The 144,179-nt window shown below is 40.5% G+C and overlaps 1 protein-coding gene across 5 annotated transcripts; it reads right to left on the bottom strand.

Moving 5' to 3' along the window:
• Window positions 1–33,884: 33,884 nt before the first annotated feature.
• On the bottom strand, window positions 33,885–138,943 carry SPAG9 (sperm associated antigen 9). 5 transcript variants are annotated; one of them, XM_074970569.1, is made up of 30 exons: window positions 138,509–138,943; window positions 129,523–129,643; window positions 105,849–105,919; window positions 93,077–93,171; window positions 87,256–87,409; window positions 76,153–76,363; window positions 75,264–75,363; window positions 74,078–74,199; window positions 69,829–69,886; window positions 68,135–68,287; window positions 68,001–68,052; window positions 67,411–67,541; window positions 64,605–64,661; window positions 63,323–63,496; window positions 60,238–60,367; window positions 59,642–59,734; window positions 59,021–59,188; window positions 57,956–58,127; window positions 56,317–56,544; window positions 55,565–55,760; window positions 54,561–54,680; window positions 53,946–54,026; window positions 53,344–53,411; window positions 50,327–50,475; window positions 48,550–48,721; window positions 47,449–47,562; window positions 45,382–45,420; window positions 44,314–44,490; window positions 37,855–37,992; window positions 33,885–36,458 (listed from the first exon to the last, which is right to left on the bottom strand). In XM_074970569.1, the coding sequence occupies exons 1-30, from the start codon at window positions 138,812–138,814 to the stop codon at window positions 36,343–36,345; spliced, it is 3,966 nt and encodes a 1,321-aa protein (XP_074826670.1). In that variant the 5' UTR covers window positions 138,815–138,943; the 3' UTR covers window positions 33,885–36,342. The 5 variants fall into 5 exon arrangements, with proteins under 5 accessions (XP_074826670.1, XP_074826669.1, XP_074826671.1 ...); XM_074970568.1 differs by having other exon boundaries at window positions 54,561–54,683; window positions 138,509–138,942; XM_074970570.1 differs by lacking the exon at window positions 45,382–45,420 and having other exon boundaries at window positions 54,561–54,683; window positions 138,509–138,942.
• Between the last annotated feature and the right edge of the window lie 5,236 nt (window positions 138,944–144,179).

The raw sequence follows: 144,179 nt of genomic DNA, 5'->3' as shown, positions 1-144,179 counted from the left end.
GCAATCTAGTTTAGCTTTGCAGAGACTAAAATACTTTACCAGCTGCTGACCACCTGGTGCGTGTGATGACTTTAGGAAAAGGGAATAAGAAACTGAAAATAAACTGCACAGGACCAAAAAGACAAAATACAGGCCACACACTAGAAGTGAGAGAACCAAAAATAACAGTGACATGATCCATTTAATACTATAGTTCAGAATTAACCACTTGAGTGTCTTAGGACATCTAGCAAGTGTCTATCTAGCAATAGGAAAGTCACATGGTTTTAATGACCTAGACAGTGTGTCCTGGGCTCCTGACATTCCATGGCTGAAAATAGACTATATATGGCTGGGCCCCAAGCCTGCTGATGTCAAGCATCAACACTGACTCCAGGCAGCATTACAGAACAAGCATTTCCTTCCCTCCCCCACCAGTCTCCTTAATTTCATTTGTGAATCACCACACTTGCTTAATTCTTCTAGTACTGGGAATCAGGACTTACCAGGGAGATGAGCTAATCTAATGCATTGATTCCAGCTTGCTGACACTCCTAGGAATTAATTGGAGGGGTGAGTAAGAGCCACGGTGAATTTGGCAGGTTCCACTGCCGAGGGGAATTCACTTTTTCAGCCCAAGCACAGGCCAGCTGCCTTTTGCTATTAAAAGTGCTCAAAAATGCAAGTCTTGTGTCCCATGTTAACTGGAGAAAAGCAAGTACAGATAAGCCTGAGCCAGCCCATTTGCTTTTGTGAATACTTCCCAAGCCTCAGGTACGCCGATGTTTGTTTTACTGTGATTTGGAATGCAGAAATCACAGTGCTGGCCAGCGTTCAAGTGTGGTTACGTGGAAGCAGTGTGGTTGGTGCTTCCTAGAACGCCAATATTCCAGATAGCAAATATTTCCAAGTTTTTAGGCCATACAAACCCACCCAACCCTCATGCAAAACCGAAGGGTTGCTGGGTTTTTTAAACTCAGCTTTTTGTTGAAACACAAGTTACTGCTCAAGTAGTTGAAGCAAACAAAAAATTAAACCAGTTAACATTTTAAAGAGACATGTAAACTGAAAAAAGCAAGATGAGTTCTGGGCTAAGGTGGTCACCCCCCATGTCCAGACAGTCTTCTTGCATATATGGTATATATCAGGCAAACTTTCAGTCCCTTGCACATCCAGCTGAGAGAACAAATGAAACAGCAGTATCTATAATCTCTCCAGCAAAAATTCTGCCATAACTGGCACTCCATGATACACAAAACGCTGCTGTAGTGAATTATAAACCCTTTTGGAAAGGTGGCAGTATTTAAACATAGGAGCAACTGCCATCCCCTCAACTCAAATGTTTAGCCTGCCACACTTTCTACAGAGAACTGCAGCGTGGATATGAGAACTAACCCTAAACTTCTAGGTATGGAGCAGGATTTTAGCTTCGTGGCTCCCATTAAAAAGTCATTTGGAGTTGTGATTAAAGACCCCTAAAGTTCTTTGAAAATTCCATAATCCTGGGTAGTAGGGGGTGGCTTTGGGGGGGGGGGGGAGGGGGGGAGGAAGGCTTTGTCCTTGGGGTGAGCAGCAGTGGTTGAAGTATTAAAAGATAGCTGCTCAGACTGTCCCACCAGTCACTCAAAAATCATGATTACGCAGTGTGGTTAGGCGTAGACAGGCCTAGACTGTTGTGAAGGAAGAAAAGCTGCTAGACCAGTGGTTCTCAACCTATTTACCATTGTGGGCTGCATATGCAGCTCTCTGTGTGTTATGTGAGCCACATCCACACAATATATATATTACCTGTATGTCTGAGGATGTCACATGGGCTGCAGCCGCGTGCTGATTGGGCCGCAAGTGGGCTGCGGGTTAAGAACCACTGTGCTAGACAGACACAGACTGAAGAGTTATAGTCAGTAACTTGGGTGTTCCAAAGTCATGAAATTTGCTAACAAACTCTCCCCCTAGTTGCAGAATCATGCTCCAGAACCAGACTTAAAAAAAATAAATAAAAATTCTAGCCCCTACTATTGCAGGGAGCCTCAAACATGAGCTGAGCACAAACTGTACAGTGTCATCTGCAGAGACCCTGAAACAAGCGTTCTGAGAGGTATGACCTGCCCCATTTATTTCAAATCACAGCCCTGCAGACTTGACAATTCCATGGAGCCAGCAGCAGGGAGTGGGAGCAAAAGCTACAGTCCAGTACGCAGCCAAGGCGTAGAGGAGACAAGTGCAAGCTGGTGAGCTAAGTAGCTTGGAGAACAGTGCAGCAGCTGAGATATGGGGAGATAAGCTGCTGAAGTCACCCACAAGCTACCCTGAAATAGATGGGGTACGTCTACACTGTAGCTGGGAAAGTGCTCCCCAGCTCTGCTCAAGCTGGCATGCTAAAAACAGAAGTGTAGCTGGGTGTAGCATGGGCTGACACCTCTACCTACACTGCTATATTTAGCACATTAGCTTGAGCAGAGCTAGCACATCTGTCTACTGTTTCCACCTACAGTGTAGATGTACCCAAGGTTGAAGAAGGTAGTTCTCAGGTGGCCTGACTGGTCAATATCACAGGAGCAGAGGCCTAGGGAGTGGAGCTCTGGCACATCCTCCTTTATCATGGCAGAAAATCAATCAGCAAGTTTTAGGTCAATGACTATTCAGCTAGGTGCATGTGTGATGGGGAGAGGGAACAGGAACAAGAGGCATTTTATGGCAATAGAATAAATTAAGGTTGCTGTGGAATTCAGGGGCTACTGCCACAGAATTTGGCCCCATTGGGATGTAGAGTATGCAGGGTCCATATTACAACTGGTTATGATGACTGTGCCTCCAGCTAGTAATGTATCTGTGGTAGTTACATGGGTGGTCTCTGACTGTCTGCAAAATATCAGTGTTGATAAGGAGACACAGTGAGGTCAATTTAGGCCCCATTTTAGGTTTTTTAAATACATGATTTAACATATCATTAAATGTTTAAATTAAATGTTTCCACTTCACTTCCAGTGGAAGCCAACTTATTAAACCAAACAGCATAGCTTAAACTCAGACATTGCAGCATTGTGCTAGACCTTGAGAAATGGAACATAAAAACAAGTGAAATTGACTAATACATTTCCTTTGTTAAAGCAGAGAGAAGTACAAGAACTCGAGGCATGGATGTGGGGGATATGTTTGAAATCCCTTCCGTTTTAATAGTAGGTGATGGTTTAAAAAAAAAAAAAAGAAAGAAAGAAGAGATGCTCTTTAACCTGCCGTGTCCCCAAGGAACATTTGCTTATGACATAGGAACTTGTATGGCAAGGTTCAGGATGAGTTTTATAGAAACACTGAGTTCCTTCAGTAGCATAAAGGCCAGTGACCATCCAGATCAATGGGAGCGGAGAGTGCTGAGCAACTTTGAAAAATCAGGCTGCAAGAGCAATTTTGAGATTTGTGTGCCCCACCCTATAAAATTAAATCTAGCTTAAATAAGGGGATAGTGTTGCTCTCAATGGCACTTTCATTCGCTTAGAAAAAGGATTCATTCTTCAGCTGCAGAAATGGTAGAACAAATTCAGAACTCTCCATTACTGACTATAGAGTGAGTGTGACCATATCCCACAAGGGAGAAGAAATAGAACAAGAATTCAGCAGCTCCTTTTGTTACGAGGTATATCTTTCTAGGCAAAGATGACACCAGTACTTTTTGGTCTGCACTGACTGCCTATCCAATACCAGACAGGAGTGCCAACCCAAAAAGTGAGAGTCAAACCCCAAAAGTCACGATTGAATCTTTAATATCCTATTTTGGTCTGATTTTTTTTTTTTTGATCTCTTCTTGCCAACTCCCAATATGTGTCACAGTGAGCAGCTTTGAGACTAAGCTTGGGTAACATTTTCAAAAGTGCCTAAGTCTTATTTTCAGAGGCGATTTAAGGACTTTAGAAAATGTTACCCGTAGGTTCTTAAGTGCCTGTGGGTAAGTCCACACTGCATTTTAAAACCAACAGCAGAGAGTCTCAGAGCCTGGATCTACTGACTCCATTTCATGCTAAGGCCCTAAAAACAGCTGTGTAAATGATGAAGCTCAGGCTCCGAAGCCAGGGGAGGCAGGCTGGATTTGGCACTGTTCAGCTGAGTAAAATGTTTACAACTCTCAAAGAGAGAGGACCTGATTCTCCTTCCACTTACACCAGTGGGAATCGGGAATTCCACTAAAAAAATCAATGTGTTACCTAGATGTAAAACTGAGATCAGTCTTTAAAAAAAGAAAGTTAACCCATACAGCCTCTTACCAGTCATGACTTGAAGACATCAAAAGATGGAAAATCCACCACTTCCTTTGGTAGTTTGTTCCAATAGTTAAAAAAACCCAACAACCACCACCACCACCCCACCTCCTTACTCCTGCTCACTATTCCCCTGTTTTTACATCCAAGGATCACATAGCCCATTTTGCCACAAAATCTTACTGTGAGCTCATCATGTTCAATTGCTTGTCCACTTTGACTCTTAAATCCTTTTCAGAGTCACTGCTTTCCAGGAAAGAGTTCCACATTCTGTAGGAATGCCCTGTGTTCCTTATTCCTAGAGGTGTGACTTCACACTTGACTGTATTAAAAACAAACAAAACAAAAAAAAACCCACCACATTTTGTTTGAATGGGCCCAGCTTACAAAATGATACAGATCACTCTATATGACTGCCCTGTCATTATTTACCACTCTGCCAGTCTGTGTGTCATCCACAGATTTTATCAGCAGTGTTTTTTCAGATCATTAAAGAAAACATTGAATAGCATTCAGCCTAGTACAAATACTGCGGAACACCTCTAGAAATACCCTCTTACAATGATAATTCCCCATTGACCCTACTTTGAGATGTGTTAGCCATTTCTTTATCAAAGCACGTGTTTTGTATAGTGGTAATTTTTAATAAAAAAAGGGGAAAGCTAAACAGAACATATCCAGTAAGAAAGCAAGCATTTGATTTCGGGGAAAGCATTTAGAACCAGAAGGTAAATGACAAGTACTCACTCCTGCTTATTTAAGTGGTGTCCAACAAAGGTTGACCTGGGACAGAGATGTCAGAGCTCCCTCTAAAGGGCATCTCTTGGAAATGTTAGTTAATCTGTGTCCACTGCTTAGTTTAAGCTATTATTGATCAACTTCAGGTTTCAGAGTAGCAGCCGTGTTAGTCTGTATTCGCAAAAAGACACTTCATTGAATGCATCCGATGAAGTGGGCTGTAGCTCACGAAAGCTTATGCTCAAATAAATTGGTTAGTCTCTAAGGTGCCACTAGTACTCCCTTTCTTTCTGCGAATAGTAACTGTGCTTTAAGAAAGCAGCACTCTGCATTGGTAGCGAAGATGGAAGAGCACTAGTAGATTTTCTAGTCCGTATCAAGTTTCTGTTGGGACCTATATAATGCAACTTATTTCTTCTACTTTCTTTGTGCAGTGGAATAGTCTAGGGGTTCTCAACCTTCTTCTTTCTGTGGCTTCCCCAACATGCTATAAAAACTCCACTGCCCACCTGTGTCACAACTGATTTTCTGCATATAAAATCCAGGGCCAGTGTTAGGGGGTAGCAAGCTGGGCAATTGCCCAGGGCCCCATGCCACAGGAGCCCCCTCAAAGCTATATTGATCAGGCTTCAGCCTCAGATGGCAGGGCTCAGGGCCCCAGGCTTCAACCTCATACAGTGGGGCTTTGGCTTTCTGCCCTGGGCCCTAGCGAGTCTAATACTGGCCTGGCTTGGCGGCCCCCTGAGACCTGCTCACAGCCCCCCAGGGGGACCTGAACCCCTGGTTAAGAACCACTGGAATAGTCTATCCAATAGGTCATGCATGCTATGCTGGGTTTTATATTTTATTCCTTGGCACATAAGAACAAAAGATGAAGTTGTCAAAAGGAGTTTTAAAAAGCTTAAATTTTGTTTTAGCAAATATGTTAGTAGTCCATTTTGACAGGGAGTTTTCCGATACATACTTTGTGAATTAAGGTAGATTGGGAGACCAAGGCAGGAACTATCTGTTTACTTTGTGTTGTACAAGACCTAGGACAATCCACTGAGCTAGAGTTCAGTACCTCTGGAAAAACATCTCACTCTTTAGGTCATAACTTTAGGTGCCTACCTTTGAACAGTTTTGGCCTAATCATATCTCTGAAAGCAGGTTTTGCTGACCAGGAACAAAACAGGTATTCTAATATTTACGTACTGACTTTTGCCAAGTTACTGTCCAGATGTACTTTCAATTCCAGAAAATAAAAGGTCACCTCTGTACTTCAGCTGCTAATTTGAGAACTTTAGGTTTTTGCTTTTTATTGAAAGACTGTTGGTCTCAGCACTGTTTGTCCATAATACAGTGCTACCAGATGATGGCAGCTCTCTAGAAGAGATAGTAAACTAGGCTAAAAATTAATTTAGGCCAAGATTTTCAAGAGTGACTAGTGATTTTGGGTGCCAGCTTGACACCTTAGAGGACCTGTTTTTTCCCAAATGGGCAAGATCTCAGCACCTTCTAAGAGTCAGATCCCCTTTAAGATGTTTTAATTTGGATACCCCAAAATCATTCATTACTTTTGAAAGGCATAGTTTTTAGCACATTCAGTCAGCTATGTTAATGCATATTTACCTCTTATAGAGTGATTAGGCTGGAATGACCTGCCCTATTTATGGCTATTCCCCTGATAAGTGAAGTAACACAACTCCTATCTCAGCAAATGCTCTTCATTAGCATTTTGGAGAAGAATAACTCCTCCATATGGCCTGTTAAGAAGCTTGACATGGCTCTAGTTGGACATGTGGTTGAGATTATGGAAGGTAGCATTGGCTATTCCATATGGCTTGCCTGTCACTGAACCACAGCACTTCACAATGAATAAACGTATAGGTCTCAGTATTTCTCCCTCTATAAGTCCCTTCGGGAAGGAACACTGCTTCACCACATTTCACAACAGGTATACATGATTATATCTGCTCTAGGAATCAATCTGGGGAAGTCCTATCACCTGTAGGTGGTCAGACTAGATGATCACAAGGTCCCTTCTGGCCTTGGAGTCTGGGATTCCAGTTTCTAGTTTGAATGGCTTTATAAAAGTTCTCTATTCAGGTTTGTTGACTCTGCAGCCAGAATCATCTCACTATAGAACACATTCCAGGAAATGATTTTCTTTTTAGACAAATGTATCCTAAGCATTGTCAACTAGACACTACAGATGTTCTGAACCAACCCAAACTGGACAGCCTTCTATTGTTATCAGGTTCAGCGGCAGAAGAGTTAGATCAGTAGATTGGTATTCAGGATTCCTGTCTTTGCAACTGATTCACTGTTGCCTTGGGCAAGTTACTTCACCTTTCTCTTCCTTATATTGCCCATCTGGAAAATAATGGTGACTCTAATCTGCCTCCTATGGATGCTGTGAGAAGGTGTTCAGAGCTCTTTTTGTGAAAGTCACTATAGAAACAAAGTGTTAAAATAGGATATACATCATAGGCTCTGACTCTGTGGGTGCTCCGGGGCTGGAGCATCCACAGGGGAAAAAATGGGTGCTGAGTACTCACCAACAGCCCCCCCCGCCCGATCAGCACCTCCCCCTCCCTCCCACCTGCTGCAATCTGCTGTTCCGCGGCGTGCAGGAGCGAGGGGAAGGAGGAGGTGCGCTTGGTGGAGGGGGTGGGGCAAGGGCAGGAAGAAGTGCCTGGTGCAGAGCCAGGGTCAAGCATCCCCCAGCACACTGGAAAGTTGGCGCCTCTGATATATGTTTAATAATACTTTCTCAGTACAGGAAACAGGCACTGCACAGTAGGTTGATAACATCCCTGTACTTGCTGTCACTCTCCTTACACAGTGTGCATCTACTCGTATGTGGTCTACTTCATTTGGGTATCACTACCTGCTTGATGCACGCTTACAAGTTACAACCTGCAATGCCTTATGTTCGTCAGCGCATGCAATGAGAGATTGGCGCAGGACATGCAGCGCCGTCCAGAACTCTAACTGTCAGTTGCTGTTCTACAGCAAATTGTCTCCTAGTATCAAGACTGGTATTCTAACTGAAGAATACAGGAAAAAATCGTAGAGTAGATGAAAGCAGACTCATCTGCTGTGAAATGAGAAAGCCATCAGTTGTAAATAAATGTCATCAAACTGAAAAAAGCAGATAGATAAGAGTGATTAGAAAAAACAAGACCCTCCCCACCCCCACCCCCCCAAAAAAAGTTTTTAGGTTTAAAATTACCATTGCTGTACTCATCCTCCTGTCTGGATGAAAGAGAAATCCCCACTTCCAAGATTGATGCCCATGCTACTCTGAATCAGCCAACAAATTGTATTCTTAGATCAAACCTTACCTCCCCTTTTCTCTCATGTGTCCCTGTGCTGAAGCTTGGTGAATTATGCCTGGTCCTGCAAACACTTAAAGCGCACACTTAACTTTAACCACAAAGAGTCCCACTGAAGTCAAGTGCTTAAACTTTAAGTGTGTCCTCAAGTGTTTTCAGGATTGAGGCTCAAAAGTCCAGAGAGGTCTACTGACCTTGGGTCACTTTCGTGGGAGCGCATCTGCTGCCCTTCAGCACAAGGTTGAAAAGCTTCTATCTAGAAGTTACGCGTGTGTTGGAACCCCCTGTGGGATACTTTGAGAACTGCAATGTTGGTGATCTCAACTGGAAGCAACTATCCTGGGTTTCTAGTCAGATCTCCCACTCACCCAAAACTTTGACTAATTTTCACTTGACTCCCTAGCATCTGTAACAGCAAAAGCCATTGTTTATAACATATACCTCTTCACTGTTTACCTTCTTTGCTTCCAATCCTTTGCTATTGGTATCTCTCAGTTTACAGGAAGTGCCTGCTTATAGGGAAAACCCATTATACATATTTATATGTTAGCAGACTGGGTGGACAACATTTTTATAGAATGGAATTTGTATCTATAAACAAGAGTGCAGACTTTGAGGCTTATTCCAGTCACGTAGTATCTTTTTTTAACAGAAGCTATAAAATCCAGGAAATAAATGTGGATTTATGGCCCATAAAAGGCTTAGTTAGAGCTATGACCTACTAGGTTATGTAACTTTATTTATTATTGGCCTTGGATGAAGTTCCTTTTCAAGTAACCCCACTAAGCCTATTTTATAGCATTCTTTTTATATAGGCTATGTTAAAAATGCAACAGTGTTAATCATTCAGTTATTTCAAAGACCTTGTTGTGGGAGGGAATATAGACTTGCTTTCCAAGAGGCAGTTACAGCCAGAGAGATTCAAAGCTTTGAGCTCCGGGGGGGGGCGGGGGGGTGGAATTGGATATGCTGGGGGAAAATAAATCCTTCTCCACTCAGTTTATTGTAAATATAGACTTGTTAAAGTTAGAGATGGGATGAACTATTTATCTCAATATTCCTGCAAGCCTTCTTGAGACTCTGCGTAAGAGCGCTCCAGGGAATTAGCTTCCTTGATCAGATCCTTCCTAAGAAATTAGGAGAACTGATGGACACTACACATGCACATCTTGGTTTATATAGGGCAGATCAATCCAGCATTGCTCAGTTGCCTACTCATCTATTCTCTGTTGGTAGCACATCACCTCATCCCCTGGGACAATCGGTTATGGTATGATTCTCTTTCACTCACAAGTGTTTCTAGTTGCATGTGAATACTCTGAAAGTGTAATTGTCCCATCCATTTCAGGGCAGTCCCACAGAATCTGGGACTGGAGGCAACCCTGTCCTAACCACATACAGGAGAGGGGTTGACTGGTCCTTAATTCATTGCTTTAATCCTGCTTTGGATAGGATTTTTCAAAGAAGCTTAGGGGAGCTAGGGAGACTTGAACACCAAACTTTAGATTAGATCAAGATAAATTTGATACACAAGGCAGAGTGCCATCATGATGGATATATGATCAGTAGGTGAGGGATCTGCACCTGTGTGTCCTGTGAGCCGATATAGCACAAAGGCCTGAAGTAGAGAACTTGAGAAAGTTAGTGGTGCAGAAAGCTTAAAGTGATCCTCCTGAAGGAAGGAGGACAACTAATTCCTTTAGCAGAAAGAAAGACAGCAATTTCTACAACCTCCCTCTGGGGTGGTGCATTTTGAATGAAAGTGCCCAACAACAGGCTGTCCTAGACTTTGCAGTTTTGTCTTTGACCATGAAACCTGGAGACCAATCTTAGCTGACTCCGCCTCCATATGCTGGAGTGCCTCACGAAACCTGTCGGGGCTCTGTACTAAAAGAACACCACCATCAGCATAGTCAAGGTCTGTGAGCGAGAGATCATCGGTCTCAGTGCCTACAGACCTGACGGAATGCTGCATCCTGGGTCAGACCAATGATCCATTTAGCCCAGTATCCTGTCTTCCAACAGAAGCTAGTGCTAGCTGCTTCAGAGGGAATGAACAGAACAGGGCAATGATCCATCCCCTGTTGTCCTCTCCCAGCTCTGGCAGTCAGAGGTTTAGTAACACCTGGAGCAGGGGGTTGCATCCCTGACCATCTTAGCTAACAGCCATTGATGAACCTATCCTTCATGAACTTCCGATTCTTTTTTTTGAACCCAGTTATACTTTTGCCTTCACAACATCCCCTGGCAATATGTTCCACAGGGTGACTTATGTTTGTTTTAAACCTGCTCCTATTAATTTCATCAGGTGACCTCTGGTTCTTGTGTTATGTGAAGGGGTAAACAACAACAACATTTCCTTATTCACTGTTTCCACACCATTCATGATTTTCTAGACTATCCTCTTCCCCCTTTGTCGTCTCTTTTCTAAGCAAAAGAATTCCAGTCTTTTTGATCTCTCCTTTGCAGCTCTTAAGTAACATTCTGAAATCCTGGGCTACATGGCGCTAAGGTGATAGCCATTCTTGCCAAAGAATGGAACACAAGGTGTAAAGTCAACACTATATATATATTTTAAAAAAACAAAACAAAAAAAACCTTTCAGCTTTGAGCCTCATTGTCACTCCCTTCCCCTATCTATGGGTAATACTTGCCTACCTTTGTAAAGTGCTTTGAAGTCCTCTAGAAGGCTCTATACAACTGCAAAGCATTAGTTAGAGGTATATGACTATTGCAAAGAACAAAACAACCCCCCCTCCCCCCCCCAAGAAAAACCCACTACCAAAAACCCCACCAACCCATGAATATGGAAATAGCAAATATTGTGGGTGAAATACATATCTGTGTAGGACTGGTGCCTGCTTAGTACCACTTGGTCCCATAGCAGGACTTGAGCTGGTTTTTGGCATGTAATGAAGATTGCAGAATTTTTGCAGAAAGTAGATATTGAATGAGTACCCGTAAGCATTTGCACTGAAGCCCTGATTCTAATACATACACTCATCCAGCTGGGGAACAGAAGAAATAAGACATGTGAGCTCTGTACCTCAGACAAAATAGCTCAGACTTTGAATAATCAGAAACTGCTTCTTGAATGAGCAGCTGACCAAGATCTATTTACACAAAATTACGTGGCAAATAACTTCAAGCCAATGAATTTGAGAAAGTTGCCATCTTCTCAGATGATTCATGGCTGGGGAAAAAAGTTTAAAATTCATTGGATAGATAATTTGTTAACCAACTTTATTTATTTGGATTTAAAAGTACAGCAAAGAGATGCCTCTCTCATGTGCATGTGGCACCCCTGAGAGTTATTTTAAAAATACAATCACTATAAAGAGAAAGGAACCTGCAGCAACCACAAAGTCTCACAATCAAAATAAATACCTCTCCTCCCTAAGCACTGGGGCATCTCCCGTAGAAAGGCAAACCCATAGAAAGGCAGGGCAGTGCCCTGAAGGTAAATAAACTTAGCATTCAGAGAGGCAGAAATTATGGAATAGCTGAAAAGCTTAGGCTGAAGAACAGCACCTTTAAAAAAACCCAAAATGGTTGATTTATGCACAGTGTGTGTAGTAATTATTTTGATTAGCTTTTTATCTCTGAATTTTCCTTTTTGAGCTCAGCCTGACTGTAGACCTATAATTTAGGACACCTACATACCAGCCTAAAGCAACGTTCTGTGCAAGCAGTAAAAAGTTCGTTCCTGCTTCTCATCTGAAAGCCCAGCCACTTTGGCACAGAGACCAAGCAAGTCTGTTTTAATCATGAGTAGCTGCTTGGAAGTGAAATACTGTTACATCAGCAATATAAACTAAGCAATACCATTGGACTTCTTCTCAGGGCAGGAGATATTTTTTTTATGAGCTATTCAGATTTAATTCCCTTTTTCCTTTATCGCATTTGAGATCACACCTTGCAGTGCTTAAAAAAAAGTCACAAAACTAGAACGCTTTCTACATGGAAGTGTCACTGTGAGGCTGAAATATTACTCCCAGCTCAGGCTGAGGCTTATTAAAATCTCTTCCTTCCCCATAAATTTCTTCCTTGCTGCCTGTTTCAACATTTTAAAATCCTTTGTGTCATTTTTGAGCTGGATAACTAGCAAGGACATGCCCTGATCTCCTCTTTAAAGGAAATACTGCAAAGGCAGCCATGACAAGTTGTTTCTGGATTCTTTTATTGGCTAGAGCTGCGTGAACTCAGTATTTGCTGCTTATGGGTTTAGGCCCTTCACGCTAAGACTTTAGGGTTGGAGACTTTGGAAGTTTGCAAAGGTGTAGCTACACCCATGTATTTGTACTGGTGCAAATGCCTGATGTAAACCTATTGCAGCAGAGTGTCTTAGCCCTGTAAATTACCAGGTAACTTAGTAGTGCAAGGTAATGCAAAGAGACTCAGTGTGGACAGGACCTTTCTGGGGGTGAGAGAGTCAGGTGAGAACATGTGCCAGCTAGGTAGGGTGAAGGCACACGGTCACCCTCCTGCAATGTTGTAGCAATTTGGGCACTTCCACAGCTGTGTTTGATCAGTCCCAATCTGGAATTGGGACCCCATTGTGCTAGGCACTATACACAGATAATGAAAGGACAGTCCTTGGCCCAGGAGATCACGATCTGGGTAACATTTACTTCTGCTTAAAACTGCGGAAAACTCTACTGGTGCAAATCATGGCTTTCCTTGCCTATAGTTGAGGGCTGTTCTGGTGTAGGTACATTGAAGTCTGGTCATTGGTTACTGAACAAATTCCTAAAAAAGATGAGGCCTTTGTCTGGGACCTGAGCAGTGTTGAAAAGCTGCTAGAAAGTGGTTTCTGTGGCCTGGTTACAACTCCCTACCACCACCAATGGATGTAGTCTTGTTAATGAAAGTGAAGCACTCTGCTAAGAATATTCTCGTGAGCACTTTGTGGACTCTTCACTACATAAAAGTCATTTGTCTCCGCAACAAAATGGGTGAGCGTATTACAAAGCAACAGGGCTGACTGGCTGTGCCTCCCTTCCATATCTGCATAACAGCAGGTGTCTAGCTTCCTCCTGAAAAAAGTTACAGTTTCTTTGAAGGAGTTCAATATGGGACTTCCGTTACCAGGCATTTGAACCAAAACTCATATGGATAGCAGATGAAATGGCAGACTCTTTATTCCCAGCCAGCACACTGCAGAGGTTAAACCATGACTTTAGCCAAAGTCAATGTATGTTTCTGGCTTTGTTACAGATCAAAGTTGCCATGGTGAACTGACCTTTTAAGCACCTTGAAAAGTTCAGAGATTTGGCTGAGAAGCAGCTAGCCTTCAATGCTGCTTGCAAAAGCCAGTCATCTGACTTGTTATTCTAGCAGAGAGCAGGGCACTTTGACAGAGTGTATTCACCCTGGAGGTAGCAAAACTATTTCCCTGCCCCCATTCCCAACTACAGAGTTTTTACCCTCTGCCCTAGTGTTTTATAGCGAAGTTATTGCTGGTGGTCAGTGCAGGAGGCAAAGCTCATTGTTCTGATATCAACCGCAGAGGCTACTAACGCCGTCTGATTCGAGCGTAATACAGCAATAGAAGAAGTGGAGTTGCAGCCATTTTATTTTTTTTTATGGGGTTATGATTAACTTCAATCTGAATGCAAATTGTCCCTAATCCCCTTCATCCCCTACTGAGCTGTGTTTGTGTTAGGAAACAAAGAACAAAACCCCTTATGTTGTCTTTGAGGCATAACACATGGAGGCAACATGTCTAAAATTAGCTGCTTACTGCTCACCACTTAGACACCCACTCGTGTAATATTGCTGACCGCACAGCGGACACTTGGCTTTTTTCCTTAAAATCAGGAGTGTGGGGCCCACACAACAACATTAACTTTTGGGGATCCAGACTTATCCAGAGTCCAGTGGTGGCCAGATATGGGGTTTGGGCGAGACCCATCTGTGTTATTTATATGAACAAAGGTTTATTTTTTCCCCTCTTGATCAAAATCCTTTAGCAGTGTTACACTATATACTCATGAGCGGTGGCTTGTAGACCAGGCATCAGATGTATTTAGAAGATATTGAGGGAATCCCGTATGGGGGAGCAATTGCCCCCCTCTTTTCCAGATGGCTCCTGCCATCTTCATCACGTTCCTCCTGAAGGTAAACTCTGTTGCTGCCACTCCCAGTCCTAGCACGTAACATGCGGAGGGGCATCCAGGGCAAAAAGACACCATGTGACTGCACTGTGAGCAGAGGCCTAGGACTAATTCTCCTTTCTGGCAGCAGCAAAACTGTGCAAAAGAGAAGTCCTAGGTAATTGTAATTCCCATACTTGGAGCAGTTGGGCTGCAGCCCCACTGGCTCACTCTGAGAGTCACACTATTTTGCCCAGAAATCTAATAACCAAGATGTAAAAGGGATGGATGAGATGGGTCAGGGGACTAGTACTGGGTTATAGTCTGTCTCCAGATGAAATCCTGCCCAAGTCAATACATGATCCATGGCTACTACTGTCTGATGACTGGTGGTCTATGTGATTTTGGGAGATCTCAACCTAGTTCCACCACTACATTTGACAGTAACTGCCAGCTCTGTTGACAAACTGAGAGGCCAAGAATGTGACATGGCGTGTAGGAGCTTGGTCTCCAGGGCCATCAGTTCAGAGTTCTGTGTCCCCCCGCCCTTACCTGAAGGGACAGACCTTTGGTTGCATTGGTGGGCTCTGCCCACCAATCCTAGTTATCAGCTAGGCTGACACCTCCCTAGGGTGACCAGATGTCCCGATTTTATAGGGACAGTCCTGATTTTTGGGTCTTTTTCTTATATAGGCTCCTATTACCCCCTACCCCCGGTCCCATTTTTCACATTTGCGGTCTGGTCACCCGACCTCTGCCCAGTATTAATGCACTTTGATACTCACCACTTACTGATGGAGCTGGTAGAATCTGATGCTTTAGAAGTTTGCATGGAAAATTACCCAATAAATGTGCATTTGGTTCTTTTGTAAAGTGGTGCTGGACTCTTCATTTTTGGCCAGTGCCGTTCTTGCCATCAGAAACAGAGCTGAAATCACCAGCAAATAGCCCCTGTTTGCCACTTTGGAAATCAGCAAATAGTTCGGAGAGATGACATGTGCAAAGTTCACAAAAATAGGGGCCGGTAGGACAGAATAAGTGGGAGGAGTTGGAATTCTATGGGCCTGATTCTCCTTGCATAAGTTTTACATTGGGGTAACCCCACTGACTGCTACTGGGCTACTCCCGATTTATATCTAAATGACAGGATGATCTAGCCCTGGACTTCTACCGCAAAACCATATTGTACTGTAGACTATTTTCAGTGTCTCCACCTAGATCAGAAGTTCAATTTTAAATTCTTAGCTTCACCATTCATTATTATGTTTCCACCAACATGCATAGTATAGTCATACTATGGTTGTGTTTCTTATTGCTCCAATTATTTGCATAGTGGCAGAACTGGGCAAGGTGTTCAAACTGCAGGTGACAGGTCACTGTCCCAAGGAACTTTAATTTAAACTAAGTGTTTACAACCTAAATCCTGAAAGTCTCCTGATTGAATGGAATCCTTAATGGGGAGTTAGTTGTGGTCCCTTTTCATGAGCCTAGAGCAGAAGTTCACCCAACCACTGTTCACAGTACCCGTCTGCACTTTCACAGCCAGGAGTTTATGCTGATTTTGTGTGCCGCACAATTGTGTAGTAGTTCACCAGCTTTACAGCACTGATGGCACCTACACCATCCTGACAGAAGAGTAGAGGTACAGCCACTGACACAAGAATTTAAAACAAAACAAAAACAACCACCCCATGAACTGTGGATTTGTGCTACAGTTGAAATGAAATCTCTTTAAAACCAAAATCTTTCTTCATGAAGCAGGGGTGCGGAGAGCCATTGAACCAAACTGTAAACCCCGTATATGATGGAAACCACTTCCAACCAGGGGGTGCAGCAGCACCCCCTGCACCCCTAGTCCCAGCACCTGTGTCATGAAGGATACCGTAGTGTGTGTGTGTGTGTGCTTGCTCTCTCTCTCTCACCCCCCCCCCATCATGCTGACCAATATTGTCTCATTGTTCACTTGTACTCCGCCATCCGTTTACATCCCTCTGTTGTCTCTTACTTAGATTGTAAGCCCCTTGGGGCAGGGACCATCTAGTTGGTCTGTTTGTACAGCACCTAGCACAATGGGGGCATGGGCCACGACTTTAGCACTCTGAGGCCGTATGAACTTACAGGTTTCCGGTCAAAGTTCTCTGGTGCCTAGAACTGTAGCATTCCCCTTTTAATTGGGAAATTCAAGATAGACATCTCTTCAAAATGCACAAGAGATTTTTGCTGGTTGGCACCCACACAGGCCAAGTGTTATTTGCAAGCTGAGTCATCCCTACTCTAACGGTTTTGTATGTGATGTTCAAGTCTCCTCTTCTATGTCTCAGGGGTTTTCATTATTTATTGGGCAATTTTGACAAGAATTCTATTTTCCCTGCCCACACAGGCATGCTGCCATTCTCTCCCTGAACAATTCAATTTGAAGCCAAGAAAGCCCCTGCATCCTCTCTCCTCTGTATATTCAGTCCTCTTCAGATCAGTCTCTAACAACATTTCCCCAGGCAGTTATCCGAGGGATCTACTAACATGCAGCTGCTAATGGATTTGATTCCTTCCTCTCCCACTCCAAACGTAGCATCACAATCTCCAGGGCCATGACCTGGTAAGTCTGTAATAACCTGCTGCCCCTGTAGATTGGCTCAGCTTTGCATCTTCAGTAGCAACTGTCTCTCTGCAGGTTTCAGATTATTTTTTTCCCTTCCCACCCCCGCAGGGAGTTTGTCTATCAGAACCACAGCTCTTGTTACCAGCCAAAAGTGCCACTGAAGATTGTTGGGAGAGAAAGTAAATGGTGGTTTAAATAAAGCTCAGGGCCAGGGAGGCTGCAGAGTAACCCCTTCAGCAGCTTGGGCGTTTCTGGCACCACATAGTCCCATTCCCAGGGCAAATCCTGCCCCCACTTTACTCCACAGGCATGGACGGACCTGCCTGCTGCAGAGGGTCTGCTGCACAGGGCAAAAAGAAAAGGAGTACTTGTGGCACCTTAGAGACTAACAAATTCGAAAGCTTATGCTCCAATAAATTTGTTAGTCTCTAAGGTGCCACGAGTACTCCTTTTCTGTTTACGGATACAGACTAACACGGCTGCTACTCTGAAACCCGTCATTATGCGCCGGGCAAGAGGCTAGTAACTTGCATTCCAATAGGCCAGGGTACAGCTCCCAGTACAGGGGGAGAGATCTAGGGATGGTAGTGGAGGAGGAGCAGGGATAAGAGTAGATCCTCCTCTATATATTTATTGGTCAACCCTCTCCCATTTTGGAGAATTGGGTGCAACAGACTGCTTAGGAATTCAGCAGGGTTAGAACTCGGGGCCTCTTACACCAGAAACCACTGGTCCCTGCCACTGTAGCAATGTGGGGGCCCTTTGATACACTTAAGCAGGTGTGACATTCCACTTGGAGGGTAGTGGTAACAGTATTGTAAATACAGCCCCTCTGTCTCTCTCAGGCACACATGCTCTAGTAGAGACTAGCATTCTCATGATTAACTCTGACCAGTTGAGTTTTCATCCCGATTTGTGCACTCTTTAGTGCCTAGTTTTTCCTCCCAACCCTCCCCCCTCAGTGTTTGTCATGCAGATGCCTCTTAGAGCTCTGTGCAAACCTTTACTTCTGTTACTGCACCTACCTGCGGGCTGCCAGGGTTTGCTGCAAAGCTACATCTTGCATTTTGCAGTCTGCGTGATGCAATATACGGAATAGGCTTGTTTGAAAGGTGATTAGTAAATAAAAGCAGAGAAGGCTGTGGTACAATTCAGGCCCTGGATGTGAGTGTACCCCAACATTCATTCTCCATCCCAAAATGCAAAGCATGCTGTAGAAATAGACTCAGTGCACACACCCCGACATTCTCCAGCCATTGGATTATCCTCAGCATGACAACGTCAGCACAGCTGTGAGATAGCTGGGAGAACTATTCCGGGCAACAACACAGAAATCAGCACACTAAGTACTCACCTGCCACATGTTATGGGACCTGCTTACAGCATGGGTCAGTTCTGGCTACGGTAAATCATGAACCATGACAGAATTAAAAGCCATGTTGTAACCGGCTCCCTCAAGAGTGGTTGGGTTTGTTTTTAAACCCAGCTCTGTTTGAGTTCCTGTAGTGAGTACTGCCACAAGAAGTAGCTTTCTGAAGCGTAGCAGGGTTTGAATGCCCACATGTGCAGTTATGGGTCTTATACAGAGATGTAGTTGCGAAAAAAGCTAATTTCATTCTGGGGTATATTAACAGGGGTGTCATATGTAAGACAAGGGAGGTACAGCATTAGGCAGAACTCTCACTGTAAGGTTGGTTAAGCGCTGGCTTCCGAAGGAGGTTGTGGAATCCCCATTTAAAAAAAAAAAAAATTTTTTTAAAAAGCAGGTCGGACAAACATCTGTCAGGGATAGTCTAGGTTCACTTGTACTGCCACAGCTCTGGGGGCTGGACTTGACCTCTCGAGAGCCCTTCCAGCCCTCCAGTTCTACGATTCTAAGGTTGTCAGGGAGGTGATCCACCCAGAAACCACAGTCATTTTTAAAAAGCCGTAGTAACAGTTCTAGTTCTGTTTAAAACCTAGAACAGCAACTGTGCATGATCATCTCTATCAGAATCTAATTGTGTTACCTCATGGTAGATCACCCCACCTTTTGTTAATACAATTATCACAGCCTTGGTGCCTAACAATGATTCAGAGGCATTAAATAGCATGCTGTGGAGATGGGCGGATACTGGGCTGCCAGCTGCAAACCCTGATTTTCCTATTAAAAACACCTTTACTGGGCTAGTGACAGACTTGCCACCCTGGTTGCACCCAATCTCATCTGATCTAAGAAGATAAGCAGGGATGGGCCTGGTTAATGCTTGGGTATGAGACCGTGTGGGAAGACTGTGTGCTGTAGGTTAGGCACTTAGATACCAGGATATTGGAAAAAAAATCTTCATAAAACCTAGATGGGATGATTTTTCTCTTTCAAAGCAAAAAAACTAATCACAGTGGCAAGATCTTTATTCTCTTAAGCCTCTTCCTACCTACTTAGATAAACTAGGGCCCAAACCCTGCACCTCAAACTCAAAGGAAGTTTTGCCATTGACTTAGCGGTTCAGAGCACAGTTCTGCATTGCTCGTCCACACCAGAATTCCCACTGAAGTAAATGGATGCGAAGGAGCACGGCTCTTGCTGAGCATGCATCACCAGAGAGATGCTGTGTGGAAAGGGATTCTATAATTGTAATAGCCACAAACCCAGACTGTAGCAGCAATTTACCTAGTCAGATTACAGGAGACTGGTGCCTCATCCACTCCTCAGGTACTTGACGAGTTAGTGCTTTGAGCCTGCTGCTGAGCCAAAAAGTGCCCCCTTTCTTGGGTAATTGACTCAGAGTCCAACCAAAGTGGAGGGGGGGGAGACACCAACTCTTCCTCCAGTCTCTACTGGGTCTGCCCTACAGCAAGAGCCTCCCCACTTTCTCCTTTTTGCAGGGTGCAGTAGCATTTGCCCTCCCTGGACCACAGCTTCCTTCCCCTAGTTTGTAGAAGTTCCCACACCACCTCCAGATATCACTGCAGGGGGGCCCCAAGTGCAGGCCCTGCAAATTGTATACCACGATGGGTTGCTGCCCCCAAACTCCCAACCCTATCACACTTCTCACAAGGCCACTTTCTACATTATCTGTCTGTAGGCTTTCTCCCTGGCCTCATTCCCTGGGTCTCTGATACTTGGCTACTCTTCTCCCAGGTATCTCTGGACCCAGGTGAGATACCTTAAACATTGCTCTTACCTCAATTTTCATCTCACCTGGAATGAGTAAAAGAGCTTACTTTATGTAGTCCTGCCCCCATTTTCCAGCAGGGATGCCAGCTTGGTCCCAAAATGCCTGTCCTTAAAGGGATATAGCCTTGGAACAGGGTTGGCTGGCCTCAGGTCTGCCCCGTCAAAAGGACCAATGGCATAGCTAAGACCCTTCTGCTCCTAATGAACTCTCCCTCTTCACGCAGCTGCACAGAAGATAGAAAAGGGAGGCTGACAGGAAGGATTTGTGAGCTCTGAAAATGGTTGTAGACTGAATATCCTGAGAGAGAGAGAGAGAGAGAGAGAGAGAGAGAGAGAGAGATAGCTCGCTCGCTCCAAAAGGGGGGCCTGACCAAGAAGACCCAGCTCTTTTGTAGCCAGTGGCCTTTGTCTTCACTGTGCTTTGATATGATAATCACTTTGTTTCCATATGGCATCACCAGATGCACATCTGTGACTCCGTCTCCCGAGTGTCTTGCCAAATCAACTACCCACCCCTTTCTGCAGACTAGCTCCTGTTACATTGCATCACCCAAGCTGTATTTAGGGTCAGCCAGATCCCTTGGTAAGTGCTTTTGGGATTCTCCCTTCCAGGCGTCTTCAGAGATCTGCTTCAGTACTGCCAAATTAGGCGAGGTTTTTTTTTCTAATAGCTCAACCATAATGTCAGTTACTCAGCCCAAGGTGTGTTTCTGTATTCCTCACCCCACCAGCAAGAAGCAGGCAGTTCAGTCAGCCTGCCCAGTGCTACCACAAGCAAGCTGTGTACTTGTTACCCATGAGAAATTGCCCCCCAAAGGGGGGGGGGGAAATCCAAATTCTGCACTGTTACACCAGTGAGTTGTGAACGATCCCATTGGAAATTGACAGCTGTAACTGAGAGCAGAACTTGGCTCTGAGTTGCTGGGATGTGCACTAAATTTTTTGTCCCTTCAGTGCTTAGTTCCCCTGCATAGAGATGGGGGGAAGAGACACAGACACCCAAAGGAGAGCACCTGTATACTGTGCTCTCTCTTCCTCTGCATCCTTCATCCCTTAGCTAACTCAGCCTAAGTGAAATGGAATATGGGCTATACTGCAGATGGCCCGACCGTATGTATCTATCTCGCATACAGGTGACTATGTCCTGGCCAAGTAGGTAGGGAGGGAGGCACAAATTGTTCCACAGAAATTGAGAGAGAGAAAGGGACCTCAGGACTGTTGTAAAAATTCCTTATTCTTCCCCCTGTACCTTCTTGTGCAGCCTTGTGCTGACAGGTGGAAGTGAAAAGCAGGTGTGGAATCTGGGAAGCTTTCTAAATTAATCTTTATTATAAAATAAATAAGTAATAATCCTCTGGGAGATAGTCTATCATCAGGAGAACAGGATGGGCAACTTGAGCAACGAAATGCAAGGCTTGCTAATGCCAGCCACCTGGCCTGGATCCCCGCCCGAGTCTTTCAACATGGAAAATACGAGTACGTTCATAAGTTCTTGTCATGTATTAGTTCTTGCACCAGGCCCTGGAGTTTATTTTGTGGTGGGGGAGGAATTGGAAAGGAGGATGGGGCCTGTGCTACTACTGCTTGATAGCTTGACAGCCCTTTCCGTAGTCCTGGCTTCCTCAGCATCTCAACCAGAGTGGTCATTGTGCAGCCCTTCCTCCAGAGACATCCTTTACATGGCTGCTCTGAGTACAGTACTGAAGCCAAGCTGCCGTGTGGCGCTCTTAGCGATCGTGGGAAAGCAATAGAGCGTGGCAATAGCATGTGCGGCTAGTTGACAGGGTAAGGATGTTAGGGCAGGTCAAAAAATGTTCTGTCAAAACTGTGCTTCAAATTGAAAAATGAGGTTTCTGACTAAACAGATTTTTTTGGTGAGAATTATCAGCTTTTTCTGTGGAATACTTCAGCTTCTTGTTAGAAAAGTGAATGCCTAAACAGCGAAAAACATTGGCCAAAAAATTTTCTATGGTGCTGCAGTGCCTTCTGGGAGTTGTAGTTTGCCTGTTTCATGTCCCCATTCTCCTGTACGGGCCAGGCTCACCAGACAGATTACATCTTCCTCATGCGCCAGGGCCAGGGCCTCCCGTCTTGGAGAGGGGAGACAGTGCATCATGGCAGATGTAGGGCAACCAGAGAGCCCAGCTTATAAAGGAGAACGTTAACAGGTGGTGCCCAAACTTAAACTCCCATGAGACACTGGGGCAGCATTTCTGAATTGAAAATTTTGGGTTTAGGACTAAATTTTTTGGCATTCAAACTTTTAACAAACAACAACAAAAAATTTCCACAGGAATCCACTCCCCCCATTTTGTAGCTAGCTCTAGGTGGGCCCCATTTTTCTCTTATATATGAATATGGGTTCAGTTCCTGCCAGGGGAAAAGATTTTATTTTTCTTAAATTATTGTTTCCCACTTTTTTAAAAAGACACTATATTTTAGAGTGAGAACATACTGGGTGAGCCAGTTTGTAGTAAGAGTGGGTGTCATGCCATCCAGAGAAGGGGAGACCCAGTAGGGGGATTTGCAGCATACAGCATGTTCAAGAGAGGCCTGGATGGAAGTTCCCCCTCTCCCCAACCCCAACGCCGGCACCGCTGTTATAGTCACTATTCTGCTTATATTCAGCTTCTTTGTGTGTTGGTCTGCAGAAGAAAGCTGTCATGGGGACCAGGGGAAGTTCACAGTGGAGAGGAAATTCCAAGCTAGCTTTGGCAGGTTTAACTAACATGTCCGTTTCTGAGAAAAGTGATAGTCTGGCCAATTATCCCACCCTCTCTAAGTAATCCAACCTCCACTCCTTTGAGGAGGCAGCGGCTCTAGACTTACACATGGTTTCCACAATACAAGAATCCAGGCATATGATGCTTTAGACCAGAGATAATTTAAGTGCTCGCCTTGTGCAAACTACTGTGTAAACCTCCCTAAAAGGCCCTTGGCGTGGCACATGCAACCATTGGATGAAATGCTGCACTCCTCCGCCTTGGCATAGTGTGTTGCTAACCTCCAGCCTTCCCAGCTGCAGTGCGGGTGTACCCACTAGGAAGGCAGCCAGGAGATGGGAGGAAGATACATTTTTCAAAGGGTGAAATTCATCTGTATGCATAAAGCCAGCCTGAGTGTTACACCTCAATTTAAATCCCACTTAGGCCCTATTTCGGGAACTGAAGTGTTGCCAAGCCCTTTGGGCGGCCCTCTGCACGGGGGTGAATTCCTTTAATGGGAAAATATTAATCCTCAGAAAAGAGAGAGAGAACATAATCAAACCCTATTCATAGTTAGCCTAGTAAGAGATGGCATGGCAGTGTGACCTTCCTGGATACCTTCAATGTCCCGTTTCTCAGCAGCCAGTGCTCTAGGCCCAGTGAGATCTTGGCACAGAACTGTAACGACTCTGCATCTCTGATACTGCACAGTAATTGCTAGACTGGATCAGATCACTGGTCCATGGAGTTTGGCGCCATGCCTGAAGTAGTGCTTTTGAAGCAGACAAACACCTATAATGTATCTAGCAAACTGCACACTGCTGTATAGAGGGAGAATTCCTTCCTGACCCCCTGTGGCAAACAACAAAGACCCTGACGATGAGAGAGGATTCCCCTTCTCTTACGTAAAAAGAAAAGGAGTGCTTGTGGCACCTTAGAGACTAACACAAGTACACCTTTTCTTTTTGCAGATACAGACTAACACAGCTGCTACTCTGAAACCTTCTCTTATGTGTGATTACTGAGCACAGGTTAGTTACAACTGTCTCACCTGGACTAGTACTTAGGAGAGGAAATCTGTAACCTGAGACGTTACAGAAGTAAATAGGAAGGTAGGGAGGGGAAACATGCAGCCCCATGATATATATTTTCCCCTTTATATCTTCATGTTGTCTCTGAAATTGTAATGGTGCCATCTTGTGTTCAAAATGCAAGTCAGCTCTTCAAACTGCACACTGGATTTTGTTTGATTTTTCCATTATGAATCTGGAACAGTCACCGAATATCATGATCAATAATTCACATGATCTGTTCCCTTTCTCATTGCTTCACTATAAATATTGCAAAAAACAGGAAGCCATGCCTTCCCAAATCTTAGTTTATTGGCTGAAAATAAAAGGTTTTTTTAATTAAAAATAATTATGTCCCCACATGGTTACAACAGGCCCAGACAGGCTGTCGAGTAAAGCTTCTGCGAGTGCCAGGAATATGCTAAAATGCCATGAATTTCATGGGAATGCTTAGAAGAATTACGGTCACACCTAGAGGCCACAACCGCAATCAGGGACCCACCCTAAGGTATGGTATATACTGTGGTAAGTATTGTATACATAAGTCTTAGGAGACAGCTGCTGCCCCAAATCACTTACAATCCAAATAGATGAGCCAGACAAAGGTTAGGAGACAAAACAGAGGCACAGAGAGGTGAAGTGAGTTGCCCAAGGTCACACGAGAGATCAGTGGCAGAGCCAAGAATAGACCCCCCCACACACTCTCTCCTGACTCTCTGGCCAGTATTCTGTCCGCACTGCCCCTCTCTCTCTACTAGCCCAACACTTAATTTCAATAATATCTATTTTAGCAATGCATTTTTTTTAAGTTATAAAGCTGCCACCATCAGCAAGGCAGCCAAGCTGCTCTATAATGTAATAAAATAAACAAATAGCCACCCCCCCCACTTTTAACACTCAATCAGATAAAACGGGGGATGATCTGGGCCCATGATGATGGCACCACTGTAAGTAGTACAGGGTGTGGAGGCCACTACAAAAAGGCATGGGAGAAAATGAAGGCTCAAGATAAGAAGTGACTTTTCCAACATCCATACAGTAAGTTGGGGGGTGGCACTAGTTGTTTCTGGCTCCCATCCCATACTGAGGCCTTTCAAGTGTAGTAGGAGGGATCTTTACCATCAGCTCAGATGCTACAGTTATAGTCACCGTAGAAATGCCTATGAAAGTATAATCTGTGGAGCCTCTCATGTTTTCCAAGTAAAGAACATAATGTGCTTAGCTCCATCTGCTGCTAAGGGGAGTCCATTCTAGCAGTTAGTCCTAACTCGCATTCATTTTAAAATCGACCTAACACGGCTAAATTCGACCTAACCCCATAGTATAGACCAGGGCTCAGTCGCTTGCTCTCATAGGTTCTATTCCCAATTCTTCTCCTCACTGGAAAGGGAACACAGTAAGAAAATTAGATCACATTTATAAACTATAAATAAAACGCAGTGAATTTATCCTAATGGCCACTTGCCTTGCAAGCAAAATTTATAATAAAATCATATGTACAGTGTATGGTAGCCACAATCCAGAGACGTGCACAGGAATAAAAATTTGGCCACCTGGGAAGAGGTACATTCTGTGTCCACCATGGCCAGAGGAGCTGCCTCTCTCTCTCCACCCCTCGCGGCTGGAGGAGCTGCCTTTCCCCCAACCCCCATGGCCAGAGGAGCTACCTCTCCTAGCCCCAGCCCTGGTGGAGTTGGCTTGCTCTCCCTCCTTCCCCGCGTGGCCCTGGGGCCAGTGGAGCTCACTCTCCCCCAGCATCCAGAGGAGCTGACTCTCCCTCTGCAGCTCCAGGGCTGGAGGAGTTGTCATCTCCCCCACTAGCCTGGGGCCGGAGGAGCTCGCTCTCCTCACCCCGGTCCCAGAGGTATTCTCTGGCCCATACCCCTGCTTGCCCCTTCCCCTTGCACACACCCCTGCCACAATCAGAACATGAAAGTGTTTATCAACCCATCCCAGTCATGCAAGGCCATAGAACTTTTACAGTTCAGGTGCCAGCCTGTCCCCACAGATGTCTAAAAACCACAGGAAAGAACTTTTTGCAAGCAAATTTCTGTAAGGCTTTCTCTGGGGGGAGATTCCCCCCAAAATTGTTCCATCCCAGGGGCAGAGTTTGTACCCCTAAAGGAAATATTATTTCTGGCTGCCAACTTTCATAGTGTTTGACTTAACCTTTTATCAAGCCCTCACTTCATTCTCAACTATTAGGTTTGAGAAACACCTCTAATCTGGTGGTCAGCATCTAAGTATACATTTTGCAGTCTGTGTTCATTGTATGAAGAGAGAGATTTGCTGGTGCTAAACTGAGTGACATCTCTGTCACCCAAGTCTGTTAGCAACCCCTACTAAAGTTCTCAGGACTCTGCCAGCCCTTACTTTGCCTTGTCGGTAACACTTGGTGCATCCCCATTCATCAGCCTCCTAGAACAGTGTTCCCCTGGAGTATCCAGCCTCTGGCACTGGACACTCACAGAAATGACCAATTTTCAGAGTAGCAGCCGTGTTAGTCTGTATTCGCAAAAAGAAAAGGAGTACTTGCAGCACCTTAGAGACTAACAAATTTATTTGAGCGTAAGCTTCTGTGAGCTACAGCTCAAATTTACTATCTCCAAAGAGACAGCATACACACCATCTTGTTTGATTTTCTAAGAATTCACACTTTACTTAATAGTACAGCTCTGAGGTTAAAACAAAGAGAAGTTCATTAACAAAGACAGAGCTTTAAGTGGTATAAAACAAGGATAAGGGAAACAGAATTGGTTACAAAGGAAGCAAAGATATAACACGCTTCCAAGAGACTACACATAACTTTAGCAGGCTACGCTCCTTTGGCTAAAGCAGTTTTCTTACCCTCTACTTTTTCTGTAGAGCTTGTTGATTTTCAGTCAAATCAGGATCCAGATTTTCATGATTCCCCATGCCCTGGCAGGGGGTCTCCTCAGTAAATAGATAACCAAGTGTCCTTTTCCTTCACTCTATGCTTCCAAGAGTTCATTGTCTTTGTTTCTAGACTCAGGATGGGACTCCAGTGTCTTCCCATGCTGACTTCACATCTCCCTGTCCATTTGGCTTTTCCTGTTGACTTCTACGCAAATGCAGCTCCCATTGTACTTGGGTCCACATTAGCTCAATTTGCATTGGAGACATGGAAATAATTCCCTTCCTTCCCCCTGTCTGAAAGAAAACCTGTTTGTTCCTTTGGTTATAAACTTTAAAGCATAATATCAATCAGTAGCCATATTCCTCATTCTGTGTTAATACGTAAGTTTCACAATTATCTATCACCACTGGTACCAGCTTTCATTCAATACCTTACAAGACAATATAGATAAAGATAACAGCAATGCATTGGGAGTAGTGAGTTTGTCAGGCCTGGTAAGCGGCGTTGTTACAGGATAGTGAATCCTTTGCCAGTTGGCATCGAGGGGGGGTCAGACTGTTAGATAGGTCGTATAAACAGGTTTCAGAGTAGCAGCTGTGTTAGTCTGTATTCGCAAAAAGAAAAGGAGTACTTGTGGCACCTTAGAGACTAACCAATTTATTTGAGCATAAGCTTTCGTGAGCTGAGCTGTAGCTCACGAAAGCTTATGCTCAAATAAATTGGTTAGTCTCTAAGGTGCCACAAGTACTCCTAGGTCATATAAAGTCTACCTAATATATGAATATAGCCCAACATACACACTGCAGTGGCTTCTGTGGGTCTAGGATTCTACTATGTGGTTTGATTTGAAATGAGGTACATTGTTTTATAAGACCATCGCAGCTAAAGAGCCTCTTTTGCGGGGTTTGACAGTCATTGCTGGCGATCTCTGCATCTCAGACTGTCATTATTGCCATCCTAGTCTTTCCCTTTTACAATATTCTTAATGGTTTAACAGCCCTGATAACAGTAGGTAATTATCCCCATTTTATCACTGTGGAAACTGTAAGATTAAGTGACTTGCCTAAAGTCATTCGTCACTGCCAGAGCTGGGAGAGCTCATGCTCCTAGTGTCAAAGTCCAAGGTGGAGCCTGGCATGCATTTGTGTACAGTGGACACCAGTGATTGTGCTTGCACAGTGGTAAGTGCTCCAGGAAAAGGGAACTTTGGCAGCAAATCACAGTTTCAGAGATGAAAAGCTGAAAAATCTTTGTAAAACAAGCTGCAGGGAATGTTTCAACCCTGTAGCTCCAAAACTGTGATCTGCCCCAGATGTTATGGGGGGAAATACATCAATCTACCCTGCATTGAACGTGGCATGTGGAAGTTGCAGGGAGGAAGTAAAAATTAGGCTTGTAATGGGGAGGCTTCATCTTAACTAGCATCTATTACAGCAGGGGTGGGCAAACTTTTTGGGCCAAGGGTCACATCTGGGTATGGAAATTGTATGGCGGGGCATGAATGCTCACAAAATTGGGAGTTGGGGTGAGGACTCTGGGGTGGGCCAGAAATTAGGAGTTCAAGGTGTGGGAGGATGCTCCAGGCTGGGCCAGGATGTTGGGGTGTGTGTGTGGGGGGGTGAGGACTCTGGGGTGGGGCTGGGGATGAGGGGTTGGGGGTGCAGGAGGGTGCTTTGGACTGGGACCGAGGGGTTCAGAGGGGGATCAGGGCTGGGGCAGGGGTGCAGGCGGGGGTCAGCGGTGCAGGCTCCAGGTGGCACTTACCTCAAGCAGCTCCCAGAAGCAGCAGCTTATCCCCTCTCCGGCTCCTATGTGGAGGCACAGCCAGGCCGCTCTGCCCTAGCCACAGATGCCACCCCTGTAGCTCCCATTGGCTGCTATTCCTGGCCAAGGGGAGTTGCAGGGGGCGGCGGCAGCATGTGGAGCCTCTTGGCTGCCTCTAGACGTAGGAGCCAGAGAGGGAACATGTCACTGCTTCTGGGAGCTGTGCGGAGTGGGGCAAACCCCAGACCGCGCTCTCCGGCGGGAGCTCGAGAACCAGATTAAAACATCTGGAGGACTGGATGTGGCCCCCAGGCCATAGTCTGCTCACCCCTGCTTTACATTGTGAAAGTGCTGTAATGAAAGATGACCAAGGGACCAGTTTTGAAAAGCCACTCACAGCTTTAGCACTTGTTGCCCTCCTGTTATTTCCACATAGAGGCACTGCAGGAGGGAGTCTGAGTCTTCGTAGCAAGTAACTCCACCTCGTAAGGGAGATTGCTATGACCCTCAATTGAATGTCTGGCAAAAAAACCAAACCAACTCTCCTCCCTCCCCCTGCCCAAAACAACAAAAACTAACCCTCCTCCCCCCAAAAAACAGGTAATACAAAAGTTTAGAAACAAGAAGAGACGTGGCAGACCTACACATTGGCTGTTTTTGTTTGATCCCAATCCTCCCTTCCTGCTTTTTAACCATCCCTCTTAATCCTCTCTCTTTTGTCACAAAAGAATGTGTAAAAATTTATTAATAGTCTGCACTTCAGTAATCTTCCCTTGTAACTTGATCTATAAGATTTTTCTTTTCCTTGAGAACCCATTCTTGCTACATCTATTTCTTTCTCGTTTCAAATACTCAGCACTGTCCTAAGGAGGCCAATTCTAAATGGATGTTCATTGGCAAGAGGCTGTTCCAAGAAACTTCCCAGTTTTTAAAAAGCTGGTGACTAAAGCCACACTGTGGAAATTTTCCGAGCCATGGACTTTTATGCCAGAACACACACTTCAGTTTAGGCATGGTGGTGTAGTCCTAGCAATCCTTAGCACCTCGCTGCACTTCTCAGCTGTAGCTCAGTGTTATCCCAGATGGGGAAATGAGGCACAGATTACTTGCTTGTGCTCTCGCTGCTTTAGCAAAGGCTCATTTAGCTACCAGAGACAGGTAACAGTTGATAGTTGGGGGGGGGGGGGCGGGGAGGCGGTGCACAATTTAAAGGTTCGGGGGGGGGCCACCGGGGCACCCCATATGTCACCTCTGCTGCCCACCCATCGGTCGTTTGCATGCTTCCCTGGCCAGCACCCCAGGAAAGCCCAAGACCCTCCCGCACAGGGCACTGCCCAGGAGGAGCCAAGCCCTATGCGTGCAAAAGCCGCCCAGAGCAGCGCCAGCTTGGGGGAAGCCTCTCCCTCCCTCAGACAAGTGCTAGAGTGGGGTGAAGGAAGTGATTTCCAGCCTGTTCCCACCCCAAACTTGCAGGCTCTACAGAAGCACCCTGGGCAAGAAGTTAGAGCCCTCTTCACCCCTCCATGCTCAGCACTGGGCTGCTCTGTTCCCTAGGCTTTGTGAGTGAGGCAGCAGCCACATGTGGTGCTGCTCCTCCTGCTGGGGGTGCCCTCCCTTGCTGAGCCACCTCTGGCTGGGCTCCACAGCTGCTGAAGCCGCTCCAGAGCCCAACACCTGCAGCTAGTTCAGGGAAAGTGGGGATGGGATCTGCTAGTTCCCTGCACCAGCTCAGCTCCCCACTGCTAGGCACCAGCAGTAGCCCTGCCCTGCCCGCTCCAATGGCCCTCCTGGCCCCAGCATGCTGCCCAGCTGGATGGTCCCTCAATGGAGCACCCTGGGACTCAGCTGCTCCTCCTGAGCCCCTAGGACTGCGATGGCTCTGACCCGCAAGCCCCCCCAAGTGCTGGTGGATGCTTGGCTAGAAATGGAAGGCAGAAAGCTTGGGGGGCACATGACCCCACATCCCCCCTCCTGTTATCTGCCATAAAATGTTTACAGGACCAGTGTATCTTTTAAATATGTATAGTCACTTTACGTCGGTTCTACAGTGGATTGTGCTGAACTGCACTGTCCTTAGCTGTAGCCTTCATTGGCAGGGAAATGGACTAGATGATGTAACTAGTGTTAGAACTATAGCCACGTTGCCTTGTGTCCCATAATGCTTTGGGGTGTGTGTGTGTATTTTCACCTTTCTAGCAGGCCATAAAAAATTAAATAGTTTTAAAAGACTTACAGAAAAGTAAACTGTGGTGACCATTTGCTAAAAAACAAACTAAGCCACACATCTAATAGAAGGCTAAACAGGAGCAGGTAAGCTAGCAAAAGTTGGAAGCTGACTCTAGCTGAACACTGTGTCCATGCATGAAGAATGAATCTCTTGGCATTGTCTCTCTTCTCTTTCCTCCTACCTTTATAATTCACTAAGTATTTCCTTTGTGTCTGGGCTCAAATAGCTCCACTTGTGTTTTGGCTTGAAAGAGTCAAGTCAGATACTTTGGCAAGGTGAAAAGGAAAATACAGTCCAGTGCCAGAAACTATTTCATCTGAGCTGCAATCATAAGTGGAAATCCTCTAGATTCTTAACATGAATTATAGGTTGATTTTTGCCTGTGACTAGAGCCAGCTTTTAAAAACAAAACAAAAACTATGATTAGGAAGTGAATAAGGCAGTAAAAAAGTCTCTTAAAAGGGAGGAAAAGTTAACCAGGGAAGTCATAAACAATAAAGAACAAGAACTGGTTATAGCTAACAAAGTGAGCTAGTTTTCATCTGTGTTCCCAAGACCAGAAGGAAAATGCCAGGGAAAAAAAACGCAAGACTAAAAAAGTCTTTAAGCCACCCATCTGAACAAGCTGTGGGTAAAAAAGTTCAATGAAAGAGACAGCCCTAGCATGGAGGAGCTACAACTTAAAATCCACCAAAACCAGCCAGACTACATTAACAGGCTCCCTGAAGAACTGAGTGGAAGGCGAGACCATACCTTTGTTATGTCAAGGTTAAGCATGTGCAACTTGCTCTACTTGAAAGTCACTTAGAACTTGTCTTCACTGCAGTTAACTTGTGTATTGTCCCTAACTGTCCACACACAAAAACCCTACATTTGAGTGTGGTAATGTTTTAAACTAGAATTGACTGGCCTATCAGGTACTGCACTACAATCGGAGTCTGGGAGGGGGAGGTACTGAGACTTGGTGTAGGGGTGGTGAGAGATGGCTTCAGGCTGAAAAGGAAAGTCCTGGGGGTTCCTATCTGCTGCTCCCAGGCCCAATCCTGGACCTCACTAGGGCTCACTCTTCCTCCCCTCCCCTCCCCTGGACATGAACAAGTTTAAATATTTCTATTGCAGGGGCACTAGCCCCTTTGGGTAGAGTTATAGTACAATTCTAAGTTAGCTGGTCATCCAGTCACCACCGCACCTGGAATTTTATATCCCACTGTGGCTGCTCTCTTGAGCTAAGCTAACACCAGAGGAGTTGACTTGAATTAACTCTCCTGTGAAGACAACCTTAGAAGCTTAAACTGTTGTAGAATAGGGATGGCTGTGTCAAATACAGCAGGGCAGTCATTACACTTGTGCTTGATACTCTGTACTAAATCTTTCTAGATGAAAATCAAGATCCTGGCTACTAACAAAACCCCAAAGGTCTAGTGCTCCGTAGGGACCAGTAGCCCCGTGAGAGTGGGGGGCAGGGCCACAAGGTTGCAATCTCCCAGCCAACCCAGAGAGATGCTTTTTGGAAAAGTGAATGATCAAGCCAAATTCTGAACCCCTTCCCAACACCCACCCTGAAGTGAAGAACTCCACATTTACGGAGCTGATGAATAGCTGTGGTCAGGAGAGGTACAGGGGCCACCAGGAAGCCAGAGCTGGTGTTGAAAGACCAGGGCATTTGCAGTGTCATGAGGTTTGTGAATGGATTCAATTATTTCCACTGAGAGGTAAATGCGGTCTGTCCACCCACCATGCAGCAATCAATGAGAAACTCCATGAAGAGTTTCATTAGCCCCCTCTTGCTGGTTTTACCATCGGAGAATGCAGCCTGGCTCTTGGTTACAGATATTACACATTTACATCAATTACTTAAGATGAAGTTATTTGGCTGTTAATTTAAAACTATTTGACAATTGTCTTCTGGTACCAATAGTTACACACGTTTAGCATGAGTCTACAAAGAAAACACCAAATCCATTGCATGTTTCATATACATATTTATATATATTTCATGTACAAAGTTACATTCTGAACCCCAAGGATTCAAAGAAATAAATACTGAAATAACTACACTGCTATATGAGCTTTCTTGCTCACAGAAAAGCCTTGAGTTTTAACAGACAGCAAGTTGAACGCTGTAGTATCCATCTCAGATTACAGAGGCAAGTAAAATTCAGCGTAAAGTGTCTAACAGACAAAACTGTCAAATTACAGACCATAAAAATGTTTAAAATAGGTTTAAAAGGTTGAGAAATGTGCAACAAAATTAATAAAGGAAACTTAATTTTTGTTAGAGGCTGGGAAAGACATTTAGTGTATAGAAAAATGCTCTGAGGTGCAACATATGTTGTTAGAATATGGCATAACCCTGTTAGAAAAATATTTAACTTCCACATAGAGCTGTATTTTATTATTATTTTTTTTTTTTTACTGTGTCTCATTTTACAGACAAGGGTCACTTACAAGACCCCAGCTCAACAGGGTCACTTACAAGAGTGCTAAATCAAGTTTAATCCTTTGGTAACTTTTATAATACTCACATGGAAATAAATATTCAGTTACACACCATTTTAAAGACATATGTTCTTTAGAACAGTTAGTATAATAAAACAGTTTTAACATTTGTTTGTTACGAAGGCAGCCTATGATAAAGTGTCTACACTCTGCCAGCTCTATCCGATCCAACGCAGGAAGACCTTTACAAGAAATGAACAATACAGCAGCTTATATAAGTCATTTTACCTTTACCATGCAAACACACTTATCCAGACAAGTAATGTGCTGCATATTTTGTGCTCGAAATGTTTTCAAACTATTAACAAGTTGTAGCTATCAAGAAATTGATTCCTTTTTATAGGACGTTTAAACCACAAGTCTGTGATGCATAAACACATTCTTGAGATTTAGGATTTTTAGGAGTTTGTCATCTTGATGCATGGGGTTTTTACGTGCTTTACCCACCCTTCAAAGTGATCTGGAATTTATAAATCCCAGTGCATTGTGAGGAGAAGTAGTATGCCCTTAACCTACTGTTCCTTAGAACAGGGGATAAATTTTAAAATGAATAATGCAGAGTAGTGTGCAACCCCCTCTTCTACACCCACAGTTGTACTGTGGTGACAGGCCGTGTTTCCTTTAAAACCCCTCCATTATTGGACACAAACACTTCTGTCTCTGCAGCCATTTTTGCAAGAGCTGGTCCACTGAAGTGACTAGAATGGCACAGTGTACCAGACACATTTGATTTGGCAAAAAAGACGAGGGATGCACTTGCCAGACACATCTGCTCTATTTGACAGCAGTGAAGCAGTTCAGAGAAACCGTTAATAATTACAAATAAAATGCTATACAAGACTTAAGGAACAGAATTGTGCGTTCTTTCTGAGAATACATGAAAGTGAAAACCCACTGGCGCATAAAGCTTATAGAATGTTTTCCTAATAGCCAATAAGTTAAATTTAAAAGGAAAGATGGCAGGAGGAGCAATAAAACTGCACCAGTTGTAGTGATGTTTGCATTACTGTTAAAGTTTAGTCAGCATTTTTCTCAGACACCAATTTCATGAGATATAACTCAAATGTGCTTGAAGTTCAGCATACAAATCTAAATATATATATATTTTTTAAATAGGTCTTTCTTATAACAATGTTTAAGACAGTCTGATTTTATGTACTTGTATTTTTTTTTAAAGTTCCCAGATTTCATATTTAAGCCAAAGCAATTCAAGATTGATTGTAAAAATGAAAATTTGGAAAATGATTTGTGAATAACACTCATCATGTTTGGCATTCTGGAGAGAAAATACACTACCAAGATATTAGGCATTTTTAATAAGGATTTTTACTACATAGCTTATGTCCTAAATATACATTTACGAGAGTGGAACAGTTGTGTACAAAATATGCTGTTTAAAAAGTATTTATACATATAAATCTAACCAATAGACCTGAATGGAGTTTTTCTGGTTTATCAGATATGATATGCCTTTGAAAAAAGCTGCCTAAATATATATTTACACAATAGACCTCAGCTAAATGTGTTTTTAAAAAATTAAGAAAAATATATAAACACGTTTACCTGATAGACCAGAACTGCTCCTATTGCATAAAAATGTTTAGGCAGTTTTAAAAAACGTTTGTCTATATTTATTCCTTTGAAACTGTTCCATTCTGTCACTTAAACAGATTGCTCAGACAGTCCCAGTCTTTTCGGGATACGTGCTGAATGTTCAGATTTTTAAAAATGTCTACTGTTCAGAGACTAAATTAACGAACAAACTGGCTAAGTGTTATACATTTTACAGAAACTATATAGAAAGTGTTCAACTCAGTTTTGATACCAACTCAGGAAATTCAAAGCAAAAGGAAGACACTCAATCCTGAACTCACTCTATTGTGGTTAAAAAAATATATGGTGAGTAGACAGAATGTCCGCCTTGATATTGGACTCTCCTGGCTTCTGTCAGTTAACTCGATCTTAAATGTTACTAATCTGTTAATGTGTTTTTCTTTAAACAACATAGTATTTCACTACCTAAACAGGGGTATGAAACAATTATGTGTTTTTTGCCTAATTATAGAGCTGAAAGTTCCTTTGCAATTTCATTTGGGCAGAATGTATTTTCTTTTTTGTCAGTCAGTTCTTTTGCTCTGTTTGAGGTCTTTAACCTCCATAACAGTTACTCATGAGTTTGACTAGCTAGGCAGAGAAGATTGCTCTAGGGTCTAAGAAAAGATATATGGATTTAAGTCATGAAGAAAATAAATGTATCCCCTGCTCAAGGATTTTACAACTTTTCAGTTTTATAATCATCCCAATGTCTAAGTGTCCTTTGGAAATTACAGAGACGTTGCCAATTAACAAGGAAAAAGCGAGAAGACTGTTCTCCAAACCGTTCGTTATTGAGGGTAGCAGTTCTCAAACTTTAAAGTTCTTCAGCAGTCAAACATGAAATTTTATTTAAATATTGTTGTTTTAAGTTCTTCTATACAATCCCCTCTTCCCCCAGAAGTTTTGATGAAAACCACAAACAAAACTGTATACACTATATAAACACAATTTGTCAGGTTTGAAAATAAAAGTTAAAATTTACAATTCACTTTAGCCCTCACTGAATGTATACATGAATCTTGATAATTCATCTGACATTAGTTTGTCAATGTTATAATACACTGGGAATAACTCTGCTGTTTCACTCAATATGTTGTACAGATCAATTAATCTCAGCTGTAATGAAGTTTAACTCAATTAGTGATAGAGAGTGACACTAGCAAAAGAAGTGAACTACATTACATTGTTGTGGTACAGTAAGCTCTCTGGATTGCTTACCAGTGGTCACCAGTCTTGAGAAAGGAAACACTGATTTCTTCATTATACTGATCTTACCTATGTAACACTGGTGCAGTAAAACAGCACAAGCTAATTCCTGTATTGTTAAGGTCTGACAGATTTGCGATATAAAGTTAAACAGCAAACAAATGCTTCAACACCATGTAGTGAAACAGATTCTGCAAAAATAAAAAACCAAAAAACATGCAGAAGCCTTTTTTCAGCCTCCAGCTGCTTCTTAGTGGGTTCACTCATTGCCATACATTACTTGCCACACTATTAGGTGACTCCTCTCAGCTTTGGCTACAGAAGGTTCAAGTTGCAGAGCTTCTCCAGGAAGTTCAGATTCCTCACCTTCATCACCTGAGAAACGACAACTTAAATTCAGCTGAACATACCAATGAAAATACATTGGTATTAGCACTATACACCAGGAAGGGTCAGTGTAGTAATGGGCAAGAATACGCAATAAAAGACAGTTGCCATCTGCCCCTAGAGCAGCAGCAGATTCAAAACAAAAAACTAAGTTAGCAAGCTGGAAACTTGCACTACAAATATTCCACAACATTGCATTCTGAAGACCATATTTATTAATACTAGCCCTAGCTTAAATTAACTAACTTATAAATGTCTCATTTATTTTCTGAGAATCTAAGGTTTGATGCTAGGATACATAAAGCAAAATAAAAAAGGGACACAATGTTTACCCTGCATATCATCCAAGCGGAAGTGTTGACATGAGTGGGATTGCAACAGGGAGGAAGAGCTTGCAGACATACTTTTATAATTTTGACTGGAGGGGGCAAGGGATTGTACATTGTTAAGTAAACCCGTGTTTATTTGGTAAACATATACCAAGTCCATACAGGTGGGATCAATGCAAGAGTGTTACCAGACCAGGAACCGTTACAAGCTTCTATATGAAAAAAGGGCAAGCATAGATCTGAACTGATTTCTTCTTTTTTCTTATAAAAGGAAAATTTTAAGATTTCTGGACAAAGACTCATGTAATCTTTAAAAATCAGGTTTATTAAAAAGGTAAATTAAGCCAAGGGCACATGTCCAGCAATGTAAGATATTAACACAATAGCACTTAATGCCTTCTTGTCAAAGTAGTCCAAGAAATACAGGAACATGGACTAGGGCTTGAAAAATGGGGTTTGAATGAATATTTGTATGCAGATTGCATTAGTCTTGACAAAGATTTGACTAAAATCTTTTCACTTTATCTATCTCTTCTCCACAGCCCGATTTCAAATGTGTCACTGACTTACTTGTCCATTAATGAAAATGAGAAGACTTCTGCCACTCCCCAAATAAAGTCCTGTTTGTCCTATCTTAGGTAGTGTAGATGTTAAACAGCTGTTGGGTTTTATCCCAAAGGTGGCTGCATTTCAGAAGTGGGTGAGTGAAGAGATTCCTGGATAGTTAATATATGAGCTACAGTGTATCTAAATGTATGAAAGCATTCTGAAATCCTTCTGGATGAAAGGCACTAAGACTAATATAAGTCATTTTCAGAAAGAATATGGTTACAGTTACAGTTCAGTCTTCTATTAAATCCATACAGGGCTAATATTTATCCAAACATATTCAGATACCAGAAACTTTCCTAAATTACTGTCCCCTTCCTTAGAAGCCTCATAACAGATTTAGCTTTTAAACAGAAAAACAGATCAAGTCATTAACTATCATAAAGCACTTTTACTGCATTATACAAGGGTAATGAAAACACATTTTGCAAGATCCAACTTCTTACCCATCCTGAAGTCAATATATCCCTCTCCTCCACTTATCACCAACATAGATTTTAAGGGAGTTTGGCTGAAGAATTCTTGGGCAGATTTATCACCTGATAGTTCTGCTCCACCACTGTTGGCTGGGCAAACAACTTGACCTGTATTTCAGAAAAAGACATGGTTTTTATTCAGCACCTTGAATATGAAATATCTTCAAAGTAACTGATTAGGGACGAATAGCGCTGTGGCTTTGCTAGACATATATTTTATGGCCAACCATGCATTCAGCTACTCTCAGCCTTGATGCTAGACCCCATCAGCAAGAGACAGAATGCTGGCCATGCTAAGATTATCCCCTAACTCTTTAAAGAGATGTGAGATATAAAGGTTACTTACCTGTAACTGGAGGCTCTTTGAGAGGAGCGGGCCCTATCTGTATTTCACATGTGGGAATGTGTGTGTACCATGTGCCTGAGATTGGAAAATCTTGCAAGTAGTGTCTTTTGATCCACGCCTGTGCCCTGGAGCTCCTCATACTCAGCACTCAGGATATAAAGGGAGGAGCGGATGGACCGCTTCTCCGGTTATTTCTCTACCATGAATCCTGTCATGATCTAAAGCAGAGAAGGAAGAGGGCAAGTAGTAGAATACAGATAGGAACCATACATCTCAAAGAACCTCCAGTTACAAATAAGTAACCCTCCATTTCTTCGAGTGCTGGTCTCTGTGTATTTCACATGTGCGACAGGTAAGAGGTAGTCAAATAGGAGGGGGATGCAAGGATGCACACAGTACAGATGTCTGTAATACTGCCATTCCAAAGGCTGCATCTTCAGAAGAGGCTTGGACTAAAGTGTAATGAAAGTGTCGCTGGAACTCCCGGTTGTTGCCTTACAAGTGTCCAGCATCGGCATTGCTTGAAGAGAAACCACTGAGGTTGCCTGTGCTCTAATGGAACGGGCCCTCACCTCATCCCGGGAAGGGAGATGCGCTGATATCAACGGAGTATAAACCAAAAACCCACGTAGTCTGAGCAGATACCACTTGTTTGCATTCTTGCTCTGTTATAGCAAGTGTCTTGCCATTTTTTTAATTGGTTTCATACTTTGCAGGTAGAATGCTTTGCAAAGAATACTGGTAAGTGAACTGACTGATTTATATGTAACTCTGAAATTACCTTACCGATTAATTTTGGGTGGAGGCAAAGGGATTCCTTTTCTTTATGAAAAGTAGCGTATAGGGGGTCAGCCAGAAGTGCCCACAGCTTGCTCAGCCTTTTGGCTGACATGATGGTGAGAAGGAAGACAACCTTCATGGATAGGTGGGACATCGAGCACGTGTCCAGTGATTTGGCGAATTGGTCCCGGGATGGCATTCCCCACTGAGTGATGATTTCATTTAGCATTGAATTGTGTATCTCCCACTCATGGTCGGTGGAGAAGTGCTTGCTGAAATTATCCACCTCTGAGTTTTGTGCACCCGGGAGGTATGTCACAGAGTGTGATGTGATTCCAGATACACCCGTTCCCTAAGAGGATTACTCTACGCACAGAAGAGATTTCATCCCTCCTTATTTGTTTATACAGAAGACAGTCATCAAGTTGTCCAACATTATCCGGTCAGGTTGGGATTGTTTAAGTGGGAGGAATGCATTGCACGCCTGTCTGGCTGCTCTTAATTCCAGGAGACTGATGAGCATTCTGGCCTCTGAAGGTGTCAACGTACCTTGTGTTGTGTGGTCACCCGTGTTGGCTCCCTAGCCTATGAGGGATGCCTCTGTGATTATGATTGTGTCAGATGTGGGAGGAAGGAAAGGGACTTTAGCACACACTTGCTCTGGGCTCATCCACCAGGCGAGGGAAGGCCTGACATTGGTGGGGACTGTCACTTCGGTATTCATACTGTCTGTCTAGTAAAAATACCAAAGCCAGGCCATTAGGCAATGGAGATGAAGCCTGCCAAATGGCATTATGCAAGTATAAGAGACCATGTTGCCTAGTAGGGAAAGACAGACCTTGACAGTAGCTGGAGGTCTGTGAGTGATGGCTTATCAGGCTGCTCATGGCCTCGAATCTGTCCATAAGGAGACATGCCCTTGCTGAGGTCAAGGCTAGGATCACTCCTATTAAGTCTATGGTCTGAGAGTCAGTAAACTTCTCCATGTTCATGCAGATTCCCAAAGATGCCAGGAGGCAAAGCAAAGATGAACTTTGCAGCTGGATCTTCCTGTTTGGAGCAAGTCCACGTCTCGGAAGATGGTGTAGCAGTTTTGTCTCATCTGTGCCACCTCCACTGAGAAGACCTTGGTGAAGTCCCCGAGTGCTGTTGCCAAACAGGAGTACCTGGAACTGGTCGTGTTCCTGTCCTACTAGAAATCTAAGAAACCTTCTGTGCCATGGGTGAACATTCACATGAAATTAATCATCTTTCATGCTGAAAGCAACAAACCATCTGTCTTCTTCCAGAGATGAAATTATCAGTGCCAACATAACTACGCCGAATTTGCAAATAAAAATATTTAGTTGATGCAAGTCGAGAATGGGCCTCCATCCTTTCTTGGGAACTACAAAATATGAAGAGTAGAACTCTTTCCCTTGATATTGAGGTGGCACTTGCTCTATAGCCCCTCACTTGAGAAAAAAAAGTGTCCACCTCTTGTCAGAGAATCTCCTCATGAGACTGATCTCTAAAGAAGGGCTGGGAAGGTGGTTTCTGGGGAGGTGGAGAAAGAATCTCAACAGTGTAACCAAAGTGGATCATATCTAGTACCCATTTGTCCATGATTATAGCCCTCCAGTTGTGGGTGAATAATGCTGTGCAGGGGATGGCATCTGTGATGGTTCACAACTCCTGAGTGTTCCATCAAAAGTAACCTTTACTGGGTGGCTGACACTGAGGTGGATGGGGTTGCATATCTTGGTCTTTGCAACTTCTGCCACTTCATATGGGTCAATGACAGAAAGGCTGTGGAAGAAACCTTGCTTTATATACCTGTTTAGGGTATGTCTTCTTCCAAGCCAGGGTATAAATGCACAGGAGAAACAGGCTTGTCCTGGAGTCTTTTAAGACGTGTAGAAAGACTAGTCTGTCAGAGATTAGTTCGGTCAAACGACACCTTGATGGTGTTCTGGGCAACCCCAAAGAGGCAAGCCACAAATTTATGCCTCATTACCATTGCAGTGGCTATAGCTATAGATGCGACATCAGCCACATCAACTGTGGCTTGAAGTGAAGTTTTTGCCATGAGTCTACCCGCATCGACAAAGGTTTGTAATTGGGCCCTTTCCTCCTGAGAAATTTATCTCTAAGCTCCAAGAACTTTAAATAGTTCATAAAAAAAAAAAATCACACTTGAGAATCACTGTTTACCAGGCGCAGTTAGTAAACTGGAGGCTGGTGGATCTGAACACCTTCCTCCTAAGGAGGTCAAGATGTTTAGTGCCCTTGTCCACAGGAGGCATCCTGTTGTCTGGATCTTTCCATAGCTGTTTGTACTACTGGGGAGTTGGGGGGGGGGGGGGGAACACGACACAAATTCTGCCCCTTTTGGAGGGACATCTCTCTCAGCTACTTTGGGAGTAGGGGTGTATGATGCAGGTGTGCACCATATCACTATGGCTCGTTCCACAACAGCCTCATTTACTAGGAGAGCTATGTGGTTTATAGTATGTCCAAAAACTTATGCTCTGTGTCATGAGCTTCCTCAAGTGGGATCTAAAGTTCAGTTGCCACCCACTGTGAGAGGTTTTGGTATTGCCTGTGGGCATTAGGTGGGGATGGGGTGATTGCTTCATCAGGGGAGGAGGAGGAGATGCTTGTCAGTACCCTGGTACCAGCAGATCCAGCTCAACGTCCTCCTCCTCCTCCATATATGCTGGTGGAGTCAGTTGCTGTTGCCTAGGAGAAGAGGGCTGGTGAAACTCTTGCATGGATCCAGGGTGCTGTGTGTAGTGATCCATGGACCCCAACAGGGCCAGTATGATGGTTTGAAGGCTAGTTGAGGGAAGGTGGGGGGTGGCAAGACATCAGGTACCAGCAGTTCCTGGGAGGGTAATCTGGTCAAAGAATGGATTCAGGACAGTCTAGAAGCCCTGTCTGGTCCTTTGTGGAGGCAATGGTTTGTCCTGAATATCGGATTCAGCTGATGAAATGGTGAGATCCAGTTCCATCTGTGGTACTGTTGATGCTGGTGGATGGAGACACCAGCTTGTGGACAGAGGAGTGCAGCTCTTGTTCCTCAAGGTGGATTCCTTTTCTGGTGTTGAAATGTCTCTCAGAAGGACTGGACCTGAAAGCAGAGCAAAATTTGGCTATGGGAGGGCAAAGATATCCTCCAGGGAGATTAACTCTCAGTCCATTCCTGAGCATGAGGGGTCCCAGTAGTCAGTACTGTCGGAACAGGCACATCCACAGGCTTAGTAGTTGGTGGGTCCTTATGAGATTGGGCTGGCACTGTTGGAGGAAAAGAGTCCCATCTGGAGCTCTTGGCTAGTGCTGGTGGTGGTGATCTTTTGCCTTACTAGCTGGTACTGAATTGGTAACATTGGATCCTTGCGGTCAGGAGGATTAAGTGGATCTAAAGTCTTTAGGACCTGAGTACAAGGACTCACCCAATTTGGAAGGAGTCAGGCGGGATCCTTTCTCTTGGGAGCAGATCTGAAAGGGATCCGTTTCTGTGTCAGTATCCATTACTCTCATAAGACGACTGGTCTTTGGTTTTATCAGATCTGGCCTCTGCTTCGGAATTCACGCTTAGAGCGAAGATGCTTGAGGGCTGAGGCCAATGTATTGCGGGGGGGGAGGGGCTCTCCCCTGCCTGGATCTGACTGGGGTTTCATGGCTTTCTACATAAGGTACTTGCTCTCATCTTACTTAGGCCTGGGGAGAGAAGGAGCAGCAGATACTGCACTTGGAGGAGACATGGGCCTCCCCCAAGGCAGCAAAGACAGCACTGGTGGTCATCACTGGCAGAGAAGGAGCAAGGCACAGAAAACAATTCTTGAACCCCAGAACTCTGGGCATAGTCCTTCCCATAAGGAGGGAAATGGAAAGGGTCCCTGAAGTGAGGAAAACTAATTTACACTAATTATAAAGAGATGACCAAAACCACTAAACTCTATAAGCCATTATGTTTACAAATAAAGACCCTGCAAAGTTAGCTTCACACAGAGAATTCCAACTCAGGCTATGTGGCAATAAGAAGGAACTGGAGAGGCGGTCAGTCTGCACCTCCCTTCATACCCTCAGTACTGAGCCTGGGGAGCTCCAGGGTGCAGGTGTGGACCAAGAGACACTACTTGCAAGATTTTCTGGTCTTGGGTGCACGTGTACCCATCTGTGGAAAACACACAGGAACCAGTGCTCGTAGAATTTTAGCTTCCACCTGAACAGTTTGATTGGACAGACAGAAAAAGATCTCTTTTTAACCGCTCACTTGTCAAACCACGTCTGCTGCTTCCTGACTGGTAGAGCTATAATGCTGATAGTAAACTTGTTGCTGAACAGGAGGAAAGAAATGGTCTAAGGCAAACTGGAATACCAGTGAATAAATAGTCTCTTTCTAAGGAAGATCTAATCCAAACAGGTTCAGTTTCTCATGAAAAGCTTGAAGCAAAACATGGGTAGAGTATATTTGCATATATCTTGTGTTTTACTCCCCTCATGTTTTAGGGAGAGGAAAAATTGATGCAGGTTACTTGAATTTAGGTATGAATAATTTGTTTAATGTAAATTAAAGAATGCAACAAGTCTAGTTTGGTTACTTGATACTGAAATGTAAAGCTAATTCCGTTTCAGTACAACAGTTAAATCCACTTTCAACAGTGACTTTAGAAAAAGAGCAGAGCAATTGGAATTCTTTACGTATCATTAAAGCACTGTCACCTTTTTAAGCAAATAAACTCACTCCTGCCTTCCTGGGGCCAACTCGTCTGTGTATGCACATTCAATATGGGCATGCATCTGGCATTCTAGTTTCTAAAAAAAGCATGCTTGGCTTTTTGAACCAATATTTTTACAATAGGGGCATTCTCTATCAATTGTGCTTCATTCATACAGAATGTTCCTTGAGCACAGGAACTGGGCTGGCTTGTGCCAAATTCTTACATCACAGCTGTAACCATCTACCAATTCATTTCACTACCTTTTTAATAGCCAAGTGCTCAACTCCTCCCTTCTTCACCCCTGAATGCATCTCCTCCCAGATGAAAGCAAAGCATTTTCTCCACTACCACGCAGACCATTCTCGTACCATTAAACAGGATGGGGCTTTCTGAACTGAAATGCTGACCCACTGTCTCAGAAGCAAGGAGGTCTCTCTCCAAATGCACTATGGTTTGAAGCCTAGAATCCTAACTCCATTTCTGAATATGGGGTTTTCCCGCTCACATTGGCTCTGCCTATCTCAACACTGCATCCACGGAGCAGAGATCTAAAAAAGGCAAAACCCCGCATTTTAAGAACAGGAATACAGAGCTTACCAGGTACTGCAACAAAAAACTTAACAGCATCACGGTGCCCATGAAAGCAAAGCTGTGCGTGTGCCATTGAACAATATGGTATGAATGTTCCAGGAGTCACTTTATCACTGTTTTCATCCCCATATACACGTATAACGCTCCCAGGACGGTTTCCAGAGCCTGCTGTTGTTTTATTAGCTGTAAAAGAAAAGAACAAAAATGTTTTCCACTTGAAAATTCAGTCTGTAGAAGTGGTTATTTGTTAAGTAACCTTATGGTACTATCTAAAAGCTAAAGCCAATTCAGATAAAATGGAACAGAAGGGCAGAAATGCCAATTCAGGACAGAGCTGGAAAGAAAAAATAAGACTGCATGCTTGGTTATTTGAAGTACATCACAAAATGGAGTAGGATTCTTATTCGTCTAGCATAATTGTCTTAAGATTTACTTTTTAAAAAACCCTAAATTCGTGAGGGAAAAATATCTTTAATATACAATACATCTAATTGATGTCTCAATGAACACAAATCCTAAATCATTCAAATATATAACTAAATTAAAATGTGAAAGGAAGATTTCCTTAGCATCTGTGATGATAGGGTATCCTATTGCCAGCACAAACCCCACTAAAAATAGTCAGCTGTGGGCATAAAGCAGCTACACCATTATAAACACTGTTTAGTTTTTGCTGGGATGATTTAAAATCCACTGACAGAAAAGTGCTTCTTATTCATGCTAGACAGACAAGCCATCTCCATTCCAAAGACTATCAAAGGGGTGAAAGAAATGTGATTTGTAATGAGACAGTCAACGATGTGGATTAATGACGAAGTTATGAGATATGGTATCAAATTATTTGCTGGAAGAAAAACAAAGTCTGTATGAAAGTTCAGCTGCAACACAGGATGATACACTAAACTGCTGAGCAGATTGGTGGCCATTTAAGCAAACATAAAACTGCTGCAATGCAGTAACCGAGTGGGAAAACATTGAGGAACATACAAAGGGTCAATCTATAGAAGTGGGAAACAGCCTCAAAGTGGCTATTAGAAGCCTGAAAATAGATTTTTGTTCAGGATCTGCACTTACCCCTCAGCCCCAGTAAACGTCCCTGGTGGAGGATTACAGCTAAAGTGAGAAAGGAGGAAAGGGGAAATGGATAGGTATGACAGTAGAGGAGAAGGATTAATGAGAACCTGCCACTTTCATATTTGAGTATTTGATAAGACAGCGTTTTAGATTTTAGCTCCTAACATAGTTAAAAACCTAGTTAAAGAAGATTCAATAAAAGTAATCAAGAACAATATCTTGTTATATGGTTTCAGGATAAATGGTCAATGAAGTCCATGTCACTTTAATGTGATATTTTTATTATTGTTAAGTTACATCATTAAATAGTAAAGTTTCCCCTTTCTCTCTTTTCTTAAATGGACACGATCAAAACTGATGGGCAAAACAATGTATAGTTAAACATTGTTTTAATATTTCTTCCTCACCCTGAAAAATCCATCGGCTCTAGAAAGTGACTACTATACGTGCGAGATAAGATGTCCAGCTCATCAACTCACCAACAGACCAAGGGGACTGAGTTTGTTTGTAGTTGTGTATGCATGCAAGCTATGTGGTCTGTTCTTGTAATCACGAACATTTACAATGGCAGGGTACTGAAATTTACAAAATCCTGCCTACTCATAAGTACAAAGCAGGGAGAGAAGCATCATTGTGTTCATGAACCAGAACATTAATAGACCTAAAATTAAGCCTACCAGCGTTGACGGGATCCTTTTTTAGGTTCACAGTATTCAAAAAGGAAAATCTCCACCAAACTTTTAAAAAACTGACTTTGCTACAAGCTAAGTGCAACTATTTAGTTTTTGGAAGCCTGATTTAACTATTTCAAAACTCGTTACGATTTTAAGTGTTTATGTCTTTGCTCAATACACCCATGCAATGCAAAAAACCCCAAACAATTACTTAATGGATGATCAATGTAATGGAACAGTATGAGAAACATAATGCATGTGCTCTCAAAGGAATTAAAACATGAAGATTTACCACCAGCAAATTTAAAAGAAAGGTCTTCCTCAGGATTGATTTACAGTCAAACCTTAAAAACCTTACACAGTAGGATGTTTATCACCACAATTGATACTATATTTAAAGTTGCCAGCTTTTCCTTTCAGAAACTTTTCTTCAAGCATTTTCTGTTATTAAAAGCTTTGATCCAAATTGAATCAATGAAGTCTCTAGCAGGGAGCTTTTTTTTTGTCAAAATTTTAGGGAATGAATTTAAATAGGTGTTTGGGTTTCAAGACGATATTGTCATTCATAGCACTTGAATTAACAGTGGTTTATCTCTTGAGGGAGGGAGGGGAAGGGGGAAGGAGAGGAGGTTGGTAGTTCTATTAGCCTTTATAAAGGCTAACTGCTTTTCCTAGAATGCAGGTATTTCATTTTTGAATGTGCCACCAGCATATGGCAAAAGCTCACCTTTTTTTTTTTAAACATACAGACTTTCTGAATAACCAATGGCTGAATTTTACCCACCAACTATTTGAAGAATGTGGTTACAACCTTGTGCAACGCCTTTAAAAGCAGCTCAGTTTCACCCTGTCTAGTCACAGACACCAAGGAGACATTATCGATTGTGTGATGGATTCTGAGAAAACAAGGCTATTTGACTTGTGCTAACTATACCCTTACTGCCAAAATAAGCTTTAAAATGTGAATTTAGAGCTCAAGGGACATGCCAAATTGTCATGACTGAGAAGTTGAAATCCTCTTGTCGCAAGCAGTGCATCATAGGCAGCGCTGTCAAACTTACACAGATCACTGCCAACATTCCGACATTCTTTAAGGCTACAAGTCCCAGTGTCCATCCAATCCCTGGCATTCCAAGAGGGCCTTTGGGATGAAGTGTTTTATATGGAGAGATGTCTGCTAGGAGATGGACCAGATGGTACCAATCCATTTTATGCAAGCTAAAAAGCCCTCGGATATTTACTAACATGGAGCAGATTCAAACCTGGAGATAAGTGTAGCTATATCCTTTACCAAACCCATGGATAACACTTCATATTTTAGTCTTATTTCTACAGTACTTTCACCGACTGTTTTTGGTATTCAGATACAGACATCCATTCACATTTTACTTACTTTCTGTTAATGGAATGGAGATGATGACACCATTTCCTGTCCCCACCCACAAACGATTACAAGACACCATAAGAGCTGTGATTCTCACAAATGAGAACCCTAGTTTTCCAGTACCTAAAAAAAACAAACAAATGCTTTAGTAAAAATTCTGGGCACCAATAATCATCATCTGGATTTCTAGGGAGCTCAGAGCATTTCATAACTTCAACATCCACGTGACATGAGGGGAATGTCCCCATTTTACACAGAACCAAGCATAATGATTGTGTCCAAAGTCACACTGAATCTAGAGAGGGAACTCATGTGGGCCAATTTCCAGGCTTGTGCTCTAGTCTAATCTTGATTCTGTAAGGAATAAAATACTATACTGATAAACAGTTAATTTTAAAGAATGTCATGATTTTTTAATGCTGCATGTTACAGTAAAATGCTTCTGGGCTTACGAGGCAAAGGCAATGACCTACCCAAAACAAGGGATTTAACTTAAAGACAAGTTCAAAGACCTCTGACACCGTATTTTTCCTGGCTAGCTTAAAAACAATACTGGTTTTGTTTTTTTTATTTTTTGGGGGGGTGGGGGTGGGGGGGGTGAAGGGATGATAAAACAGAAGTAAATCTCAAAGACTAATATTAACTAGAGCTATCTGGGGGAAAAAATGGTAGCAAAATCAGAAAACAGGTATTCAGTTTTATGAGACACAAATATATATCTGAAGTTTTGCCTCAGTATTCTCCCCCATAAGTGCATGGCAACTTTTCTCCCACATTTACAGGCTGCAAAATCTCAGGGGCTTCATACACTTCTTCCCACTACCATCTTGTCTTCCTAAATAGTTCTAAATTCCTAATGGTTGTCTGCAGTGTCCTTAAGATCAGGAGATTGAACCAAAAGGACCACGATTCTCTATGGTCAGTATTAAACTGTTTGACTAGTGACAGTAGAATCAGATGTGTTGGGGAAGTTAAATTCCATAGGCTTTTGATGTCCTGTTTTAAGTTTCTTCTTTGGTTGAGACAAGCTCCATGGTAGATAAAAAGAGATTCAAGTAGCAACAGGAATTAAAAAAACACTATGGTTAATTTTATTAGTCAGCAACTTACCTAGCATTTTGCTTACATAGGGTTCAATGTCCACATCTTGTAGGTGCTGATATGTGTGTGCGTGATAGAGTCGGAGCGTGGAATCCAAACGAATAGAGACCCATACCCCATCACCCACCCAGGCCAGCTGTCTCACTTGGCTCTCTTTCCTTGGGTGTGCATCAAATGATTTCTATGGAAGATTATACTTTGAATTAGATTGGTCATGAAAAAGACAAGATAATTTCTTCTCAGCCAGATCTTATAAATATTGGTAACTTTTCCGATAAGCTACTAACCTTGCCTTGAGTGTGTTTTGTCAAGGCTTGGCATAGTGTTGCCTCAACATACATCTCTACAGTCATTTGCTATTACATCCCCATTTATGAGCCATTATGATCTACCAACCCTTCTCGCTAGAGAGAGAGAGCGAGCGCGCGAGACAGAGAGAGATCATATATATATTTATATTTTTGTAATTAGGTTCGCTGGTAAAGTTTGAGACATTTGCCTAAAAATTATCTGGCTCTTTCCACTGCTATCCTGTCCTCTTGTGTACAACTAAATCAGGGGTAGGCAACCTATGGCACGCGAGCTGATTTTCAGTGGCACTCACACTGCCCGGGTCTGGGGGGGCTCTGCATTTTAATTTAATTTTAAATGAAGCTTCTTAAACATTTTAAAAACCTTATTTACTTTATATACAATAGTTTAGTTATATCTCACAGACTTATAGAAAGAGACCTTCTAAAAACGTTCATATATTACTGGCACACGAAACCTTAAATTAGAGTGAATAAATGAAGACTCGGCACACCACTCCTGAAAGGCTGCCGAACCCTGAATTAAATAAATGTAACATCCCAAACAATCCTGGAACTACAAGATGCATGCCAAACCGCAACAATAAGCATTCAGATGAGGCTGCATCAGTTCTTTCTGTCTTCACTTCCTTTTCCCATATATTGCCTAATAGATTGCAAGATGCTCTGAGCAAGGATCTTGGCCAAGATTTCCAGAGTGATTAGTGATTTTCGGAGCCCAACTTGAGACACTTTAAAGAAACCTGGTTTTCCAGAGGTGCTGAGCGCTCAGCCTCTAAAAATCAAGATCCTTTAGTGTGGTCTCAAGTTAGGCACCCAAAAACTAAAGCACCTAAAATCCCTAGTCACTTATGCTGGCTATTTCCTGTATATGAAACATGCCATGTACATGTAGGGCACTGCGGAAACAGCAGCTTAGACCTCTAGGTAAATTTTAACTTTGCTTGATCTGGATGCCAAACGCCCTCCTAATACAACAAGTTAAAAAAAATCCATCCCCTAGAAATAAAGGTATGGAAAGCCAAATCCTAGAAGAGGCTGCTGATGGATGGGGGAAGACCACAAAACGCAGTGTATTGTGCACTCCCCCTGTAGGCACTGCAGAAGCTGGTTGGTTACCAGGTTTTATTTCATAGCATCTGTTCAGGGAGAGGAGGGGTTGATGCACAGATTCCACAAAAATTGATGTATTAATTTCAATCACTTTTAAAAACAGATGTGGGGTAAGTTTGATACTCAAAGCAAAAAAGCTGCTTTTTAAAAACCACAATGTGAAATATTAATGTTGAATTTTAGAAGATATTTGACTAATTTCTCTCCAAAAAGATAATTTGTTAATGATGGCCTGTTTCTGTGCTGATGAACAATGTCTTCTCAGGGTTCATGAATAAAACTGGGGGTGGGAGGAGGGTGTTTAGACAAAAAGACAATGGCAAAAATTAATTGTACTTTAACTAAACACTGTTTTAACTTGCCTCTATTTTCATGGCCTTTGGTTGAACAACATAGATTTTGTTCCTGTAGCCACACCAGACTTTATCATGTACAACAGTCATGCATCGGATGGAGTGATGAGGTCGGCCCAGGTCTAAGAGGTGATAGTTTGTCAAGTCCCACTGACCATCTTTAAAACAAACAGGAATAATTCACAGAGGTTAATTTGCATGCATATTTGCTTTTAAAATGGTACATCTCTACTTTTAAAAGAGTAAAAACGAGGAGTCCTTGTGGTGTCTTAGAGACTAACAAATTTGGGCATAAGCTTTTGTGGGCTAAAACCCACTTCATCTGAAATCTTTTAGAAGAGTGTTATTCACATTAAGTTATGATAGACATGTATTTAAAAAGTCAATTCAAATTCAGAGTTATAATTTCCATTAAACTGAAACAATTAAGTGTGGGACTGTTATTGTCTAAGGAAATAAGTGCAATTTTTATTCTTACAGAATGTGATTGTAGATAGTGACTCAGTCAAAGTATGCCAAAGCATTTTAAAAAGCAGTTAGATACTACTAAATGCATTGCTTGGATAGGCATACAAACAGGTACAATGAGCACCAACCTACACATAGCACTGAATATTAGCTGTTTGAGTATGGAAATGCTGGCCAGTGCACTAAGCTTATCCCCTATATTGTCTAAAGTGTGTTATGACTTCTTTAAATGCTGCCTACTATCTGTATGCCGCTTTTTTTTTTTTTTTTTTTTTTTTTTAAAATAGCACACACGACATCACTCACCATTAACTGGAGTTCTCCTCTAGGTTAATCTCCTCCAAAGATCATCATTCTTTGACATATACCTGAGATCCTTCAAGGACCCTGTAGCCATTGGAATTTTAGGTATCTAAAGTAAGAGTATCAGTATCAAGCCAGTTGAGCCTTTCCCTGTATTTGCGTCAGTGCTGCATGTCTGCTTAATTCTGTTAGAAGCTGATCACAAGGATCCAAAGCGCCACAAAGAAGATAGCAAATAAGCAAGGAACCTGTGGTGATGATCCAACAGGAGAATTCCAATTACTGGTAAGTAACAACCCTCATCTCTCCTATTTGAGATCTCCCATACAGAACCTTACTCAGAAGATGGAGAAACAGTGCCTGTTGAGGAATGGTAGGGCTGAGAATATTGAATACAGGTTTTCAGAAACAATATTATTAGAAAGAGGTTAATGCTGGCAGTCATGACCAACTACTAATGCTCACAAAGAGGCAGGGGTATATTGTGTATCTTGTAGACATGACTAGTTCTGCTTTGATAATTAAGTAGCTTGTGCACATAGCTTGTATATAGAGACTTCCCCAGCTCTCCCATCTTCTGCCCAAAATAGGAATGAGTTTTAAGAACAACCAACCAGAAGAACAGTGGATTGGTTTCTGTAGAATTCAGAATAAGCCCTCATTTTCCTCAAATGCCATTAATAAGAACAATGTTATTTTTATGGAAAAATAATTGATGGGACAAGACTTTTCTGGCCAACATAATGGCCAGAAAAAAAAAAAAAAAAAAAAAGGGCTATCCTGCTAGAAGTAAGTCTCACAAATACTCAAAGAGCCTGGAAGACTATACTAAAGTTGTATGGAGGATATAAATCAATGTGAATGTTTTAAGGAAAAAAGAGTGGAGAAGAGGAAAAACCTGATCCCACCAAGGGCCTGCAACTAAAAATAGACCTCTATGACAGACCGACCAGTTATGAATTGTTATGGAGATTACTTACAGCTCTGGATTATGTATTTGAAACATTTGCAGCAATGTTAAACCTAGAGAGGAAGATACAAGCTTGATGAAGTGAGACTGGATAATAAAAAGCCTCCAGAAATTCATGAGACAAGGACAACTTCCAGTTAGAAGACTTCTGATTTCTTTGATTTCAAAGGGAAATATATTAACTCCCAGAGTGTTTTTTTTAGTGCTTCTATGGTGCAAAGGTCTTCTGAACTGATGGATGGTTTCTACCATTTGAAGTTAACAGAAAGGTCTTGCAGAACAAGTCAGAATGCTGGCCTTTACATGGCTAGGGATTCAAGGCAGAAAATATATAACAACCTTCAAAAAGCCTTAACTTTGGACACAAGTGACAGTAAAAAACTGTCCTATATTTATGACCTGATATATCAGCACTGACACAAGAGAGAAATAAGCAACAATCTCACTGCTCAGAGGTGGGAAGAAGAGTGACAACATAAAATATGGATTATTGACAAGAACTAGATACAACTACACAGCGTGGCCAGGATCAATAGATAAGCAAGGTTTAATATATACAGTTCTCAAAAGTATAGTGGGGGCCTAAATATGACAAACGCTGTTTTCAAGTAAGGGCATTAAGCATTCTATGACAAACAAGTCTCCGAAGACCAGCCTCAACACCACAATACCCAACTAAAGGAAAACAAACCAAGCTAATGTTAAGTTTATCTTTTAAAAGCAAGCAGAACTTGAAGTAGAGACAGGCATGAGTGAAACTAACATGGAGTTCAGACGACCCAGCTGACTGAAAAAATCTGTACTGAAGGAGTGCGTAACAATGATGGAGATACAGGCAGAGGGTCGACTGGCTTAATGCATGCACTTTACTTACTGTACCTATAATTCAAAATTTCAATTATTCCACAGTCCTGGAGGCAGCTCAAAAGAACTTCAGAGTGAGGATCCATGGTGGTGATTCCAAGTAGGAGAACTTCTTGGCTATCTACTAGAAAGAAAGGGAGAACAGGGGAATTCCTAATTACTGTAAAATAAGTTTGCCGGAACATATCTAATGCTACACTTCATCAACCAAAATGCTAACAAATTAGTTTGACAAGATACACAAAACATTAAAGAGACTGGAAATGCTTGTTGTATTAATACTGTTTGCAAAAATCAGATAATTCAGTGCATTCATTTTCAAAGTAAAATATTTACTAATGATACATTTTATTTACTCAGTTTCTATCATGAAGCAGTACGGTCACTGATTCTGCTTAAGATCGTTCAGCAGAATGCTTACCAACTCCTCTGTGAAATATGGCTAATGTTCCATCAGCTAGTGCAACTAACACTATTCCTTTTACATGTCTGGGAAAAGAAAGGAGGCAAAGGTATCTCATTAGCATTTAATTCATATTATCAATATAAAAATCTAAATAGGATATTTTACAGTAAATATAATTTCTTACAGTTCAGCATAATTTTATAAATGAAATTCACATTTGCTCCTAAATATATAGTTTTCTGATTTTTAGAAAATGGTTGATTGAACAGAAGGGGCTGTAATACACACAGGCTGAAAACAGAAAATTGATAGTAACAATACATTAGCTAAAAAGTACGTAGGACGCATCTCTAGGAAAATTATAGTTTCCTCTTTATACGAGTCCCCAAAACCTGGAAATACCCTTGATATTTCAGTATCCATAAAATCCCCTTTACTTCCCCTGCTCCCCACTATGCTGACTTAACCCACCTCTCCATCATCTTCCCCAAAAGAATAAATAAATTTAGTTTTTTAACTACTGTCTCAATGAACTCAGAGTGGAAATCTAAGTAATCTATAATTACGGTTTACTTTAAATTAGCAAAATTTACAAAACATTATTTCAGGCAACTTACACAATACTGAGAATAGAATCTTTAAGTTTAATGGCATGAACACATTTCCTCCACTGGGCCACTGAAGAATGAACATACAAGCTGCAAGGACATAATCGGGATGAATTAAACATGAATACTTCAAGACCACGTTAATGTCTCAGAGACAATACAATAGTTTTAATCAATTTTGGCCAGGGTAAAGCTTTAACTAGGGAAAAAAAAAAATCTCACTGATAACTGCAGCATTGCTACAGCTAACCCACCCGCTGCCCAAAACATTACTAAACATCTATCCACAGAGCCTGTAACTGGGATAGTAAATGATCCTAGTGATCTGACATTCAGCACTACAGAACCCTCAGATAGTACCATATTTCTTTCAATAAAAAAAGGCTTTTCTAGAGAGACATGTCAGAGATAACAGTTTAATTTTGTTCTGAAAAAGATATATGTGTTAAACTCCTACAATATATAGTACAGTATATTATACTACAGAATGATACATTCCCTATGTTCTATAATGCCAAGACACAATAAGGCACACTGAAAGGTACTACTGCAGCTTTGGTTCAGACTATTCTTCCTTGCTTTCTTCTTCTTAATTTAGTAGTTTTATAATGAGTATTTTCTTACCATCCATTCTGTGCTCCAAGCCACATTGTAGGTAAAAGGCTGCTCATTTTCTGTGCTTCTTCTCTCACTAGATCTTGCTCATTTGGCAATTCTACCACATCTTTACACAAGTCTGACTCACTACTGAGAAAAACGGTAAAATGATAAAAAATACTCTGAACAAATGCACAGACTGCTCAGACTATAACCCAGATACCAAATTCAAAGCTGTTAAATGTTTAAATATCCAGTGTATTAGAAGTATGTCTAAAGCAGATTAAGAATCCCATTAAGTATACCAACTGTACGAATGAAATGAACACCTTTTTAGAGTCAATTATTTCATGAGGATATCTACCTCTTACAAGGAATGAGAAATTGCATTCAGCCCCATTATTCTGCTCCCATACATACACACACCAGGCGGAACCTCATGTGAATAGTTGAAGGCCTTGAAAAATCTCAGAAATGTTCCAACTTTTTTTTATTACATTTATAAACAACTCCTACAAACCTCATTCAAGTTTTCCCTCAACTGTCACAGCTACTGCACAGCAGTTGGCTGGACTGGGAAAGAGGCAAGTTACATTTGTTCCCATACAAATGTAAGAGCCAAGTGACAGACATGAATAATAGAGCAAGTGTGATACCAATGAGTACACCAGATGCTGAACACCACCAGCAGTTTGCTGAAATGGTGGGTTGAAAGGAACAAATCATTAAAACACAGATTAACACACTCCCTTTTGGAAGTACCTGCGTAGAAAACGTAATGAAGTTACATTGAAACTACTCTTCATTCTCACTCGAGATCACTTTAGAGAAACTAGTGCAAGACATTCTGCATAACTATTGTGTAAAGCTTAATCTACACGCACACCTTGAAACCCTTCAGTTATATAGTGCCTTCCAAATGAGGGCCTCAAGTGCTTTACAAATATCTGAACCTTTGTCTCAATAGTACTCTAAAATGGTATATTTATGAATTTTAATAAATTTTAATGGTGTGGACATTGGCCATGTACCTAGGCTGGTATACTGGAGAACCCTCTGTGGTATTCTGCACCCCCAAAGGATCTGTGAAGACATGCTCTGTATACACTCCAGTTTGGGCTGGATCAGCTAAATCTTCTCCTGACCCAGCACTGACTTCTGTCGCCTCCATTGCTTCCTCTGCTGTTGGAACATTTTCATCTACCACATGACTTTCAGCTGCAGTTTCTATGAAACAAATATTTCAGTTAAAAATTAACTTGATACCAGTCTGTATAGACACCGGGGCAAGTGCATGGGCAAATTACTATTAATTCTTTGCCTTCTACTTCCCTATGTGATAAGCTATTCCTTCGGCTTCCACTGAATAGCCCACATTAAATGGGAAAGGATATGTAATTGAAGGACATGAAAAGACAACTTTTGACTGAACACACGCTCTCTCCAGGTTTCTCTCAACCCATCTCTCCTCTGTTATTTTATTTCTCTATCTGAGGTACTTAACGTTATCCCTATTGCCATCTGAACACCTCACAGCCTTTGGGACATTTAGTCTGCCACCCCTGTGAGGTAGAGAACTAATACTATTACCATTTTACAGATGGGGAATTGAGGCAAAGAGAGACTACTTGACTTCCCGTGGCAGAGCACATCTCCAGAGGCTGAAGTTAGCATCCTCCTCTTCCTTCAGTGCAGATCTATTCAATTTGTGTTGATGCTGTTGATAACTTACCCTGTATTCCCACTTAAAACTCTAAACATACATGGATGAATATTTTCATACCTGGCTGTTTATCTGTCACAGATGAGGCACCATTAGCATTGCGCGTTATGAGAGATCCTGTAATACCCTCTGCAGTACAACCAACCACTGTGATTCCTCCTAACAGGCTATCAGTTTCTGCTGAGCTGTTGCTGGTCATACTTCCACACAAAGAGGTTCTGTCCACCTGATTGGAGTCAGCTTCTTGTGACCCTTCCTCTCCTACAGGATAATCTGTTTCTCTAGCCCCTGAAAGGCAGATTAAGCTTCATGTAATTTCTTGGCTACAGTAAAACAGTGCATAATCTATCAAGCAGTAAGATCCAAGTTAGACAATAAAAGATATTTACACTCTACAGTGCCTGAGAGTCACATGAGTAGAAGATCCTATAAAACCTGCTTTAATGACATAACATGAAAAGGCATCTTAAACCATCCTTTAAATTAAAAGTGGACAAAGTGATTTAAGGAAGTGCTGCACGCTTGTACCTTGTACGTCAGGTTTCTGTTTGATCAAAACTTTGCAGCCAGGTTAAAAGTAGGAACAGATGCTGATAACACGGGGAAAATGTTAACAGACCCTCATCTAATTCTGTTTGTTCTGATTTAAATTTATGCATATAATAGCTCATTTCCAGAGATAAGAATGTTGCTTTTGTTTTGTATGATACATTGTTTGAAATACGTATCATTCAAGACAATCCCAATAGTAAGAATCATCATATGCAGGCTAATTCAAGAAGCAGTTCCAACAGAGCAAGTTCATCTTCCTGTGACTTTCAAGGTCTACACAACTCCATTCCTCTAACTTGCCTTTCTACAGTCTCCTGCACAGTCTGTTCTTCCCAGAATCTCATGTCTAAACACACCCTCCCCCTTCATCTCCACATATGCACCTTCATATCTTGCTTCCAGGCTACCACTTGATTTTACTGTGCTACACTGGCACTCTCACTCAAATCTCCACTCAAAGGAACTTGCTTTTTCAAAGCCTACTAGCACAAACCCTCCACTGGTGGCTAATTTTTAATAGATTTTTATAAATGAGTTAACAGGATGCACACAAAGCAACCAACCTCACCTCCTGAAGTATAGCATCCACCTAGTTTTCTATACCCTCCCTACACACCTATTGTCTCCTAATTGGACCTTTGGTTAAATGCTAAAAGATAAAGCTCCTTGGGGAGGGATCTCATTGTCTCCTATAAAAAGTATCATACATCTCTATGGGCTCAATAATGATTATAAAATTAGAACCATACTTTAAATGTGGAGATTATGGAATACTCCTACTACTGAAAAGACTATTTACCTCTAAACTGGAGTATTGGAGGATAGCGGGCCAGATTATTGGTCCTATTAAGTCACATTCCTGCACTGGTGTTTTAAGGGCTCTCTAACTTATGATAATGGCCAATTCCAGGATCAGAGGTGGTAGAAAATTGGCACAGGACTGATGTAAGATTAAACCCAGTTTCCCCTCAGCTATGTTGTTTGCTATGCTGTCAGCTACAGTGTATTTTTATCAAGATGATTAATCACAGAACTTGTATCCTTTTAGCTTGTTGCGTCTAAAACATTCTGGCTCTAATTTTCTGAGATGAACACTCACCACTCCAAGGGAAGTCAACTGGCACCAAGGACAGGCTGATTCTCTTACCTGGAATGCTAGCAATACAAAGAACGTGAGAATTGCAAACAATAAAATTGTCTAGGATGTTTCCTGGCTTGTTAGCATCAACAATGATCACTTTTGTAGCAGAGTGTGTGCTAGTACAGATCCAAACTAGACTGGATAATTCTTCCTGATGTTTCAGCTGCTTCTGCTGCTCCTGCAAGAGCAAAAACAAACCAACCAACAGCGGATGTACTAATATACTAGAAGGGAGCAGGTGGCATCAGTTTTAAAGTTATATACCCATATAGTATGTAAAACTCATACTGGACAGCTAGGCATATGTTTAATACGATTACAAAACAAAAGGAAAGCGAACTTGGACTTGGTTTCCTGGATGCACAAGGAAGGTATAAAACTTACGTTCCATACATGAGTAAATGAAAAGTAATGGAACTACACAGAGAACTGTAATTTTTAACTAGTGACTAATCTAAGACAGGTGGTGTCAGAAGAAGAGTTACATTTACATGTCTGCAAGCTCTCAGTATTGCCAACTTCAAGTGTTTAATAATCGTGAGTCAGGCCCCAAAGCATCATGAGATTCAGTTGAAAAATCATGAGAATTTTAAAAAGTAAGTTGACTTTTCTTTGCTTTCTAGTTTCTGAGGAAGTCTTCATGTTTTACTTGCAATCATTCAGGATAGAAACCTTTTTTTGAAATGAAAACATTCTCGTGCAATCTCTTGATTTCAGAAGCTAGAACTTTAAGAAATACACAAAAAATGTGGACTCATGATAGAATTGTGAAAGTTGGCAATGCTGGTATCTCTCTCAAGTAACTACACAGATTGTGTAAAAATACTTAGCTATTTATTTAGATTTACCTCAGAGCCTGTAAACATCAGACAAAACGTGAATATTTATTTCAGTAGGTGGATTCAATACAAAGCACCAGGTTTTTTGTCTTGATCATCATTTCAATTCTACCTGAGAAAACTTGCTTATCCTTTGCTGAATAGCAGAACTGATTACCAATTAAGTATTATTTAAGGTAATGTTTAAATATGCTCTTAAATATTCAACATTATATAACAGAACTGATCTTACCTTGAGTTCCTGGTCTAGTCTATCTAAGCTACTCTGAGATCCTGTTCGGTGCTTGTTCCCATCTGCATCTGAACCTGCTACATCATTGTAGAATACACTGGCACCCACCACAGAGCCTCCGTCTCTTGTCTTCCCTCCTGATAAGTTCACCCCTACAGCACACCAAAGCTTGAAAGAGAAGAATTTGAGCCTTTTACTTGCAAAACACTTGGCTTTTTTGGCTTATAAAAGTAAGAAAGGAACTAACTATGTAGGATACAACAGTGCAAGAAAATACCAGCACATTGTTAAGAATGCAAATTGATTTTAGGTGAGTCAAGTACAATTCTTTTACAGTACAATTTATGGAAGACATAGCAGCAGAGAAAATGAATCCATTATTCTTAAGAAGGCAATTTTTAGAAAGAGAGCATGAGTGTAACATTGCATAAGTAGGATTCTGCTGCAGTGTGCATTCTGTATCACACATTTGCTTTAGACACCCAGCTTAATTACCTAAATGGGTAAGAAAAAAGTCATTCAATATTTTAGGTTTCAGATCAAGAAAGTTACCAGTTCAATGTCTCACTGTCCTCCATCAAGGGCTATATCCTCTAATTCTCATTATTCTAGAAGTCCTACCTTCATAGATGTATCCTTTTCATCTAAGGGTCTCAGATAGACAGGCACGGGCAAATTCTTCATCTTGTTATCACCCTGACCACCATTTGCTACCTAAAAAGAAAAAAAATGACACTTTTCCCTAAAAAAAAAAATCATTGTTTGTGAACCTTGTCCAGCACGCAGAACAATATTTTACCATGGCTGAGGGCTGGTTTGGTTCATGGCCCATAGTTTGGTCAGCATCACTCAAAGGAAACAAAGATGACAGCAAAAACATTTCAATCCCTTTTTAAATAAAGTTGAAATCATATTCTCTTTTAAAGGACTGAGCCTGGAGGTCCCAGCCTTCCTGAAAATTAATGCTCTAGTCTTAAAGTTTAAAAAAAAAAAAAGTTTCCTTCTACAGAGAGTTGCCCTTGTCCTTCAGTTGGATGACTAATGCTGCTTTCTCAAGGTACTAATTCAGAAAGCAGACTTCTTAAAAAGCTATCTGACAACTAGCTATAATATACTAACATCAAACACCACAGTTTTATGGAGCTTTATTACTTGAATAATAACCATAAATAATAGTTACTGGATAAATGCCCTAGAAGAAGTCACAACCACAATACCTGTTTGTATTTTTGAGGCAGACTCCAGCCAAAAGCTTGCACTCTACCATCTTCCTTTTGAACGTGTGCTTTCACTTGGCGGTATTGTTCTCGTTTCTGTTCTCTGCGTGAGGCTAAATTGGCTTCGGATCTAGAGTGAAAATGGATTTTTTTTTTTCAAATACAATTCATCCCCCTTCTCCTAATAAGTTCTTTTAATGTGTAGGTATGCCATAGCAGAAGCTGACCCCTAAACTACTGAGGGTAAACATAATCCAAACTATTTTCAGAGATATTTATTACAGTAAAAGAAAAATGCTACATTCGTTAGTCTGAGCCAAGGATGGCATACTTCGATTTAAACCTGCCTCAGTGCAGTGCAGTGAACTAAGTGATCTCTTGAGCTTCCTTCCAGCCCTACAATTCTCATTACCACTACAAAACTGATTTTTCCTCCCTTGATATTACTGTTTACTACTGTTAATTGAATTGTCTCGTTAGATTGACCTCCCACTTGGTAAGGCAACTTCCATCTTTTCATGTGCTGTGTATTTATACCTGCTACTGTATTTTCCACTCCATGCATCTGATGAAGTGGGTTCTAGCCCACAAAAGCTTATGGCCAAATAAATTTGTTAGTCTCTAAGGTGCCACAAGGACTCTTCGTTGTTTTTGCTGAGACAGACTAACATGGCTACCTCTCTGAACCCTGCAGTTCTATGATTCTGTGACAATTAAATCTATTTCTGCTTTCTTCCAATGAGCTTAAAAAGGAATATATTCAAAGACTACTGTGAACTTTAAATTGCCAATTGGAGGAGGAGGAGAAGGGATTCAGTTATCTATCTGGTAGAGACCACAGAAACAGTACATCACTATTTTTTTAAGTTCCTTAAAATGTATAGGGTTTTTTTGGTTCCTGTTCACATTTGGAAGGGTTTTGTTGGCAGTTGAGAGCATCATCAATCATCATCTGGTCAGGCCCACTCTTCTTCCTCTTCCCATTTTCCCACTCTGTGTGACCCATCCTTGCCTCCTGCCTCTTCAGCTTTAGCTTTCCCACTGCTTTTACTGGTAAACACCCTTTTGCAGAGCTTGAGGAAAGGCAAATGAAAGTGACTGCACACAAAATACTGTCAAATACACCAAGTACATAGATTTTTTTAAAAATGTTTCAATTACAGTAACCTTTGTGGTTACTTTTAACAATAGTAGATACAACATTTTCATCCGGAAATGTTATTTTTAACTTAAGTGTTCTTTTACCATGTAGCTTTGGAGAAGGAAGCTAAAGAGTATGTACATAAATGAAAGCAAAAGAAGAGAAGCAACAGGCCAACATGACAGTGTCCCTTGTGGGCATGCAAGATGCATCCAGCTAGGGCAAGGGTGAACATAAGAATGGCCATACTTGGTCAGACCAAAGGTCCATCTAGCCCAGTATCCTGTGTTCCGACAGTGGCCAGTGCCAGGTGCCCCAGAGGGAACAAACAGGTAATCAGGTGATCCATCCTGTCACTCATTCCCCGCTTCTGGCATAAAACTGTTCTACACAAAATTCATACTAACACTTAAATAATTTCATCTGATGAAAAATGAAAGAACTTTACTGGCATAAATTACATAAGCACCAATATGTTTTTGTTCTGGCTGGTCTCTAATTTTGTCTCAGTTTTATTACTGTGCTAGTTATGATCACTATATACACTGTGATGGGTGCTCAAACTGGATTTTTATAAACAATGCAGAGATTCCTTTTTTAATTTCCTAGATTTATCAAATATTTTACATGCTTTGTTTACCTTAAAACTTCCTTGTGCATGGATATTACCAGAACAAATCAGCTATATAAACAAGTCTCTAAAACTGTACTATATTTAACTGCTTTGTTTATATTTTGTTATCCAAGATATTTTCTACTGTAAATTTACAAACTGTGAAATACATTGATCTTATTAGCACTAACATGTATTTTTCCCTTTAATTATATAATCCTTAATTATGAAAGGTTTCAGATTAACAGCTGTGTTAGTCTGTATTCGCAAAAAGAAAAGGAGTACTTGTGGCACCTTAGAGACTAACCAATTTATTTGAGCATGAGCTTTCGTGAGCTACAGCTCACTTCATCGGATGCATACTGTGGAAACTGCAGAAGACACAAGTACTCCTTTTCTTTTTGCGAATACAGACTAACACGGCTGTTACTCTGAAACCGCTCAAATAAATTGGTTAGTCTCTAAGGTGCCACAAGTACTCCTTTTCTTTTTGCTTAATTATAAAATATTTCTTGTGTAGAGATATATTATTAATTATAAAGACACTGCTGGAACAGTATTTTGTTGAAAGTCATATGATGCTCACACAGTAGAACCTTAAAATTTCACAATGGAGGTTGTTCGTAACTCTGAAATGTTCATAACTGAATAAAACGTTATAGATCTTTCAAATGTTTACAACTTAACATTGACTTAAAATAGCTTTGAAACATCACTATTCAGAAGAAAAATGCTGCTTTTAACCATCTTAATTTAAATGAAAGGAGCAAAGAAACAGTTTCCTTATCTTGTCAATTTTTTTTTTTAAACTTTCCTTTGAGTAGTTTACGATTAATGGTACTGTACTCTATTTGCTTTTTTTCCATCCCTGCTGCTGCCTGACTGCATACCTCCAGTTTCAAATGAGGTATGTGGTTGATTGGTCAGTTTGTAACTCTGGGGTTCATAAATGGGAGGTTCTACTGTACTTAAAACATTCTTCTGAGAGCTAAATATTTCTCCATTGCCTAGAGGTAATTTTTTTGAGGGAGCAACACTTGAAAATAGCAATGTCACCCATGCCATCTCTTACATGTAGCCATCACTCTACACATTACAATTTTCATAATGCTGATTTCATGAGTTTCTTCTTTGACATGTTCACACCAAGAAATAATTGGATATACTTGCAGTTGACTGTTCACATTAATGCTATTGATTTTTTTTTTATCCTGTCTGCCTTTCTGGTGACTTGATATAATCTTTACTTGTATATTTATTATAGTTTATTATTAATGAACAAATTAGTTTATTAATAAAAGTTACAATGGGAAAATAAAAATGTATCTTACTCTTCACTGAGGAAGTCAAAGGCTTTAGATTTGTCACTAGGTAGTTGAGATAAGGTGCTGCTTCTTTTCTTGACTGATGGAGTAATATGTGAAGTTGGAGCATTATACTTAAGATTAACAGGTGGTTCTGGTTTCTTAGCAGTATTGCTTGATGAACTGAACAGTCTGCTGAAACTGAAAGACAAAAGAAGTGACAAGTCTGTATGCATCCAACAAAACTGACCTCCTTTTGTACTAGGGTGACCAGATAAGTGTGAAAAATCAGGACCAGGACGGGAGAAGGGGTAATAGGTCACCTATATAAGACAAAGCCCCTAATATCAGGACAGTGCTGATAACAGTTGGACATCTGGTCACCCTATTTTGTACACAAAGCATTGTGCACGCTACACTGCTCAAATCAATGTATTACAATGGTTGGAAGGGAGTGGAACCAAACAGAGCAGCTATTATGTGCTTAGCAAAAGCTTACACAGCCATAATGTGAACCTGTGTTAATAAAAGGCATGTTAATTCAAACAGTGGTATTATCCCATCCTCTTCCTTTAAAGGAAGACCGGATCTTAAGTTTCACTTGAACATCCACCACAAAATGGGCAAAAGGTAGCTTATGTTCTTAGTTGAAGAAAAGTCTTAAAAAGAGTACATTAGCTGCGTGGTGAGGAACTGCAGGTAAGCCCAAATCCTGGTGAATCCACAACCTTCTATTCATGTAAACCCTCTAGCCCAGTGAACCTACAAACCTTCCAGACCAGAGATGAACTATTACCAGTTAAGCCATTAACACTTAAAGAAAAAAAAAGATTTACAGGGATTTCAACATTTATCTCCCTTTTTTAGTTTATGTTTATTCTTTAAATAAATTAAATGTCAAAACAATCAGTAAACATTATTTCAGGTGGAAAATAAAAGTGTTGAAATTATATGCAAACCACAAACATTCAAATTTCTTTTTTTATCATTAAAGTAAGTTACAAAAATGTTCAGAATCACTGTATTTAGAACCTGGTTCATCTTCTGATAAAAAAAATATTGTACCCTTACTTTGAAGCACATTAGTATCTAACTACAGTAAGTGCACAACCATTCATTATAGGATACAGCTTATGACACATTTTGTCCTTGAGAACAGCCTTACCGAGCTGGCATGCTAGGCATCAAAAAGAGAAGCACTTTAAACATCTTTATCCCCAAAACAAAACAATTAAACTGACATACAAAAAGCATTAATACCAACTACTTGGAGATTTTTGGCAGTATCTGCCTGTATTTCAGTACTTACAACTGCCAAATGCTTGATCTCTTCTTTTCTTGCATGGCTGGATTTTCTCTTGATGCTCTAAAGAAAAAGGAATACTAAGTTTACTAAATAAGCAATAATACAAAAGGTAAGGTGTATGGGAACACACACAACTCTGGTATTTAAGTATAAGGCTCTGCCTTGAGTCATGGAGATAGAAGTTGAAGGTGTTAACACCTGCATAGCTGCAGAAAAATCTCTCTCAAGTCAGAGACTAGTTTTCCCATTTAAACTCAGCTGCAATTGAAAAGTGCTCTCCTTTCAGTAAGTTAATCAGCACCCTCCATTCTTACTTCCCTAGTCTTAGATACCAGTTTTATTTATAGTGTTACTCTGTAAGGCACAGTAACAGCAGTGAATACTGCTCCAAGCAACCTTTTGAAAAGGGAAACTTTCAGGTTTGGGGTGGGTTTTATTTTTTTATTTTTTTTTTTAAAAACACTAGTTTTAAAGAATTTGGGATGATAATTCTCAAATCTTTAGAGAAGACAAACAACTAGTGTTCACTTTCAGCACCAGAAATCAAAGAACATTGTACTTTAGCAATTAGAGTACAACCCCATATATCTGAACCTCTATTATCCGTCTTTCTGTATTAACCAAACCACCAGCACACATACAGGAATATGGGAAACTGACCCTTCAGCCCTGCCGCCCAGGACTGATAGCCCGCGCCCTGCCAGGGGGAGCTGAAACATGTAACTTAGCATTGTGGGGCCACCGTGGTGTGCGGCCCAAGACAATTGCTACAAAAAGGTTAAGAAACACTATAATGTTCAGGGTTAAAAAGAGTAAAAATGATCAATACGTGTACAGATGGTTAAAAAACTCATCTGTTTTCTTGTTAATACATGAACAAAACATTGTTTGCAAGAACTAGGGGTCTGTATAATCTGTTAAGTAGATAAACAAATAAGAAGGGGGGTATGTTTTAATGCTTTTCCAGGAGGGGCCAGCTAGTTTAAAAGCAACTCCGCATCTTAAAATAACGGATAGAAAGCTCTTTGCCCATTCTCCTGATTGTCCAAATTTTTGACTATCCAATCTGGCCCCGTTCCCAACCAGATCAGATAAACAGGGTTCCACTGTAACTTGTAAAAGAGACTCCTTAACAGTAAATTGAGAGAAAGGTGCTTAAATCAATTTTGTACAGATATCAGTGGGTCTGGAGAAGCAAAGGGAGGGAAGGGAAGGGATGGAGAGAGAACATAAGGAGAGCTCAAAAGAGCAGTGGGTGCTCTTCACATATTTAAGAGACAAGACTTTGGGGGTAAAGAGCTTACAATGTATATAAAGAAACCACCCAGGTGAAATGCAACAACTTTTTTTTTTTTTTTTTTGGGGGGGGGGGGTTTACTGCAATGATTTTTCTTGGGTTTCCTTTTTAATTTTAGATTTCCACTTTTAATTTTAATCCCTACCTTTTAAACAAAACCTTGCAGTTTGTTTTTAACTTACCTGTCAGTGTCTAATTTACTGCTTAGGATTTAGCTGGTGACAAAATGACTTTTTCCTGAAGCAAGCCAACTACTGGTGTGGGAAGGAAGAAGAAAGAGGGAGCAGAATTCCATTACAGAGAGTAGCCATGGAAAAATGAGCCATCTCTACCTGAGGAAATGCTGTTTCCCACCAAGTTTTGGAGTCAAAATGGCTCACATACCTAATATGTTATAATTAAAGCCCTACTTAAATTACAGGAGGATTGTAAAAAATTGAAGCTGACTTGCAATCAAGTCTTGCAATCTGCATGGAAAATTGCAGAAAAGTAATAATGGACCTTATTATTTGTGGGAATAAAGTCTATTGTTTTCCTGCAAATTTTCTGCTGTTGACTGCCAGAGACGGAGAGTGCAGGCCTGGGGGTGATAGCAGGGGCTCCAGCTCTCAGCTCCAGGGCCGCTGCCACTGTCAGCCCCACAATGGGGCTCCTGCTCTCAAAACTACAGTGAAAACCTAATACTGTGGAATCTGCAATATTGTAAGTTAAATAGAGTCTTAGGCCTGGTCTATACTGCACAGTTAGGTCAATGTGAGGCAGCTTACACCGACCTAATTATGTCAGTGTACACACTGCAGCAGTGTCCCACCAATGTAAGTCCCCTACTACACCGACATAACTCCACCTCCATGAAAGGCATAGGGGCTTATGTCCCTGTAGATAGGGCGACACAGTGTCTGTCTAGACACTGCATTACTTACATCAGCTGTTGGCTGTCTTGTCAATTTCAGGACTCCATGCTGGTATTGATATTGACCAGAAAGCCGGGCAGCTTCTATTTCCCAGTCTTTATTTCTTAAGTTTGACAATTCTTGCACCCTTTCAAAAAGTTATAGTAATTACCTTTTACTTGAGCTGACCAACCAATTCTGATTTAATGATCACATCTGGGCCACAGACCAGACCAATTTTATTTTATTGTTTGTATGCCTATCTTAGAAGACCGGAGTACAAACACACAGTAAGAGAATTATTCCTGCCCCAAAAACCTTTACAGTATAAGGCTGAAAAGACTTATGACACACTTAACATTGCAAGCTCAGAGGAGTCCCTTTGGCTTCAATGGTATGTGTTTCATACTTGCTTAAATCTTTACAGGATCAGGGTCTAATTTGATAAGAAACAGCAAAAGGGTAAACAGAGGCCCAGAGAGGGGAAGTGACTTGCCCATGGTCACCATAGGTCAGTGGCAAATCTGGCAACAGAATCCAGGTCTCCTGGTTACCACCCAGTGTCCTATCCACCACACCACACTGCTCCCCAGAAATCAAAGGATCTTAGGTCACTTACCTTATCATTTCAGTCCATCGCACAGCTTCCTGAAGCTCCATCAGCCTCTCTTTATATTGATTTCTTTCCATCAGGACACGGGCCATTTCAACACGGGTAAAACGTTTCCTCTGAGCAGTGGGAACATCACTCTGCCCATACAGAAAAACAAGCTTATAGTACTACAAAGGAATATCAGGGGCATGAGGTCAGCCACCACTTTCTGCTTAGAAAGCAGGGGAATTAGCTCAAGCGTCTTGGATGACTGCAAATGCCACTGAACTGCCCAAGGCAAGAGCTGGGTAGCCAGGATTCAAACAGTTTTGGGCTCTGTAGGCCTAAGACAACACCATGAACTCCAACCAGAAATCAATAAATAGCCAGTGGAAACTAAGTCAAAACCAGTTCACTAAAGGGAACAGGAGGCAGGAAAGGATTCAAGCAGGTTAGTCTAAATAAACTGACATTTTGTTTCCCTTGACTTTTCTTCTTTCCCACACGGAAAATAGTTTATATCTTGATTAAGCCATGTAAGTTCCATAGAATTAAACCAATAAGATGGAATATTAGAAAAGGACACGACACAAACTTAGTGTTAAATATATACCTACATCATCCTCCTCTTTCGCTTTTTGTCTTGCTTCCTCTGCTTCTGCACGAGCTCTAAAGAAAAAAAGATGAGATAACTAAAAGAATCTTTAGCAGATGTTTCTAAACTTTCATGAGGACAGTACTAAACACTCACTTTCTAAGCTCTTCTTCTAATTCCTTGTTCTTCTCTTCAAGCTTCTGCTTGGCTTGTTTTACAGCTTCTAGTTCTCCATGCAGTACATCCTTCTCACAGGTCAATTCATCCACTTTTGCTATCAAATCATTCTTTACCACATTCAGTGCATTTCTATGCGACAAACATTTGGAATGCATTTTTATAACAACTCCACTGAAACCTAACAGCACATAGCTTTGTAACACTAGCATAATTTAGTTCCTATACTTGGGAAACCTCCAAATATATAATGTTGTATGCAGCAACTAGAAGTTTCTAAACTTTCTAAAACAAGCTTAAAAAGTATATGACATGCAACACCACCACTGTTGTAAACAGGTGACTTCATGTGTTACCATCTTCTCTCTAAAGCTGCTAAAAACCTGGAAATAAAAACATCCAAATGAAATTAAAGTTCAAATTCAAGTAATCTACATAGCGAATAAATTCCTATAGCTGGTTTCAATTCCAAATTGGAACACATTTTCAGCAGCTTGTCAAAACAGGCAGAAAAATAAAAATACTTGACGACAGTCATGCTTGTAATGGAAGTTACAGTGGCCAAGTGGCACTATTGTATTAGAGAACAGACTGGCCAGGTTCCTAGGGCTAAAAAAAGTTGTTTTTTTTTTTAAAAATCTTTATTTACACTGGACCTCTTCGCCCTGAAAATTCCTAAAAGAAAGAATATCAGCAAAGCCACACATACTCTGCCAAGAAAACCTACAAAGTAGGGTTGCCAGATGTTCGGTTTTCGACTGGAACATCCAGTCGAAAAGGGAAACTGGCAGTAACTGGCCTCTGCCACCAGGGGGCAGGAAAAGCAGCAACTCCTGGAGGAGCACCTCTGCTTAGCAGCTGCTGCTCTTCCCACCCCACAGCCTGACAGACCTGACTCCAAAGTAGGTACCAGTGCTGTTCATGGAGGGCAAGGGTGACCTATCTGTCCCCCCCGCCCTGCTGTGCCCCAATTTCCCCTTCCCAGCGCCTCGCTCTGGGGACCCCCTCCATCCCAGTGTCCCAATTTCCCCTTCCCAGCGCCTCGCTCCCCAGCCCCGCTCTATGCCCCTGCCATGCCCTGATTGGACATGCAGGCAGGCTCCATGTCAGCTCCTCCCAGCCCGGCTCTGCAGGCAACAGGTGAGTCCCAGGGGATGGGGGGCAAGCGACAGAGGCGGGTATAGAGAGGAAGTGACCAGGGGAGGAGGACCTCAGGGACAGGGCAGGGGTGTTCGGTTTTCAGGGATTAGAAAGTTGGCACTGCACACTGTTCTTGTTTTGCTCTTGGAAGCTAGTAGATTACTGAAAAGGACAAGATTTCTTGCTCTCTAATTAAAGCTTTTGTATTTTAAATACTCTGCATACTAACAGGAATGGAGGACACTGGCAGAGTGCAATACAAGTCTACCAAGCAAAAGTATAATTAGTAGATTGAAGTGACATTCTAGACAAAATCAAGTACATTGTGATTCATAAAAAGAGCCAGACATAGTACACATAATTGCGGGTAGCTCTGAATACTACTATATACCATTTAATGCTAAAGTAAAAGTGTCACCATTTGTCAGTGATCCCGTATGGCACGGTCCATTTTGGAAAATGATAAAAAGAGTGAGAGCAGAGGGAGTAGGCAGGAAGTACTCCCCAATTAAAAGCTACAGTTTGACACTTACTTAGTCTCCAATAGCTGGGTGTTCTCCAGAATAAGATTTTCAACTTCACGGCCCATTCCTTTCCAAGGGAGAGTAAGTGAATGAATTTCAGAAAAAAGAATGGATATTTTTACAACAGAGAAATCAAATTCAAATATTTTATTTAAATATGGTTAATCTACATTTTGTCTTTATCTACCTAACGAGATGAATATATAAGCACCTCACAGAAGCAATGTAAATACTCCCACTGAGCAACTATCTAAAGCTTTTTGTCCCTTCCATCTCTACTTAGCTTTGCTTTCATCCTTCCCCAGGTGATGCCCAAAGATAGCTCTGGCAAATGACCAACAAAGTGTCTCTGCTGGTTTTTTCCCCAAATGAACTGCAGGCTTTATGGAAAGGTTAAAGTACTACTAGGTCAAATAGAACATCTATGTCATTCATGGACAATTTTATTTTTTTTAACCATTTACAATGCGCACATTCAATGAAGCGTTCTACAAAAGAGGTTATAGAGTATATTTTATGTTCAAAATATGCATTTTTAATACACACAGGACATGCTGAACAAGAAAGCTCAGAGACAGCGTGAAAGCCTTGAAGATCTCCCCAAAGCAGATGGTACCTTACCAAAGAAATTACGGTCTTTATAGCCCATGCATTCCATGTACAGCAAAAACAAGAACAAGAAACATTTAACGTAAGGAGTAGTATGAGCGAAAAGCAATAACAAATCAAGAGATTTGTAAGCTGTAAGAGTGAATTTAAAAAAGCCAGCACTGAAAATATGAAATGAAATGTTCTATCATTTGAAGCAGATTGATATGTAAGACAGACAGTAAAATAAATGAGTATCACCAAATGAGTTAGCCAGGTATAAACAAAGCTTTATAATGAACCAAAAGGTAATCTTCACTTCTGTGACACGCTTTAGAAGCATGGTATTTGGAACAAGTGCTAAGCCAATCAATGCAAAATTTAGATGAAATAGTCAATTCTGAAAAAAATTCCAAGTTTTGAGTTTAAATGCTTTCAATTGTTTTATGCATCCATAAGGTTCATTCTTATTTCTAGGAAGTTCCTATACATCACTGTCTGCATGCTTATATTTTAAGTAGAATCTACTGTAGAATTTTAAGTACTGTTTTAATTTTTAAAATGAAACAGCAATAATAGTTGTAAGTCTTGTTCATCAGATTATTTTCAAGATAACCAAGCCCAGCATTATGTACACACTGATAATAGGAGCAATTATGCCAATTAGAGGTTAGCATTACACAGCAAAATAAAAAAAACTTAAGGAATTACCCTCATTGAAAGAACAGTGTGCACGTCTGGTTTTAACAAGTTCCCTAAACACAGTAATATCTTCCAAAATATTTGATAAAGCAAAAAGAAAAAAATTAAAAATGAACAAATCTTAATAGTAAAAGTAACATTTAAAATAGGCAAAATGAAAATATATTTAATCTTGTGAGTGATTAGTGTATCATATTCCCCTAAAAGAGAAACACCAGGTCTCTTATAGAGCTCACTGGACTTTAGATTGAAAGTAGTAAGTTACCTTTATAATATACAAGTTATTTTATCACAGCTATTTTCACTTTGCCAACAGTTGTAGAAAACAACCAAGGATTGCCATCAGGAGGTTTTGCTTGCTTGAAGAACAGCTTTGCCTTTTTTATTATTAAAAACTGAATTATATATGAAGAACTATTTTAAAAAGGGTACCTAGGATGATTTGCACTAAACGCAAATAACTGTTGGGATCCCTACATTGTCAAGAATGTGGATAAATCACAGCTGGAAAGCAAGGGCAAAAAAATGTTTCCAAGCAGAAAAAATGCAGATAATGTATTATATGAAAGCAGCAGCCAAGAATGCCTAACTGTAGAAGCAATAGTTTTCAAAGTATTTAAAAGCATACACACCAGAATATTCCCCTGGGTATGCAGCCCAAGAGAAAACAGATTATAGAATCCCGATTAACTAGGTTTTATAGAACTAGAAACTCAGTGCTAACATTAATTTAGAATGGAATAATCCACTAAAAACACACTCAATACACTGTAAATAGATGTGGCTTGTGTGTGATGCAACAGTTATGAAAATGTATGCTTCTGAGACAAAAATATCCATGTGCTGTAATGCTACATAAATGAAACTACCAATATGATCATATCAAGTTCGTAGGTCAACACATTTCCACATAACACATGAGAAGCCTAATTGCATATATTATAGGAATAGACTTAGTAAAAGAATTATTCTCTGAACATAAGTAACAAAATAAACGTCGCCTAAATAATGAGAAGACTAAAAAGGGTTTTAATTTTTGCTCAAGGAAAATGGGGTGCCCAATACGGGGAGAAGTCTGACAGATTTAAATAACTATTTTGTAAGATCTACTACTAGGAGTAGGCACTAAAAATTGCTGCTAACGGGCTATGAAACTTGATCTCAAGGACTCATTTTTGAATGCAGAATGTTAGTAGCAACTAAAAATGACCATTGTATGAGGACATGTGAAGTGAGTTATGGATGCCTACCAAAACTAGGAAGAGATGACCACAGAAAAGAACCACCACAACAGTTACCACCATTGCTTGTGGTCTCAGCAAGGAAGTCCCAAGTATGAGGAAAACAGAACTATTTTTCCCCTTAGTGGTGGTCTTTCCAGACTAGGGACAATGGCAGCTAACAATAGGTACAACCTGCATTGCTGCTGCCTATTCAAAATAAAATCAGTTCCAGTGCAACTCTGTATCCAGTTTTCCCCACTAAACAAGAAATACTCAGGGAAGTGCACAATGTGAATCACCAGAAATTCAGACTATACAAAAATACATGTTTGGTTCTTGCAAATTCTATACCACGCCTCCTTAGATAAGAAGTCTGAGAGTCAGACTGCTCTTAATGCTTTCTACACAGCTCATTTTCAGACTCAAAAATCAGCTGCTTCTAAGGGCTTGTCTACACTACTGCTTAAGTTGATGTAATTTACATTGCTTAGGGAAATGAAAAAACCACCCCTGAGCGACAATTTACATTGACTTAAAATGGTCTCTACACTGCGCTATGTTGGCAGGAGACATTCTCCCGCTGACATAGCTTCCGCCTCTCGTTGACAGTGAATAATTATGTCGACAAGGGATTGCTCTCCCGTCGCCATAGTGTCTCTTCACCAGACATGCTGCAGCAGCACCGGTTTAGCGCGGTAGTGAAGACAAGCCCTAAGATATGTTCTATAATATCTACTGCCATCTATTCAAATAAATAAAGTGTGGATGCTGAAAAATGGCTCAGTTGTTTTGCCACAGCAAAAGTTTCATGGCACAGATATCATTACTGAGTTGTTGCTTTTTGTTAAACACTGGGGGATGCTAAAGTGTTTCTAAATGGTTTGGTTCTCAATCACCACCAACTTGTTTCACAATCTCTTTCATAGGCAAAATTCCAAATATGAATAATATAAAAAGCACAGTGAGGCCCAATTTATTACCCAAAAGGTTTTAAGCAATGTTAATTTGATTGTCCAAAACTGAGAAAGAATTGCTTTGTAAGAAACATATCCTAAATATATGAGGCAGTAGACACATTCTTGTGTCATACCATATACAGAGCAATTCAAATACCAAGCACTTGAAAGAATTTATGAAAGGCTGAATTTTAAAATGTGTGCTTTTAAAAAGTGTGCTATACCACAGAAAATTCACACTGAACTAAGAGATGGTTTCATTTATCAGTACAGGAAAACGGAGCCTTATTCAGCTTCAGGCAGCAGCGACTAGAAGAATTATCCTAAGTGAAGTGAATCAGGGTTTGAACAGTCACCAAGTTTACTATTACATTTGTAATCTTGACTCAGGACCTCAATGAAAATAGAATCTGTCTCCACTGAGTAATATCCAAATTAATCCACAAAAAATTTAGGCATCACAACAGAAGCTGAATAGGGCGGTAGAGGTTTAGCAAAATGTGGACAGACTGATTCCAGTGTTCTTGTTCCTTTTTTGATACTGACAGAAGTCACTTGAACAAGAAAAAATTTCACACTTAAAGAAACCTAACCATGAAATAGCACACACATTTATTCTACTAACTTAACTGAACTTTAATACCCTTTCAAGGCCACTGAAATCGGAGCTTAATCCAACGAATCAGTGTATATTTTAGGAAATATATTTAAAGGGAGCTGCAATTACCAGAAATATGCTATAAAAACACTAGCATCATAATTTCTTCAACTAACTTTAACTTGTCTTACCCAATAAATCTGCTCCTTCATCCACATCTCCAATTAGGCCAGAGCCAGCAGAAGACAGCTCTTCGAAGAGAGATTCTGTATTACGATCAAATGCTTTGTTCTCTATACCTTTGGTAGGAGTGCTAAGCAGCAGAATTGAAATTTTTAGAAATCAGAAAACAGAACCAACTATCAGTCAAACATTTCACACAGTTGTACAGCAAAGGAAAAATGTGATTTTAGATGGCTGCTCTATGGTTTGGCTTATAGCTCATTCATTAAACACAGAAATGAACTGAAAACCTTGCTGGACATTTCTTAAGTACCAATGTTGGAAGAGTGTACACCATATGGGCCCTGAAGGGGATAATGTGAGCCAGAGAGACCCATTAACATACATGGCAGCACCTGGGAGAGACAGAAAGCCAGGAAGTTTGTAGCAGAAAGTGGGCTGCAGGGACAGAGTCTGCAGTCACTGCCTGCCTTTTCTATCCCCCAGAAAGCGGCCCAGGGAGGCAGCAAGGTGTCTGAGGGAGTAGACCTTGGCTGCCAGCTACAGGGTCCCTGGACTACAACCAAGAGTAAAGAGGGGGCCTGGATTCCCCTACCAGCCACAAAGGAAGGTAGTGTGAAACCCCCAGAGATAAGGGATGTAAGGTCCATGGAACCCAGGGACAGACAGAAGACCTGCTGTAAGGTCACTAGACCATAGCTGGGCTGGAGACAGTTACCCTGGAAGTGGTGGACTAAAGCATGACCTGGCCAGAGGGCCAAGTTGCAAGAAGAGACACAACAGCACCGACAGAGCAACCTCAGCAGGTGATACCATAGGGGGAAAAACAGCTGCTACACTACACTTGACCACAAGGAAGTGCTCATGCAGTGAGAAAACCCCTTTACAGTGCCTAAGTGGCTTATGAAACTAAGAGCTTGTCCACAAAAATTTAGTACTCTCTGAAGTAAGCATACTATGGAACTTTTAGTGCATGATAGCAGGGGGGCTCAGGGCTCTGGACTGGGGGTGCAAGCAATAAAAACAAAACTTGCTGTTATAAGAATTCTTCAGGGAAGAAAAAAAAGAGGTCATGGGAACTGATTGTACAACGTGTGCTCTCAATCTGTTAAAACTCCAAAAAGTTCAAAATGAGTAACTGTGGTACCTTCTGAAACCCTAATCTGTGTACTCTAGTCACAGTATACAATTTACCTTGAACCTTTATATCCACTGAGGTCTTTATCCATATCCAGCTCTGGAGTGGACTCGATGATTGCCTGAACTTCAGATTTTTCTTCATTTTCATTAGCACCTGGGGGTGGAGGTGGGGAAGTAATATTAGTCACATACAAGAAAAGCTCTGTACATTATTGGCTTAAAGAGAGTCACATGCAGGGGTCCTCCTGACAAATTTCATATATTGTGGCAAAGCCTCTAAACTGTACAGAACTTGAGTTCATATAGTGGTCATTCTATACTGGCCTCACATGTTTAAAAAGTGATGTCATTCATTAAAACAGAAGGACTAATGAACTAATTCTATTTCACTTTAATTTAAAATTCAATTTTACAATGCCCGGATTTCAGGTTCTTTCTGAAATGGTGCTGAACACACATTACTTGGCTCTGCTTGCTGCTAAATCAGGTTGAGCACTGCTTCAGCTACAACTCATTAGCAATAGGTAAAAAATTCATATTGTAAAGACAAGGCCTTAGACCATGCAATAGTCTCCCAAAGAAAGTGGTGGAAAAACCATTACCTCAAATATTTAAAACCAGACAGAACAAAGCAGTCAAAATATATTGTATGGGAAAATCATGAAGGGAGATGGAATTAGCTCATTTAGTCTTTCTAGTTTTTTTAAATAACCCCGGAATGTAATTAATACATAGATATACTTCACATTCCATGGAAAATAAGGTGTGAACAGCCCAAGAAGTAAGTAGTGATCCTCATTTCAACACCACCAGTACTCTGCACTCCCAAAAGTATAAACACAAATACTTCTTTCCCTCCAGGCACCATGGACCGACTTTGTACTGCATTGCATTGAATTGCATATCAAGCACATCACACGCCTGAACTGTTACAGCAGCTTACCGATAGACACAGTTCTTGTTTCTTGAGCTACCTGCACTTCAATGTGCTTGCTTACATCTGATTTCTTGTTCAGTGCATCTGCACTCTTTGCAAGCCCTTCATTATCCTCTTTCAAGGGAGTTTCAGCAGATAACACAGGCACATCTGAAGCAGCTGTTGATGCTGGGGTAGTAGATTTTGAGCCTGCTTGACTAACATCAGAAAGTTCATCCTAAAATGGAAAGTTTTTATTGTTTACACAATTGTCACAGGCATTAGTTTACACAAGGAGGATTCCAAATGAAGAAAAAGCATTAGTGCATGAACTTATTTCCCGTGCTCACTATGTTAATTTCATTCAAGTTAAAGCGCTAATTTAGATGTGGTAGAATATGCAGACTCTTATATGAATTTGAACCATTAGATACATCTCGGTGATTTTAATATTTAGGGTTATGGTTTATAAGTTTTAATAAGCAGAATGCTAAAAATGACTTGGCTTGCATGGTCAAGAAATAGTCTCCAAAAGGTACTGAAGACGATCAACAGTATGAATGGAACTTTATTTGAGCCTCCTTAGGCAAACTGCGTGTACCACTTCAAGAAAAAGCATTGAAAATGGATAATACCCTAATTTACAACAGTGATTGCTGAACATTAAGACAGACAAAAAATTAATATTAATATGTCTAAGGAAATCAGTTTGATATGAAAACTAATCTGGTCAAGCTGGTTGCATGGAATCAATCATTTCTATTATTGCGTTTTCATTTACCAATTAAGTCCCCACACAGTAGTGTACTAAGGTGGCTAAATCCTACCTGGCAGAGTAAAAAGGACTACTTTGTTACAGGACTTCCCCTAATGAAAAGGCATGTTGAAGCCTTGTCTACATTGAGAACTTTAGGGAAACCTCCCACTGTTACAACTCCAGTGCAGCTCTACCAGTGCTAAGAATAACTAGCACTTTTGGACCCTGTCCAGAGCAGCTGTACACAACAATGGTAAGGTTATCCATCACTAGTATACACTACCATTCCCCTGCTAATTTCCCCACAATTCTCAGGGCAGACACTCTTCGGAGATTGCCTGCTAGACATACAGATTCTGAACAGATAGAAAGGCACCCAGATTGAGTCGAGTCACCAAACAGACTAAGTGTTCAGTTTTCTACAACGATATCCTGTAGGATTTGGAGCCAGAGATGAGATACTTAATTTACCCAACTTACTTTATATCATGCTTTATTTTCTTTACTAGGCCAAGAATATTTGCTTTTATTCAAGTTATGGGGAACTTTGTGACAATTTGAATTGGGAATATTTGCTAGGTTTTTGTCTAAGCCATAAACCAACTTCTAACCTGAGAGAGGCAAGAATGAGGACTTAGTCAAAGAGGGTTGCAATTAACTTCTCCAAACAGTGCCAAAAGGGACCTTGGGGCAGTCTAGCGCTGATATAGCAAGAGCCAAACATGACAGTTCTAAGGCTTTTTACACTGAGTCTAAAGATAAAACATCCTGAGATTGACACATACAAAAAGTACATTGACTTACAGATTACAGTTTAACCTTTCCAAGGCCTTCTGAAACAAAACTGGAAGAATCAAATAGCTGCAAGCAAGATATTTAAAACATAGGAAATATGCCTAAAAGCAAAACACAGATTTGACCTTGGAAATGATTTTAGATCAAGACACCAAAAACAAAGTCAAGTCTGAAACAAAGTTTACATTTTATGAAGCACGAATTCACTGGCCTAAACCTGTATCTCTAGTGTCCCTTTTTTAAAAAACCACATTAAGGAGAAATGGAATTGGATTATATTAAATGATCATTCAATTAAGAAGCAAATAAAAATGGGCATATATAAATGGACATGCAGCACTGTCAAAAAATTTTCACCCATTCTTAACACACAAAGGAAGTTTAATTAGGATTTCAGTTTTAATATTCATATTTGTAATTTTTTGCAAGATGAGATTTTTAAATTATTATTAAAATAGGGAGAAGCCAAACAATGTGACTATTGCTGCTTACATGGGACTTTTACTGCTGAGGGAATTGAGGGAGAGGAAGACAGTCAAACAAAGCAGCACTTTTGAAAAACAAAATATTACACACTTAGGGTACAGTATTTTTCAATGATACGAGAATCTCGGCAGTGCTCAGTATATGTCACTTACCCAGTTTACACACTTAAGGGAAATTACAAAAACAGAGGAAAATGTTACTAGTTTTTGAACATTAAATTATACAGACTGCACAGGATCCTCAAAAAAAATCTGTATAGCTTCTAAAAAGTAGTAGATGGGCACTGTACATATATAGGAAATTTAAACTAGTGTTTTTTGTTTTGTTTGATCTCTTACTCACTAGTTACAAGATGGAAAGCCAAATATGATAGCAAGCAGAACATATAGCTGCATTTTGAAAAAAGACCTTGGGAGGGATGGAGGAGAGATGGTGAGGAGGCTTTAATGCAAACCAACAATAAACAGTGCTGTAATCGCAAAAAACCTGAGCATTCTTCCCATCGCCATTTAATTTTCTGTACCAATACTTCATGCAACATCATCCATTGTTTGGCATGCCAATCCAATTCACTTTCTATTCAGAGTAACTGACTGCATGTGAATTTACTGCTGAAATACATTACTGCTAGAGTGTTCAGACATTTATTCTGAATTTTATTCTGTTGTCACTACAATACATGAAATAAACTGAAGAGGAAAACTGGTTTAATATACCAACTGTATTTATACGCAGAATTATTCAAAATGAAAAAAGTTATGTAAATAGAAATAAGGTCACTGCACAAAAAACACGTAATATATACAAATAAGGTGATACTTCAAATGTAGCTGAAAACCCTTTGCGTATTCACACTGCTGAAATGTTTGATTTTCCTTCAGACATGGACTCAACTGTAATTCTTTGTAGTCTCCAAGAGGTTAACTAGGTGATCAACAATCTTCCCTTTCTTTTAAAGCACACTTTGGATCACAGCTAATAGTTAAACTATGAATCCAGATCTTATTACTATTACAGATTTTTATTACAGCTGCACCAAAAAGCCCTGCTCGGGATTGTGGCTCCATTTTGCTAAGCACTGTAAAAATACATATGACAACCGTCTCCGGTAAAAGAGATGACAATCTAAGAAAAGTGGCCTATGAATGGTGTGAGGGGGATTCCACTGAATACATTCAAAATATATACTTTAATACCTATGTACATATGCACATGGTCCCGAGAATTATAATATAAAGTACTTACTATCCCCATCACTCCTGAAGACATCACCTAAAGGTAAACCCTAGTGATATTTCTGAAGTTGAACCACACAATTTTGATATAAAAATGGAGCTGGCTCTGAAAAAAGCAATTAACACTGAATTTAAAATAACTCCACAAGGCTGCCATCTTCCACGTCAAGAGTGCCTCTCTATCACGACTGATCTTCCCAGTTTATGAAACAGTCACTTTGATCCAGGATAAGAATCGCCACTTTGTAGCAAATTCGACAAATGGTCAAATCTATTCTAGTATTCCATCTCGCACTGTTGCCAGTACCAGATACTTCAGAAAAAGACAAGTTCTCCATGATGGGCAATTAATGCAGTATCACGCACCGGGAAAATATTCCCTCCTAACTCCAGGCAGTCAGTGACTGGCTTATGTCCTGAAGCAAGAGGATCAATATCCCTATAATATTTAAGTAATGTAATTGCAGAGAGTTTCATTAACCATACGTTTAATTGTTCTTTGCCTCCATTTCTTGTGGCAATGAGTTCCAAAGACTGTATTGTGTTAAAAGTTCCCTTTTTAAATTTGTCATTTTAACTTTGTTACGGCTGAGTTGGAACAAAGTGGCATAGCTGGAGGTCTACTGTGTCACAATATCCACAAGTCATTTACATGTATATATAGACTAGCCCCGAATGGGTTCAAATTAATAGTTTATCTGTCCATTGTGGACAAACTCTACCCCAGTGTCCCCAACCTTTCTGTGGGAATAGCATATTGCTATTCCCAGAAGACTGTGGCGAGTGCCAGACACCCTGCTGCTGAGAAACGGCAACACGTCTCGGCGGCATTTCAGCGGGCGGTTCTCCGGCGGCCACACTTGGCTGCAGGGTGTCCTGTGGGCGCACAAAAATGCCCCGGCGGGTGCCATGGTGTCCGCGGGTATCATGTTGGGGATCACTGCTCTACCCTAACTATGTTTAAAATGTTCTTTCGAGATCCCTAACTAGTCTAGCAAATAGTTTTAACACTATCTTGTTTGTTCCTGCCACAAATTTGCTTGCTTGAGCAGGTTCAGGAAACAGTTTTAGCCTCAGTTTAGACTGGACCATTGTATACAGGAGTTTTCATACTGAGGACCCTTGGGCTCACAGGTATTTGGGCTTAGGGTCTCCACCTGGATGCTGCTCATTCAATCTTTTTAGTCTTTCAAACACAAATGATGGGTGCTGTATAATAAATATACTTTCAGGTGTGCATCTAGATTTGTCTAACTCAATGCATCTCACACATGAAGGCAACACACCTCTCCCCCACACACCACATCTCACTTATGAAATGTGTATTTCATATTTTACATATTTTATATTCATATAAAATATTTCCACATATTTTATTTGGAATCTACTGTGCAATTACTACTCTGGGCTCCCTCTCATCCTTTTGACTTGACACTTTAGAAAAATATTCAATAACCAGAATGGCTACACAGCCTTCAGAACAGCAGACCTCCAAATACAGAGTTTTTCACATGAGTAACAAGGCTTAAGAAAATTATCCAGAATTTATTAGCCTGGGGACCAAAACCGCTATTCAAGGTGAAATATACCTGTACTGCCATGTTCTGAAACCCAATCTCCCACCCCCCACATTCAAAGGAATAAACAATTGTGTATTCGATAGGATGTTCTGCATTTATCTGTAGTATACATTAAATAGGAACATAACATTCTGTATGTAACTTACTATGCCTCTTGATTTTGTTTTATCTTATTTCCTTCACTCCCACTTCCTCAGTTCCTTACTACAGACTAAACCTGCTCCTGCATTTGCCACATGTTATTTCTACTTCTATCCTGCATATATCCTTTTTGCTTCCCCAACACTGCTTTCTGCTATGTCACCTGTATTTTCCATCCCATTTCCGCCTCCTGCTCCTCCAAAAATGCTGACTTTGGCTCTTAATTTATTCCTCCCCTCTGGCACCAACCCTCACCTGCAGAAACACCACACCTAGCCTTGCCCATCATCCATCCCTTCATACATAAGGCTTGAAAAGTTTACTGCACCCAATAACCAGAAGTCTAAACTAGATCATTTAACTAGATGAAGGGCCTCATTGTCTAGGGGCAACATCCCGCAACGAAGCCAACCTCTGCACCAGTTTGTGCTTCGTATTGCTACGAGGGTGCTCTCCTTGAATCCTGCTCAGAGGTTCCATCCTTTATGGCCTCCACTTAGTAAGTGTGAAATCTGAAGCCTTCCCACCTTCCAGCAGCCAGCGGTTTAAGAGGGAGTTCTCTTTCCCCACTCCTAATCCAGAACCTCTAGACTATCGCAAGGGGAGGACATTCCCTACTGAGCTGACCCTATAACAACCTTTTTATAAAGCTCTCCTTTAACCTGCCTCTGCTGCTGCTTACCCCTGTCCCCCAGCCAGCAGCAGGAATCTGACCTGATCCACAGTGACCTTAGCAGCAGCAGTAAAATTGACTAGAGGCTTGTTAATTTCACTCTGCAGTTGAGCTCTACCAGCAGCAAAGATGCTGGTGCTGTCTGAGGATTTAGACAGGCAACAGTGCATTAGTTTGTACTCTATTGTTTGGAAGGGGTTCTCTGCAATCATAAGTGAAAAGCAAATCTTACCGTAAATGCATAAATTAATGGTATTTACTCCAGATCAAGTTCCTAGTCATAGGAATTTTTCAAGCCCTAATGATTAATTTAGTACTTTTAGGTCCTGCCCCATCAATGATATCAAGCCTCATCTTACCATATTCTTTACTAAATACTGAGTTCACTGTACTGAGTTACATATGTAATACCAAATTTGGATTAGCTGTAAAGTGTCAGATTTTGAACATCTGAAACAACCTGCTGTTAATAAAGTCTCCAATTGTTTGGAAGTGTCAGAATTGCTTGCGTTGTCTCCATATACCAATATCCTTAATCACAAATTTAAAAGTGACCAAGATGGGAAGAGTGAATATTTGTTAATCTCACAGTGAGTCAACTGGAGACTATAACACAGCATGTGTAACACCTGACTATTGGACATCTCTGACCGATTCCAAGAATATGTACGTTCCCCCCAAAGATACTCAGGAAGTCATGAAGCCCAAAATTAAGGAATTATGGCAAACAACTGAAGTCCATTTTCTAAAAAGGCTATGTGATTAAATATAATAAGTTGCTTTTTTAATGTTAAAAGAACACCTGCCCCAAGTTAAGGTTAAAGTTCAACTGGATAATGATTCATATTTTAGTAAACAAGTAATGAAGGGAGGAAATTGTACTCTAAGCGAATCCAGAGCTCACCCACACAGGGAATAAAACCTCAACATGAATGTTGGCTCTGTTCAAACATTTCTCCAACTCTGTATTCCGAATGCATACACTGAAGAATGCAGCACACACAGACCATTGACTTTACCACACAAAAAGCTCCAAACAAATGGCGTGGTTGCCCAACAGAAAGTGGCTGTGAAGAAAAAGGGTCTCAACTGAGTCTGAATCAATTGTTTCCAAAAATTATAAGGCACTAACCAAGGATTTCCGTATAATTCCATTGTTTTGCTATAACTACTTAATTTCTTCCCTTGCATTTGGAAACTGGATTTATCTACAGATTTAACTGATAGCAATATATGTCCAGAAATCAGAGTGTGTTAAATGTAATTCCATTAAGCAGGAGTGAGTCTAAATATCTTCCCCAAATATTTTAAAAATCTGAAATAATCAAGTTGTATTTTGTAAGCAATGACCCTCTGCCATGTACATTGGCCAAACCGGACAGTCTCTACGTAAAAGAATAAATGGACACAAATCAGAGGTCAAGAATTGTAACATTCAAAAACCAGTCTGAGAACACTTCAATCGCCCGGTCACTCGATTCCAGGCCTAAAAGTCACAATATTACCAAAAAAACCCTTCAAAAACAGACTCCAATGAGAGACTGATGAACTGGAATTAATTTTCAAACTGGACACCATTATATTAGGCTTGAATAAAGACTAGGAGTGGATGTGTCATTACACAAAGTAAAACTATTTCCCCATGTTTATTCCCCCCCACCCCCGTACTGTTCCTCACACATTCTTATCAACTGCTGCAAATGGCCCATCTTGATTATCACTACAAAAGGTTCCCCCCCCCCCCCCACTGGAAATAGCTCACCTTAACTGATCACTCATTATAGTGTGAATAACACCCATTGTTTCATGTTCTCTGTGTGTGTGTGTGTGTGTGTGTGTGTGTGTGTGTGTGTGTGTGTGTGTGTGTCGATAGATTAGATAGATCTTCCTACTGTATTTTCCACTGCATGCATCTGATGGAGAGGGTTTTAGCCCACAAAAGCTTATGCTCAAATAAATTTGTTAGTCTCTAAGGTGCCACAAGTACTCCCATTCTTTTTGTAAGCAATGTTTCCTAAAGCCTTTTTTTCAAGGAACTAAGTTGTGTATTTAAAATTAGGTCACTAAGTTTGTAGAGAACTAAATAGTGGTTTGTAAGGAATGCAATCAGAGTAGGGATAGAAGAAAGCAATACACAACTGCATCTTGTCTTCCAATGGCACCCAATATTGTCCTTACTGTACAAAGTTCCAAACTATCCAGATAAACCCTGGTCTGTGCTGCTCCTGGGCACCAATATGGAGGTGTTTTTAGGTGTACCATTGTGCATCCTTCAAATACTACAGCATGAATAAAAATGCAGGTATTTGAAAGCAACAGTACAAGACACTGGCAAGATACAAGTTAAAAACTATAATAGAAATTAATATTCCTCTTAGTAGTGACTGCAGTGCATCATGCCATTCCGCAGGATCATTTATTAAATATAGGCACTGTGCTTGGCACTGTGTAAGATAAATAATATCTAACTTACAGAAATGATCCCTGCCCTAAGGCACTTAGTCTTATAACTAAACTGAGATATGTATATACAGAGCATCAAAAATTGTGCATGCAAGGTAGCCATTTTTAAGTGTGTACAAGTTAATATTTTTAGAAGGACTAATGCCAAAAAATATAATTTGACAATATGAAATGACAGGTACTTTCTGGAGGGGATAGAATGAGATCAGAAAACCCCCTTTATAACAACTCCATCCACTCAAGTCATGTGGCTCTAACCTGTATTTCAGCAAAGCAACTCCTCCTAAAGCCTGTCAATTTCTGAATAACTGAAATTGCTATGGAGAAATATGAATACAGAGGATTACTTGGGGGTACACAAGACAAATTTGACTCCTGAAAAGGGTACAGTACCCTGGAAAGGTTGAAAACCACTGTACTATATTATATATATATATATATATATATATAAATAAACCACTGTATTTCTGTTCATGGATTGCTAAAGGACAGAAAGTTTTCAACAGGGTCTTCAGATCCTTTTTCTTTTTCAGTTTTTGTATCTATCAGGATCATGAAGTATGCTATAGTTTAGACAATGTTTTATCTCCTGAGCTGGGGTACTTATCCACCTGTGAAGAGGCATCTGTTTTTGTACCTCCAATACTAGATGGGTTCATTAGTGGTAAGGCCCTTGTGACACCCTGACACCCCAATATCCTAATTACATGACAGTGATGAATATGTTTTGTACAAAATATATTTTGAGGTATTCTAAAAGTCTTGATCTGCTAGACATTAATATCTTGTTGGATTGTGTTACTGTTGTATGTGAAGTTATGAAGTTTGGCTCTGTATGTGTTACTGAAACACGTTATGAGGTTGAAAGCACCCACAAACAGCCTTTCAGGTACAACAGTAAATAGGCCAAACAATGTTAATAGCTTATTGAGGAAATGCACAGAAGCACAAGGATTACCTCAGGAACTGTATAAAATAGAAACCTCTCATAGATAGCACTACACAATGGGAACTGTTTGACCTAGGTCATAGCAAAAGAGCTTTCCAGCAAATGGGAAGAAGATATAAAAGAGGAACAATGACATCCTGGGGGGCAGGGGCTCACTCTCTCTGCAACAACACACCTGAAAACACCTGAGGGGCAAGGACTGAACTGTCTGTATATGAAAACCTGGGAAAGCCAAGGAAACTTGTGTCTTAAGAATCTGCCAGCCTGTTTATCACTCAGGGTGAGAATTTGCTAATTTATATCCTACCTATCCAGTGTCTTAAGGTCAGTTTAGTTTATTTACTAAGGTAATCTACTTTGATCTGTTTGTTATCTCTTATAATATCCTTTGTAATTAATAAACTTGTTTGTTTCTCTAAACCAGTTCGAAATTCATAAATGGGGACAAAAAGCTGTGAATATCTTCCTCCACGTTGAGGGTAGGAGCGAATTTCATAAGCTTATGCTGTACCGTTCTCTGTGCAGTGCAAGACAATACAATTTTGTGTTCGCATCCCAGAGGGGGAGCACATTTGAGTGCCGGGCAATCCCCTAGCTGAGTTTTCCCATGCAGAGCTGATTTCAGTATCTGTGTCTTTCTGCAGCTGGGCATGTCCCTATGTGTGTGCACGCGCTAGAGGCGGTTTGAGGGCCTGGCTCAGCAGGACAGGGTGAGGGAGCCCAGGCTGGTGGAATGGGAAGGCTCAGTGGTACCCCAGTACATCCAGTGGCACCCCGAAGGGGGAGCAACCTGTCACAGCCCTTTCTAATAGGATAGGAGAAAAGATTGGCCATGTGGTGTAGTCTCAGTCTTGCTCTCACTTCCGGGACTGACAGTGATGGAGGTAGCACACTTAGTCCATCACAGAAGGAGAATCTCACAAATCCAGCAGTTTAGGCACCTGCTTTTTAGGCTAATTTAAATTCTCTTGGTTCAAGAATCGAGCATCTAGGGAGCCTTACTCTTTCAAGAAACTGTTGGTGAACTGGGATTAGAGGACAAACCTGTGGGCATAGCAAACCCCACAGGATTAATGATCCTCATCTTCAGGCACTAACAATTAAGGTCTGTGGCCATTTCAATAAAAAAGAGCCCAAAAGTAAAATACTGAGTAACAGAGTTTAAAAAAAAAAAAAAGAGGACATTCTTCCTTCTGAAATGCTGTAATCAGAGGGCCTCTTGACAGAGAGCAGCTGTCAAATCAGACTCTCTGAACTAGAACTGCACAGGTTTTTCCAAATTGTATGTGAGGCAGAAAGCTTATTAGTTCTATAGAGCTTTGATATCAAAGTCCTTTAGAATGCTCCAAAAAATTATATACTTTTAGTCTTCCCAAAACACATCTAAAGAGGGAAGGGCCATTCAGATGTTCCTTCATCTTTTTATGGCACCCAGTGTGGGATTATGCTTAAAAAAAGTTCAAGTGGAGAACATATCAAATTCATTTGGGATTTTTAAATATATATAAAAACTGTTTCAGGAATCTCATTAAAATTAGAATATTTTCCTCCTCCGAGTCACACCAGTGAATTTTACTGATTTAATGTTTTAATTTTAAACTACGAGCACTAGAATTACACAAACTTTATATACAAATACACACATATGTACGTCACAGTACTTGAATACTCAAAGCTTTTATGCCATAGAACATTATATTCCCAAAACTGTATACACTGTCTATCCAGCCTGTAAGTACAAGAATTGCAGGCCTTAAAAAATTGTACCTATTTAGAAAAGAAAAATCTCTGAAATACCAGGAGACGGATCTTGCATTCCCATCCCATGTTGAAAGTGCAGCCAAAATCCCCTTTCACTGAGCACACAAAGTTCCTTTAAAATACAAGACTCAAAATCACATGCAATAACTGATGCGTTGAGGAGTTTATATAACTGGAGGACGACAGTTCAGCCCTTCCAGTAATATAGTTATCACCAACAATGTACTGAATCCATGGTTTATGATGGCTTCTCATAAGATGCAAAACAAACCTGAAAACCAATAGCTTACCTTTAGGCTGGTGTTGGAGCGTGGCTGGCTTAGCTCATGGAATTTCCAGTGCTCTGACCCAGGTGTTTCCCCTCCTTCTCTCTGAGTCTCAGGTGTAAGCAGTGCATCTCCTGGAGGTAATGGGAAGATGCCCAGTGATATAGGACGCTCTTTTCTGTTTGGGGGGGCGGGGGGGGGGATTAAAAACAAAAACACTCAACATTTAATGAGCTTAAATTTTACACACTCACTGCCTATGCTATACCTGCTTTTGAATATGGCAAGGAAACAGAATTTAGATTCAATCATGCATACTATATTACATATATTTTCATTATATACACATGCAAGCATACAGAGTTTGCATTATTTTATTTAGTAATACCTCAGATTCTGCTTATGTATTTCAAAAGTTTGAGTATTTTAGACTGATTTAACGGATTCCAGTTTTAAACAACTTTGTGCAGCATTTATATCCGATATCCATTCCAGGTGGAGAAGACTAAAAATTTTAATATGAAATAATTGTTGGACCATGAACATCAGAATCAATGTTTTAAAAGCAAGTTGAATTTTTTTCTTTAATTCAGATGAAGCACTAGCAATCCAATTGCATTCAGAAGCCACTTTTGAAAATGCATTTCTCATTTGCTCAACTCTTGTATAGGACCACAACTTCTGTAATGATCAACTACTAAATCCAGACAAATCTTTTCAACTTTCCCATCCATGTCAAGCAACAACCCCTTACCTTGAAGTCTATCTCATATCTACTCTTAAAAGCATTTCACATTTACAAGTACAGTTTGTATATCACAGTTTATAGTCTGCTTAGCTGTATGTTTGGGTGTGAACAGAAAGACCCGTTATCAGAACCCGAGGCTCTGAAAATTAGGGGACTATTTTTGGAATGGACTAAATTTAAGATTACAGCTTAGTTTGTATGAGAGAAACTATACAAAACTGCTTTCCCAGTTAAACACTCAGATCTTATGGTGATACCACTGAAGAGTTTTCAATCTTGGTGCACTTAGATAATTACAGTTCCCAAAATAACAGATATGAGATGGCAGGAAACCTAAGTTGAGATATGAATTTAGACAGCCTTTTTAGTACATAGACACAGATGACAGAAGTTACAGAACTGGCTTTTTTATCAACAGTACCAATACTGTATAGGACATCGAGAAAGCTGGTAGCAGGGAGGTGTGTCATGGGGCACAGGAGCAAGTTCATGGAAGGTTTTAATCCTCATATTACCGGTCATATTACCACAGCTGGCTATTCTATATTCAGCTGTTAAACTAGATAAAACAATCAAAAGTAACCTAAAATACCCCAGAAAGCATACAGAATTCCACAGACTGGCATGAAGCAGGTCCTATCTCTCCCAAGATCCTTGGGTTATTTGGATAATGGTCCCTTGAAGTATTTTGAAGTGTTGGCACCTGTGCATGGGAACACAGCACCAAAAAAACTAAATATCACTTTACAGCAGAGAAGACTAGTGAAAGCCAAAAGATTTCACCCTCCTCTTCATAAAGACACAATCTGGGAGACCCCAAAGGCTCATCTCAAAGAGCCATCCCAAAATCCCAGGACTGATACCGTGTCCAGAGAGACAAAAACGTTGTTTAGAAAGTCATCTGCAGAATGCTGTGGCCAGCTCTGTAAAAGAATGTCAGTACTTGACACTTAACTGAAGAAAGTTAAGATGAAGCAAAACATTTGCTTGGTCAAAACAGCATGATCCCAAAAGAAATACGTGCAGTTAAGCACCACTGCCAAAAGTAAAGCTGTGGTTAGAGATAAGTTTACCAAAGGTAAGAGGTAGAGAAAGTACACAACGACTGCAGAAAATTGAGCTTCGTGATACAAAGCAGGCAGAAAGTATAGTCCATAAACCAGTGGGCACCTCTCAGTGAGAAAACCAGGGTAAGTATTTTCAGAATGATTATGGAGACTCAAGTCTATAGTATTGACTTGTAAAATGATTCAGGCCCTATCTATATTAGCCAGGACAACTTCATAGTCTGCTAACAAGACCTGTGTAGCCAAGGGAAGGTCCACGCTCCTATGCGAAGAGGATGACAAAAACTATAGTAAAGATAGTGAAGAAGTGCTTGTACTTGGGGCCCAAGAAGCAATAGGCCCTTTTGAGAACGTTCACTATGTCTGGATAAAAATTTTCAAGAGATTAAAAACTTTTAGGAAGTTAAGGAAAAATGTCTGAACAAGCACCTTGTGAGTACTGATATATGAAAGACCACAACGTACAAGATAACATCTGTATGACTAAATATGCTGTACCAAAATTGATACCAAAGATTCTGCAATAGGAAACTAGTACAAACAGGAGTGGTAGGCTCTTAACCAATACAGAAAGACAGCTGGACATTCAATCAGCATTAACACAGTTAAGCACAGATAATGTGAAGCAAATGAAAAAAGCCAAAGCAATCAAGGTCACATAGATAAAAAGTATTGGAAGGGTTGGGTTACGCTGGAACAGTAACAACTCTGAAGAAGAAACCTTACTAAATAGTTGCAAAACTAAACAGAAGTTTTTTTCTACAACAGCAGGAGTCCTTGGAATCTATTCAAGTACTTCCTTTGTTTAGCATTCCCACATTTCTAATACATTGGGGCGGGAGGGAGGAGAAGAGAGACACACACACACACAGTTTTCAAGTATTGATTTTCTGGGAAAAAAATCCAGTGCCAAAAATCAAGCTGGCCCCTTTCAGTTTAAAAGGGGGCTCACCTTAAAGCATGCTCTGAGAGGCCCTTAGCTTTGGAAACCATCTTCTGGACGAATAGTCCAAAGAAGCCCGGATCTGTTTCTCTTCAGGGCATGCTGCAAAATCTATCTTCTATACAGGCTTTTAAGGAGAGGAGTTTAATGGGGAGAAAGATTATGGACTAAGAAGGGAGAGGCGGAATCCTCAAAGAAAAATTCTTTCTTCAGTTGGGCTCACTTTGGGGAGGACGGAGAGAATTAGCTGGATTGTCATTTTAAAAATAATTAGTCACCTAGAGTAAACAGATAGATGTCTTATATATATGACCTCAAAATCAAAATACATGCAAGGAAGAGGTCATTAAGGTGTAAGGGGGTCTGTCTTCCCTTCTGACAAGCAAGATCTTCTCCCACTAAAAATATCAATTTGTTTGCTTGCATGTGGGATGGGGAAGAGTCCCCCTTTCAGTTTCCAAGAAATATTTGGAAAGATGTCATTTTGCTGAATTAAAGTCAGATATTACAGTTTACTCCCTAAACAAATAATAAAAGTATCTGTTTAGTCTTTATTTCTTTTAACAGTGGCCTACTGAAATATTAGAGCTTTAAGTATTTTTGCAGCCACTCTACATTATATCTTTTTGATGACAAATAGTCAAGTTAATATAATATTACATATTCAGACCATAATGCTTCTTCAACAGCAATTTTCTACAATTTTTTTTTTCTAAGCTAAGAAAATCAACAGCACAGCCTTTAAAAATACTGGTTTATTTACATACTAAAATCGTTTTAAAATTTAACCAAAAGGCTCTACTGAAAAGACAGCACAGTTTCTAAGACTTGAAATTTAAATATTCACTTGAAAAGTGATGACATGCTACTAAAAGACTTCTTTATCAAGCTGATAGCGTTAGAGTAACGTGTTAGAGTTCAGACTTTTTAAACCTAAAAAAGTAAAATATTTTGCTTTACTTTTAAAGTATAAGGCCTTAGTAATTGATTATTCTACAAAAAGGAAAGGAGTACTTGTGGCACCTTAAAGACTAACAAATTTATTTGAGCATAAGCTTTCGATGAAGTGAGCTGTAGCTCACGAAAGCTTATGCTCAAATAAACGTTAGTCTAAGGTGCCACAAGTACTCCTTTTCTTTTTGCGAATACAGACTAACACAGCTGCTACTCAGAAACCTGATTATTCTACAGTAATATATTACCCTATTAAACTTACTAAAATGCCTTAAGTCTACCAAACACTTAAGTCAACTACCCACTACATTTACATATTTGTCACAAAAGATTAACACACACACTGAAGGCTAGAGACCAAACCTAGGCTATGTGCTACATTGATTCTTTTAAAATCATCTTCCATTAGAACTAATTTTCTGACAATCACATATTTTTAACAAGTATATACATTTATTTAAGCCAGAGTGATAAATAGTCATTAAAGAATGCCAAGTTCACTAGTTTGAAAGATACAATTTTAAAATGTGGCCCATTGTATTTCATTTAAAACAAACACTAAAATGTCAAAAAAAAAATTTTTTTTTCCACTAATGCAGATCTGCTACTATTCTAGGCAACCAGGACAAACAGCACATAACTCAAGGGAGGAAAGAGTTGGTTGACTGCCATACAAGTATAAAGAGAATGATGAGAGAGGATAACATTTGACTCAACAATAGTGAATAGGCTCTTACAGCTCTAATACCCAAATACGAGATTTTTCTTTCAAAAGTATTTTAAACGAACAGTATTTTTTTTAAACATGTAAAAAAATATTGAAATTATATATTTGAACAGAGCTCCCATTACCTGTATATAAACTGCATAAAGAAAAGGCCTAAGCCATCACAAATTTAGGACTATATAATATTCGCTAAATACCTTACAACACGAGTGCAAGCTCTGTCCACAATGTTTAACAAAGCACCTCTATTCTGTTGGCAAGTTAGTGTCAAAGATTTATTTAACAGCTTTCTAAAGCAAAAACTCACCGACTGACCTTGTAATTACTTAAAAAAACACCAATGCAAATTTCCTTTAACAAGTTACAAAACAGTGCCTTGCCTTACTTAGTGTATGAATACTAAATATACAGGACTTCAAATCAGCACTCGATATCCCGTTGCCTCCTTTTATAGATCGAAAGATGAGCAAGAATGAGGAAACTAACAACAAAGAATACAATAAGCAGAGGTTCAGTAGGTCAGAGTACCTGAGTATCCTTGATAGATTCTGCGTCAGAGCTGGCACACCAGTAGAAATAGAAAAGTGCACAAGCAGCAAAACAGAAAGAGATACTAAGATAGCTGAATTAATGACCACCGCCCCGCCAACGAAGCCAAACACAAATAGCAGCATGCATCCAGGACTCATGGTGCTGCGCTGGCATGATGAAACGCCGGAACCAAGGCTACACAGACGACGAGGGTGTATCTTTGTAGTGAAAGTCTGTCATTCAGCTGCTGCCACAAAAACAATGCCATCAGCAGCAGCTTTCCACTCTCTCCTGCAGCAGCTCCAAACCAATGACATCACTTCTCTCCTCCCCCACCTCAATGAACCATAGAGCTGCTGCTCTTAGCATCTATGCAGCAAGAGACACAGTCAGCTTATTACCTATTCTCTCCCCCTTCCAGAGTTCATTGGCAGAAAGCTTTGAGATCTACATAATATATTCACATAGAGCTCTCAGCACAAGCAGACATTTAGACATGTTCCTTTGTAAACCTGTGTATAAAGCAGCAGAAGCAATGCAATATTATTTAAGTATTTTTAGACTCTGGTATTTCTGCTGTCTGTTATTTTGAAATTATCCATATCCTAAAAGAAACCCTGTCTACATTTATAAAAATGTATGCCAAAATTATTGCCCAAGACCAATGTACAGACTATATATCAACATTTAGTGTTACAAAAGCAAGTGTTTTTTCCCATGGATTTCTACAGTATTCTCCTACTGCATTCCAATCATCCGACAAATCTTTCTGATTCAGCCAAACTGTTGTTGTAGGATTAAAGAACAGACAGTCTTGCAAACATACATGAATGAATTCTTTTTTTATTTCAGGGTGAGAGCATAATGATGCTTACCTAATTCTACCGTGTGTGGTAGATTCTAGCAGATCACCCCCCGTTAGTTGATGAAGTTTGGATCTTTCCAAGTGTTCCATATAATTGTGAATCATCTGTTTAAAACAAAAGATACTTAATATGTCTTACAGTATCATTTAAATGTATTGCAATAGTGTATTTTACAGCCAATATTTTGCACCACTTTGCAATCCTCCTCCGCATATCTGAAAAAAAAATACCAGAAGCCCACTCATTTATGGCCACAAGTCTGATCTGAGACCCTCTCCTTAAAATTTGAGCATTTGAGAAAGAACCTTAAGTTATTTTTCAAAAATAAAAATTCAGTTTCACTTTAACCCCTTAGACATATTCCTATATTCATGCACAGGAAATATCTGAATAGCAACATAAGTGTCCATCGCATTTCAGACAGAGTTCTGCAACTAAGTGCCCATAAATGGAAATAACGAAACCCCAATGACTGTAACCTGCTGAAGTTTAAACACATCCATGAAGTAAAGGCAGTGTGTGTGATATTTCTTTGAATGACTGGCAACTAAATCTTCTATATGCAGAGATTTTATTTATAAAAAACAGAGAAAATAGTATTATATGTTGAAACATTTTATTGCATTGTGTTAATACAGTATAGCAAAAACCAGCATCTATCTAGAATATAGTCACCAAAACAAAATGATAATATTTTTAAAAGTATATTATGTTTACATTTTGAGCAGTTAGTTCCTTTATCAAAATGTGGCCTAATTTACTAGTTAATACATTAAAGAAGAACATGGTAAGCATCTGGAATTTAGAAAAGTGAAGTGAGATCTGATGCGTGTTTCAGGCTTTCCTTTGACTTTTCACGTATTCTGGTCAGATAATTCTTGGTAAAATAATGGTTAAACTTCCCCATCTACACCAAACTGCTCCATAATGAAGATAAATATCAGACACCAGAAGACTGAAAACAGACACTGCGAAAAAGTCCCTGTGTAAAAGCAGAACTTTCTTTTTTCTAATTTATTCAATAGAGTCAAAGGAATACCCAAAATCACAGATAGATACTACAACTGCTCATTGTCTTGGTTTTTTGTTACCTTATGTATGGTCTTGCAAATGTATATAGCTTTCTGAAAATAAAATCTGTGTTGAATTTTATGTTCTTTAAATGTGTATTTGTGGTAGAATGTAAAACAGGAATAGATATATACGCTGTACATGGTAATCTGTATATATTTCACGTTTTTATTCAGTGAGGGTTCTATAAAATTGCAAGCATGGGGATTTATTACTAAAAACAAAGTATTTGTAAACAAAAACAGTTAAAGAAACAGCCAAGCTATTTGAGCTATGGATGTACTATTAACCCATTTTATTTGTTTTTATTGTGTAAGTAGCCCTCTGTAAAAAGACAGTTGCATTATTTGTAATAATTATTTCACACCTTGGATAAAATAAGCCACTAACCAGAACCCTTACTAGTTCATTAAAGTCTGATCATATCTAGGGTATCCTTTGTCTAGATTTTGACCTGAAAATAAATAAAAAATAAAGGAACATTGGCTGGTTGGTATCTTAGGTAGTACCATAAACTGATGGGCGTTTTATCAATACCAAATTTTAGCCAAATTAGATCAACCCCTTCCTTTTGTTACCATTTTCTCATAATTGTGTACATACTTTCCCTTCCCTCCTCCACTCCACAGGAACAAGTTTTGTACCTACAAAATGAGGAAGAAATAAGACACCACAAAAGGCAGTACATTTCAGTTTTAAGCTAGTGAGTAGTTAGAATTTTTTTCTGATCCTTTTAAGATTTATCTTATTTTATCCTTAAGGTTTTCATTAAGTCATGCTGTTCTAGCTAGCATTTCACAGTCATTTAGAACAATGCTTAATCTTCAATAGCATGTGTGCTTGTTACACTGGAGCACAATAGGGTTTTATAAATCTATCAAGCCAATCAGGAGCATGAGGCATAAGGCTGAGTGCGATTAGAGTCGTAATGATAGAGCCGTCAATTTTATGAAATTGTTTAAATGACAATGGTCATAACTGAAAACAGGCATTAAAACTACAACAATATGTAATAGCAGATTTTATAACGTTAATGCTTCATCACAATCATCATTGTGCAAAGCACCAGAGTCATATCAAAATCAACGGTAAATACAACACACGAGTCACTGACCAGCAATCTTCCTCCACATTTTCCATGCACATCTGAGAAGTGTGCCATACTACATCCTGTCCAGTCAGCAAGCCACATCATCAAGCCACACTTGTAGCAGGTGCACCCTGCCCCTGGTCCCTGCAAAACTTGCTTTGGCTATCTTCCTCCATTTATAATCCTTGACTATTTTGAAGTACTAAGAGACCATAAACATTAAGGACTTCTGTACAATATGGTTCTGACTGCATTTATAATATAGCCATAGTCTATTTACCAAGTCAGGCCCAAGACCATGGGATGCTGTTGAGAAAAGGTGGTCCGCTGGGAAGACCAGGGGTGCACCTCACCAAGAAGGGGAAGAGCATCTTCATGCACCAACTCGGCAACCCAGCGAGGAGGGCTTTAAACTAAGTTCAAAGGGGGCAGATGACAAAAGCCAGAAGGTATAAAAATATGACCTTAAAAGGCTAGATGGGGGCGGGGATCACATGGAAAATTACATTAGGGTCATTAGAGCAACAAGAGGGAAATCAGTGAGGGAATCTGATTAACTTCTTGGATGTCTATACAAATATATAAGGAGTATGGGGAACAAACAGGAAGAACTGGAAGTATTAGTACATAAGCTAAATTTTGAGTTCATTGGTGTTAGAGACTTGGTGGGATAAACCCCATGACCAGAATATTGGTATAGAGGGGTATAGCTTGTTCAGGAAAGACAGGCAGCCTAAAAATGGAGGAGGTGTTGCATTATATGTCAAGAATGCGCACACTCGTTCTGACGTCCAAAAGCAGGTCAGAAGCAGACCAGTTAAGAGTCTCTGTGTAGAGACAAAAGGGGTAAAAAACAGGGGTGATATCATGGTATGGCTACTGTAGTCCACCAAATCAAGGAGAGGAAGTGGATGAGACATTTCTAGAACAAACAGAAGTAAACAAAACACAAGACCTGGGAGTAATGGTGGACTTTAGCTACCCAGACTTCTGTTGGAAAAGCAATACAGCAAAACAATGTTTCCAACATGTTCTTGGAATGTACTGGGGACAACTTTTTTCCTCCCAGAAAGTGGAGGAAATAACAAGGAGAGTCATTTTAGCCTTGATTTTGACCCACAGGGAGGAATTAGTAGTGAATCACTCCATTCCCACCTGCCCCACCACCCCCTCCAGCACTCACTCTCCCCGACCCTCGCTCACTTTCACTGGGCTGGGGCAGGAGGTTGGGGTTCGGGGGGGGTGGAGGCAGCACTTTCCTTGGGTGGCTCCCGGTCAGGGGCGCAGCTGGGGCTAAGGGAGGCTCCCTACGCCGCTCCCGGAAGCGGCCAACACACCCCTGTGGGGGGGGGGGCACGTGGCTCCGCGTGCTGCTCCTGTCTGCAAGCGCCTCCCCTGTAGCTCCCATTGGCCGCAGTTCCCTGTTTCCAGCCAATGGGAGCTACGGGGGCAGTGCTTGCAGGCAGAAGCAGCATGCAGAGACCCCGCTCCCCCAGGGGCTGTGGGGGCGCGCTGGCTGCTTCCAGGAGCAGAGTGGAGCTGGGGCAGGCAGGGAGCCTGCCTTAGCTCCACTGCACTTCCTGACTTTTAGCAGCTGGAGATAGTGATCAGCTGGCAGAAACTCCAGGATCCACCAGTTGATTGTGATATACAGTTTGATGACCACCGATCTACATATATAGGGCAGGAGGAAGGTTCTATTTACAGGGCTAAATGATTCAATATATCCCGTCACACTGACATTCTGATCTTTTATTCACCATTACCATTTCAAAATCAAATATTGTTAAGTTATCCATTAGCATCTCATTAGGAAATTAACACATTACAGAAATGCTCCTATGCTGCAAAAGTTTGAAAAAGAATCCTTCAAAGTCACTGGAATAATCCAAGATTAGTCATCCTGACCAAAGGTTGCCTGTCTCCTTATCACTAATAGGTTTGTTTCCTCAGTCTCTTTGTATGCTGGAAACTAGCAGGAAAGTCATTCACTTAAAAAAACCAAGCACCCTACAAGTTTATTGAAAAATAAGCAAGCCAACGTACACTATCAAGATAGATGTACAGATTAAGCCATTAAATAAACTATTCTTGCAGGTCAGAGAACCTCTCCTGTGCTTCTCCAGGAAATCCAGCATTAACCCAGCCCACTGCTATCAACCTCTTGTGTTTTCTCCAGGAATTTTTATATTCTGAGATTACTCCTCCCCCCTCATCTTAAAAAAAAAAAGTTCTAACTCCTCAAGTTTTCTACACTTCCTGTATTTAAGAGTGGATCTGACTCTAGGCAACAACTCCCTCCTCAGCGTTATGTTTGACATTAACAGATTACTCTTTTCAAGTGTTACAGAAGTCTTGCATTAGACATTTGACCTTTAATACATCAATAGAAACTTCTGCCTTCCTTCTCCTCTCGGTTACCCCTTCTTTTTGTAAGAGTTGCACTCCAGATTCTATTCAATTCCTCTTGACTTCCTAGTATTGTTAGCTCAGCATACTGTCTCCAGATCCCATGAACATTTTTGACCACGTCCAGTTGTCCAAATGAAGCCAGCCATATGGTTTTAATAGATAACAGGCTGCTCATTCTTGTCCTGATTTTGTGGTCAGGTGCACCATTTGAGTAGATCTTCAAGATGGGTTTAAGCCTTCAAGTTTTCCAGGAATAGCACTGACCAGAATCATCCCCTGATAATCCAGGCAGGGCTAACTTCTTCAGACTTCCCCAGCAGATGTGTCAGTCAGCTCCCTGTCCTAACAGTTCCCCAACAGGTGCCTCTCCTCTCTTGAGAGTCCCTCTTAACACAGCCAAGTCTCTTTATGCTTGCCAGTTCCCAGGCTTTGGCCCTTCTGGACAAAATCAGTCCGCAGGCTCAGCCCAAGGTTGAGCCAGACTCTTCAGAGCCAGTAACTGTCACTGTCCCATCATACAACCATGAAGTGTTTGCTAAGGTGTCTTATCTTGAGCTAACTCTTCTCTTCCTGCTTGTTTTCCTTAAAATCCCTAACCAACATAGTTGTGCAATAAACATCCCAGTAAGCTGGTTAACATATAGTACACAGTATTTATATATTACAGAGCAGCTCCATTTCCATCATATGCTGCATGTACTCCTTCCAGTTTGCAATATTCCCATGTCCCAGATAATCCACTTTAATCTGGCATTTCTATTTTAGCAGAAATGTAAGGGATTTCTGCATCCTGTCACAGGATATTCTTCTAAGCATAGTTTGCACTCTCATCCTACTTTGAAAAAAGTTACGCACCCACTAGGCAGAAATTATCTGGTCATCTGACTGTAAATTGAAAGCATTCTTCCCATTAACAATGGCTAATGCACTGATGTACACCAATTAAATAAGATGATGGGGATGGCAGATATGGTAACATTCTGAGGCATTAAGCCCATTAAATATATATTAATTTTAACACAAGGTCATTTAAATCTTATTTGGGAACACTTTTTGGGAAATACGTATAGAGTTTTACCTCAATTAAATACATACGATTGGTATAACTCTGCTTTGTCAAATTTGTAACGAAAAAGTTTTCTGCATTTCTTCTATGCTAGCCATCCTCCTGGCACGAGGACCTGCTCAGGATATTTGTTTGTCTGAATCAGCTTGACAAAGTATATTCCAAATGCTAGAGAAATGCTCACTGTTGTGTCACATTGTATCAGACCAAAACAGTGACAAACTTACAGGGCCCAATTATGCTTCATTAAACTAAGAAAATACTCACCGGGGGGGGGGGGGGGGGAGAGTTTCCTTCTACTTAAACAGGGAAGGTGTTTGGGAATTGCTATCAAACCATCTCTACTATACATCATTTAGAGCATGCCACTTTTCTCCAAGCTAATTACAAATTTTGAGAAGTTTCTTCAGCTGTTTGTTCACACAAGTTCTTCCTTCCCAGCTTCCCACACAAGAGGTAAGGAGAAAGCGGTCTTTATGGCTTGGCTTTTTAGTACAGGAATACCTTTTCTGAGTACAGCTATTAGTGTCATCAGATCTCACTTCCAAATGCTATTGCAAGCTTGAAAAAGGTTAAATTTCCTATTTAAATATAAATGCAGGTAAATGAAGTAGTACAGCGGTTCTCACACTCTGGGTCGTGACCCCATTTTAATGGGATCACCAGGGCTGGTGTTAAGACTTGCTGGTTTCGGGGCTGAAGCCCGAGCCCTACAACCTGGGACCGAAGCTGAAGCCCAAGTCCCACCACCTGGGATGGAAGCACAAGTGCTTGAGCCCTGGGCACCAGGGCTCAGGTTACAGGCCCCCCTTGGGCTTTGCCCTCCCTGCCCCCTGCGGTGAGCGGTGCTTGGGTGGACTCAGGCTTCAGTCCCCTTTCCTGGGATCATGTAGTAATTTTTGTTGTCAGAAGAGGGGCGCAGTGCAGTGAAGTTTGAGAACCCAAAAGTAGTAGATTGTGTAGTCATGGCCAATAAAAATATTTAAAATCTATCATCCCTCTTTTCTCTGCTCTGGTTCATGCATTGCACTGACAAGTCTACTGTACTCTATATGTAGTAGCAGCAGCAGAGAGAAATTTAATAGAATATTGACAGTATATTTCAGTCAGTTTGCAGAAAAGGGCAAAGGTAAGCAGACGAATGGAATGAGATAAAAATAGGAAAAGGAAATGAGCCATAATGTCAAAAAGAGGAAAGGATAAGAGAACACACCAATGAATGAAAGATGGAGAAAAAAGCTAGACAAGCCTGACACACTAAAAGGTGGGATGAGGAGAGAGAGAAAAGGATAAGGGGAATCAACAAACAGTAAATAAAGGCAGAGGACAGTCACATGGTTTAGATCTGCGGTTCTCAAACTGAGTCAGGACCCCAATGTGGGTCATGACCCCGTTTTAATGGGGTCGCCAGGGCTGGCTTGGACTTGCTGGGCCAGGGGACGAAGCCAAACCTGAGCCGCACTGTCTGGGGCCAAAGCCTGAGGGTGTCAGCCTTGGGCAGTGGGACTGAGATTACAGGCCCCCTGCCTGGTGCTAAAGCCCTTGGGCTTTGGCTCCAGCCCTGCCATGCAGGGCATTGGGGCTTTGCCCTCCCAACCCAGGGTGGCAGGTATCGAGCATGCTCAGGCTTCGGTCCCCGCTCCTGGGGTCATGTAGTAATAATTTTTTTTTTTTTAAGTCAGAAGGGGTTCGCGGTGCAATGAAGTTTGAGAACCCCAGGTTTAGACAGCTGTCAGAGCTAATACTGCAAGCTTCAAACGCTCCTTTCATTATTTGATCAACTGACAGGAAAAATGAATTGTTATTTCAGTAAGCATCAAGGATTATTACTTCCAAAGACAAAAGTGAAGTTGATTAAAGAAAGAAGAAAAATATTCCTATTTAGAGAGATGAGAGTAGAAGATAAGTTCTTGAAGCAAATACTGTGGTGAAATCACTCAGCTGAATCAGAGGTTTGATTTCATGCAAGAGACCCTTGAAGGTAACTTCAAAACTACATTAAGCAATCTGTAGAGTTATGTCATCCAAATAATCTTATACTAAATAAAGAGAGGTTACCAGAGCAGAACTGAAACACTAGGAAGGGTAGTGAAGGGGTCAGACAATAAGAAAACTGAGAAAATTCAAGGGAGAAAATCTGATATCACTGTCTTTTCATTCTATCTGGTTTCTCAGTTTGAATCCACTCCATCATGAATCATTAAACAAAATAAAGAGACATGTGCATAGGACAGGTGAAGATGGACTCAGTCTTGTACTGACATGGCAAGATCATCTATGAGCTGCAATATAAAGAAGCAAGTTAGGTCTGAGAAGAAGTTCACATTTTCTAGGATTCCCTAGTGACCCTGTAACGGTGCTAGAAAACCCTACAAATTAAGAGGAGACTATGAATTAATACCCTGTTATTTCCTCCACTATTATGTGTATTGCAGTAATGCCTAGAGGTCCCAGCCAAGCCCATTATGCCAAGCAAGGTTAACACAGTATGAGAGAGTTCCTGTTCCGAACAGCTTACAGTCTAAACACACATGACAGGCATGGGGTGGAGAGAAACACACACAACACAGAATGAATAATGTGACATTTGGCAAATGTCACGTACGATTTTTAGTAAGAGTTTGGGGAGTATTAGGTTGTGAGAGTTACTAAAGGGAGAAAGCCAAGGAAAAGAAAGGAGGGGAACATGGAGTGACACCTAAGTGAAAGTGACTGAAAAGGAGTAGGGTAGAGCAATCAGTCAAAAAGCACAGCACAGGAAACGGAATGCCCAGAGTAAAAAACTGAAAAAGAACTGTGACTTGAAGGGGATGAGACAAGAGCGAGCTGTATTAAATCCTTCTCGTTTGTGGTAGAAGATAGTCACCTCAGTGATAATTAAATCTAAGGAAACAACTTTTCCCACCCAAAAGAGTGCATTTTAAATTGTATAAATGTTTGGTAAATTATTTGAATAAACCAAACCTGCATAGCTTGTTGTCCGTTTTGGAAGAAAGTCTATATAAAAAACAAGACATTCCAAACATTCTATTAGTGTTCATTAAATCAAGTTAAATTGATTACATACATTTGTTGATCATTTTTGTAAATGGAGTATTGGGGAACAGGGAAGAAAAGTTTAAACTTTTATATTAATTTCTATTATGGTAATGCCTGGAGGGCCCCAGTCAGGATCAGGGCCCAATGTGCTAAGTATTGTATAAATATAAAGAGACATGGTCTCTGGTCCAGCGAGTTTACAATTTAAACAAGCAACACAAAAGGGTGCAAGAAAGTGCTTCAAAGTCTGAACAGTTTTTTAAATATACCACATATCTTATAGGCAGGACTGGTTGCACCTCCTATTATTAAGCTTGCTTGTCACTTCCCATTACAAAACCCTGTTTTCAATTGCTTATAACTTTACCAAACTAATCATTTGGGCTGAAATTTTCTAGACCATGAGTCTGCCTCAGTCTTAAATTTTTTAGAAAGTTTCAGACAAAACAGTTGAGCTGTTTCCAAGAATAAAACGAAGGAAAAAAACTGCAGTGTTAAAAATAATCCTGATAACCTTTACTTTGAGACTGCAGCACTCCTATGCTTTGGAGCAGAGGTGGTGTCGGTGTAAGGGATGAACCTTTTACTGTTCCTGTGATAATCCATCTAACTTTGGCCTTTGAAAAAAAAAATCTCAGTTCACATATGCTCAAGTAGAGAAGTGCTAGAGCTGAACAGCTAAAATGTCTGAAGAATCTATGCTCAATGAGCATGCTTCAGCTCCTAGTGCTGGCTAACCTAAGCACGCACCATCCCCACACAGCACCTGAGTATACTCCATTCCCAGAGTGGGGGCCAGGCACTGGAACTGAGAGCAGGGAGCCCATATCTCCTGCCTTTATGCTCTCAATGACACCCTGTGGCACCCAGGCAGCCACCTGACTCAAATGCAAAGGAAACAAGTGCTGAACTGGGGGTGGGGTGGGGAAGGCGGCAGGATACTGGGACTGGAAGGGGATGGAAGAGAAACCGACTACAAGTTGATGAGGACTGGAGCTGGCTGGGCAAAAAGACTAGACCAAGAGGCAGGAGAGGGGGGGCTGGTATTGGTTGGATATCAGACCAGAAGCTTAGGGAAGAGGGGACAAAGAGTGGGCAAAGCAGGCCAGGAATCAGTGTGGGAGAAACAGGAAACAGATCTGACAAGGAGCAAGGAGGCAAACTGGGACTGGCTGGGCTAAGACACTGGGACAAGGAGCTGGGCGAGGGACAGGGGAAGACAGACTGCTTGAGTTTTGATGGGGAGCAGGGGAAAAGACAAGTAGAAGGATCTGTGGCCACTACAATCCACTACAGAGCCTGGAATGGCCTTGGAATATTCACAAATGGGTAGTAACATGACAAAACTCTTGTGGACAGCAAAAGGCAAGAGCCAAAATTTGAATTTTAACTGGTTTTGATGTGAAGTTCATTTCCAACGATTTGTTCAGAAATTTACAACTCAAATTCAACAGCTGGACAGATATCAAAGTTCTGGTTCTGTCTGGGGGACAACTCTATTCAGAACCAGAAGAACAGGCAATGATGTCTACACAATCTGTTCAGAAGGATAGTGTGGCCTACTTGTAACAATATGAAAGGAGGAATTAAGACTTGTGGGTACTAGTCTTGTACCACTGACTATCCTCTGGGCATAATTCCACATTCCTCACATACCCTTAACTTTAGAAGCTACAAAAACTTCTCAAAACCCACATCATGGGATCCCACAGTGCTCTGTCTTAAGTCACCTCTCCTATTCTCCCCCCACCCCCCCATTAGGCCTCTTATTTCCTTTACTTTCATCCCCACAAAGAAGCCATTCAGTCCTGTCTTGATTTTTGCTCTGTACAGCTCTTTCCCTCCTGTGTGTTTTTTTTCTGGTTCTCTTCCCACCCCCGGCTTTTTTTTTTTGTGGGGGCGGTGGGAGGGGGTCAGCTTCATGACTTAACTAAGAGGTTTTGAATGTATAATAAAAGACTGGGTACTCACTCTACATTTTCCTGTCTACTAAATGTATGACCAGTCTACCTCAGTATTGTGAGGCTGATTCTTAAAGCAGAGATCCTTACGTTAAATATAAATTCAAACTACTACTATTATAGTTTAGGGTCTCAAGCCATTACGCTCTAAGCTTTGCTAAACTAAAACTAGTGGAAGAAGCAGTTACCTACCCCTTAGTGTGGCTTCAGTTTCTCCTGTTCCACAGTTTTAACTAAGTCTACTTTAGGAGCGTTATTTTTCAGCTTTAAACAAAATATTTTTCTTTGGGAAAAATTTTATGGAAGTCTATATACATATATAGCCTACTATAATAAACAAGAGCAATATAAAATTAACATTTATACACTACAATAGTGTAAACATATTTAGAATAAACGGATTTCTGAAAATACAGTTTCAAGGATACTGTGTTTCATCATACATACTTCAAAACTTTGTGCACAACCGGTAGGCTCAAATTTCCAAGTTAAAAAACAGGTTAATTAACTGCTACAGAACATAACAGACTAAGGGTAAATTTTCAAAAGTGACTGGCATTTAGGAGCTTAATTCTAAATGAAAATCAATGGAACTTGGGCTGCTAAGTGCCTAAATCATTTGTGAAAATGAGACTTAGGGCCAGATTTTAAAAGTATTTAGGCACTGCTATGCTCAGTGTTGCAATCTCCAACTGATTTAGGAGCATAAATCTCATTTTCAAAAGGGATTTAGGAACTTACGAGTCTATCTTCAGTCGACATTGCAACACCTAAATACCCTTAAAAATATGGGCCTTACGTACTTTTGAAAATTTTATCCTAAACTTTGAAAGTTAATAAAAATTCAGTAAAATCTTTAGAATCCTAACATCAAGTTTTATTTTTAAAATTGACTTTTTTAAACATACAGTTGACACCTTGTTTTGTACTGTTTGAAAGCCCCATAAACATTATGGTTCCAGTCCCTGTGAAGCTTCCTTTCCCTTTCTGCTACTCATTGTCAGGATTGTGATGCCTCACACTCCTAACTCACATTCATATTGATGAAAACTAAGCTAATGTTACAGGTAATCAAATGTCATGTTTCAAGGCACAATATTTTTAGTTGTAGAGGCCAGAACAGAATTGCTCTCACTTTGAAAGACCAAGTATTACCTACTGCTGGAGAGCTAAGAAAGAACAGGAGCAGTAAAGGGCTGGAATCAGAAAATAAGAGGACCAACAAGAAAGATGCTCTCAATACCAGAACATAGCAAGTTTAGTTAATTAAAAAGCTACTCAAATTAAAATTTTATTAGACTGAAATATTCTCGCATACACATGAACACTGGGCCAGCTAGGATCCCTGCCTACACTAGGAATATGACCCTTTCCACTGAACCCATCTGATGAAGTGAGCTGTAGCTCACGAAAGCTTATGCTCAAATAAATTTGTTAGTCTCTAAGGTGCCACAAGTACTCCTTTCCCTTTGCTAATAGTCATTCAGTAACAGGCTCATTTCACATGGTTTATAACTCTTCAACTACAAGAACAGACCAGGCTGAGAACAATTGTTTGGTTTGATCTCAACTAGCAGTTACTGTTAACAGTTGAGAGAAAGAATGAAGGGAAACTCTTTCCTGACAATGGTTGTCAGCACCAAGTTGATTTCCTAGGGTAAATGAATTCAAGGAAGAAAGTAGAACCACTGGCATTGTGGAAAAAGCAGTCAGAACACCAGAAATAAGGGGATTAAGTTACCTTTTTTTCATCTGTTTGCATTTTTCTACATTTGCTTTGAAAAACTGTTTTGGGGGTATGGGAACTACGAGGATGCTCATGTTTCAACAAGGCCTGAATATGAGAGAATTGTCTATATAATTGACAGTTTTGTACAAGGAAAGTAACTTGGAAAACATATGTACACTCAAACATATATGGCAAATAAAAACTACTAAATGCCAAACAGAGCCTGGGTACAATGGATGTTGGCAACAAAAATGTCAAAATCCATTAACAGAATTTTGTGTACACGGTTTAGCAAGTTAGAATGGCTAAACATTTTCCACTTTGACATTAACTGCTATACATAGCAAGCTTAAGTTTGCACATGGTGTAAGTATTTTTACATCAAAATGAATTAAGAGTACTTAGACACCTACCTCTGTATGTCTTGAATGAAGTGCATTGTATTCTTTCTTCAGTTCTGCCTCCCTCTCCTCAAGTCTGCCAACTGAAAAAAAAAAAAAAAAAATTAAGGTTAACCCAAGGAGACTCCATACCAGCTACTGAAAGTCCAGAATTTCATGTCCTGAAGTCTGATTTTCACAGACCACAACTGTCACTCCAGAGGTCAGGGTATTCCAACTGATGGGTATCAAGCGGCAACACTCACTTAATGGAGTTGAGGAAACTGAGCTCTATTATTGTCTTTGTTAAATCTTTCTCACTCCCCCTTCTATTGCTAAAGAAAACACACTCCTTCCTCTAAAGGTTGCAAATAGCCACATGGAGCTGAATCACGTTTTTCACAGACAAGTTAATAGACTATTAAATCATCAGATTTCCAGTTAAAGTTATTTAAATTTGTCCAGGAAAATTTTTTCACACATGCATAACAAGAGAAAGTAGGAAGCGACAGAGACCCTATCACATGCTATACTGTTAATCTTGCATTCAGAGGTCATGTCTATGAAGAGAACTGCAACCTAGATCTGTTGGCATTACCAATAGGAAGTCACACAAGATGATCACAATGGTAACTTCTAGCCCTGGAATCTAGAAACCTTTTCTTCTGCATAAACAGGCAGCCAACTCACAGGTCTAAATCAAACCTATATTTCTCAACTGAAGAGTTTTAAATGGTTTTAATCAGAGCAAATATTAACCAGATATTTTAGATCACTGTAACATAGCATATTAATAATTTGGCAATAACTTACTGTATTCCACAAGCCATAACTGACGTTCTTTATCTTTAAGAGGTCACCCTTGCGCTCCATTGTATATTAAAGTAATGATCCTGCAGATGCAAAACTAATCTTTTCATTTTCTTTGAGTGCTTACATTTGAAGACAAATATGTACTGAAACTAATCTCAAGTTTATTAAAATACAACTTAGAAAATTTTTACCCATCAGTGAAGTCTTAATTAACAAGATTAAAGATAATAGGCTTTTTGGTTATGGCTTGTCTTCACATACACTACAGCTGCACCACTGTAGCACTTTAGTGAAGACACTACAGCGAGCTAGACTACAGTATAATTACTACTGGGACCCAGCTGTACAGATATAGCACTGCTAGTGCAGATGCATTATGCTGATCAGAGAGAGCTCTCCCCTTGGCATAATTATTCCACCTCCCCGAGCAGCGGTAGCTAGGTCTCTTCCCCACTGACATAGTGCTGTCCACACTGGCACTTAAGTTGGTATAACTTACATCGCTCGGGGGTAGGTTTTTCAAACCCGAGTGACTTAAGTTATACCGATGTAAGTCTGTAGTGTAGACCTGGCCTTAGACCAAGTTATCTCCAATGTTACAGTATTCCCTATACCACACTTTGCTTCCAAATAGTTTAACAACTCAGTGTTCTTTTTACACGACATTTTTAGTATAAGAAGTAGAATTCTCAACAGCCAGGCCCATGTTAGAATTAGCTCTCAGTTAAAATGTTGGTTGGTTGTTTTTGTTTGTTTGTTTTATTTAAAAACCTTCTGGCTACCTTTCAAAGTGCAAATTACTTTTTTTTTCTCTTTTTTTTTTTAAATAAAGGAGCATTTTAAATCTGCATACTATTGGTATGTCAAAGATATACCAAATTGATCAGCTGCTCCCCGCAACTTAGAAATGGGCTAGAAGTAAAACAAGTATGTTTTCTGTCCCATTCTGAAAAGGAACAAAGTACCAGTACAGGATCTTCTGCAGCTCTCAGTAGATAAAGCCACGGTTACCCTTGGTTTTAACACTTTCAGCTCCTAACTCAACTGTAATTGGAATTCTCACACTAACTTTCATAACAAAAAATGTAATTCTCATATTCAGTAGAGTGTTAGGAAGGTTCTTATAAATTCTTTTTTCCAACCAAAATGGTCAGTCATGGCCTTCTGCAGTGCTCATCATGTCATTTCAATATAAGCTGTTAGTGACAACACTTCTCTGTTTATTTTTGTCTACTTTGCCCTATTTTGCAATTAGTTTATTGAAGGCCTTACCTAAAAAAGTCTTGTTTTTCCCTTCCCCCCCCCGCCATTACAAGTTTGTCAACTCTAACTTTCAGTTTGTGGAATGTGTGAGTAATACACTTATGTATTCTTTTGATTTAGGCAAGTGCTCCACATTTTCTAGCTGAGGCTTTCTTCTTTCACTTGCCCCGTTTAAATCCCTCAAGATGATTTATAATATAGTTACCAGTCTGTCTGCAGCTGTAGACTCAGTGCCAAACACCACAGTATCACAAGACCTATGCCAATATTTTCTCCGCAATTTGTGCATTTCTACTATTGCCAGCATGCTCCTATCATCAATATTTCTCAATGCACCTTTTTAGTGCCCCACATTTTCTACATTTGCACATAGGATATACTTTATATAGATACTATTCAATCTGAACTTTTTAAAACTAGATTCAAAAGGTGTAACCATAACCTGTAATTGTCTGTGCACTTAGATCAACATTACTCTCTAATCTCATCTTGCTCTTCTAAGAACATTAAGGTATTTGACAAGACCCTTTGCACTCTAGCTATAAATATCAAACTGCTCAAAAGTATCATACACATATACCCCTATGAACCAATCTTACAATACAGTAAAAAAAAATCTAATGCACATAATGGCATATAATAGCAATAAATACATGAACATTAATTTTGAAAGGCTTGATATAGGATGCAAGATACTTATTTGTGTGTTTCTAAAGAAATTATCAGTGCACTGTAGAATAAAGCAGATAAGAAGAATCTAATTGGTCAGTCAGAGGCAATGTCCATTCTGAACACTCAGGGAGAGAAGATAAGTGCATGGAAGCTTTGGGTAAGTATCCAGAGAAACAGATTTTATTTGAAAAGCCAACTTTTGCCTACTCTATCAGACTGTCTGGACTATTATCTTCTAGTATAGCTGGACTACAGCATATCAGTTTACAATCTAAGTTAACTAAGCCTTGGTCAGACAGAAAGATACTGTAGAAATACTTAAAACAAGCAAGACTGGCTCACCTTAGTTTTTCCTGTCACTAATACGTAGGACACATTTGTCAAATCATCAGCTTTAGGACTTTTAAGAGGAAAGGTCTTATGGTCATTCCCTTTTGCCCTCATAGCCAATAACATTTTTCAGGTGCTCAAAAACTGCCTCAGTTCAAGCAAGCAGTTTGGAAATCAGGAAGTGCAAACAGCATTGCTAATTGGCTTCATATTTTGGGAGACCTGTTCCCTTCCTTAGAAACAGTTTCCAAGTATACTGAAATAGCATCAGGACCTAGATAATGTTAATCATGTTAACCTAATCATGGCTTGGGTTTGAAATTTTGCTTCTCAGTGCTGGTGAGTAGAAGATTATATTCACTGCAGTCACACACGGCGATTAGCACAAAAACACACACTGATACAAGTTTAAGTCCTCCGACTAATGTCTTAACTAGTACTGGCTCATAATGATCTTCCAGAATTCACCAGAGGTGACCTAAACACACACCACGTTTAAATGACTATAGACTATCACTTTACAGTAAACCATGAGAGACTAATTCCCAACACTTCATTTTGATCACAGCAGTCTACAGCCTACCTAAATGAAATCAGCAGTAAAATCTGCTTTCTACAATTTACTGTGGTTAATAGTTTAAGATCACTGATGGTATCCTAGCTCTACTCCAAATTAGGCTATTTGCCTCCTTCATTGGGCCTATTTTAACAAGAATGGCAGCTCCATAATTCAAGCTATGGGTGACAGATTCACTAGATGCAGGCACTAAAGACCCAGGATGCACACCCACACAGATTTATTTCATAACCATTCTATTTGTGAACATTTTATTAGAGGAAGGACCTGCAATGTGACTGAAATGTCTAATTCTGGTTTAGTCTAATCTCTGGAGTTCTTTCCTCAGCAAGATGCCTTCAACTGAATGCCTAGTCTCTTGCTCATGCATTTCATCCTGGGCTTTGCTGGTCAAGCTTGTTACAGCCTTACACTCAACTTGATGGCATTTTTCTGTCTGTAATGCAATAACTTTTGAATGCCACATCTGATCATTTACAGAATTTCATGGAAAGTTCTACGCATCAGTGGCCAAAACCTTATTGATTGTTGGGGAAAACTGGAAACCAGAAGAGGAAAAAATGAGACACCTGAAGCCCCTGCCAGCTTTTCATCATAGCCTCAAGCACCTCTGCAGTTTTCTATAGATCAAAAAAACTGCACAACATTCCAGCATAACAATACTCCCACCTCATTTCAGTCCATCCTCCCAATGAAGTTTAACGTGTTGATGTCCTGAATGACTAATCACCCAAACAGAAAAAAATGGGGGGGGGAGGGAGAGGGGACAAATTAGGGTGTGCACACAGCCCCTGCCAGTTGGGAGAATGGGAGCACACAGGCCTTGCCATGGGGAGAAAATGGGCAAACCGTGGAATAGGGAAAGGAGCTGTCGATCTTTAGCCAACACTGCAACATCTTCTGAATGACACTCAAAACGAACAATCCCTTCTACTCGGACATGACTCACCCTCCACAAACCAACAACCCCATAAAAAGCCAATGAAGCAAAACAAAACCCAAAACACTCCCAACCTCAAGATATTTTACTTAAAAAGGGAGAATCAGGCACTTCATGCAATCCATTAGGAACTTCACTCTTACTATCAAATTTTACACAGACGATGCTCAGATACAACACTGATAAGCAACAGTATAAAACTCTAAGATACTGAGTAAGGGTATCAGAATCTGGTCCAAAAAAAGTAACATAAAAGGTTAGCAATTAATATGGGTTTACAAATGGGTCTCTTAATCCTAAGAGAAACAGGACATTACCACAGCAACAGGCTAGATGGCAGTACACAAAGCCCTTTAGACTGGCAAGAATACCACCAGGGCAACAAATTTAAGTCTGAAGGTTGCCTCATTTTGCTCAGCTTGCACATGGAGCAGAGTAGAAGTCTGAAATCGTCCAGGTAACATCCATTTTAGTCTACGCTACTTCACAGCCACTGTAAGTGGAGCAAAGCACTGTTGGGGTAGGCTAACTATAATGCCATTTGGGACAACCTGGAGCCTCACATGGAAGGGGTTTAAAACAAAAGTGAAGACATTTGAGATTATATTAAAGAAATGATCGTAAAGCAACTGAAAAAGTTCCTTTTGCACTCCAATGTCTCAGACCCCTATTTCTGGCTAGAAAAATATTTTAAAAAGATACCACCACAAGGATGGTGGGGTCAAAGAAGCCTACAGAAAAGTTCAAGCAGAGATTAAAAACAACTTGTTTTGGTCCTTTCATTGAAATAAATACTTAAATTGCTGAAAACAAATCCATTCTCAATTTTCCTACTAGCCAAATATAACTATTCAGATGAATGGAGAGGTTTAACAGTTAGCCTTATATATAATTACATTCACATGTATTTTAAGAAGTTGAGTTGGCAAGATCATTATCTGCTGCCATTTAAGACAGCCAAGAGCATCAAGAATTGAGCAACTTTCATCAGACTTATCTGTACTAAACTTGGTGTCAGCTATCAAGAGTATCTAACCACAAAGAAATAGTCGTTTACTTCAATTACTTCTATTGTTTAATATTCTGCACAGATTGAAGTCTAGTTTGGTGATATGCAAGATCTGAGAATCTCAATTTCAGAAAAAATTAGAATTAGTGAAATGAATTGAATGCCCTCCAAATTCATTGTAGCCCAATTTATCATAGCACATTACAAGTTCTATATTGATTTTGCAATACTGCAGAGTAGATTCTAAAAGGTCCATCTTCCCAGGTATAATACACACCTACTAAATAACATCGTATCTAGCTCATTTAAACAGCGTTTTACACATTGAAAAATACTATCCTGAACGGTAGAAGAATCTGCATCCATCAATTTAAGGAAGTAATTTTTAAAATTTTTTTTGGACATTTCAATTTTATGCAGAGCTCTAAATCCTCAATGAAGTTCTGCATCTATACCAATATTAGTCAGCTTTGAATATAGTATGTAAACCAAGTTGTAAATATTCTAAAAATCAGAACTCTAGATTGAAAAGAAAACAGATTCCATTGGAAAAACAAAAGCTTCCATGAACAAAAATGTTCACTTTAATATATGCTCAAGGCCCATCTGCAATCTGATATACAGCACACAGTGAAACAGTATCCAAAGATCTGAAATACTAGTACTCCATATGAAAACCTATGCCTCCTTGATTTAACTTATCCAGTTCATCTCAAACTGAACCAAGCAAGCCTCAAAACAGGAAATTAAGTATTAAGGGAAAATGAGGTGAAGCATTTGGAACTTCCGCCTCCGTCCTGAGAACAAGTATGAACAATTAGGCAATAAAAGCTGCCTGCCCTGCCTATTCAAAAATCAGAGCTTACCTCCCAAGTTTGATGGCTTTTGCCAAGTTTGGAACACCCTCCATCTGTTTGTTGTCCTCTGCCTCAAACTGCTGATTAGCCTAAGGGGGAGAAAGAGAAACAAACCTGCTAGAAAGCCAAATCCAACTGATCAGATGCCTCCTCAAGAGGAATTTTCAGTTCCTGCTGTGCAGGCAGGGCAAAGAGATCCCATTTATTGGTGGGCCTTACTTGCATGCCACTTAAGCCCATTCTGAAAGGTTCTCCTTGGACAATCTTCCTTCAACTGATTCCCTAACAGCATGTCTCACACCAACTTTAAAAGATACAGAACACACATGTTCTTTAGTGACTACTTGATAGGCTGACCACCCCAACCTTGGCAGGGAAAAACTAAATTGATTCAACGCAAGCGTTTAACTACGAAGCAGTAAGAAAGCTAGACAGAATCTGGGGGTAAAACATACTGTTTAAGACAAGTAGTAACCTCAGTTCCTTGGCAAGAGTTTAAACACCTTCAAATAGCTCACATTTAATACTTGCTCTACACTGTAGTTAAAGTTTTTACATTGACATCAAGACTTCCAAGATTACAGAAATACTTGTTCCTGAGTAAATAGCAATATGCATATATTCAGTTTCTTGCTTGCAGAATTCCATAAAATGAACTGACATCCATTACCTTTGGACTTTAATGTGTCCATTACTGTTCCTTTAAGTCCCACTAACTTCCCAATTTGATCGAGTAGAAACTATCACTGAAAATCCTTAAACTTGACAAACAGTGAAATTTTTTAAATAAGCGGTCATCTAAAATCCATGTTATTTTCATTTAATGTTTATATAACAGTGGCACTCTAGGATCACCCCCATGCCCAAGAAGTGAAGCCCTGCTGAGCTACACTATAAAGACACATGCGAAGACAACTTGTGCCAGAACAACTTGAATCTACCACACTGTTTAGCCAACCTACCTCCAAAAGTAATGGAGCATCCTGACAGTGACTACAGGGTGAAAAAAGGACAAGGTAGTGGTGCAGAAGCAGGGATATAACTAATGGGGGGGGGGGGGAGAAACAGAAGAACAGAATCACGATACAAAATGTTGCTGTTTCTAAAAGAGCTCAATACCAGGAGAACAGTGATGCTAAAACTTCAGCAGATTAACTTTATAAAAGAAGCAAAGTTACCACCAATGACAAGCCAGAACATAAAATCCAGAAAGACATTTAAAATCTTACACACCCTTTGCTGTAAGTAACTCAGCTACAGCAACTGAAGTTTATTTGATAAGCAAAATTTAGAAGGCAGTCTAAAATTTAACAAATGAGAGATCCTTAACAAATATGTACCTTATCAGGCCTGGGCAGTAGCTAAACCTTTTATTGTTAACTTTCCCCTGAGAAATACGTCAGTGCTGATGTTGGTCAAGTAATGTTTATGACTAATACTGGTTAACTTTAAACCTTTCCCCCCCCACTCTTAGTCAGTTTCATTAATAGGCTTCACATGCGTAGAGTTTAAAGCACATTGATCCATTATGTTGTTGTGATTTTCTACTACATTTGTGTCTCCAGTTCTGTAATGTGACTGACTCCTATGACGAGTTCTCTAACTGTAGCTCTGCTCCATCTAGTGGGCTCTCGATTTTCACAGAATACAGAGGAACAATCAATGGAGTGCAGTAAGTCAAATAAAGGACTGATACTGAAACCAATAACAAGGTTTTTCTAGAAAACATTTTAAGTTGATAAAGAAGTTATGCTATTAGACAGTGTCAGCTGGATCCTCATCCTTTTCTGGTGCTATATAAATAATTTTTAAGAGGTTGAATGCCTTGCTCAACTTCAAGTGAGTAATACCCAGAGTTTGACCATCTGATGTCCAGTTTTGCAATTTATGTGAAATTAGTAGGTGGTTTTCATTCATTCCTAGGAGACAGTTGGGGGGTGGGGGTGTCAAACCACAAAGCCATTCCAGCTAGGTCCACCAGTACCAGACCTGCAAGAGTTCAAGAGTTGAATGGCATTGCACCAAATACCTCACTGCACTACGGGTTGATTCCTCCAGGGGAGGTTACACGGTCAAACCAATGGATATGACAGGCAGGGAGAAAATTGCCCTGTAACTGTCTGTGCCCCAATATATTGCAAATAAGACTTCAGCTTCTATTGCTGCAGTTCTAGACCGCAACTTAGTTACACTTTTTTTTTTTTTAAGTTAGTGCTCAACAAGAATGTTCTGAGGACCCAAGTGTTTTGTAGTTATTTTGTTGCACAATGGGGTTTAATCAATTTTCTACAAAACTAGGCAATGTGATATTTGCTTCATGAGGTTAGTGTTCTAAAGCAGCAGCACTTAGGATATTGTACCCCACAAAATCTAGGCTCTTAAATTCACATTAAGTGTTAGCTGTAGAAAGTCTTCCAGTACAAAAAGCAAGAGCTTTTAATTCCGCGATATACTATATGCAGTCCTATTAATTTAAGTGTTATGAGCAATTAGGGAACAGTGTTATTGCCTAACAATCCAGTATTTAGTCATTTATTGGAGATCCAGGAAGCCTCAAAATTAGAGTTTAAATATGAAAATTTATCACTGGAAATATCACTTAAGCAAGTATGATTTGTAGTTTTTCTGAGAGTAAGCCTCTAAGATCAGGCCAAGATCTTATGCACAAGAGCTAAACTGCAGAGTTATAGTTAAAACAATGGATAAAATGAATTCTACAAAACATGCTTCTAGTATGATGAAAGCGTACAAGACAGTTAATGGTGGATAACTTAGATTAGACAGAATCTACCATCTCAGAACAGTAACATATCTAGAGTGGCTCAATTGTCAAAGAAAACATAACATGATTTGGGCTTCACAGAGGATTTCAGAGACGGCTGTAAGTGATTTCTGCAGTAGACATAATTATTAGGGCCAGATTTACATTCAGTCCCATGGGAACATTCCCATAATAGGGAAGAGGTTTCAGAAACAAGAAGAATGATTAAGGAGGCATTCTGATATTCAAAACCACAAAGTACAAAGAAAAGGCAAGGACATTTGAAAAAAAAACCACAATTTTCAATGTGTTAATGGGCTTATCTAACTCAAAAAAAATCTGCAGTCAAACATTACTAAAGAGGGGGATTATATTTCTGCACTGTGCAATACTCCTATCCCAAAGCTTAAGTTGACACTGGGGATACACGTCAGAGTAAAGTTTAGAATAGAAGAGGTACTTGATCTCACAGAAAGTCATAATGTCGTCTTCAAAGAGTTACCACTAATTGAATGAAACCGTATCACATCCAAGAAAATTGCTATGTAATCAAGAGTGTGAAGGCAATTCCAGGCTAAAACACTTAGTTTCAAGTTGACATCTTAATGAATCTAAAGAATCTTCCCAAATGCTGCAAGACCTAGTAACAATTATGGTGCACCTTTATCTAAATATAACTTTCCTAAATAAATCAGAAATACAGTAGTCAGGGGCTAAATGGCTTCTTGAATTACATTCCTATGCTCATACTAACATATACATGAATCCCTCAAAGATCAGTAAATGAAGCCTTGGGCAAAGTTTTGAGAAGAACCAGAGACTTGCAAATGAGAGCATGTGAATATAGAGCAGCTGAGTTGAGATACGAGCAATAAGTGCCAAGCATCAGTATTTTTGACAGTAGAAAACTTGCTAACACAGACTGCTCTGTTCCTTTTAAATTGGAAGTAGCAAAACAGTTTTAGGCGATTGCCACCTTCATCGGTTTTGAAAATTAACAACGATGAAGATACATAAACCATAAGATTTCTTCCCCCAGTGAACAACCATGAATTTGTACATTATTTTGTTTGGAATTATTTTCTTGTATTTAGAACATTATTGTACTTAGGCCTGGTGTACACACAAAGCTGTACCAATATGTCTTAGGGTATGCCTATACTATGCAGACTATACCAGCATAGCTATGTTGCTTGGTTATAATAGCATAACCTCATAGTGTAGACAGCCTACACTGACTAAGGTGTTTTTCCGTCAGTACTGGAACATCACCTCCCCAAATGATGGTAGCTACATCAACAGAAGCATTCTTCTGTCAATACAGCTGTGTCTACATTGGGAGTTAGGTTGGCATGTATTAGTCAAGCATGTGGTTTTTTTCCCCACACCCCTGACCAATGTAGCTGTATTGACCTAACCCTTAAGTGCAGGCCAAACATAATGATCTGATTTTATACTGATTTAATTAAACTAGTGCAACTATGTATGGTCACTGAGGGCTTGTCTTCACTTACCAGGGTAAGTCAACATAAGTTACGCTACTCCAGCTATGTGAAACAACGTAGCTGGAGTCGACGTAGCTTAGGTCGACTTACCCCAGTGTCTTCACTGCACTGCACCGACAGGAGATGCTCTCTGGTCAACTTCCCTTACTCTTCTCCAAGACCCGGAGTATCGGGGTTGACTGGAGAACACTCTGCTATTGAGCTAGTGGGTCTTCACTAGACCCACTAAATCGATCCCTGCTGCATCCATTGCAGCAGCATTGATCTCCGAGTGAAGACCAGCCCTGAGGTATGTCTAAACTACAAGTGCTACAGCTATGCCACTGCAGAGCTGTAGTACACATTTACTACGGTGACAGAAGGGGCGTTTCTGTCACTGTAGTAAATCCACCCTCTTGAGAGGCAGTAGCTAGGTTGACAGAAGAATTCTTCCATCAACCTACCTGCATCTCCAGTGTGGTTTAGGTCAACCTAGCTATGTCATACACGGTCTCAAATTTTTCAAATCCCTGAGCGATGCAGCAAGGTCAATCTAAGTTTAGGTGTAGACTAGGCCTTATACTCATTTAGGGCTTGGCTACACTTACATTTTATAGCGCACTAACTTGGTGGCTCAGGGGGGTGAAAAATCCCCTCGTGGAGGTGGATTACCAGGAGCGCTGGGAGAGCTCTCCCCCAGCACCCGCACGTGACTACACTCGCACTTCAAAGCGCTCCCACGACAGTGCTTTGAAGTTTCCAGTGTAGCCATGCCCTACGCTTGTGCTTGTAAATTTACAGATGTAAGCTAAATGGATATAACCATTTTTAAGTGATGATAGTCCAGACACACAAACTGTACTAGTTTAATTTAACAGATTCAGGCTAAATGGGTACAATTTCTGTATGTACACAAGCTTTTAGAGTAAAGGGGACCAGATGTTTTCAGCAGCCTCTCTGTCAACAGGAATAGATATCTAGGTATTTATACCACAATAACTATAAGATCTAACAAGTTAAGCTAATATGGGTTCTCTTTGGTACCTTTTCTTTCACTCTCTTCAGCAAAACAGCTTATATTACTATCATCACTGTGAGAAAACTATGGCAGAAAGAGGAGTCTTTCCGTCTTAAAGCCACTAAGATTTGTACTTATGTTGGGCTCTGGTGAGAAGAAGCTCCATAGGTGGAGGCAACTGCCAGAAAGTAGGTCCAATATCCCATCAAGATCACTATTGTCACAGAATGTTCCACTGTTCCCAAGAAACATAGCTGCTTTTCCCACCTACTCAGTGAGTTCAAAGATCAACCACACCACAAATTGATTCCTCCTTATTCCAAAAACCTCTGTAACTCCATAATCCATAACTGAGCATGGGAGAGCCCATGTGCCCAAAGGAAAAACCAAAGATTTCTAGCCTCCACAAAATCCAATCACATGCAAGGGGAGCTCTGAGTAAAGCTTCTCCCACATTCAGTAATTAAGGGTGTCAGTATAGCATCTGAAGCCCAGTCTCATGTGACCTTATGGACCTGTGTTGACCAATAGGTGGACTGCTTCATGTTTCAGTTGAAAAATCTTTATTGGTGATGTAAGAGCTAGAAACAACAGTTTCGGGCTTTCCAATTGAAAGGCGAGTTTGCAGGCTGACCGGACAAATATTTTACTTGCAAACTAGTCACAATATAGGCAAAGCTGGCAGAAAGTCCTATAGTTGAGGTTGTCTAAAACTTTCCATTATATAATAGTTTTAAGTCATTTATAACTATGCCAAACTAACTGTTCAGACTAAAATTTTCCATGCATGTGCCTGCCTCAACCTAAAATCCCTTGAAAATTTCAGCAAAAACAACTCAGCCACTTCTGAGAATGAGGCTAGGGAAAAAATACATTTTGCCAGTGAAATTCTTACAACCATTTTGTTAAGAAAAACTAGCACCTTTGTGATGGAAATTCAGAAAGGTGTGTTCCGCTGTCCATTTGAAAAATCCACCTACATTTCACCAAGTTATAAGCCTCTGAAAACAGTCATTTGCCCATGCTCAGAGCATATATGCCTCAGTCTTTAATAAGGCTAAAGAGGATTTTAGGGATAATGGTAGCATGACAAATGGGAATGAGGTTATAGAGGTAGATATTACCATATCTGAGGGAGAAGCAAAACTCAAACAGCTTAATGGGACTAAATCGGAGGGCCCAGATAATCTTCATCCACGAATATTAAAGGAATTGGCACCTGCAATTGCAAGCCCATTAGCAAGAATTTTTAATGAGTCTAAACTCACGGGTTGTACCGTATGATTGGAGAATTGCTAACATAATTCCAATTTTTAAGAAAGGGAAAAAAAGTCATCCGGATAACTATAGGCCTGTTAGTTTGACATCTGTAGTATGCAAGGTCTTGGAAAAAATTTTGAAGGAGAAAGTAGTTAAGGACATTGAGGTCAATGGTAAACGGGACAAAATACAACATGGTTTTACAAAAGGTAGATCGTGCCAAACCAACCTGATCTCCTTCTTTGAGAAAGTAACAGATTTTTTAGATGCAGTGGATCTAATTTACCTAGATTTCAGTAAGGCGTTTGATACCGTGCCACATGGGGAATTATTAGTTAAATTGGAAAAGATGGGGATCAATATGAAAACTGAAAGGTGGATAAGGAATTGGTTAAAGGGGAGACAACAACAGGTCATACTGAAAGGTGAACTGTCAGGCTGGAGGGAGGTTACCAGTGGAGTTCGTCAAGGATCGGTTTTGGGACCAATCTTATTGAATCTTTTTATTACTGACCTCGGCACAGAAAGTGGGAGTGTGCTAATAAAGTTTGCGGACGATACAAAGCTGGGAGGTATTGCCCATTTAGAGAAGGACAGGGATATCATACAGGAGGATCTGGATGACCTCGTAAACTGGAGTAATAGTAATAGGATGAAATTTAATAGTGAGAAGTGTAAGGTCATGCATTTAGGGATTAATAAAAATAATTTTAGTTATAAGCTGGGGACACATCAATTAGAAGTAACTGAGGAGGAGAAGGACCCTGGAGTATTGGTTGATCATAGGATGACTATGAGCCGCCAACGTGATATGGCTGTGAAAAAAGCTAATGTGATCTTGGGATGCATCTGGAGAGGTATTTCCAGTAGGGATAAGGAGGTTTTAGTACCGTTATACAAGGCACTAGTGAGACCTCACCTGGAATACTGTGAGCAGTTCTGGTCTCCCATGTTTAAAAAGGATGAATTCAAACTGGAACAGGTCCAGAGAAGGGCTACTAGGATGATCCGAGGAATGGAAAACTTGTCTTATGAAAGGAGACTCAAGGAGCTTGGCTTGTTTAGCCTAACTAAAAGAAGGTTGAGGGGAGATATGATTGCTCTCTATAAGTATCTCAGAGGGATTAATACCGGAGAGGGAGAGAAATTATTTAAGCTCAGTACCAATGGGGACACAAGAACAAATGGATATAAACTGGCCACCAGGAAGTTTAGACTTGAAATTAGACAAAGGTTTCTAACCATCAGAGGAGTGAAGTTTTGGAATAGCTTTCCAAGGGAGGCAATGGGGGCAAAAGATCTATCTGGCTTGAAGATTAAACTCGGTAAGTTTTATGGAGGAGATGGTTTGATGGGATAACATGGTTTTGGTAATTAAATATTCATGGTAAATAGGCCTAATGGCCTGTGATGGGATGGGATCTGAGTTACCCAGGAAAAAATTTTCTGTAGTATCTGGCTGGTGAAACTTGCTCATATGCTCAGGGTTTAGCTGATCACCATAATTGGGGTTGGGAAGGAGTTCTCCTCCAGGGTAGATTGGAAGAGGCCCTGGAGGTTTTTCGCCTTCCTCTTTAGCATGGGGCACGGGTCACTTGCTGGAGGATTCTCTGCTCCTTGAAGTCTTTAAACCACGATTTGAGGACTTAAATAGCTCAGGCACAGGTGAGAGGTTTTTCGCAGGAGTGGGTGGGTGAAATTCTGTGGCCTGCGTTGTGCAGGAGGTCAGACTAGATGATCATAATGGTCCCTTCTGACCTTAGTATCTATGAATCTGTATTTGCTAGAGGCTAAATGTAAAAATCTCAGAAGATTCCATCTGCACTGAGCATGCTCCAGAGCAGTCCTGAAAGGGCTGAGCACTATTTTACCTGTCATTTCTCTCTACAGCCACAAGGTACTGTGGACCCAGAACTGAGAGCGGAGAGACTGTCTCCTATGCTCCCAATGCTCCCTGGTGGTGTCCAGAAAGTAGAAAGAAGTAGGAATACATAGCAATGAGAAGCAGAGGGACGGAAAGGCTAGAGGGAACAGGTGCAGGGATGGAAAGGAGCAGGGAGAATGGAACATAAGAAGGTAGGGACATAAGAGTCTTTAAACACTAGAGTGGACTTGCCCATATAATACAAGAGAACCAAGAATTTCCAAGTCTCAACATTCCTCTGCTGTCAAGCAAACTGTGAAACCCACTGGCAAAACATATGTCTCAGCCTCCTCTAGTGGCTGGTCTACATAGATAGTGACTGAGGGCTTGTCTACACTTCCCCCCAGGATTGGCTGGCAGCAATCAATCCAGCGGGGGCGGATTTATTGGGTCTAGTAGAGACGCGATAAATCGACCACCAAGCGCTCTCCCGTCCTCCACCAGAATGAGAAGCGTAAGCAGAGTCGACAGGAGAGCATCAGCTGTCGACTTACTGCAGTGAAGACACCACGGTAAGTACGACGACTTCAGCTATGGCTATTCACGTAGCTGAAGTTGCTTATCTTAGATTGACCCTGTGCAGTAGCGTAGACAAGCCCTTAGTATTGCTACCAGTTACTCCACTGGATGAAACTGTAGTCATCTGTGCTGTGGTCCCGCTTCCAATCCATGAGGAAGTCAATATGGTTCTGCAAGGTTTTTTTTTTTTTATTTTAAGAGCATTAAGACTACAAATTCAAGTGTTCAGAAGTTATAACGTGCTAAAATTCAGATTCCTTTTGAAACTTTAACAAGGCCCCCTAGTGCATGTGTGTTATGATACAGTCTTTAGTTATATGATCACATTCTATTGTCTCCAGGACTAGGGTGACCAGATAGCAACTGTGAAAAAACACGACGGGGGTGTGGAGTAACAGGCACCTATATAAGAAAGTCCCAAAAACCGGGACTGTCCTTTTAAAAACAGGACATCTGGTCACCTTATCCAGGACTCTGCTTCATTTAGTGCACAGGATGGATGGTGCTCAGGAAAATGAATCAGAGCTGTGGAGTAAATAAGTCGGTTGCCTATATATCCTCTGCCTCATTTGCAGCAGAAGGCGTATCGTAAATAAGGCTGATAACTACAGGAAAGGAAAGGATATTGTTGTGGTTAAGGCAATTAAATGAATCCTAGAGAACTGAATTCTATCCCTGCTCTTCCACAGAGTTGCTACGTGATGGTGGGCATATTAAATCAAACCAAATGATGTTTCTCAAGTTCCATATATACAACTTGATGGACCCGATTTGAAGAAGAGCTGAGGATCACAACGTAGCCAAAGTTGATGGGAGCTGCATCCTGAACATGTGAAGTGCTGACAAAATGCTAAGTACTCTTAAAAAAAAAAAAATTAAGTTCCAAGTTTCTCAAGCTGGGCATCCAAAATTAGTGTCTCTTTGACAGTTTACCTTGGTTTCTTTGTTTCTCAATTCCTCCGCTGCAGAATGGGAATATCACCACAACCATACATCTTGCAGGAGTGTTGTGAAAATAATTTACTTAATATCTGTAAAGCATTCAGACACTAGAGTGATGAGCTCAGTAGAAAAAGCCCATGAGGAACCTAAAAAAAACCCTGTATTCATTGCAGTATTTGGATGGTATGTGGTAAATAAAACATGGGGCCACACATGATAATTATATGACTAACCATTTGAAGTATGCACTGGATGAGGCAGGGATCCTGCGGAAAACATACTATATGACCATTTAATTAAATACACATGCACAAGTGAACAACCTTAATTCTGGCATTTCCTATTTTTTGACTGTTTGACTTTGCAACCTTTGCAATCTTAATGCTTTTAATGTACATTTTTTATGTAATTTGATTGTAGAAGTCACAGAAATAAGTACAGAATCCATGATTCCCCTTTTATATGGTTACTCTGTAGATCTTAATCAAACCTGAAGTAACTTGCCCAAACTATGGAAGGAATTAAATGCTGGAATAGAAATTAAGGAGTCCATGTTTTCAGACCTGTTCTCAGCCACCATTAAGATTTGCAGCTAAAATTTCAACCCACATTTAACCTTTTAAAAATTATTATACCATACACACTACTGGAGACATTCACAAATCAAGCTTCCAAAATCAGCCAATGCCCACTGATATTAAGGGCCAATAACAGTAAAAATATTATATCTTAAGTATACTCAGGTCAAATAGCGTTGCCACCTTGGGCTCTTTGTGAAGATGAACAAGGCAAAGTCAGGTCTCAGTTTCCTTCCTGTCTCAAATGTTCACTCCATGTCCTTTAGCAATGTTATCACAACATCATCCAATAAGTAATGAAGTGTTACCAAATCTTGCCACACGATAAGCCCCTTTAAATGCACAGAAGGTTGAGGGAAGCAGGAGAAGAGAGAAAAGGAATGTAGCCAAAAAAGAAGCAGGTAGCAGTATCCAGGGAATTGAAAGGGGACATTGTGCCCCATACTTTGGTACCATAGGACAGACATCTAAATAGGTCTCTCAGCTAAAATGGGAGAGATGACACTAACAGTATAATTAGACTACCTTATGAAATGAGAAGAGTTCAGAATAATGTGTATACCAATACGATTTTCACAATGCCAACCTCTCAAATCATTTTTTGCAATCCACCTGTCATATGTTATTTGTCAGGCAACAACTGAATTTTTTTGTCCCATTCCTCTTTTACACTCACTTTTGATTAATCATCTGTGGAATGTTTGCAGTCTTGTTTTCAAATTCTCCATGCCAAGTTGGCCACTGATGTAGCAGATGAAAAACTCATTAAAGTTTGATTGGTGCTCTATTTAAGTACTCAAAAACCCAGTATTTCTAGCAAGATGTATACTTCAAAAATTTTAGAAAGGTTTGCTAGTCAAGTTTCTAATCCTTGAATTCTATGTTTCTGATGACTGCTGTTCTAAAAGCAAAATGCAATTCTCTCTCAAAAAACACTTACCAGTACTAAATTCTGCTTCTAGAACAAGCCTTTTTCCAAGCAATTAACATGAATTAACTTCCAAATAGAAAACTAATAACTGTTTTAGATAGTAACTATTCTGATCTATCAGAAATGGCACTGAAACAGAATGCCAAGCCTGCACTGCCTCCAATAGCCTTAATATGCCTACTGCATTAGAGATGCCAAATCCCAACAAACATCAGAAGTCTTCACATTAAATGTAGTAAAGCAACCATACATAAACTGATTATAGCAGAGACTAAACAGTATAAAAATGTGGCATTCTATGGTGTTATGTACTGTGAACATGTAACAAATGCATCTTGATTTAAAAAGACATTCCATAGTAAATGTAAGCAAGTCCATTTTTTAAAAATATATTAATGTTTGAGGGCTTTTTGGAAATCCAGGTACTCAGACTGAAGTTAGATATTCAGTCTTTAATTCAATTTTTGTAGGTTATTTTAAGGTTAAAAATTTTAAACACACATTAATAGTATTAGTTTGGCAGATCACTTCCAAACCCCTCATATTTCTTGCCTTAAAGGTGAAACATGGAGCACTCAATTTAGACAACAAAAACTGAATCAGTGCTCTAAGAGGCAAAAGTAGAACTAAATTTTAACCACCATTCCTGAGTGTGCCACGACTACTGACTAAAGAAATCCAATATTGTATAAAGATTAGTGAAGTGGCCTGATTTTAAAAGGTGCTGTGGACCTGCGACACAACTTTAACAGGCTGTAATTTAGCATTAAGAAGAGGTCAGACATGAAGCTAGCTTTCTCCATTAAGGCAACAATTTCCTCATGTAACTGCACAAAAAGGCATAAATGGAGTGATCTACCAGTCTAAATGCTAGACTACCACATTTTTTAGACAGATGGTAACAGGGGAGGAGTTAGAGTCCTGAGGTGAGCCTCTTCAGCTATACACAGCTGCAGCTTCTGACAGAGGATATCAGAAAAAAAATGCTCTGGCAGGCTAATACATACACCCTGTGCTGCTACAGTTCCACTGCTTTAATATTCAAGCTAGCTAGATCAAAGCTACCTCAAGTATGCCTACACATGTGACAGTCAGACCTCTTACTGCAGTGCAGATATACCCAAAAGGAGACCTAACCCCTCAAAGAAACTAGAAAAGGAAGATGGGTTTTGAATGAGCTAAGAGAGGCTGACCAGAATGTGTCAGACATTTGGAGACAGGAGGAGAAGGCTAAAAGCCATGAATGCTCTTTCTCCCAATTAAGAGATGGAGAATAAGCCAAACTCACCCCCGCTATGGATAGAAAGGTTAAGCCTAGGTAAGGAAATATGACTGTAGGTCTGCTATTTTAAATTCACTGTTCTGTTGCAAACCTTTTGGGCAAAATAAATCCTACTTTCTTTTCAAAAAGCTGTTTCTGTCTCCCTACAAATGTATGCTGTCACAGGTTCCCAAGAGGAAACCCTTGCCGGGACAAGCCCTCATCGGACCTGCTGTATTAGTCAAGGTTGTTTCCAACTGCGTCTCCAGATTACCACCATTGGGTGAGTGGCTGGATTGCAGGATCTCACTGCAGAGAAGTGGAAGCATGGGCTTAGCATTTTAAAGAGATCCACTCAGGGGACTGGAAGAGGGTCTCAGTGGGGGCAGCCTACCCAGGGTCCGTGACACTGAGTTTACTTTGACAATTCCTATAGAAGACTCTGTTTGAATATATCATATCTGAGGCAGGTACTCCTGCAAAACGTACTCTGCAAAGATCCGCCCATAATATTCTAATCCACAGAGGAGCAGGGTCTTTGTCTCATCAAAGATTACACTATAGCAAAACTGGAAACACCGCAACTGTTTTTCTTAAATTGAATACTGGAGTTAAGATGATCTGTATCGCCCTCCTTTTACACACTTCAGAGCACAACACAACCTAGCTCTTCAATCTCTACCCTTGCTGTAGATGCATGCATGCCACTAAAAAAGCAACATTCTTCCTGTGAGTAAAATTTTTTATGTGAGAGAGGAGGAAAAGAGAGCTACACATTACTCATGAAGAGAAGACAGCTACACATTACTCATTAGTATTACAGAGAAATCATCCACCATGAAAGAAAGAAAGCTGGCTGAGGAGAAGGAACAAAAGGAGACAGGAAGGAGATGGCACAAAAAGTGTGTTTTAATAAGTAGCATCCTGCTTAAAAGGGTGGAAATTGAGAACTAGTGCCAAGTAACATAGCATCTGGACTGGCAAGGTTGCGTTGTAGCCCAGCATTAGGAACTATATCTATCACTACCTTTTTTAAGTCTTTAATGTAACATTTTTCATCAGTCTAAGCAAATTTTAAAGCACTGCACATCTTGATTTTGATAAGTTAACATTAAAAGAATATTCACATTAACGAGTTTGTAGAGCATTTCTATACCTATGCTATGAACACCACTAGATTAAAACAATCTTGGGACATTTAACAGTAGTCTAGACAAAACACAAATCAATTAAAATCAATCTAGTACCAAATACTGTAGATCCTTCATCTTCAACTTATGATTTGTAGGGAGTGTTTTTTGTTTTTTTTAAAACCTTCTGCACTTCAGTTAGCTAAAACAATCAAAGTGAAATTAATTTTCATTTTCATGTAGTCCACAATCTTTGTGTTGGAAATAATGCAGCAAAAACATAAGCCAAAATATATTTAAATTAATTTTTTCAAGTTTTCAGGAAGACAATTCTATTAGTAGGTTGTGAAAAATGTGTAAAAGTGAATTTTGGGGCTAAATTACCAGAAAGTATCCCTCTAAAGTGAAAGAGTTTATTTAAAAACTAGTTTTCTGTAAATACTAGATCCCGCACTTAGGACAGAAAAGTAATTGAGCAATTCCTCTTTTCTCATTATAAAACAGGCTAATCAGGATTAGAGGTGAAGATACTCTCACTTCTAAAGCCTCAGATGACATTTCACTTAGAAGTAAACTTATTCCCACATTACTGACTTTAGCACAACAAACAGCTATTCTCCTACTCCAACAATATGCCACAATGAAGTTACATCTGTGTTTTAAGGTAATTTTACATAATAAACTAGCATAGAACAAAACATCTCTGCCTCCAGCAGAATAAACTAGACTAAGGAGGATGCTTCATTAGTGGACCTGTATTGGAAGAATGTATATCTGAAAGTTAGTCAAGTGACTAAATAAAGTCTGCATTCAGTACTTCAGCAACTACTCGCAAATGCCATACAATTTTAAAAAGTATATTTCAATTTGTTTATCTTCATGCAATTGAGGCTTCTTTAAAATAACCCAAAATACTACATTTTAAGAAAAACAATAGGTTGAAATAGCTGTTTCCTGGAAAGACAATGGTCTAAGCAGCTCCAAATGTTCCAGCAGACCCTTTTTTATCAATGACTTAACACATTTATGATACTGAATCTTGTAGAAGCTATGGACACACCACATTTGCCCTTCTGGATGCTGCAGAAATACAGAACACCCTCCCAAAAAGCATTACTTCGATTATCAGAGTGGAAAAATACCAGAATTCAAGGTTTATAATGGTGGTAATAAAAATATTTTCTGTTCATGCCTGGTCCAGCAAACTGGACAAGAAGAAAAATAGATACCATTAGGGCATCTGCACTTATTGCCAACCTACTGAGGTCTGTTCTGGCTGATTTCCCAAACTCTAAAAGGTAGATGGACACACCTAAAATGCCATCAACTTCCAAAGAGCAGCCTGTCATTCCTTACAAGAGATTCCTGCTCAAGCCGAGACAAGAGGAGAAAAGTAAACTAGAGAGGATTAGGAGTAGTAATTGGAAATGGAAGTGAGGAACTACAGATGGCCATTTTATGATGAGCGTGAACGGGAAAGTGGTGTTAATAAGAGAGGTCCAATACTTCTCTACCCTAAATGAAAGCCACCAAGACTGCCACATTAAGGAATAAAATGAGACATTGCTCTAGAAAAAATATGGAGTCTCATCTCCTGTTTGGGATTTCAGTGAGTTTCTCTTACATTCCGAAGTTTCGGTCTTTTGTACTTAAGGTATTTTCTCCTCTAATGTAATCATCTTGGGTCCTGTTATCATACATAACCTTTTGCCCTGGGCTCTGAAGGAGGTCAGTCTAGAATTTATTCTAATCTTTCAGCAGGCCACAGGCTAGGGCCCAGCACCAAACACACCCTGAAAGGTCTTCATAGCTAGAGCCCGGGAGAGTGGAAATGATCTCTCAGCAGACAACTGACATTCTCAAAGAAGCAAGGTTGAAGCAGGAGATTCCAATAAAGAGCAAAGATGGGGGAAAATTTTCAGATTAAACTTTTTTGCCAAAAATTGAAAATTTAGGTCAACCAATCCCACCAATTGTTTCAGTCCAAAAAAGTCAGCATGTTTGATTGATATTTTCTAAACAAAATGTTATGACTTCATTTCAAATTTTACTTCAAGTTTATTAAAAAATTATGAAAAGTATAAAAACTGAAAACAAAATCAAAATGTTTCATTTTAGGTCAAATGAAACATGAATTTTTGACTTGTGTCAAAAAATTCTGAAGTATTTCATTTCACTTCACATCAATACAAAACAAAAACCTTTATTTTTCAGTTCGGTCACCAACCCCCGCAAAAAAAAGTTTGGTTATTTACACATGCCTCACACACTAAGGGCTTGTCTACACTACCCACCAGATTGGCGGGCAGCGGGTCAATCGAGCAGGGGTCAATTTATCGCATCTATATGTTGATTTATCGCATCTACTCTATCGACTGATGAGCAGTCTCCCGTCGACTCCAGTACTCCACCAGAATGAGAAGAAGCGCAAGCCAAGCCAACGGGAGAGCGTCAGCTGTCGACTTACTGCAGTGAAGACACCACGGTAAGTAGATCCAAGTACATAGCTGAAGTTGTGTATCTTAGATAGGGCTCGTCTACACTACTGCGGGGGGTCTAAGAGTCCTCTTAAAAGCAAAGTGGAAGGAGTCAGTAATCAACATCAATTTATAGACTGGACTGCGTAACGCTTTTTGCGCACTAAGGCTATGTCGACACTACCCCTTAGGTCGGTATAACTTACGTCACAAGGGGTGTGAATAACCCACCACCAAATGACAAATTACACCAACCTAAGCGCTGGTGTGGACAGCGCTATGTCAGGGGGAGAGCTTCGCCCATCAGCTTCGCTGACCCCGCTAACTGGGGATGGATTAAGTCGATGGGAGAGCACTCTCCCGTTAGCTTAGAGCGGCTACACCAGAGAGCTTACAGTGACACAGCTGCACCGATGCAGCTACATCACTGTAAGCTCTCTAGTATAGCAATAGCTTAAGACTTATACCCTGACCTGAAAAGAGTTATGGAAAATGAAGGTAGTGTTGTGTCAGAGAGTAGGAGGATAAAGGAATCATCAGAACAAGATGTGTTAGCATCTAAACTTCTGTCCTAGTTACAGGTGGAACAACATTTAAAGCTAGGTTTTAGAGTAGCAGCCGTGTTAGTCTGTATTCGCAAAAAGAAAAGGAGGACTTGTGGCACCTTAGAGACTAAAATTTATTTGAGCATAAGCTTTCATGAGCTACAGCTCACTTCTGAGCTGTAGCTCATGAAAACTTATGCTCAAATAAATTTGTTAGTGTCTAAGGTGCCACAAGTATTCCTTTTCTTTTTATTTAAAGCCAGTTTAAGTGCGTGTGTCAAGAGTGGTAGACCAGGCATCAGAAAAAGATTTGTCATGTATCACTATTGTAGGCTAAATTAGAGTGAAAAATTAACATTCTGAAGTCATAATGTAATCAGAGTGCAGTTACAGCACAATAAGCCATTTCTACTTACTTTGATCAGCATAATTTTTTGCTTTCAGTTCAAGCTGTCGTGTTTGTGATTCTAATGATTCCACTCGGGTCTGTAAGTCCTTTTTTTCTTGTTCTTGAGAATCTTCAAATTCAATGAATTTCTGACAAAAAACAAATAAAATATTCAATACTGTGGTTAGACACTGAGCAGCAAGGTTAGGATTTTCAAAGAAGCCAAAGTTAGTCCCCTAAACCTCACAAATTCAAAGGAAGTGGGTAGCTAACTCCCTCAGGCCTTTTTGAAAATCCTAGCTTAACTTTTATTAAGAAGAATATATAGTAGTTTACTTTATTATAGAAGTAATTAGTAGTTAATTACTTTTCCTGAAACACTAAGCTGCAGAACTTCAAACATTTTAGGTACTGAACAGTAGTTCTAACTAGGTACCCATTTTTCAAAGTCTTAAGGTACCTAAATTAGGGTGACCAAATCTGCAAGTTGGGCTCCTCTACTTCCTCTTACCTTTTACATGTAACTATAGACATTTTTCTTTCTACTCCAACAAAGTGGCTTTTTTGCTTTTAAAGATGTAAACCTTACCACCTTCCTGCCTCTAAATCTGTTCAGTTCTGTCCATATACCGGACGAAGTGTGAGGAGCTCCACGGGACTTCTAATGCAAGTTTTTCCTTCCCAGCCCCTACTGTAGTACAACAAGCAACAATGCTCTGACAACATGATAATGCACTGCCCTCTAACTATTAAGCATTGTGTGTCACTTTCAGATCAATACTGAGTCAACACCCATTCTGGATTTACATGAAGTGTAGAAAATTAATCCTATTCTCTTAAGTAGAATAAATTCTTCATAAGCCAACCTGTTTTACAAAGAGTAAAATATGAAGTATTGGAAACAGTACCTATTTGTTATCTAGGCTATACTAGGCTATAGAAGAGCTAACATGCAACAAGTCTTGAAGACCGGATAAAGAAAGGTGAGTAATTCAACTACCAACATCTTAATCATCAGCCAGACTACTAGTCCTCATGTTGTAACACCTAGGATCATAACCATAGTTTTATAGGATCATAAATAGAACAGCTTCATTTCCATAAACTATTCTCAGACTGACTTCCACTCCTGAAGATAGAAAGCAAAGCGTGGGAGCCCAGAAGTTTGCACTTCACAGGAAACTTGTGTAGTAAAGAGTTTATAAAACAGAAGAGAATCTACGAATCACACTTGAATAACATTTACAGTTTAAGTTTATAGTGAGCACACAGTATGCCATTTACCTTATGTAGCATTCCAGTGTTGATTTTTGGAGCATTCTGTCCAAATTAATTTCCCTTGATCACTTGGCCAATAAGGTGTAATCGAAAAAACTTTAGAGCAGTGCCAAGTAAACTAAGATAACTTATTTTAGAGTAGCAGCCGTGTTAGTCTGTATTCGCAAAAAGAAAAGGAGTACTTGTGGCGCCTTAGACACTAAAATTTATTTGAGCATCCGATGAAGTGAGCTGTAGCTCACGAAAGCTTATGCTCAAATAAATTTGTTAGTCTCTAAGATGCCACAAGTACTCCTTTTCTTTTTAAGATAACTTAGTCCTCTACAACCACTCTGGCCCTTCCTAACCATAGATACTTACCTTCCAGCACAAAGTATGATCACACGCAGCTACTGAGCATCCTAAAATCCTTTGTAAGAGGGACTGAACACAAGTGGGAATGGGAAAGAGGAAAAACAGGAAGTGTGTGTTAAGGAACAAATGCCAGCAGTACTGCTGCCATCCAGTTAGAATTACATCCAGGAATCAATTTTTTTAATACTAGCCTTTCCATCTAATAGTTATTACTATTCAATAGCCTAGGAGATAAGTTTATGATCTGAGTCCAATTCCTTTATAGGCATTTATGCAAAATTAATTTCTACTAGCAGCTAAAATCCCATGCTGTCATACAGGTGTGGCGGCTAGGCCAAGTAATCCACTATCTGTGTTGTCTCCCTCATACAATGATTAAAAATGGCCATGTGTACATTATGCTTAATCAACTCTCACATACAACTCTAATTAACTTTAATACTGAGTGGGGGGATGGACACAGCAGTCTTAACATGCATAGCAAAGTTTTAAATTGGGAGTTAAAGACATGCAAGCTAAAAGTGTTTAATGAAAGTTAAAGTTCTAGTTCAGTTGTTTCAGGTAACGTTAGTCTTCATTGTTCACACAAATGGACGCATGAGTAATTTAAGTATAACAGTACAGTAATGGTATTATATGCAAACTGTGGGAGTACTGTGATGAACCAAGTTGTAGTTCCAATATCACAAGTGTCCAACAAGCAATGCTTTATTGTAGCTACACTGTACATAACACTTAAAGTTCTAACTAACTTGTTTTGATTCTTTCAGGGATGGCTGGAAAGTAATAATAAAATAGTCCAGTTACTAGCCTCATTTCATAGTAACTAATTCAATGTATGGTTACATATTCTAGTATTCAGCATATATAATAACGAAGATAACAGAAAATAACCTAAAGCCAGACAGCTAAAACGGTTACAGAAAGGGTGCGGTCTTATCTTCTGAAAATGTTTTTCCCCCCCCATCTCCTGACTGTGATGTGTGGAAGTGAGATCAGCAGGAGGAAGTAAATCAGATGCAGAAGTATGCATAATAAACTAAATTCAAAGCTATGCATAGAGTGAGCACAAGACCCGTAGGTCTTTGGCAGTGCATAGGTCTTGTGCTTACCCTCTGCACAGGGTGAAATTCACTCAGCATATTTTGTAGGTAATGGACTTCTAAAGTCGATGACAAAAAAAAAATGAAAGTGATAGGTGAAGTTCTAACTACTCAAAAGTACCTTTCCAGTTCAAATGATTGTACTTGAACTGCTCCAACGGTCTAAAAAAAGGGTGGACTTTAAAAACCACAGAAGTTACATCTGTAGGGAAAGCATACCACCTCAGAAAACAGACCAAAAAAGCGCACTCTCCTTCCCATAGGAGAAAGCTGAGTTTTCTCTATATTTCTGATCTAATGACAATAGGAAACAGGGGCCTCTATACATATGGAGGCTCCTTTCAGTGACAGACTCCTTGACCTCACTGCAATTTCACTTAAATCATCAATCCTCATGCTGTCACACATGGAGCACTGGTGGCCCAGGGAGCTCATTCTTATGGACCTAAGAGCTGGCAGGTCTTATGGCACTCCTTGTTTCCAATTGCAAAGAGCGGCCTATTCTTTACCAATATTACTCGTCCACACAAGCAATTGCTGTAGTTCAAACAGGGATGATATACGATTATGAATGAGATTAATGAGAAGTTGGGAAGACAAGTGGTCCACATGATGATCTATTAAGATGAGGTTGATATAGGACTCCTGTGTGAACAAGTAGCTTTTCAAAAATATCATGTCAAAGTTGACTGTCTCGAGACTATTCCCCACAAATATTGCATTGAAATAGCTTGTTCACAATTGTTTACATCTAACTTTTATGATCTATCATCAAATTTTAGATTATCTATAAAGGGAAATAGAGAGAGAATTCATAACACTTTATGAAAGCACTTTATTTCTACAGACCAATGCAGCAAGAAATTTAATACAGACCAACCAGCAAGAAATTCTGATTAAGCCAAATTACCTAAATGCACTGTTTTCTATTCATACTATAAACTTGAAGTGCTTTCATATAAGCTGTTATATGGCTATCATAGGACTCAATGCTGTTCATATGACAGCGCTTGGAGCAAAATGCTAAGAGATGCAAGAACAGCCGATGCTGAAAGACAAGTAAATGTGTTTTGTGGTTCTCTGCTTTAATGAAGGGAGTTCATATTTAAACTTATTAGTTTATACCAGTATTCCGATGAACTGCTGGAAGAGGGAGTGAACAGTTTAACTATTTCCCTTTGTTTTAGTAATATTCACTAGTGAAATATATGGTGTAAAAACATGACCAAAAACCAGAAATATACAACTTGCACTTTTGTAACTGCTTCTACAGCACCACATTAAAGTAAGCAAAAGAAAATGGGCAAGAATAGGTATAAATACAACTGCAACATCACTGTTAATTTGCTTCTATTTGACACGATTTCCTGAAATCACGTGTCACATGAGTGCAAAAGATTAGCAACAATTTTACTTCTGAATCAACAGCTGTTTTTATTTCCATTTTAATGTCATCACCGCACATAAAACCAAATATAGATCTAGTTTTTCATCCTTTTACACAATTTCTTCTGGAGCTGCTCAGGACTTAGTTAAAAAAAAACACATCAGTTTTCAAATTAAGGTTGTTGTGGTTTTGTTTGCTTGTTTGGCTGGTTTTTTAACTAGTTAAAGGTAATTCTCTTGGTCATTCCACTGCTGTTTTAAAGATTTACACTGGACAATCTAAAGAGATGCTAAGGACCCAAGTTCTATTCAAGGGGAATTATGTTCTATCCAAAACAAAAGAATATTCACCTACGAAACAAAAGAATATTCAAAATAGGTGAAGTTATTCAAAGGGACAGTACCAACTTATTTCTATTTTTGCCCATATTGTTACAAGTAACACCTAACATGAACATAACTGGGAGATTAGAGAAAAACAGACATTTCTCTCAAGTTTACTTTTTGCATCTGACAGCACTATGCAGTCTCCGAGTTGCTATTTCCCTGTGTAGTCAGTTTCCCCTGTTTATGTAGATCTTCCACACAGCAAAAGCGGAGGGAATAAACAACATTTTCAAAAATAGGGAAGTTATTGCAAAGCCACAGAAATTGGCAAGGCAGCTCAGCTTAAACTACTTTTAACTTTTAAAAGTGACTAGATTTCAAGATAACATTCCTTTAGAAGTGAACTGAGGACCAACTTCAACAATTCTATCAAATGACATTTTACAAAATATCAATTTGTAGCAAGCATTCCCCAAAATTTAGATGAACATAACAGCAATTCAACATGCCATGTAAAGCCACTCCTTGGTTTTAGTGGTTAAATTACACTAACACTTAATACTTCTTCAAAGCACTTTCTAGGTATTAATCTTCACAACACTCACGAAAGACAGTTATATTTCCCATTTTGCACACTGCAAAATAAAGAAGGTATTTAAGTGACTTGCCCAACACCTCAGTATATCAACAGCAAAACCAGGGGTGGACCATAAGTTCCTGGCACTCAGATTCATGCTCCATTCACTTGCTTACTACTTATCATAGATCAAAAACTACACATTGAAAGTATGTGACATTCAAAATGTCAAATCTGGATAAGAGTTCTACTCTTGTAAAAGTTAGAGTATTTGAGTTTGCTCACTGCTGAATAAGAGTAATTTTAAATATTTAACACTGTTAACCTGAAATCCTAAGCAGAAAAACTTTAGCCATTATCTTCCTCACTATTTCTAATTAGTCTACAATACTTAAACCCATTCAATGGGAAGCTGGAAACTAATTCCCTTTTCATGCCTACAAAAAAAAAATGTATTAAAGACGTCAGGTTTCAATAATAGGTTCATTTAATAAGTTATGGGGCAAGTCTATAAACCCAAACCCCAGATAAATGTTTCTTTGCTGAAAGAAACTGCTTGTGGCTGTTGTGCTGTTTTTAAGCCCAGTAGTAACATTAAGCAATCATGTGACTCAAAGCTCCCGTAAAACTTTTCTGCCACCTCCCCATAGCTAAACATAGACCTGTGTGCTCCTCCAGGAAGTACAATCAGAAGTATATTTATAAGACACAGCAACATAAAAGTTCTTTTCTTCCTCTTCCTCATTTCTTTGTTGCTTGTTACTTAGACTATACTGGAACCTTTATTAACAAATTTTCCTAATGCTCATTTTGTAAATATAAAAGGTCACACAGCAGTCACATGCAAAACACTGGCAAAATATCCAGATATCCCATCTTCTCAATTTTCATGTTAAACCAGGAAACTGAACAAACATCACATGAATAAAGTTTCAGAGTAACAGCCGTGTTAGTCTGTATTGGCAAAAAGAAAAGGAGTACTTGTGGCACCTTAGAGACTAACCAATTTATTTGATGCATCCGATGAAGTGAGCTGTAGCTCACAAAAGCTTATGCTCAAATAAATTGGTTAGTCTCTAAGGTGCCACACGTACTCCTTTTCTTTTTATGAATAAAGTTATGCAGGCAGCTTCTTACTGATTATGAAAACTGATCACATGCATCAGTCATTGAAGAAATGACTGGCACCCAAAGAATAGATAAAAGAAGCAGATTTTAACTTCTCATTTTTGGAAATCATTACCAAAAGAAACCCACAATCACAACTCGCATCATGTCACACAATGCTAATGAGGAAGAAATACAACAAAAATGGGAGCGTACTGATTAAAGAACAGTGAGGCAAAAAAGGTTCTGAGTTAAGAAACAACATGAATATTCATCATCAAGCTACGCCAAAGAAAAAAATTCCTATAATGATAGCGAGAAAGGGGGAGAGAATTATTCAGAATAGTCAAAAGTTGGGAAGCCAAGCAATACCAGGTTTTTAGTAGAGAATATGGAAAAATATCTTAAGCATTAGGTCAATCAAGCAACAGAAGAGTTCACCCAAATAAGTCAAAGGACTATCAAAGCCAACCATTTGTTAAAAAATTGCCCTTTAAAAGAAAGCAATAGTACGAATCTGCAACTCATGTACCTTCCCCCTCATTTTATTTCTGCTGGTTACCCTTTTGTAGAAGCATCTTTGCATTAGTACCAAATATTAAAAAATGGGTGCTATGACTGCATTTGGAAAATGCATATACATCTTTGACTGTATCATGCATTTTTTAATTTATCATGCATGTGTTAATGGAGTAATTGAAAATGGCCTGTGAGTACTACAGGTGTGTGTTCATGTTGAAAGGACAATCAGTGTGTTCACATTTGAAAACATTGCCTTAAAGTTAGTTGCAGTTTCAGCGACTACCAATAAGGACTTTTGCTGCAACTGAGTAACAATTTTAGTCTACATTATATTGGTCACCTCAATTGTCTTATAGAAATAGAACACTACTATACTGCCATAAATATACCTACACGTGCGCACCTCTGAAAAGTCCATAAGAGCTGAAACATCACATTTTGTTCCTGAGCTTTGTTATAGTTTCTGCTCCATGTTGCTGAGACCCTTTTTTTCATATTCCATCTAAGTATGAACCATCCTTGCAATATAGTCATGAAACTTTACCAGTCCATGAAAATAAGTCAAATACCCCCTCTTCCTTTTCACCTTGATAATAAAGTGAAATTCAATCACCTATCAATAAACTGATTCCCTTGGTAGTTAATGAGCAATTAATTTTGCAAATCTGGTATAGAAATGTATCATTCTTTTTATTGGTTTGGACAAAAACTAGATGCAAGTCTTTAGAGCAAAGATGTGTGTATTCATACTGTATTTCTTTATAATTTTATAATAAACATCCTTTGTTTTGTAGTCTTCTTGCCTGTTCAAGTGTGACCTGTAGCAATTTGTACCTTAACCTTTTTTCACACGATTTTAGAATTATTTGCATTGCACTACAGGGTTAATTTTACTAGGCTTGTAAAACAACTTTTTCTAAGTTAAAAAAGAGACAACACTAGTACGGACAAAGACTACTTTCAGTAACAATGCTTTTCAGTTTTCAAAACAACAGAAAGTAAAGAACATGAAGGTGAGTGCAGGACAAGAAGTCTATGTCTGGACAGGGACTATTTTTAAGGCAGTTGGCTAAATTAAGGATGATGGTTTCACTCCAATTTTGGAGAGACAGTGTGTTGGAGGAAATAATTAAAGCAACAGTGCGGGACAATATTGTTTGACACTTTTACACAAGGGATGCTTTACAGATTTTTACTCTCTGAAATAAGAAACTGGATGATCTACCTTGACACACCCAACCATGGGGCTTTTTATGTGGTATCATCACTGAAGGACTATGCTACTGAACAATCTCTAGCCACCTGCTGCTCATCTAAAGCTTCCATCCACCAGCCCAGGGAGTTACAGCCTGAACAGCACTGCTGATTTCTACACACCACATAATGTATCATTTTTCTGTCACACCCACACAAGATATTTATAAGGAAGGACAATAAAAATAACTACTGAGCTTCTTAACTTTAGAAAATTCACAGTGGGGAAGTTTAAGATACTGATTCATTTAACGTTTGGTTCCTTGATTACTCTTGCAAATAGTGTTCTTCTGCCTGACCCATGTGAATAAAAGAAAAACACTCTTCTCGTGCTATTCTAGTCAGTTATTTTAAGAGTCCCAAAGAAAGAAGAGCCACATAAAAGAGTGGAAGCTGTGGACTGAGATAAACAGCTTGCTGTAATCAACTCTGTACTGTCATTTTCTAACTCTGCATTGTCTATTCCTAAAAAAGGAATATGATGTACAATACATTCCTCTGACCAGGATGCTACGCGTCAGTACAGTCTGAAGAAAGGGGGAAATGTCTGTTTCCTTACCCCTACAAATAAGCCACTCGTTTAGCCATGATATGGCCATCTCTACACCTCAGATGAGTTAGTACAAAGTTGGGTGTCTGTGTGTGACCTACCTTGTATGGGAACCAGGTGAAGCCAGCCTACTACAGCCTAATACTCTGGCACGGTGGGAAGTGGGGTAGCTCCACCGTCCCACCAGCATGGGAAGAGGATGTTAAAGCACCCTGCACTTCGCCCTACGAGGTGGCAGCGAGTCCCGGGAGAAGGAGCTCGAAGCCTCCATCCCACTCCCAGGAAAGGAAACTAGACTTAGGAAACATACAGCCGGCCCCGGACCGCGTCGGCCTCTCACCCTACCGCGACCCTTATATTGCTGTATCCCAGGAGCATCCGAGCCCGGCTCCCCCGCCCTCCTCGGCTTGCTCTAGCGGCCCCACCTCCCAGGTCCTGCCGAGCCAGTAGGGCGGCCCGGTCCCCTCAGCTGTGCCACGGGCCAGTCCCGCACCCTCGCCCAGCGCCGCCGCTAGCTCGTCCCTGCGAGCAGCCCCCGACCCCGCGGCCCCCTCACCTCCTCGGCCTGCTTGCGCAGCGCCTTCTCGCGCTCGTACTGGGTGAGCAGCTGCTCGTTGTCGTCCCGCAGCAGCTCCAGCTCCACGCTGGCCTCCTGGCTGTGCGCGCACACCGAGTCCAGGTTCTCCAGCACCGCCACCACCAGCGGCATCAGCTCGGCCACCACCTCCTCGTCGTAGCGCCCGATCAGCCGCTCGAACTCGCGGTAGATGGAGCCCGCCAGCCCCGACACCCGCTCCGACATCATGGCGGGGCCTGGGCCGCCCGGGTCTTCCTGGTACACCACGCCGTCCGCCAGCTCCATGGCCTCGGTGCGGCCGGCCCGCCTGGCTCCTTCCCTGACAGGGCCCGGCCGGGCGGCGGCTCTCAGCGCCTCCTCCCCACTCTGCGGCGGGGCCTGGCCAAGAGCGCGGGCGCACCGCACTGACCTCACCCACAGCGCCGGGGCGGGGCGCGGGGCAGCGGCGTCACCTGGACAGGGCGGGGCCGCATGCGGTGTACGGGGGAGGGGGAGGGGAATGACGCGCCTGCGTCGCCGGACTCACCGCGGCACAGGGGTGGAAGCGCGGGCCACGCTAGAGCGTGTGGGGCGGGGCTTGCGTGAGAGGGCGAGGAGTCGCCGGAGGCGTGTGGGCGGGGGACTGAGGTCCCTAGGGCAAGGGGCAGGGTCTGTGCGGGGAAGGTCCTAGCAGGGGAGGGGAGTGGCCCAGTGGTACTGGGGAGACAGCCTGGGGGAGGGGCTTAATGAGGATGGGAAAGGAGTGGGCGGGGCCTGTTGGCTGAGGGAGAAAAGGTGGGGGGCATGTGGGGAGGGGACTGTCAGGGTAGGAATGAAGTGACTTGCAGGGGGAGGCTGCACTAAGGGACGAGGCACCTGTATCAGAGGCTTTAGCGTTTGGGGGGCTAAGGGGTGGGGGAGGGTGTCTGACCTCACTGAAAGGAGAGAGTGGGGCGGGGAGAAGGGATAGGTGGGTCCACACTTAAGTCTTGTGATGTTTTGTATGGGATCCAGTCCAAGAGCCTTGAGTCAGCCTCTGTGTCATATGGGTGGGGCAAGGCATGGGGAGATAATACATGTGGCAATATTCCACTGTAGCCAGCTCCTGCTTCCTGAACATCTCAGTCAACAAGAAAATACATTCCAGAAAAATGACATCAACAAGTGGTGGAAACTTGAGGCATTTATACTGCTGTATGCTGCATAAATAGGCTGAACTTCAATAAGGACAAATGCAAAGTACTCCATTTAGGAAGGAACAATCAGTTGCACACATACAAAATCGGAAGTGACTGCCTAGCAAGGAATACTGCAGAAAGGTATCTGGCGGTCACAAGCTAAATATGAGTCAACAGTGTTACACTGTTGCAAAAAAAGCAAGCATTTTTCTGGGATGTATTAGCAGGAGTGTTGTAAACCAGACACAACAAGTAATTCTTCCACTCTACTCCACATTGATTAGGCCTCAACTGGAGTACTGTGGACAAATTGGAGACAGTCCAGAAAAAAGTAACAAAAATGATTAAAGGTCTAGGAAACATGACCTATCAGGGAAGATTAAAAAAAATTGAGTTTGTTTAGTCTGGATTGAAAAAAAATTGAGGGGGGAACATGATAATAGTTTTCAAGAATATAAAAGGTTGTTACAAGAAGGAGGGAGAGAAATTGTTACCTTTAATCTCTGAGGACAGAACAAGAAGCAACGGGCTTAATTTGCAGCAAGGGCAGTTTAGTTTGGGCATTAGGAAAAACTTCTTAACTCTCAGGGTAGTTAAGCACTGGAATAAATTGCCTAGGGAGGTTGTGGAATCTTAATAATTGAAGATTTTTAAGAGCAGGTGTAGACAAATACCTGTAAGGGATGGTCTAGATAATACTTAGTCCTGACTTGAGTGCAGGGTACTACACTAGAAGACCTCTCAAGGTCCCTTCCAGTCGAAAGCTTATGCGCAAATAAATTGGTTAGTCGCTAAGGTGCCACAAGTACTCCTTTTCTTTTTTCATAAAGCACTTGAAACAGCTGTAGGAAACACAGCAGCCTGGCTGGTAGAGCCCAGGTGAATATGCATTTTCTGTAATATGTTTTATTCGCATTTTTCACAAATTATTAGATGATGAAAAAAATTTCACAATCCCACTCACTGTACAGCCTCTAACTCAGAGACTTCAAAACTTTTGACTGACGAGGTCATCTGTGTGTTTCTTTGTAGTATGTGCACCACCAGCATCAGTGGTGTTAATTGTTTATACTTTGAGGGCCCTCTGCTGGCTATGCAGCAGTAGATCTTAACACTGTTTCAGTCTAAATCAGTGGTTCTCAAACTTTTGTACTGGTGACCCCTTTCACACAGTAAGCCTCTGAGTGCGACCCCCCCCCTTATAAATTAAAAACACTTTTTAATATATTTAACACCATTATAAATGCTGGAGGCAAAGCGGGGTTTGGGTGGAGGCTGACAGCTCGTGACCCCCCACGTAATAACCACGTGATCCTCTGAGGGGTCCCGACCCCCAGTTTGAGAACCCCTGGTCTAAATCATAGAATTTTAGGATTACAAGGGACCCCAAAGGTCATCTAGTTTAGTGTTTCTCAATGACTGGTCCGTGGACTGGTGCCTCTCCATGAGATCTCCCTGATACAATTTAGGAAGGCAGCAAGCTGGTCGCTGGTATCAAAAACGTTGAGAAACACTGATATATAGTCTAACCCCATACCATGAAAATCCTACATTAGCAGAAGCTCTTGGAGTTTTGAGCATATTTTTTCCTCATTTCTTGGTGCCAACTGGTGGATTTAAAAAAAATTTAAACCTGGAATAAATGTATCTCCAGATTATAACAATTTGAAGGCAGGTCAGATTTTGGGATTTAAGCAGGCTGAACAATTGCTCTTTAATTGTGATAATAATACTTTATTATAAATACATGAATGAGCGAAGCCTCACAATATCCTGGAGAAGCAAGCAAACATTATTATCCACTAATTATATATGAAGAAGTTGAGGCACAAAGAGGTTAAGTGAATTGCTTAAGGTCACATTTTGAGTCAGTGACAGAGCTGGAATTAGAATTCAGTAGCTCGTGGTTCCCAGTCCAGTGCTAAGTTCAAGGACTTTGCTCATCTCTCATCATGTAGTTTTATGAAGTATTTCAAGGAATTAATATTAGGTATACATTTCAATACTGGTAAAAACTTTTGGAAAAAAATGTACACTTGCTGATAAAAAATGGTTTATAATGAAAGATCCCTAAAATATGGAATGATGAGCTCCAATCTGGATATATTATATTCATATATGAATAATATGGGCTAATTTCTATACTATTTTAACATTAGAGACAGAAAAAGAGAAACTTAGATTTGAAAAAGTGTTAGATACTCCGTATTCCACAATTTTCATCAGCTATTTCAAGATTGTTTTGGAGAATGCCACCACAGAAATTTTCTGTGGATTGCTATGAACTACTGGCTTTCTCTGAGTTTTAATGCTATAATGAACTGTATCGCCTGAACTAATATTACTGTTTATATTGCTAAGGTTACAAAGTCTATCAAATTAGCAAAAAATGCTATTTCAAAAAATGCAAGAGCTAATCAGGTAGTGAAGATCTAACTAATAGCTAGTCCATTAATTTCCACTGGAGAGCAACGGAGGCTCATACTGTATTTTCATTTGGCCTGGTCCTGAACAATTACTGTACTTAAGACTTGTATGTTGCACTGTGTATTTAGATACATCAGATCAGCGGGGTTGCATAGATATAGGTCTAGTTATGACAAGAAGTAGATCCAAGCTACAAGGTGTGTACTCAGACTGGAACTTTCCCAATATTTAGAGTTGTACAGATGTAGGTTTTTAGCTCAGACCACTGTAAAGTAGGGGTCAGAGTCACAAACTTAGGATCCAGACCTGAATTCTCCAAAAAATTGAGGGGAGGTGTTCATTTCAAGGTCTTTGGGTCAGGCCTGTCTCATAAAATGTCAGCCATTTCTAGGTATCAGTGGTTCCCAAACTTGTTCCGCCGCTTGTGGAGGGAAAGCCCCTGGTGGGCCGAGCTGCTTTGTTTACCTGCTGCGTCCGCAGGTTCGGCCGATTGCGGCTCCCAGTGGCCGCAGTTCGCTGCTCCAGGCCAATGGGAGCTGCTGGAAATGGCACGGGCCGAAGGACGTACTGGCCGCTGCTTATATTAGAGATGGTAATTTTCCCGGCATCCCCACTGCAAATAAATTGTGGAAAATCAGAGGTTGTGGGCATAAAAATACTTCACTGGACTTACATTTTATGTAAAAGGAAAGAAGAGAGCATATATCAGGAAATGAGATGCGGATTAAAGGTCAGATGAAAGAAGGATCAAGGGCATCCACAGGAAAATAAAAATCCAATTAGTGGATTAAAGGTAAAAGGCCAAGGTATAAATAAAACAGTTCTAAGAAAGGATAGTGAAAGGATCAGAACAGGACGAGGTCAGGAGCTAATACTATGTAATTGGGAAGGGAGGTTACAAAAGGAGTATATAAAAGAATGAAGTGAAATGAGAGATAAATATACAAGTGAGGAAGGCCTAAATATGAAGGGATAGAAGTGCAGAACCGTACCACTTTATTTCACCATTTCCAGAGAGTAGTTTTCAGCGGTTCACAGTCAAGCTAGAAGGGATCAATTCTGGGTCCAGTTCTGTTCAATATCTTCATTGATAATTTAGATAATGGCATAGAGTGTATACATAGTTTGCAGACAATACCCAGATGGGAGGGAGTACAGGTGCTTTGGAGGATAGGATTAAAATTCAAAATGATCTGGACAAACTGGTGAAATGCTCTAATAAACAGAATGAAATTCAATAAGGACAAATGCAAAGTACTCCACTTAGGAAGGAACAATGAGTTGCACACATACAAAATTGGAAATGACTGCCTAGCAAGGAGTACTGCAGAAAGGGATCTGGGGGTAACAAGCTAAATATAGGTCACAAGCTGACTATGAGTCAGCAGTGTAGCGCTGTTGCAAAAAAAAAAAAGCAAGCATCATTCCCTGATGTATTAGCAGGAGTGTTATAAGAAACACAATAGAAGTAATTGTTCCACTCTACTCCACGCTGATTAGGCCCCAACTGGAGTACTGTGGACAAACTGGAGAAAGTCCAGAAAAGAGTAACAAAAATTATTAAAGGTCTAGGAAACATGACCTATCAGGGAAGATTAAAAAAAATTGAGTTTGTTTAGTCTGGAGAAGACTCAGGGTGGGGACATGATAACAGTTTTCAAGTACATAAAAGGTTGTTACAAGGAGGAGGGAGAAAAATTGTTACCTTTAATCTCTGAGGTTAGGACAAGAAGCAATGGGCTTAAATTGCAGCAAGGACGGTTTAGGTTCGGCATTATGAGAAACTTCCTAACTCTCAGGGTAAACACTGGAATAAATTGACTAGGGAAGTTGTGGAATCTCAGTCACTGGAGATTTTTAAGAGCAAGTTAGACAAACAGCTGTGCGGGATGGTCTAGATAATACTTAGTCCTGTCATGAGTGAAGGGAACTGGATGAGATGACCTCTCGAGGTCCCTTCCAGGCCTATGATTCTATGATTATTCCAACATTGGGAGCTACTACCATGAAAATTGTTATGCTCTATATTTGTATACTTAATAGTGTGCACAGAATCACAGAAATGC

This window comes from Natator depressus, chromosome 14 (genome assembly GCF_965152275.1).
Source record: "Natator depressus isolate rNatDep1 chromosome 14, rNatDep2.hap1, whole genome shotgun sequence".
Taxonomy (NCBI): Eukaryota; Metazoa; Chordata; order Testudines; family Cheloniidae; genus Natator; species Natator depressus.
This window is presented reverse-complemented; position numbering and strand designations above follow the sequence as displayed.

Bases quoted from the DNA above. Each gene is read 5' to 3' on its own strand.
- SPAG9 (XM_074970568.1), bottom strand. From the start codon at position 138,814: ATGGAGCTGGCGGACGGCGTGGTGTACCAGGAAGACCCGGGCGGCCCA. The intron at 76,364-87,255 runs GTAAGCTATTGG...TTTCCATTTTAG, and splicing joins GCTCCAACACCAGCCTAAAG to GATGAACTTTCTGATGTTAG. The intron at 63,497-64,604 runs GTAAGTACTGAA...TTTGTCTTTCAG, and splicing joins AGATCAAGCATTTGGCAGTT to TTTCAGCAGACTGTTCAGTT.